The 115328-nt window shown below is 46.9% G+C and overlaps 4 protein-coding genes across 9 annotated transcripts; 2 read left to right on the top strand and 2 right to left on the bottom strand.

Annotated features, from left to right (window-relative positions):
- The first annotated feature begins 6149 nt into the window (after positions 1–6149).
- Positions 6150–43646, top strand: SCHIP1 (schwannomin interacting protein 1). 3 transcript variants are annotated; one of them, XM_036388663.1, is made up of 7 exons: positions 6150–6691; positions 36926–37044; positions 39103–39220; positions 39801–39998; positions 40542–40665; positions 40907–41000; positions 43033–43646. In XM_036388663.1, the coding sequence occupies exons 1-7, from the start codon at positions 6245–6247 to the stop codon at positions 43082–43084; spliced, it is 1152 nt and encodes a 383-aa protein (XP_036244556.1). In that variant the 5' UTR covers positions 6150–6244; the 3' UTR covers positions 43085–43646. The 3 variants fall into 3 exon arrangements, with proteins under 3 accessions (XP_036244556.1, XP_036244558.1, XP_036244557.2); XM_036388665.2 differs by lacking the exon at positions 6150–6691 and adding an exon at positions 25659–25838; XM_036388664.2 differs by lacking the exon at positions 6150–6691 and adding an exon at positions 32618–32713.
- Positions 43647–53348: 9702 nt separating this feature from the next.
- On the top strand, positions 53349–57094 carry IL12A (interleukin 12A). The gene is made up of 6 exons (XM_054515943.1): positions 53349–53612; positions 54455–54562; positions 54670–54711; positions 54834–54938; positions 55925–55988; positions 56229–57094. Exons 1-6 carry the CDS (start codon positions 53349–53351, stop codon positions 56339–56341), a joined length of 696 nt encoding a protein of 231 aa, XP_054371918.1. The 3' UTR covers positions 56342–57094.
- A 347-nt stretch (positions 57095–57441) lies between these two features.
- Positions 57442–70552, bottom strand: CARD8 (caspase recruitment domain family member 8). 2 transcript variants are annotated; one of them, XM_036389172.1, is made up of 15 exons: positions 70482–70552; positions 68536–68567; positions 67892–68008; positions 67337–67387; positions 65995–66042; positions 65860–65906; positions 65697–65746; positions 64848–65068; positions 62249–62499; positions 61069–61203; positions 60687–60825; positions 59922–59975; positions 59743–59826; positions 58947–59216; positions 57442–58386 (listed from the first exon to the last, which is right to left on the bottom strand). In XM_036389172.1, exons 1-15 carry the CDS (start codon positions 70508–70510, stop codon positions 58367–58369), a joined length of 1548 nt encoding a protein of 515 aa, XP_036245065.1. In that variant the 5' UTR covers positions 70511–70552; the 3' UTR covers positions 57442–58366. The 2 variants fall into 2 exon arrangements, with proteins under 2 accessions (XP_036245065.1, XP_036245066.1); XM_036389173.1 differs by having other exon boundaries at positions 67892–67948.
- Positions 70553–86021: 15469 nt separating this feature from the next.
- IFT80 (intraflagellar transport 80) lies at positions 86022–114974 on the bottom strand. 3 transcript variants are annotated; one of them, XM_054515923.1, is made up of 19 exons: positions 114757–114974; positions 112149–112259; positions 110032–110100; positions 106643–106752; positions 106238–106327; positions 103164–103301; positions 99633–99812; positions 97123–97241; positions 96163–96237; positions 95456–95619; positions 94842–94906; positions 94288–94423; positions 93762–93909; positions 93178–93349; positions 92233–92250; positions 90779–90868; positions 90501–90673; positions 89343–89466; positions 86022–87077 (listed from the first exon to the last, which is right to left on the bottom strand). In XM_054515923.1, the coding sequence occupies exons 1-19, from the start codon at positions 114902–114904 to the stop codon at positions 86964–86966; spliced, it is 2244 nt and encodes a 747-aa protein (XP_054371898.1). In that variant the 5' UTR covers positions 114905–114974; the 3' UTR covers positions 86022–86963. The 3 variants fall into 3 exon arrangements, with proteins under 3 accessions (XP_054371898.1, XP_036244858.2, XP_036244859.2); XM_036388965.2 differs by lacking the exon at positions 92233–92250; XM_036388966.2 differs by lacking the exons at positions 86022–87077; positions 90501–90673; positions 92233–92250 and having other exon boundaries at positions 89395–89466; positions 90731–90868.
- Between the last annotated feature and the right edge of the window lie 354 nt (positions 114975–115328).

Genomic DNA, 115328 nt, shown 5'->3' with positions numbered 1-115328 from the left:
TCCCAGAAAATGTACAATCCTCAGCCCTAAGTCAGGCAGCGAGCTGGACCGCCCAGAATGCAACAAAAACTTGGGAGAAATTCCTGAATTTTGGTTTTTGCTGCAAACATTCCCAGATTTGGGCAGATTTGGGATGAATCCTCCCGCATTCTCCTGGAGCTGAGCTCGCTCGTCCCCGCTCCTGTTGGACTCCAGCCCCTCCCAGTGACAACCAGAGGCCCCCAAGGTGATTAACGCACTCCTTAATTAAGCTGAGACTTCCTTGAGGGACCGATTCCTTTCTGCCCAAAGGATCAGGAGGAATTTTGGGGGAGAAATGCTGCAAAGCTTCTGTGCACACGCTGGGATTCGGGAGTTAATGCATTTAGAGGAGGCAACATAAATATTAACATTCAGCAGGGCTCTGTGGATTCATGCATTTGAAATATTCCAGCTATTTCCCTGCTCGCATTCCTTACCCACGTGCCTTCCACAGCACTTTATTAAAGGGCAATTCTTTTTTTCCCCTGGCCTTGATGATTGCAAGGCATTCCTGAGGCTGTGGGACAGATAAGGAGATTCCTTTGGTTTACTCCAAGGATTTTCCTGGCCTTCCTGAGCTTCCGGGCTGGGGCAGGCACAGGGGAAGCAGCTCCATCCCTGGAATTGTTTCTGCACAGGGGAAGCAGCTCCATCCCCAGAATTGTTTCTGCACAGGGGTAGCAGCTCCATCCCTGGAATTGTTTCTGCACAGGGGAAGCAGCTCCATCCCTGGAATTGTTTCTGCACAGGGGTAGCAGCTCCATCCCTGGAATTGTTTCAGCACAACTTGGACAGGGCTGGGAGCACTCTGGGAGAGGGAAAAGTGTCCCTGCCCATGGATAGGGAATGGGATGAGCTTTAAGGTCCTTTCCAACCCATTCCATGATTTTAGGATTCATCCCAGAGAAAATAATTTAGAGGAAAACCAGTCTGAGCAGGAGCAGCTCTTTCATCCTCCAATTTTCCAAAGGGAAAGATACAACGAGGACTTTGGGGGTGTTTTAGGAGGTGGGGAGAACTTCTGGGAGCGAGGGAAGCCCTGGCAGGGGTGGAGCCATCCCAGCAAGCATCAAATCCCAGTTTGGAGAACGGGACCTGCCCCAGCCCAAAGTGCTGAGCCTGGCCTGAAAGGGATTACTTTGGGATGCTGCCCTTGTCCCCCTCCTGCACCTCTGTCCCCTCCTGTGCCACCAGAAGAGCTTTGGTGGCAGTGCCACTGCTCAGAGTCCTGCTGTGATTTCCCTCCCCCGCTAAATTAAGCAAAGGATTAATTGGCTAAGTTTAATTTGCTAAATTTAAAGAGTTAAATCTGCCAATCCCAGCGGTAGGAGAACAATGCCCCAAGGCCAGGAATGCTGTGCCATGGCATCCCTGTGCCCTGCAGCTTCCCGAGGGAGGATGCAGCATTCCAGAGGGGAATGCAGCCCCATGGATCCTGTCCCTGCTCCACAAGGAGCTGCAGGTGAGCCCCCACCATGCCTAATTTTAAATTAATTAGCCTTAATTTGGCATTTCAGGGGTGGGGTTTGGTTTGGTGCTGGAATCTCAGGGATGCCCAGGGCTGGAAAACCTGGGGCAGGGCAGCATCCCAGTGTAATCCATGACCCCAAAGGCAGGGATTGGGCATCCCAGTGTAATCCATGACCCCAAAGGCAGGGATTGGGCATCCCAGTGTAATCCATGATCCCAAAGGCAGGGATTGGGCATCCCAGTGCTCCTGATCCTAAAAAACAAAGATTGGACATCCCAGTGCTCCTGACCCCAAAGGCAGGGATTGGGCATCCCAGTGCTCCTGACCCCAAAGGCAGGGATTGGGCATCCCAGTGTTCCTGGCACTGGCACCCCAGTGCAATCCCTGACCCCAAAGGCAGGGATTGGGATAATGGGAGTGCACAGGGCCTGCAGGAGGTTATTGGGATTTCTAGAGAGGAGACAACCTTTCTGTAGGGATAAGCTGTAGAATATTCCACTCTGCCAGAACATTTATCCCAGAATCATCAAATCATAGAATTCCAGAATGGTTTGGGTTGGAAAGGACCTTAAAGCTCATCCAGTCCCCTGGGTGGGGCACCTTCCCCTCTCCCAGCTGAACTCTGGCAGCTTTTTTCCTGCCCATGGAATGAACAAACCCCAGGAATGCTCACAGAGGGTGCACAGCAGGGAAAGGAAATGTGCCCTGATCTCAGTGCAGTCCTTTTCCTTCCAGGAAAGGGAAACTCTTTGTGTTCACAGGAAACTTCCCTTTCCTGCTTTATCCCAGGGATGTTTTTATCCCAGAATCGTTTCCCTGGCAAATCCCACCTGGGCAGGGACAGTGCTCAGCTCTGTGTGGGAGTCACTTCAAGGAAAAAACCCCAAAGCCAGTTTTAAAAATAAAAACACAATTTGGGAGCTCTGGGTGGATATGAGGCTGTTGGGATAAAGACCCAGCTGGCAGAAATGTTCCCATATTTAGGGATTTATGGTGTTTTAAGGGTGATTGAGACTTCCCTGCTTTCCTTCTTCTCTGACCCAAAAACTTCTGCAATTTAGCAGGAGAGAACATAAGAAACCCATTTTAGAATGGGGTTACAGCAGTGCCAAAATAGAAAAATCGAATCAATTTAAAGCTTGTGATAATCAGCAAACTGCCTTTGAAACCAACACCAGGAAAAGAATGAAAATCTGATTTTTGTGATATATTTCTGCCTCAGAATCAACCCAACAAGCCTTGTTTGCATTAAACCTCCTTGGCATTGGATAAAGGAGCCGTGAACCAGATTCTTTCATCTCCAAGGGTTTGTGTCCACACCCTTGAAAATTCCTACAAATCCCAAGTTTTCCATGGTGTTGGAAAAGGGTTTGTGGAAGAGAGAAATGCCATTTGTGTTTGGGATAGCAAGAGCTGGCTCATTCCTGTGCAGGTCGAGCAGAAATATGTTCCCTGGGTATAATTAGAAGTGAGGAGGGTTTACTATGAGGTTAAAAATGATTGGATCTGTCTGCAGTGGGAAAAAAAAAAAGGAAACTTGGAAAAATCACGTGTGTGATGTGTTAAACCTCGTAAGAAAACAAATGTGTCTGAGGACAGGGCAGCAGGGAGGGCTTTGCAAGGACTGGCACCTCAAAGCATGACTTCAATGAAGGCTGAAGCGGCTTTATCCCACTAAAATGGGAAAATTGGGATTGTGAAGTGCCTGCCACTCATTTCCTGCCATTCCAGATGTCACACCGGGAAATTCAGGGAGAGGGAAGCGCTCTTGTCCTCCACCAAACGTTATCAGTGCCCTCGTGGTGAGGAAGGGAAGAAACTTCCCCAGTGAAGATCCCATAAATCAAAACTGTCCCCAGCCTGGGAGCAGCGAGGCAGCTCCTCCTTTGCTCAGCAAAAAACCCCTTGTGAGGCTGGTGGTGACGTGAAACCAGCCCCAAATAAAGAATTGCACCACACAAATTGTGGCAAATGCCACCCCCTCTCAACCTTGTGCTGAAACCTCTTCCCCGTGTAATTCATCTCCAGGATTTTGCTCCTTCCTGCCATTTGCTGGGATTATTTTTAAAACTGCACTTTGCAGTTCCTGATTTTCTGGAGTTTCAGCCACCAGGCAGCCTGGGAGGGAAGCAGGGATCAGCTGGGAACAGGGAGGGATTCAGCTGCTCCTGGGGGTCAGGACAGAAAATTGGGATAATCCAGGCTGAGCACCTGGAGGAGACACCTCAGGGGAAAGGTTAATCCCAAATAAACCCTGTGATATTCCCTGTGTATCCCGGCCCCTTTATCCTCCAAAGCCCTGCCTGGGGGTTGGAGTCTCCTACAGAAAAGCTGCAGGATTTGGAAGTCTCCTATAAAAAAGAGAGGGATTTTTAACCAGGGCAGAGCAAGGGGGAATGGCTTCCCACTGCCACAGGGAGCCTGGCAAGGAACTCCCAGAGCAGCTGGGGCTGCCCCTGGGTCCCTGGCAGTGCCCAAGGCCAGGCTGGACGGGACTTGGAGCAGCCTGGGACAGGGACAAGATGAGTTTGACGTTCCTGTCCGTGAGTCTGTGACTCCCATCCCACAGGGAGAGGAGGGGATGGCTCCAGGACACTGAAAGCTCTCAGCCCCAGCCCGTGCCTTGCTCCCGGTGTTTGTCCCGTCTGATGGGGCTGCTGGAGCGGGGTTTGGTGCTCCCAGGACTGCCGGGATGCCCCTCCCTGCTCTGCTGCTGCCCGGGAGGGGATGAGGAGTCGGACCTGGCACAGGAGACCCCTCCTCACCTCCCCTGCCCTCCCTTTGCCTCCCCCTGCCCGGCCAGGTCCCCCTGGAGGAGCAGCTCAGCAGCCGCAGGAGTTCAGGGCTGCAGATGATCCCTCCTCCCTCTCATCCCTTTGGGATTCCTGACAATTCAGGCCATGGTTCCCCCTGAATCACCTCCCCATCACCTCCCCACCCGGCACAACCTTTAATTTTTAACCCCCCGTGCTGCTCTTGGGGCAGAGTTCATTTCCCCCCAGTGCAGGGACAGGCTGGAATTAATTTTGGATTTGTGCTGGAGACAGAGTGGATAACCCAGTGATGTTTTGATTCTCGTGGGTGACCTCAAGGGTATTTCTCACACAAAGTCCTGCCCCAAAACCAGCTCCTAACCCCATGCAGTGTTTCAATATTCCAATTAAGAGTCGCTGGTTCTCCCCTGGCCCTGAACTCTGCCCCTGCATATCCAGAGGGTTGGGATTGCAGGGACCAGAGGGCAGCTGGCTGCTGCCACATCTCCAAGCCCTGTGTGGAAGTTCCTGATCCATGGGATTGATGCTCCCCATTTCAGCCACAGTGCCTTAAAAGGTCTCCTTGCTGTGGAGTTGGGAATGGGAACATTTGCGTGTTAAACTTGGCTTCGGTGACCCAGAATGCAGAAACTAGATTAGTTTTTTTTAGCAGAGTTATTTATAGGAGACTCTTAACGAGTTACTTTAAATTACTTTTAAAGAAGGAAAGCAAGGGAGAGGGTGGCAGCAGGGGTTTGTGGCGGGTCCCTGTGGTCCCTGGGGGTGTGGGAGGGAGGATGTCACTCTGTCACTCGCTGTGACTCCCTGCAGTCACCCACAGCCCCGCACAGGGACAATGCCACCTCCTCCCAAACCCAGCCATAAAATCACGGCACGGTTTGGATGGAGGGACCTTAAATCCCACCCAGTGCCACCCCAGCCATGGACACCTCCCACTGCCCCAGGTGCTCCAGCCCCAGTGTCCAGCCTGGCCTTGGGCACTGCCAGGGATGCAGGGGCAGCCCCAGCTGCTCTGGGAATCCCATCCCAGCCAGGAATTCCCAATTCCCAATGTCCCACCCATCCCTGCCCTCTGGCACTGGGAGCCATTCCCTGGCTCCTGTCCCTCCATCCTTGTCCCCAGTCCCTCTGCAGCTCTCCTGGAGCCCCTTCAGGCCCTGCCAGGGGCTCTGAGCTCTGCCTGGAGCTTCTCCTCTCCAGGTGAGCCCCCCCAGGTGCCCCAGCCTGGCTCCAGAGGGGCTCCAGCCCTGCAGCAGCTCCGTGCTCCCCTCTGGCCTCTCTCCAGCAGCTCCAGGTCCTGCTGGAGCCCCCACATCTGGGGGCAGCTCTGCAGGTGGGGTCTCACCTGAGCGGGGCAGAGGGGCAGAATCCGCCCTCCCGTGCTGCCCACACGTGGGATCAGCCCGGCACAGGGGGTTTGGGGCTGGCAGTGCCTGTGCCTGGGTCAGGCTGAGCTTCTCTTCCACCACCACCCCCAAACCCCTTCCCTCCGGGCTGCTTCGATCCATTCTCTTACCAGCCGGGATTTATGCTCGGGATTGTCCCGACCCAACAACTGCGGGAACAAAGAGTAACATTTAAATAGAAATCTTTTTTTGTGTGTGTGTGTGTAACAAAAAACCAGTTACAATAGCTCCTACGACAACATCAGCTAATATCCTAGTTATAATTGTAAAAAAGGAAGCCAGAACAAGAACAATTGAACGGAATACCGAGAACACGGGGTTTTCTGCCCGTCGGAGCGGCGTTTCCTCGCCGCCAGCCGGCGTTTCCCGCAGCTCCCGAGCGGCGGAGCCGGAGCCCGGCCCCGCTCCGCCCCCGCCCGCTCCGCCCGGGGCCGCCCCGCGCCGGCGGCGGCTCCGGAGCGCGGGGGCGGCCCCGGGCCGGCGTTTCCCGTGCCCGGCGGGCAGCAGCGCTCCGGGCATCCCTGACACGGCCGCCCTCCGCTTCTCTCCGGCAGGATTCCCGGGAGGATGGCATGGATTTAGGCAGCGACGCCGGCAGCAGCCGCTCCAGCTCGGAATCCAACTCCAGCAAAGCCACGCCGTGCTCGGAGGGCAAGTCCTCGCCGTCCCCCAGCAGCCTGGACCTGGCGGCGCTGGAGGACTCGGAGGAGGAGGAGGAAGAGGAGGAGGACGGGGGGTCCCCGCCGTCCCCGCCGCGCTGCCCGGCCGCCCATGGGCGCCGCTGCGGCCCCGCGGCCGCCGCTGCCCGGCGCTGCCCCCGCCCGCGGCCCCCGCCCCGCTCGGACCCCGCGCAGCGGCGGCGCGGAGCGGCCGCGGGGCCCGGCGGGCGGCGGAGCGCGGGGGCGCGGCCCCCCCGGGACCCGCAGCCCCCGGCCATGGACTGGGCAGCCCTGGAGAGGCACCTGGCCGGGCTGCAGTGCCGGGAGCAGGAGCGCAAGGCGCGGGCCAGCCCCGCCTCGGTGAGTGCGGAGCGCTCGGGGCCGCGGATGAAGGAGGGGGGAGAGGGGATTGCTGGGGATCCCGCCTGGAGCGATGCTGGAAGGGACCTTCCCCCTGTGCCTGCCCCTGCCGGGGCTGCAGGATCCAGCGGGAGGATGTGCAGCTGCTGGAGAGAGGCCGGAGGAGGCCACGGAGATGCTCCAGGGCTGGAGCCCCTCTGCTCTGGAGCCAGGCTGGGGCACCTGGGGGGGCTCACCTGGAGAGGAGAAGCTCCAGGGAGAGCTCAGAGCCCCTGGCAGGGCCTGAAGAGGCTCCAGGAGAGCTGCAGAGGGACTGGGGACCAGGGATGGAGGGACAGGACACAGGGAATGGTTTTAAGTGGCAGGATGGTGGATTTAGATTGGATTTGGGGAAGGAATTGTTCCCTATGAGGGTGGGCAGGCCCTGGCACAGGGTGCCCAGAGCAGCTGGGGCTGCCCCTGGGTCCATGGAAGCATCCAAGACCAGGCTGGACAGGGCTTGGAGTAACCTGGGACAGTGGAAAGTGTCCCTGCCATGGCAGGGAATGAGATGTGCCTGAAGGTCCCTTCCATCCCAAACCATTCCATGATTCTCCAACTTTCCCGGAGCATCCTTGGGCACTGGTGGGGCTGGTTCCCTGCAGCTCCAGGCATGTGGCAGGGGCTGGTGTCCCTGGCAGGAGCCTGGTGCCACCACCAGGCTGTCTCAGAGCTGGGTCCCTTGGAGAGGCCATGGAATATCAGCTTTTCCCAGCTGGGAGCAGCGCCAGGCTGGCGCTGTGTGCTCTCCTTCCTGAGGGAAGAACCTTCCCAAGGCCCTGCTGCCAGCCAGAATGAACCCCCGGTGCTGTTTCACAGAAACCCCTGTAAATCAGGGCCTGATCCCATCATTCAGGGTGATTTGGGAATTGCACAGAACTTCAGAGCTGCAGTGATGTGAGAGGAAGGAGCACTGCAGACACCAGTGACACGACAGGGATGAGGCTCTTCCATAATGGATGAATTCCAAAGGAATCCACCGAACCTCTCTGGAAGCTCTGCAAGAGCCTGTGGATGCCTGAGGAACTGAGTGCCTCACCAGCCTGCCCCGTGGCCTTGCCTCTGGCACACACTGATTTTTTTTCCATGATTTTTTTTGTTGTTTAAAAGGTATTCCATGCCCTAACTTCCTGTGAAGTCACCTCGCTCGGGGAGGTGGGGATTTCCCCCTGAATCCTTGAATTACAACTAATTGGTGACAAATCTGGGTGGGTGCTGGGCAGGATGAGTAAGCTGAGGGATGAGTGGGACTGCTGCCATGCAGGGATGCTTTTTTCCAAAGCCTGAACACCGGAGCCTCAGTGCCTTGAGGAACTGACAGGTAACAGCTTTAATTACAGTCATTTGTGCAGCAACTCAGCCTGGAAAAAAGGGAAGAAAAAAAAAAACCCACCAGAAAGAAAAAAAGCCCACCTCATTTTTGTGGTTTGGGAGCTGATTTCTCCAGCATTATCTGGTCAGCTCTGCTGGCACTGCTGGGAACTCTTTGCCTCCAGGCATGAGCTTAACCAGGTGAGCTGTCACCTATGGAATTCTACCCCGGTCAGGGCTTTCCTCCTCCATCCTCCCGTTCCCTCCTGCAGGCACAGAGGCCCTGGAAGGAATTCAGGCTGCCTCACGCCCTGACTTGTCCCGTGCAGAGCTGGGCTGGGAGCTTTGCTGTGCAGATCCAGGGCAGGACTAGGCTGGATGGACACCCAGAGGAGCCCAGGGCATGCAGAGCATCTCCCAGGGGTGGCACTGCAGAGCTCCAGGTCTCTCCCTCTCCCGGAGCTGGAGTTTGCCACCCTGCAGATGTGACTTTCCCAGCGTTTGTGGCCCTGGAGAGACTTTGCTCAGCTCCCCAGCTGTCCTGGAGGCACCTTTGCTCCAGGGTTCCCCTTCCCTTGGCTCCCAGGGCTGAGGAGGAGGAAGAGGTGTTCCAGCTCTGCTCCTTCCCGCTGGGATCAAAGGGAAGGGCTGCTGGGAAGGGACATTTCCCCTCCTGGCTGGCCGGGAAGGGCTCTTTGATGTCCCCGTGGCACCTCCTGTCCCTCCCTGGCCATGCCTGTGTGCACCCAGCGTGTCCCACGAGCTGCATGTCCCCAGCACCTCCCAGGCTGAGCCAGACCAAAGTGAAAATCCCTGTTTTATTTTTGTTTTCCCTGCCCTTGACATTTCCCTGCGGTTCAGTGTTTATAAGAAACCCTTGCCTTGCCCTGCTGGAAGCCCCAGTGTTTGTAAACATGGGAATGGTGGAGAGGAGGCAGCCAGGGAGCAAGAGCAGGGAAATGTGTGGATTGCTCCCAGTGCCTGCTGGAAGCCCCAGGAAAGGGGGATTTCAGTGGGACAGGGAATCGGGCTGGGGGTGAAAGCAGCTTGGACTGGAAGTGTCTCCTAGGCTGGCTGCTCCCAGGAATCCAGAGAGGTGTTTCACTGGGATGATTTTATTAAGATGATTAAAATTGAGGTTTTTTTCTGCTGTCAGGACCTGGTTTTCTTGGGGTTTGCCATGCCCCAGGTGAAGGCAGGGCAGGGGTGACCCGCAGGGCAGGTGCTGCTCCCTGGAGCTCTGCTCCTCCCCTGCCTGCTCCATCCTCCTCCCTGGCCCTGCCTGAGCATCCCAAGCCCTATTCAGGGATCTCTGCTGATCCCCAGGGCTGTGTTGGGCCCTTGCAAGGCCACACTGACATAGAAAAACTTCCAAAATTAAATATATAAAATAGAATATATATTTATATGTATTTTATTAAACATATATTTTATTAAATATATTTAATTACATTTTAAAATAGAAATATGTATAAATGTATTTATTAAATATATAAATATAATAATTCCAAAATAAATTTAATATAGAAATACAAGTTTTATATTTCTATATATTTATATATTTTAAATAAATATATAAATAAACAAATATAAGTATATAAAACTATATAAATATATATATAGTTAAATATATTCAATATAACTTCCAAAATAAATTATATAAATAAAATTAAATATATAAACATATATTTATTAAATATATAAATATAATAAATTTTAAAATAAATATATAAATAAACCAAATATAAATATAAAACTATATAAATAAACATAAATAATAAAACTAAGATTAGAAATGTGTGGTTTAAATAAAAGTATATAATACCACATAGTACAAAACTTGAAGTTTAAAGTTTTAAAATATAGTAATATATATAAAACAAGTTAAAAATTTTAAGACAGAAACTAGCCATTCTTTACCTTCTTCTTCACCTTCTTCTTCATAAGTAATATTATGTAATTAAATAAAAAATTCCACATTACAAAACATAAATAATTAGTTATTAATTAAAGATAAAAAGAATTTAGACATCATTTCTTAGTTAACCAATTTATCCTTAAAAAACCTTATAAAAACAAACACATCACCATTTTTCGTGTTGTTAAAATAGAATACTGTAAAACTCACAACTTCTGAAGCTGTAATGTAAATAAAAACTAATAAACGTCTAAGTCCACACAAAAAATGCCATCTCACAATGTCACCCTGACTGTGCTGAGGGACATGGGCCATGCTGGGCTGGCAGGAGAAGGAAATTCCCACTCTAAGGAAGCCCCCCCGTGGCTTTTGGAGGTGTTCCATCCAAAATGGGCTGGAATGCAGGGAGGGCTGGGGCGCTGCAGCTGCACTCAGTGCAAGGTTGAAGTGATGAGGGACCTTGGGTCACATCCTTGGCTGCAGAGATGTGCCCTGGGTTGCTGGAAAGGCTGGGAAATGGGATATTAATGGTATCAATGCCACGGGCAGGGCTGTGGTTCAGCTTCCAGCTGGGGTGTGAGGCCAAGGCTGCTCCCTCGGGCTGAGGGTGCCTGAAAGCTCCTACCAGGAAATCTGGGAAGGGTTTGGCAGCTCCTGCTGGGCACTGGCAGCCCCTGTGCTGAGAGGAGCAGAGGCCCAGAGGGTGGCATGGCCCTGGATGGGTCCATCCTGGATATCCCATATCCAAGGACAGGCTGTTCTTGGGGCGGGCTGACTGCAATGCTCCCTGCGGGCCAGGTGGGCAGGTGCTGTCTAGAAATGGAGAATATTCCTGTCCTTCTCCCCCAGAAAGGATTAAATGGCTGGTTTTGGAGCTGGATTGAGTGGATGAGGTCCCTCCAAGCCTGAGTGGCTCTGGAGTTTTCTGGACTCCACCTAAGAGGAGAAACCCCTTTCCTGAAGGCACTGGAGCTCAGAAGGTTCACTATGGAGATGCTTGGCTCAATCTCCTCACCCAGCTGCAGGAAGCCACCCCCTCCCATTTTTTTCCATTTTTCCTCCTTTCCTCCACTTCTGGCTGCATCCAGAGTGGTACCAAATGTGCCCTGGGATGATTTATGGCCCTCAGGAGCCGTGGAGGTGCCGGGGAAGCGGCGAGGCTCCGCTTGCTGTGTCTCTAATGGCTCGAATCAAATCCAAATCAGCCTTAATGGCTTTAATATTCCTCCCATTGCCTCTCCGAGGATAATTACAATCAATAGGAGGGATTGGCTGGGAAGAATATCTGCAAATTCTGCAGTCAATTAGAGAAACACTGGCAGGAGGGGAGGTGGCTCAGGCAGACCCGGCCGTGACAGGCTGGGCAGGGAGGCAGGGATGGAATTGCCCAAGGAATTGTGCTGCCCACAGGGCTTAGTGCAGGCAGTGCTGCTAAAAGCTCATCCCTGCAGCTTCCAGGATTTCTGCAGGAGCTTTCTGGATGGGGAAGGATGTGCTGGATTTTATCTTTTCATCCCTGGAGCATTCCTGCCCGTGCTGGGACAGATCAGTGATGGTTATCCTGTGGTGGGGAATCCAAGGAATCCCACATCTGTCCAGACACTTGGACTCCTGCATTTCCAATGCTTCAGGAAGTTACATTTGTGTCCTTCCATGGGCTGCTGGTCCTCCAGGCTGTGCTGAGCCTCATGGATGTGGCCATGGTGCTCCTGCTTCCCTCTGAGCTGCTCCATCGGTGCCCGGCTGCCCACGGAGCGACCCTGAAGGCAGCAGAGAGCACCCAGAGCCCTGAGCTCACCCTGGGGAGGGTGGAAAAGCCTCAGCTCTGTGTTTGAAAGCAGCTGGGAACCCCCTGGAAGTGTTCAAAACGTGTGGAAGTGGCACTTGGGGATGTGGTTTAACAGTGAAGATGATGGTGGTGGATTCATTTCGGATTTGTTGGTCTTTAAGGGCTTTTCCAATCTTAATGATTCCATGGAAAGACTTCAGGGTTAGCCCAGGATATTCCAGAAGCTGCAGGATGGAATTCAGCACGGACCATGTGAATACCTCCTTCTTGCCTGTGTCCCTCTGAAAATGTGAAACTAATTCAAAGCATCGGCTAAAATCTTGAAATAATTTCATAATTGGCCACGGGCAGAAATCTGATTTTCATGGATCAGAGCAGCCAGAATGGAAGGAGAAATGTATGGACCAGCTTGGCACGAGGGAGGAGAGAAATGGAGCCATCAGGTGCTTGTTCAAGCCATGTGGGAGTATTGGTGGAGCAGGATTTTTGGGAATGGGGCTGGGACGCAGCCCAGAGCTTTGGTGTAAAGCCTTGATCCACCTTGGAGCGCTGGCCCAGACACTCAGGGAGCAAATGCTGGCTTGGAGATTGGCAGTGGGTTGGTTCTCGCTTAAAATGAGCCTTCATTGCTCGATTGAAGTGTGAGTTTTCCCTCCCCAGGGATGTGGTGTTGTCTGGGATGGGAGCAGGGAACAGCCAGGGATTAATGCCTGGAAGGAATTTCTCCAGCCAGGAGCTGTCAGTGTGGGAATTTCTGCTTGCAGGAAATTGCATTTCTGTCATTGCTCAGCCAGACCTTCCCTGTCCACCTGGCAGCTCCTGTCCCTGCTGGATCTGAGCACCAAACTCCTCCCCGGGCACCTGGAAGAGGGAACTCCATCATGGGAGCTTCTCCAGGGTAATTCATTTGCTGTGAGGCTTTGACATGGAGAACAAACCCTTAGAGTGTGGACAAAGCTGTAACTGTGCGTGGTTCCAGTGCCCTGGGGTGGGATGAGCTGCAGGAATGCTCCATCCCCAGTGCTGGTGGCTCAGGAGAGCCCTGGACTTTGGCCACTTCGCACCCAGCTCAAAGGTTGGCTGGGAGATGCCAAGGGAGCAATGCCATTCCCTGGGAAAACATCCAGAGGTGTTTTCGAGGTGGGAATTCCATAGGTGGGAAGGATGAGCCTTTGCTGCTTCCCAAACCGGGCCAGGCAAAACTCCCAGGATTAAAAATCCTGAGGAAAAACTCGATCCCCATCACTGCTGCTGAGCCTTTCCTCAAAGGAAGATCCAAACACAGGAGGGAACAGCCTGTGGATTCTGCCTGGATGGATAATTCTCCTTTATCCCGGTGCTGCCAGAATGTGAATTCCTCCAGGTGATGGAGCCCAGTCGGTTGGTGAGTGAATGTTTCCTGTGGGATGTGGAAAAGCTGGAAAAGTTGGATTTTTCTAGCACCAATTGTGGTGCAGGCAGCAGTAAATCTCCCTTTATTGTGATGCTATGGGATCATTGTTGTGGCTACTGGGTCTCTAAAACCAGTAAAATCTATTGTAAATGAGTATTTTTGGTGTTTGGGAATCACAAGTAGGGAATCCAAAGGATTTCCAAGGAGAGGAGTGAGCATTTATGCCAAGCAAAATTTGGAATATCTCAGAACAGTGATTTTTTTAAAAATAGAGAGATTCTGGAGCCTGGCATCCCTCCCCTAATTCTTCAAATTCCCACTTGAACCCAAGAGTCTCAGGTTGGAATAGCAGCAGGCAGCAGGAATTTTGATTTCCCAGGATAATAATTATGTACTTAGGCAAATATTCCTTGCTTATTAAGTGTGATAAATGCAAGGCAGGGGGTTTTAATTCTCACAACTGCCCTGTGCTGTGCAAAACCTGTTATTTTCCCTGTGGATAGAGAGGATGGATGTGGGATGGGGTGTCTGGAACACCTGGAATTGTGGAAAATCCAGGTGTATGTGGAGGGAGAAATTGCATGCAGAGGATATTTAAAAACCAGAGGAAAATTGGTTTATTCAGTGCAACCCCCAACGACACTGAAGATCTGCTGAGGAGCACTGGAAAACCAGGATTGTCCTGACCCCAAAATGTCAGAGACCTCAGGGATGTTCTAATGATTCTAAATTATTTAAATATTGTTTAAGGAGTTAAAGATTTGTTTAAATATTCTAAATAATGCTCCAAATGTCCCCCACACCCTCACAGAGTTTGTTTGTGTGAGCAGCAGGGTTGCCTTAGCAGTGATAAGAACTGCAGGAATTGTGATTTATTTCCTTCTTCCTCTCTGCCTGGATTTAAGGTGGTTTGGATTTAACTGGTTGGAAAAGCAGGTGCAGCACTTGATTATTTTATAAAGTTTGTGTAGAAACTGTGAAGAAATTGCTCAAAGCACCATTATTCCTACTCCTAACAGCAAAAAACCAGGAAAATCAATATCAGTGACATAAATTTGTGTCCCCATCTCCTCAGGATGTGCTGCAGCCCAAAGGAGCTTTAAGGGAGCATCAGATTTAGTGGGGAAAATGGACTTTTTGGAGGAGAAAACCTTTTGTAAGGATATATAAAATCCCAGTGTAATTCACCAAAGTTGGGTGTAATCCCCACTGGGAGGAAATGTGATTTCTCAGCTTCTCCCAATGTCTCACTGTAGGAATTAATTTAATTTTATAGAAATGAAGCTGTTTGAAATAATCCCATCATCTGCTCTGTTCAATGTTTTCCAAGGCTGGCCACCGTGATCCAGGAGTTCCTGTGGGATTCTGGGCACAGCAGCACTGCTGAGGGGAAGGAGAATTTGGTGTGTTCAGGCTCCTCAATCCCAAATAATTCTGCTTTTGTGTAGGAATTCCTTCAGTTAGAACTAAAAAGATTTCAAAATCTCTCTTCCAGCTCTGGCTCTGAAATCAATCCTGCTCCAGCAGAGCACTCATGGACTCAGTGGAAAATGATTTTCCCTCTTCCAATTATCCTTTCACACGAGGTGCTCCATAATCCCTCTTTCCCTGGAGGTTTTCCAGCTTTTCCAAGGCCTCGGATCATTTTGGGGCACCTCATCTTTCCCTGGGGAGCCGTTTGCGTCACCAGAGTGGGAGATTTTATTTATAGCCCCCATCTGGGAGTGCAGCTCAGTGATCTATAGATCTCCTTTAATGAGAAAATCACACCCAGGGCCCTTTATTCCTGCTGCTCCTCTGGAAATCTGAGAGGAAATAGGATTTCCAAGGAAAGAGAAGTGCCAGGCTGAGATTTAATCCCCTCTATGGTGAGGCAATGTTAAAAAATAAAAGAGAACTCTATTAAAGTGCTGGATTCTTTATGCACACAAAAGCTGCTGGTGTGTGTGGCCCCTGGGGAATCCAAATGCTTTTAGTGAGTTATTAAAAATTGAATCCAAACTTTTTATTCCGTGTAATTCCTATATTGGATTTATTAAAGAGGGATTTGGGGAAATAGCAGCATTCTGTAGCAGGGTCATCCTCTGCTCTGGCTGCTTGGCCTGGCAGGTGTTTGATCATCAACTGCTCTTAGGAGTTCAGAAAAAAAATAATTGTGGGAATCATTTTTCCATGTGGAATTCTCAGTGTTCTGCATTTGCATGAATGCATAATATCCAAGCTCTTAGCATTTTCCCTGCCTCATCCCAGCTGCTCTTCCCTTTCTTCTGCTGCTTTCTCATCTATTATTTCTGGGTTTAAAAGCAGAAAGGCAACTTTCAGCTGGGCCTTGGGAAGATCCATGAGGCCTTTTCCTGAGAGGAACATTCCCAGCTTGGCACTTCCCTAGGCTGGCCTGGGAGCTGCTGGGAGACATCCTGCTGGAAAAACTCCTCCAGGACCTCTTCCAAGGGCCTGTTTCTGGGAAGGGCAGAGTAGGTGAAAATCAGGGCATGCTCCTGAAAACCATGGAAACAGCCTTGACCCCCTGTTCTCCTGGAATTCCTTGGAATGCATCCCCAAGTGACCAAAATGGCTGATATTTCCAGAAATGAATATTATTTAAATGGCTGAAAATAGGTGCTCAGTGCTCAGCCAGCCCTTCTCCGTGCTCAGAGGCTGCAGGAATTGTGCCTGTTCCCAGAAAATACCAAGCCAGGCTGTCCATAAATCACAGGGCTGAGGGCTCCCCGCATTTTACACCTGTTCCCATGTAAATAAATATATTTTGCAAGATGAGTTTGACAGTGCTGCTCCTGGGCTGTTCCCCATCCTGTCCCTCTGACATGGAGCAGAAATGTGTGTTATTCCCAGGAAACTGTGCTGCTGTTTTGGGGTAGCTCTGTTCTCCATTCCCAATCCCTCCTTCCTCATTATCCCTACATTTGATACTCCTGGAACAACTGGGATGTAGAACTGGAACTGCTGCTACTCAGGAGAGGGGCTGGAGAGCTCCAGAAGGAATTCCAGGGGCTTCCACAGCTGCCCAGGGGAGTGCTGGGGGCCTTTGGGAATTCTGGAGGCTTTTGGGAATTCTGGAGGCCTTTGGGAACATTGGAGTCTTCTGGGAGTCCTGAAGGCTTTATGGAGTTCTGGGGTCCTTTGGGAATCCTGGGAGACTTTGGGAACACTGGAGGCCTTTGGGAACACTGGAGGCCTTTGGGAATTCTGGGTGCCTTTAGGAATGCTGGAGGTTTTTGGGAATTCTGAAGGCCTTTGGGAATTCTGGAGGCCTTTTGGAGCTCTGGAGGCCTTTTGGAGCTCTGGAGGCCCTTGGGAATTCCAGAGGCCTTTAGGAATGCTGGAGGCCTTTGGGAACTGTGGGTGCCTTTGGGAACACTGGAGACCTTTGGAAATTCTGGAGGGTTTTGGGAATTCTGGAGGTTTTTAGTAATGCTGGAGGCCTTTGTGAGCTCTGGAGGCCTTTGGGAATTCTGAGAGACTTTGGGAATTCTGAGGGCCTTTGGGAATGCTGGAGGCTTTCAGGAATCCTAGAGGCCCTCAGGAATCCTAGAGGCCTGTGGGAGCTCTGGGGCCCTCTGGGAATTCCAGATCCCAGCCTTTGGGATCTCTGTGCTCGCAGCCAGCGCTGCTGGAGCATCCCACACTCTGCTCAAGGCCCCGGGAATGGCTCTGGTGCCTCTGGGGTTTGTGCTGCCCCAAACCAAACCAGAAGCAAACGGGAGCAGTTCCAGGCCTGGGTCCAACCTCGCAGCTTTCCATGCCCTGATTCCCAAGGGAATCCCAGGGCTGAGGGGTCAGCCAGGCAGCAGCTGCAGCTTTAGAAGAGGATTTTGGTTGTTACAGGAATGGATGTGGAGGGGAATCTGTAAGCATGTAGCTGGTGGGGAAATAACAGTTTCCTGAAAAATAAACTTTCCCTGGGGAAAGGCACCAGGAGCATCCCTGTGCTGCTGTGCCCAGCATGGAGATGAGAATTCCTTGGAGAAGCTGAGCACTCCTGTGCTCCCAACACAGCAGGGAGATTTATCTTGTCTCTCAGAGCTGACATTCCCAGTCTTCCCATTGCCATCGATGCCTTGGGTTTTAGCCTTTATATTTTTCAGATTCTGAACTAAGACTTCATAACCTAAAGCTGGAATGGGACAATGAACTGCAAGGTGCAAATGGAGCAGAACTGATCCAAGGCAGAGACCCCGGGAGCGCTCGTGCATTTTGGGGCCCATTTTGGTTCATCTTGGGTGCAGCCCTGGCTGGGCTCTGGTGCTGCCCAAGGTGGATCCATGGAGGAGATCCTTGGAATGAATCCCTGCTTTATCCTGGAGCTCTGCCCAGCCTCTGCTCCAGGGCAGCCTGCACAGGGCATCACCACCTCCTTTCCTTCCCATGCCTCAAGGACTTGGTGCCCTCCATTCCCTTTCTCCGTTTTCTCCTGAAAATCCAGCTGGTTCCAGAGCCAGGCTCAGCTCCAGCCCAGCCTTCCCAACCCCTCTGCTGTCCTGTGGCTCCATCCCAAGATAAAACTGCAGCTTTCACCTTGATGCTCATCCCAGTGAATCCTCTGCCTTTCCTGGGAATTCCTGCCACCAGGAACTCCATGGCTCAACTCAAAGGCTCAATCTGATGGTGTCAATGGGAAAAAAAAAATCCCAAATCAAACAAAAATCTAAATCCAAGCTCCAACAACCCCTCCCGTGCCTGTCTGTAAAAACTGGCCCCAATCCAGCAGACACCTTCAAATGAACCAGCCTGGATCTCCATCCTGGGGAAAGATTCCAGAAAAAGCTGCAGGCTGCCAGAGCAAGAAAAGAATGCCTGAGGTAGAACAGGAGGGGGAAAAAAAGGAGATTTAAGAGAGCAGAGTTGTTTTCTTGCTCTTATATGGTGCTGCTGTGCCACCAGCAGCTCCCTCGCTCCATGACTAATGAGGCTCAGCTGGGATCCACCCTTGCTTATCCTGTTATTTTTAGCTTTTTCCAGCCTCCTGCTCGCTGTGCCTGCCCTGTCTTATATGAATTACTGAGTCTGCACTCTCAGTGGTTGTCCAGAGCTGGCAGGAATGGGATTTCTCATCCCTGAGGGAATTGTTTTTGGAGCTGGCAGTGACACCCATTGAGGAGGAATCACCTTTGTGAGCCAGGCAGCTCCAGACAAGAGGATTCATTTTTTTCCTTTCTCCAGTGACCCTGGGGTTGGGATACAAACTCCAGAAATCATTTTTACATCCACTTCTTAAAGGCTGGAAATGGAAAATTATCCTGAAACAATAGCAGGGCTTTGATCAGCCTGGGAGAGCAGAGATTCCATGGAAATGCCACTGGGGTGGAAGCAGGTACAGAAATCCCACATCCTCTCCTTAGCAACCATTAAGTTCCTGGTCTGGGGCCAAAAGCCATTTCTGGATGGAATCTGAAACCTTTGAATTGTGGCAAGATCCTGGAATTGCAGGAGAGGGATCTGAGCAGATTTAAAACCAGGGATTCATGAATTCATTAATTAATCCTGAGTGTCCAGTGTGCTGCACCTGCATTTATCCAGCCACAAAAACCAATCTGAGTTTGCTCCATCCTTCCCCAGATCCCTGATCCCAGCAGGGTTTGAACCTCTCAGACCTGGGTGCATATTTTAAGGAGGCCCCTCAAAAAGAGTGGATTTCTGCCAAAAACTTTGGAGCTATGGGCATCAGCCTTCGGAGCTGAGGGAAAAATCCCCTTCTATTTTTGTCCTGACCATGACTCAGAGGAAGATTTGTCCCTGCAAAGTCACTCCTTTTTTGAGGAGGCATTTAAAGGCCGCTGCTGTCACCTGTTTGGCTCAGGATATTCCTATTTTTGGTGTTGGGCTCTGTTTAAAAAGACGTTTTTTCATTGCACATCCACTTTGTAGCATGCTGTGTTTATTTTTTCAGCATGCAAGTCCCAGTCCTGGGCTTTTGCCACCCCTTTTGCAATTAAAATTACAAAATAAAGCCATAAAGAAATGAGGCCTCTCAGCTGTTCCCAGCAGGAAGCAGAAAGGGAATAGAAAAGGATGGATGGGCTGGAAATGATAGCAGTGGGATAATCCCATCCCCATTCCCAGATTTTGCCCTCTGGCTCAGTGCTTTATTTCTAATTAATAACCTGATTTTTGTTGTTGGCTGAATGCAGGTGCAGCCCACTCCACACTCAGGACTAATTAATTAATAAATGAATCCCCTGGATTTAAATCACCTTGGGCTTCCCTCAGCCTACAATGCCAGGGATTTTGCCACATTTCAAATGGCTTCATGTTCCAGCCAGGAATATTCTCCAGAGCAGTAACTGAAATGTTGAGTAGGGAACATGGGATTTCTGTTTGTGCTCCCAATCCTGCAAGGTTTCCAAATAATTCCTGCTGTCCCACCCTGTCCTTCATCCTCAAGGAAAATCCCTTGTTGGGCCATATTTCCCCTCTTGGAAAAACCCATTAATTCCTCTCCCTGCTGCTGTTTTAATGGGGCTGGAGGGGGCAATTTTGTATTTTTCAAATCTCTTTTCAAATATTGCGAACTTATATTGGAAAAATGAAAATGAACTAAACAAATGGGAGAGGAGGGATGGGGAAATTTGGCTGGACAAGCCTGGATGTGCTGCCCATGGGTTTGAGCAGGGCTGATAAAAAAATCCTAAATTTGTTATCAGAGATCAGATGAGGGTGTTACTGATGGGTCACTTTTAATGATTTTGATTTATTCTGGATCAATGCAGCTGAAACTTTGGGGATCTCTTCCAGATGGGTTTGGGAGTGGGTGGGTGCTGCCAGCATCCATCAATCCAGCCAGGGTGGAGCAGAAAATGGGATTTGGGGCAGAGTTGGTTCCCTGGAGCTCCGTGCTGGGGGCGGATGTCCCGGCTGGCAGTGCCAGGCTGCTCCTGGCAGGGGCACAGGGAGGAGCTGGGGACAGCAGCTGCAGGCAGGGACACCCTGTGCTCCTCCAGCACTGGCAGTTCTGTGGGAGCAGCAGCTGTCCCTGCTCTGGGCTGGCTGAGCTTTGCTTGGGGTTCAGCTCAGACCCCACCCAGCCCAATCCCTCTGTTTGCCTGGAGTGCCAGGTCTGTGTGTGCCAGCCCAAACTGGACAAAATCGTTTGGAGCTGATGGGATTTGCTACAAATCCTCTCCCAAACTGTGCTGCAGAGCGAGGGATTTGTGAATTTATTGATGCTCAGGTAAAAGCTGATTTTTCCTGCTGGTGCTCTCCATAGATCCTGCACACTGGGAATGCTGCATTTCCACAAGAACTGTTGATTCCTAACAATAGAAATAAATCAAATTGCAAGGAGGCAGCTGGAGCTTTTCTGTGCTGTCTCCCCACACTCCTGAAGTGCTGGAGATAAGTTGATGGAGACAGGGAATGGTTTGGGTGGGATGGAATTTAAAGGTTATCCAGTCCCACCCCTGCCATAGGAACAGCTGCAGCTATCCCAGGCTGCTCCAGCCTGGCCTTGGGCACTTCCAGGGATGATGAATCCTCGGGAAAATCCATCCCAGGGCCTCACAGGGAAGAATTCCTTCCCAGTATCTCATTTAACCTCTGGCACTGGCAGCCATTCCCTGGCTCCTGTCCCTCCATCCTTGTCCCCAGTCCCTCTGCAGCTCTCCTGGAGCCCCTTCAGGCCCTGCCAGGGGCTCTGAGCTCTGCCTGGATCTTCCCTTCTCTGTTCCCAGCAGTGAATACTTGGTGGGCTCAGACCTCACCATCAGAGCTCCTCGAATTTCCCTTTTAAGCACTTCTGATCCAGCTTTAGAAATTGTCCCACTGCAAATGAAGCCTGTGTGGTACCATTGAGCCTTCCTGGATGGCTTCCATGGAAAAATCTGCTTGTTTTCCATATGTTTGGTGGCTTTTATATCACTGGAGAGTTATAAATACTTGGGTGGCTTAAATGAGTCCCTGCAATTCCCCATGAAGTGTTTGAATCAGGAATTGCTGTATCCTTCTGCTCCAGGCTTTTAGGGAAGGGAAAATCCTGGTTGGGTTGTGTGTTTTTATCCCAAATCCATCTCTGGTGCTTCAGGTGGGGTTGTAAAGGTGCTGCTTGGAAAGGACTCTGGAAAAGCCCAGGGAAGTAAAAAAGGCTTGGAAAAGGGAAGGACATTGGGTCCTTAACCTACAGGAGGTTTATTCCCACCTGGAGCAGAGTAACACATCCAAAATGAGGGAAAAGCCCTGGGCATCCTCTTCCTTCAATGAAAAAGGAATAGTGCAGAGCATTATCCATGGCTGTAATCCAAACAAATACTCCCCTTTCCAACAGATGTCGAGTATTAACTGATTAAAAATAATCGCTTTTTTCTTTATTTTTCTTGCTGGATTTAAACCCAGGGAAAGCTTAACTGGGCTTAAAGAGGAGCTAAATCCCTCACTCCCAGGAAATCATCAGCAAATAGAGCTGAAATCCCGGGATGCTGGATATAATTCCTGCTTCCATACAAGCTTGCTGTGCTTGGGAAGCCTTTGGGAGCCCAGCAGGAGCATCCTGGAGTGCTGGGGCTGGGCTGGGCTGGCTCCCTGCCTCTCCCTCTGATGGCTGCTGTCCCTGAGGATCATCATCCCCGAGGGTTCCACGGAGATGCCCCGGGGGCTGGAGCCCCTCTGGAGCCAGGCTGGGGCACCTGGGGGGGCTCACCTGGAGAGGAGAAGCTCCAGGCAGAGCTCAGAGCCCCTGGCAGGGCCTGAAGGGGCTCCAGGAGAGCTGCAGAGGGACTGGGGACAAGGATGGAGGGACAGGAGCCAGGGAATGGCTCCCAGTGCCAGGGTTAAATGGGAGATCAGGAAGGAATTCCTGGCTGGGAGGGTGAGGAGGGACTGAAATGGATTTTCCCAAGGATGCCCCTGCATCCCTGGCAGTGTCCAAGGCCAGGCTGGAAGGGCTTGGAGCAATCTGGGCTAGGGGAAGGTTTCCCTGCCCATGGCAGGGCTGGGGCTGCATGGGCTTTAAATTCCTTCCAAACCAAACCATTCCCTGCAATTCTCTGAAAACTGAGAGGAAACATTCCCAGCTCTTGAACTCCTCCCTGATTTTCACCTGCTCCACACTCCAGCAGCATAAAAAAAATCACTTATTGAGCCTGGCTTTTGTATCAGCGGGGTGGGTTGGCCAACACCAGCCTGGAAAATCAACCTTCCCACCTGATAAGGCCCCTCTGGGAATGCCTGTGGGCAGGAAAACATTCCTGGTGTGTCCAGCAGGAATTCCATGGCTGGGCTGCCTCACTGCTGCTCCCGCTCCTTCCCCTTCCCATCCCAAAGGTTTGTGGGTGAAGCTGGGGGGGATCAGAGCATGACATGAGTGCAAAAATAAATGTGGGGAATGCCAAAAACGCCGGGAAAAGGGCGGGATGTGGCTTTGCTGTGAGTAATAACCCGGTGTCCCTCCCTCCCTCCCTCCTTCCCACGGCTCCCAGCCCCGGCAATGGGAGGGCTCGGCTTCCCCGGCCGCCGATTTCCCTTTGAAGGAGCGTTTTCCCAGCGGGAATGGGGATGGGAGAGCCGATAACCTCCCCGTGCTCCTCCCTCCACCCTGTTAATGATTTCCTTGGAGCTGGGGCAGCCAGGGAAAGCTGAAAGCCTGGGAATTCCCTGGGACAAGGCTTGGGGTGTGCCAGGGGGCTCCTATCAGCTTAAGAATAGAAAGAAAAAAAAAAAAAAAACCCAAAACCTAAAAATACAAGCCCAGAAGCAGAAATTCTCTTTCCCCCCAGAATTTGGGGATACAGGGTGTTTCCTCCTCCTGTGGAGGAAAAGAATTTCTATTTTTCTAACATTTTTTCTATAATTTCTATATTTCTAATATTTCCTCTGTAATTTCCTCCTTCTGTAGAGGAATTATTAAGGCAATTCCATTGTCTCACTGGCAGAATTTGAGAGCCAGGTGAAGCTGAGGTTTCTTCCCCTGCCTGTCCCTGGGCAGGGCTGTGCTGCCTGTGCCATGGGATTGAATTCCCCCCTGTGGGCATGCAGGACTCAGGCCCGGCTCATTCCTGGTGCCCACCTCACCTCCAGGGCATTCCCTGCCCCAGCAGCACCTTCCCAATCCCCCTGGAGGGGTTTGGAGGGCAGGGTTTCACTGCCAGCCCCTCTGGAGATGTTCTCCAGGGATTCCTGAGCCACACATTCCTCATCCAAAACAGCTTTGGAGAAAGCTTTGGGAAAACTCGTCTGGATCATCTCACAAGTGGTACCAGACACCTTCAGCTGGGGGTGCCTCATTAAGAAATGCAGCCCAGGCAGGGCAGGCACCCCTGGGTTTCTTTTCCCAGTGCAAAGGGGCGGGTGGGGGTCCCAGAGCTGCCCACTGTGGGGAGGAGCAGCCCCTGCTCCTCCTCATCCCAGAGATGACCCAGCTGGAATTGTGCCAGGAGCCTTTCCCTCAGATTAATCCCTCTCAGCTTTAATCATTCATTACCTGCCTGCCCACCTCCTGCCTGCCTGGGAATGCGAGCAGGGCGGGAGCAGAGGAGCAAATCCAGAGGTCAGGGGGTAATTCCTGGCCTTTCCCACCTTCTTCCTGGCCTTTCCCACCTGTGGAGCAAATCCAGAGGTCAAGGATAATTCCTGGCCTTTCCCACCTCCTTCCTGGCCTTTCCCACCTCTGGAACATATCCAGAGGTCAGGGGGTAATTCCTGGCCTTTCCCACCTCCTTCCTGGCCTTTCCCACCTGTGGAGCAAATCCAGAGGTCAGGGGTAATTCCTGGCCTTTCCCACCTCCATGTCCTGGGAACAGGTGGCTCTGCTGCAGCAGGTGAACCTGGCTCTCTCTGGGATTATTTTTCCAAAAGGAGAAATTTCTGATTCCTGGGGGGATCCACTCCAGCCCTGGGAATGGGGAGGTTGGCACCAAGCTTGGGGTCAGCACTGGACCTTCCCCGTTCCCAGCAGTGAATCCTTGCTGGGCTCAGGCCTCACCTCCTCGAAATTCCCTTTTAAGCACTTCTGATCCAGCTTTAGGAATTGTCCCACTGAAAATGGAGCCTGTGTGGTACCATTGAGGGAGAGGGATTGGGAGTTTTCCTTGTGATGCACAGAATAAATGGAATTTGAGTTTATGTAATGCATGGAGCCACTTTTAGCTTGCCACAGATCCTTCTCCACACAAAGCCAAGGTTATGCAGCAGATTGCAGAGTGGGGATGGTTTATTTGGATGACTTTTTATTTTGATGTCTGCATGAATGGGATTCTCTGCAGATCCAGGAAAAACCAAGGATGACTTCATGCTCTCTTAAAAATTTATGCAGAATATATTAATTTTTTTCTTTTTAAATGAAGTGTCTTTATTTTTTTTTTAAGCTCTGCTGCTGCAGGGGAGAGAGAGCACTGGGGAGGAGGGTCTGGGGGTTCTCTCCATCCGTGCCCCAGCTGCACAGGGACTCCAGGGATTCTCCATCCATCCTCCCACAGCTGCTCCAGCCTGTCTGTGCTGGTGGGAAGCTGGGAGAGCTGGGACAGGCTGATGATCCCACAAAGGCCTTTTTCTTTTTTTCTAGAGGCACATCTGGTGTGGGGGAATCAAATCCGAGCTGCCCTGAGCAAGTGTTCCTGGATTTAGTCATGTGAATCCCTGAACAGCTGGGCCTAGGAGCAGGAGAAATCCTGTTTGGAAAGGAGGGAAGGAGGGCAGGATGGAATTTCTGCTGTTCCCTGCCTGGCTGGGAGTGCCTGGGGCATGGTGTGAGCCCAGCCTGTGACCCCATCATCGCTCTCTGGGTGTTTTGGTGCCCCTTGCATGAGCTGTGTCCAAACAAAAAAAGGTTTGAAGATGATATTTGGTGTGTCCTCACCCTCCAGCTGCGGCCAGGGCCAGACTCTTTAAATGAGGCTGTTGGAGCTCGTGTTGTGGTTGGAAAAGACCCCCAAGATCACCCAGTGCTCACTGAGCCACATTCCCCAGTGCGTCAGGTTCATTCCCAGCCACCCATTTTTTGAACCTTTCCAGGGATGTGGCTCCCTGGGCAGCCCCTTCCCGTGCTTAACCCACCCTTCAGTGCAGGAATGTTCCACATGCCCATCCTGGGCCTTTCCCCTGCTTTCCCTGCCCCAAACCCGGCCGGGGCCAGGTGGGCGCTGGGGCCGAGCTCCTCTCCCTCCCTGCCGGCTGCAGGAGGTAAAAATAACCGGGAATGTAGGGCACAGCCTCTGGCAGCAATTCCCGGGCGGGATTTCCGAGGCAGCGGGCACAAGGAAGGTGTCTGCAGCTGCTCTTTCAGGGCCGCCTGCTTTGGGGTGCCCCGGGGCCGCGCTCCATCCCCGGCCGGGCCGCTCCCGGGGGGCTCGGGGGCTGCGGCTGCGGCAGCGCCGCCGGGGCCGGGGGAGCCTCCCCGTGTCCAGGGGGGCTTGGAGGGATTTTTTTCCCCCCTCCTGGAGAGGAGCGCGGCCGCGGCGGCCCCGCCCGGAGCCCGGCGCGGAGCGGGCGGAGGCGGCCCCGGCCCGGCCCCCCCGCGCTCCCGGGGCCGCCGTGCGCAGGCGGAGCAGCGCGGCCGCATCCATCTTCCCGGGCTGCCTCCTCCTGCTGCTGCTGCTGCTGCTGCTGCTGCTGCCTTCTCCCCATCCTCCTCCTCCCCAGCCTCCTCCTCCTCCTTCCCCGCCGGGGCCGCGGCGGCTGCGGGCGCTGCCGGCGGGGCGGCAGCGGCGGATGATGCACCGAGATGGTTCACCAGGAAAACTGCTCCTACCAGGTGAGGGGCGAGCGCGGCCTGGCCCCCAGCCCCGGGCAGCTCGGGCCAGCCCGGGGCCATCGCCCCCCGGAGCCAGCCCCGCTCTGTGCCGCCCCCGGGGCTGTGGCAGCGCGGGGCCGCCGCTTCGGGTTCGCCCCGAGCATCGCGGGGTTCGCACTGAGAATCCCGGGGTTCCCTCCGAGCATCCCGGGGTTCGCCCCGAGCATCGCGGGGTTCGCACCGAGCATCCCGGGGTTCGCACCGCGCATCCTGGGGTTCCCTCCGAGCATCCTGGGGTTCGCCCCGAGCATCGCGGGGTTCGCACCGAGCATCCCGGGGTTCGCACCGCGCATCCTGGGGTTCCCTCCGAGCATCCCGGGGTTCGCCCCGAGCATCCTGGGGTTCGCACCGAGCATCCTGGGGTTCGCACCGAGCATCCCGGGGCTCGGTAGGCAGAGCAGCCCCGGGGCTTTTGTGCTCGCCGTGTGATGTTGGGGGGCTCAGCGGGGCCGGGGATGCCCGCATCCCTCTGTCTGCATCCCAGTGCATTCCTGCCGGGATAAAAGCGCTCCCTGGGAGTGAGAGAGCCGCGGGATGGCAGTCCCGGAGCTGCCGCAGCGCAGGGATGTCTTTTTTAGAGCATTTCCTGCGCTTCCCACGTTCTTGCGAGCGCAGGATGGTGATTCACGGGCTGCGGGCTGCTCCCGGTTCCGCAGGAAGCGGCGATGGCCGTGTTCGGGAGCAGGCAGCCCGGCCGCCCCCAGCCCCGGCGGTCCCCGGCTTTGGGGGGTTATTTCAGGGGGGAGCTGGGAGCTGGGCTGGGCTTGGGGCTTCATTTCCCTCTACAGAGAGGAGAGGTGAGAGGATGGGTGCTGTGGGTGCACCTGCACGGGAAGCGGCTCTCTGGGGGCTCCATGGCTCAGTTAGGGGCTCCATGGCACATTTAGGGGCTCCATGGCTCAGGGGCTCCATGGCTCAGTTAGGGGCTCCATGGCACTTTTAGGGGCTCGATGGCTCAGCTAGGGGCTCGATGGCTCTGTTAGGGTCTCGATGACACAATTAGGGGCTCGATGGCACATTTAGGGGCTCCATGGCTCAGCTAGGGGCTCGATGGCACATTTAGGGTCTCGATGACACAATTAGGGGCTCGATGGCACATTTAGGGGCTCCATGGCTCAGTTAGGGGCTCGATGGCTCAGCTAGGGGCTCGATGGCACATTTAGGGGCTCGATGGCACATTTAGGGGCTCCATGGCTCAGCTAGGGGCTCGATGGCACATTTAAGGGCTCGATGGCACCGGCAGATTATCAAATGCACCAACACCTGTCCCTCTGGCTCGGCGATGCTGAGGAATGCCTTTGCCTGCGTGCAGTGTTTTGGAAAACCCCCATTCCCAAACATCCCCAGAGCCGGACCCTCAGCAAGCAGGGCCTTGCCCAGGCCAGCGCCCCTTCCTTGTTTTTCCTCCATTCCCGTGTTTCATTCCAACTTCAGGCCGTGTTTTTTGAGAAAATATCTCAGATGCAAAATATCTCACCGAGGGAAAAGATACGAAACAGAGAGGAGCTGAAAAGATTTTTCATCGGACTATTTTCAGTCTAGCAATTCTGGAAGTGAATTTCTATTTTTAACCTCTTTGGAAAAAATATCCTGGGGGTTTTTTCGTGTTTTTTTGTTTTGGTTTTTTTTTTTTTTTTCCCGGCCTTTTGATTTCCCTGCAGCTCGGAGCCTGTTGCTCTGGACAGCCGGGATAAATGGTGCCATTGTTTGGGAGCAGCGGATGTTTTCCCAGCATACTCAGGAACGCACGGGTTAAAGGTTGGGCATTGTTTCCCGGCTGGGAGGGCTCCGGGGGGTGGGATGATGATGGTGATGATGATGATGATGATGGTGATGATGATGCCGAGCTGCGGCACGGGCCTGGCCAAAATCCCTGGGTGTTACTGCGCCAGCGCTGCCGCCTTTCCCTGCTCCCATCCCCTGCTTGTTATGGATTGGTTCCTCTCCTGCAAACCCATAAATATTAGAGGGAAACCAGCCAGAAACCACCCAAATCCTAAGGAAAAAAAAAATCCCGGGAAACATCTTTTCAATGGAAGTGTGTTTCCAAAGCTTCCTGGGGTGCTGCAGAGATTAAAAGCGACCCCAGCCCCCTCCCAGCCCCATTAACCCAAGGCCGAGCTTTAATCCTTTTGTGGACAGCAATCCCGGGCTTTGGGATCACAGCAGTGATGGGATTTCGGTGGCTGCCCGGGGGAGGGGGTGGCTGTGTTTGCTCTGATCTCCTCCTTCCCCACACCCCTTTTTTTGGAGCTGTAAAAGAAACCAAAAATAAATCAAAGAGAGGAACAAGTCAGCACTTGGGAAAACTGAAAAATGGGTTTGTTTTGGAGAATTGCAGCAGGAAAACTCTGACATGCCCAGGTCATGGCCGGGCCACCAAATCCATGGCAGGGAGGGAGCTGGGATGGGCAGGTGCTGAGGAAGAGGAGGATATTCCTGAAATCCCTGGTTCCTGTCAGTGCTGGGCTGGCCAGTGCAGGTGGCCCTGGGCTCTCCTGGGGTTTGGATGGGGCTGTCAGGGGAATTTCTGGGATTTAGGGTGGCTCTTCCATGGTGTGGATCTGCCATCTTTTCCATGGATGCATCCTGGAATCAGGCTGGAGGCTGCCACTCTCAGTGCTGGGGGTTTCTCTCTTAATTATGCTTCTTTTCTTATTTATTCCAATTTATTTCCCTATACCAAACATTTTATTCAGGGCTCCGTAATTCCTCCTGCAGTCTGACTAGGAAAACCCTGGCTGAGTGGTGTTTTGTGAGCTCCTGAGCCCACATGGAATAAAAATCCAGCGTGCAAATCCGGGCTTCAGCCCAGAAATAAAGGTTTTATTCTGCTGGGTGGTTCAGCTGGGCTTTACTGGCCCTCAGCCTCAGCCAGGCCTTCAGTTTGCTTGGTAAATCTGTATTTTCAGCAGGGCCTGGCAGCTCCACAGAGCAGTGCTGGGCTCCTCAGCCTCCTCCTGGTTTGATCCACTTTTGTTACCATTGCTGTACATGTGGGTGATGTGTGTGAATCACGGATTGTTGAATTTCTGATGAAGAGCAGAGAGCTGAGGGGCACCCAGTGCCCGTGCCTGAGGCAGGAGCCTCCTGGTTGCCCCTGGGAACAGGATTTGGCTCCGTGCTCTGGCACCAGGCAGGGCTGAGCTATCTGCTGGCACCAGAGCTCTGGAGATGGTTCCAGGCTCCACACGTGCCAGGAAAATTAAAAAGAAAAGGAGACCTGAGGAGAAAAGAGATTTTATTGGCTTAGAGATCATCTCTGAGGTGGGGCAGTGGTGGAGCCTGGTGGGTTTTTCAGGGATGTGGGATGTGTCCAGGTGTTGGGGTTGACTTTATCTGGCTGTTTCTGAGAGGGATCTGTTGGCAAACCCTGTGCCAGGGAGGTGCTGGTGCCACTTTGGATCAGGCTGGAAGGGCCAGGGATGAACCAGGCAGGCCTGGATGCCCCCCACCCCTCCCAGGATCCCAGAGAACCCCAGAATTAGCCATAAAATTCACAAAATAATTGGAGACTTCATGAGGTTTCTTCAGTTCGGTCTCAGGAGGGGTTTGGAGGCTCCAGAAATCAGCTGATATCATATTTTTCTTTAAAGTGAGTGCAAATTCTGGTGGCAAAATACAACTCCAAGGGACAGGCCTTGGGGAAAACCTCAAATTCCATGAAAATCCAGTGTGGAGAAGCTGGAGAGCTGCTGGCCTGGCCCCTTCCCATGGAGAATGCTGCAGGCTGGCACAGCTGAGGAGGCTCCCTGGCACTGCCCCACGTCCCACAGCAGTGACAATGGAGCAGAGCCTTTGTCAGGGAGCTCTGGGGCCTCGTTCAGACAGGGATCCCAAGAAAAGGCTCTGCCAAGAGCTGGGAAAGCACGTGGGGTGTGCTGATGCTCAGGGAAGCAGCACCACAGGGAGGCCTTGGGCTCAGCCCATCCCTCAGTTTTACCAACTTGCAAGAGCCTTGTGCTGGGAAGGGACTGCTGGGGGAGAGGTTTATTCCAGCACTTGCAATAAAATGGAGGTTTTGTGGCATGGAATCACAGAATGATAGAATAATTTGGGTTGGAAGAGACCTTAAAGCCCATCCTGGTGGGCAGGGACTCCTCTCACTATCACAGGTTGTTCCAAGCCCCATCCAAACTGGCCTTGGGCACTTCCAGGGATCCAGGAGCAGCCACAGCTGCTCTGGAAATCCATTCCAGGGCCTCCCCACCCTCCTAGGCAGGAATTCCTTCCCAATATCCCACCCATCCCTGCCTTCTTCCAGTTTAAAACCATTTCCCCTGGTTCTGTCACTCCATCCTCTCGTAAAGAATCTCTCCCTGATAGTTCTGGCATCTTGACATTCCAAGATCCTGGAATTTACCTCAATCCCTGAGTGCTCCATGCCCATGAATTTGGCACCTTGGAGAGCTTTCCTTGAATTCTGCTGGGAATTCATTCAGGGGTTCCTCTCCTGCCTTGGGATCCAGGGTGTTTGGGAGCTGATCCCAGCAGGAAGGGGGAATTCCTCCCCTCTGGAGCACACCCCAGCCCTGAGGGGGGTTTCACTGGCTCCAGCAATGCTTTTAAGCTCAGGAAAGGGGAATTTTGCTGCTTTCTTGTCCTGGAGCCACGGGGGCGTGTTCCAAGCACCCCACACTCGCTGTGCCCTATATCCTGGCCTCACTCAGGGATGATTCCCACCCTTCCATGCCCATCCTGGTGTTCTGGCAGGGCTGGCTCTGTGTGCTCCCATCCCAGGGACCCCTCAGAATCTGAGCTGCTCCAGAGTTTTGCTGCTCTGAGCTTTCCCTCACTGCTGGAAAAAGGAAATCAGGCTCTTCCCCCTTTGGAGGGAGTGGGATCTGCATTCCTGGGGCACATGGAGCCTTTTTGGGATGTTCCAAGCAGAGGCACAATGGTGGCTGTGGGCTCAGCCCATGGGGAAGGGCTGAACACCAAAGGGTTTGGTCCCTGTGCTGAGAGAATCCCAAAATCCATTTCCCTTTTGATATCCCAGTTTAAATGGGCCTTTCCCAGCCCATCCCAAGGGAGCAGGTCCTGGCATTGAGCAGAGCCCCAGATGTGCCCCCAGCTGTGGCTCCAGGGGCTCCCAGCTGTGCTGCTCAGCCGGGTTTGGGGCTTCTCCCGTGGTCTTGGTGCAGGGTTTGCCCTGGAGACTGGGATCAGCTCTGTGGGATCAGCTCGGGGAATGAGCAGGGCAGAGGTGACGGAAAGCTGGCACAGGGGATAAAATACCCTAAAAACTGCGGCTGGCAAGGCTGCAGTACATTTATTCCTATTTCTATTTTTAGGGCTGTGTCACTTCCTGCCCTTTGGTAGCTTTGGGGTCACTTAGCAGGGGTGGGCTCGGCCGGGGAGGGGACACGGGCACATCCCCGATGGCGAGCACAGGGCACTGCAGGACTGTCACACACCGGGAGGGGACGGTGACAAACCCCAGCCCCTGCCCCTGCTCCTGGCCGCGCATCCTTCCCCTGGGGCTGAGCCGTGATTTCTTTGTTTATTTGGGGCTTATTGTGTCAGGATCCGTCCTCAGCTGGGAGAGGAAGTGGATTTAGCAACAGCAGGAAAGGACACAATGAGTCAGCGGCGGAGGGAAACTGAAAATAAGGAAATATCCACAGGACGACTTTGTTTCATTTGGGAATTACAGTTGCAAAGCACCGTCCAGGGACAAGAATGGAATTAAACATTTATTATTGCTGGTTTTGCCTTGAAAGTTCTGAGTAGATTCATGCTGGGATGCATCACCTGGGTGTTGTTAGAGCTGGGAATTTACCTGGAATTTGCATTGGGGCTGGAATGGCGTCAGCATGGCTTGGACATCTCGTTAAACATCATAGGGCAACTAAAATTATTTATCTACAGTTGTGTTGCACCAGAAATCAGGATTTTTCTTGCTGCTGTGCTGGGTTTTGGGGAGAAATTGTGGCATAATTCCATTTTCCTAAGGATTCCTTTTGGGAATTCCTGCCCTGAGCGTGAGCTCTGCTCTCCCTGCAGCTGATCCAGACAAACCTTTCTGGCTGGGATGGGATTTGTGTGGCAGGGGGTTGGTGGTGGCCTGAAAAGCCTGAATCTCCAGGCAGGAGAATGGAAGCTCCAGGTTTGTGGTCTCTGAGTTCCCCCCGGAGCCAGGGATGGAATTTTGGGGATCCCCAGGCTCTCCACCCCCACAGGATGGGGAGCAGGGTTAGGCTGGGTGCCTCTGATGCTCAATTCCAATAAATGTAGGAATCTTTGAACCTGGAAAAGCTGAATTAGCCGGGGAACAGCTCCGTGGGGTCCTTGCTGGTGATGGGTTTTGCATGGAGTAAAAATTCCAGCTGGTGCTTCCCATCTGTGGGATGTGAATCCCTGTGGTGGATCCTGGGAATTCCCTGGGATAACTTCCCTGGGGAAAGGCCCCAGGAAGGAAGGAGGAAGCCCCTTGCTCCCGGCCCGGCAGCACGGCCAGCCTGGCATTTTGACATCAGACACCGGCATTTTTCCTGCCCTTGTGCAGCCGCTGGAGCTCGGGGTTATTTTTATCCGGCGCTGGCAGCGGCTGGAGGAGGACGCGGATTCCCAGCTCCTCTCCCTGGGGCTCGCTGCCTTTATTTGGGAAAAGCAAGGTGCTGGGAGAGCGGAGAGGTGCAGGAAGAGCATCCCGGCCGGGAGCGAGCCCCCCGTGCCCGGGGCAGCTGGGAGATGTGCGGCCGGCAGCGGGGCCCATGCAGCAGCGGGAGCTGCGGGAGCCGGGAGCGGGGCAGATGAGCCGGGAGCGGGATGATGGAATGGGTGACGTCATCAGGAAAGCATCCCCGCCGCCCGCCGAGGGCAGCTATAAAAAGGTAAAGGGACAAAAAGGGACAGAAAGGAGCCTTTGTGTGCCACGAAGCTGCGGGAATGCTGCCCGCATCCCGCCCGGGCCGGTGGGATTCGGGGGGTTGGAGCAGGGAGAATCCGCGGTTTGTAAAGTGCTGGCACAGGGCAAACCTCCCTCCTTCCTCCTTTCCTCATCTCCTGGTGCTAAAATAGCAGGGGAAGCTTCCAGAGGCGTTCTTCTACCTGGAAACCCCCGGGGCTTTAAGGCATTTTGTGACCTGGATCAAAAAGTTTTGACTTGGGTTTGCATTTACCCCAGGAAGAAAAAAGGAGATAAACGCACATTTTGTGTGATCTGTGTTGTTTGTAAATCCCAGAACAGCCCTTGTGCAGTGCAGAGATAAAATGAGACGCTGCCTGTGGCTCTGGGGCTTTAAATATAGGCCTGGGCTGGGCTGGGAATGACAGAGCCTGGCAAAAATAGCCCTGGTGGCCTGGCCGAGTGTCCCAGTGTTCCTGCTGGGTGTCCCAGTGCTCCTGCTGGGTGTCCCAGTGCTCCTGCTGGGTGTCCCAGTGCTCCTGTTGGTGTCCCAGTGTTCCTGCTGGGTGTCCCAGTGCCCCTGCTGGGTGTCCCAGTGCTCCTGCTGGGTGTCCCAGTGCCCCTGCTGGGTGTCCCAGTGCTCCTGTTGGTGTCCCAGTGTTCCTGCTGGGTGTCCCAGTGCCCCTGCTGGGTGTCCCAGTGCTCCTGCTGGGTGTCCCAGTGCCCCTGCTGGGTGTCCCAGTGCTCCTGTTGGTGTCCCAGTGTTCCTGCTGGTGTCCCAGTGTTCCTGCTGGTGTCCCAGTGCTCCTGTTGGTGTCCCAGTGCTCCTGCTGGGTGTCCCAGTGCCCCTGCTGGGTGTCCCAGTGCTCCTGTTGGTGTCCCAGTGTTCCTGCTGGGTGTCCCAGTGCTCCTGCTGGGTGTCCCAGTGCTCCTGTTGGGTGTCCCAGTGCTCCTGCTGGTGTCCCAGTGCTCCTGCTGGTGTCCCAGTGTTCCTGCTGGGTGTCCCAGTGCTCCTGCTGGTGTCCCAGTGCTCCTGAAGTGTTTGGAGTCAGAGGATGGGTGGGAAGGGATTCTCTCCTCTGCTCCCCTCTCCTGCAGGGCTGGGATGGGCAGGGCAGGATGGGGATGGGATCCTGCCAGGGCAGGATGTGGAGCTGCTGGAGAGAGGCCAGAACGGAGCTGCTGCAGGGCTGGAGCCCCTCTGGAGCCAGGCTGGCAGAGCTGGGGGTGCTCACCTGGAGAGGAGAAGCTCCAGGGAGAGCTCAGAGCCCCTGGCAGGGCCTGAAGGGGCTCCAGGAGAGCTGCAGAGGGACTGGGGGCAAGGATGGAGGGACAGGAGCCAGGGAATGGCTCCCAGTGCCAGAGGGCAGGGATGGGTGGGACATTGGGAACTGGGAATTGTTCCCTGGGAGGGTGAAGGATGGAATTCCCAGGGAGGCTGTGGCTCCTGGATCCCTGGCAGTGCCAAGGCCAGGCTGGACACTGGGCTTGGAGCACCTGGGGCACTGGGAGGTGTCCCTGCCATGGGAATGGGGTGAGCTCTGAGGTCCCCTCCTGAGGCCCATCCCAAAGCAGGATTATCCCAGGACTGTGTGCCACCTGTCCCTGCTCCCTGGAGCAGCCCCAGCCAGGCCTGAGCTGTGTTCCCCTCCCAGGCTCCAGCCCAGGCACTGCTGCCCTTCCCACAGGGAAGGTCGAGGGGAAGAAGGAAAATCCGCCCCAGATTGTTTTGTTCTCCCCTTAAAAATCAAAAGCAGCTCTTTGTTTAAAATCATTGTGAGAACTGAATTGTGCTCAGCTCTGCACAGAGCAGAAACACTTTTGTTTTTTGGGTCAGTGCCAAAATACACATTTAAATACCACGGGGTTATGTTTTCCTTGGAGTTACCTTTGCATTTTGAGGATTTGACCCATTATTCCTTCTATACCAAGTCAGAATATTTCACAGTCAAACCCCACCTTGCTGTTTCCCTTCTCCATTTATATTTTTTCATACCCAGCTCTGGATTTTGAGTGCAGCTGTCAGGTAATTTATCCAAAGCCTAAAGTCCAGTTCCCTCAGGTATATTTTATTTCTTACTAACTACTCCCCATTTTATAATAACAAATAGGACCCTGGATTTCTTTATGGTCGTTAGCCTGGGCCTGCCTTGGAAAATGGGATATTCCCAGCTCAGTCCTGGGAGCAGAGTTACTGAGAATCCTCATTAATGACCTGCTGGAGAAAACAAATTGCACGATGATTAAATGTACAGATGTCAGCCTGGGAGCAGTGGGAAACAGCAGCATTAAAACAGATCTGGAGAGACAGATCCGTCAGCAAGGAGGTGAAATGTCCAACCCTGCCTGGATTTTAATGGGAAAGGAGCAGCTTTTGGTGCCCACGGAGGAGGTGGGGATGCTCTGGGAGGGAGAGGTCCCAGCTGGAATGGAGGTGGGGATGGGCTGTGGGCTGGATTTCAGCTGCAGCACAAGGAAAATCAGATTTAGATGGGAAGATGTGGGAGAGGATCCTCTGAGCTGGGAAAGGGGAAATTTCCAGGACGTGATGGAATATTGGTGCAGTGGCACAGCCAAGGGCACCCTGAGATGGGCAGCACAAGGAGCTGGCACCAACCTCCCTCCTTCTGCTTTCAGTTCATTCAAAAATGATTTTCACTCATTTCTCCTTATTTTTTTCCCCCGTTCTGCCCTCCCCAGCAGGGCTGGCTATTTTTAATCCTAAATCTGTCTCCGTGTGATTGAGGTATTGATTATTGAAACCTAAAAACACAATGGTCTGGGTAAAACTTCAGGAACCTGGAGCTCAGCCCAAAAACTTGGTACTGCTTGGTATCGTGGGGTTTATTTTTGTTGTTTTAAGGATTTGAAATAAAAGGAGTTCAGTTATAAATGAATTATTTTGGTAAGGGATTGACAATTTAATGGGCAGGGTAATAATGTGTATAATCAGCACTGGAGCTGGAATTAAATCATTTGTTATTTCAGGTGAATAATTTGCATTTTGTCACATTTCCTTGTACAAAAAAGTGATTTATTTTTCCTGAGGTGGGATATGGGAAGCACAATTCCATGAATTAACCCCATGGAAGCCGCCCAGCCTTGCCTGCCCTATTTCTTTTTGTTGTGTTTTCTGGATTGGGTATTAAGTGTTATTTTATAATTAAATGTTTGAGGCTTTCCAAGTGTTCCTTCCATCAATAACTTCCTGAATTTGTTGTCAGTGTTGGCACGTGACCCATTAGTGACAGACACTGGGGGAGGTTTTGAATCTGGAGATTTGCATTTATTGCACATTGATTGCACAGTTATTGATCAGGGATTCATTGCAAATTGTTTTGTTGATTGCTATTTTAAAACTCCTGTACTTATATTTATATTTATGTTTATGGCTGTGCTTGTGTTTGTGGTTATATTTATATTTATAATTATACTTGTATTTGTGTTTATATTTATAAATAGCAATACATTTTTAAACCCAGTGATAATTTGATGACAATGGTTCAAAATCCATCCCTGAGCACGCTGGCAGGAGAGGGATTTTGATGGGGTTGGAAGTTGCTCAGGGAAGTGGAAGATGCTGATGGAGGTGGCTGTGTGTGGATATAGGTACAGATATTGGGGAATATACCAGGATATATCCAGCAGTGAGTTTGGGGTGCAATCAGATGCCCTTTAAGGTCCTTTCCAACCCCAACCCAGACCAGGCTGGTTCCATGAGATGGGGATTCCCAGTGGGATGTGCTCTGTGGCTGACCCAGGTGTGGAATGCTTGGGAGATGCTGCACGTGCCGAGCTTGGTGGTGGGGCTGCTGTGCCCTGGCCTGGCCAGAGCTTCATCCTTCCACGTGTCCCTCCTGGAACTTCATCCTTCCATGTGTCCTTCCCAGAGCTTCATCCCTCCTGTCCCTTCCCAGATTTTCATCCCTCCTGTCCCTTCCCAGAGCTTCATCCTTCCATGTGTCCTTCCCAGAGCTCATCCCTCCCTGTCCCTTCCCAGGGCTTCATCCTTCCATGTGTCCCTCCTGGAATTTCATCTCTTCCTGTCCCTTCCCAGATCTTCATACTTCCATGTGTCCCTTCCTAGAGCTTCATCCTTCCATGTGTTCTTCCTGGAACTTCATCTCTTCCTGTCCCTTCCCAGATCTTCATCCTTCCCTGTCCCTCCCCCGAGCCTGACCCCTGTCCCTCCCTGCAGGCCCAGAAGAATGAGCGTGAGTCCATCAGGCAGAAGTTGGCTCTGGGCAGTTTCTTCGACGATGGCCCCGGGCTCTACACGAGCTGCAGCAAGAGCGGCAAGCCCAGCCTGTCCTCCCGGTAAGCCAGAGCCCAAATCCCCAGGGAAGGGGGAGATCTCTGCAGTGGGACACCCCAGGATCACCCCTCACACTGGGATTTAACCCTCACCTTTTCTCTTTAACAAAATTCCTGAATTTTCTGTGCTTGGAACATCTCCCAGATGCAACACTTGTGTGTTATGTGAACACTTGTAAATGAGGGGGGAAATTCTCATTTCACACTGGGTAGGAAGGTATTTGGATGTTGAGGGGATAAAGGGAATGAGGTGAAGTTTTCTGAGCTAGGTTTCCTTCAGGTTTTCATTTAGGATTTGGAACAGGGTGCCTGGAGAAGCTGTGGCTGCCCCTGGATCCCTGGCAGTGCCCAAGGCCAGGTCTGGGACAGCCTGGGACAGTGGAAGGTGTCCCTGCCATGGCAGAGGTGGCACTGGATGAGCTTTAAGGTTACTTCCAACCCAAACCATTTGGGAATTCCAACTTCCATTATTCTGGAATTGTGATTAATGATTGGAAAAGCAATTCATGTTCAGGAAGCACCAGAAGATGGACAAAATAAGCTTTAATGTGGCTTCCCACCTCCCCTCCACATCCATGAGCTCTGCTCTGGGCATGGCTCCATCCCTGGAGCTGCACATGGGTTCCTCCCTTGGATTTTTAAGGTTTTTGCATCAAATACAATGCAGAAAGTCCTTTTTGTGTTCAGCTGGAGCCCACAGTAGTGGGGAAGCCTCAAACACCGCCCATGCTGGGAGTGAAGCTCTACCTGTTGCCATGGGATGGGAGAAGAAAGGAGGCTTAGGGAGGCAGGAACCCAGGAGGAGTCCTGCTGTTCCAGAGGAGAGGTGCAGTTGTGGAATTAAATTGAGCTGTGGATCATTTAAAAGGGAAAACAGCTTTGCTGTCTGTAGTTACAGCTGAACCAGGAGCTGCTGTCTGGTAATTAGAGCAGGGCTCTAATTAACGCAGCTCATCAGGGTTTGGCAGCTATGCCCCCAGAAATTGCCAGCTGTGCCTGAAGGATTTGGTGGTTGTTAATATTTATAACCCAGGAAAAAGTATTCCCTGTTCCAGGACCTGCAGGAACATTTGCAGGATGTTATTCCCATGTTTTTGTATGGAATTGCAGAGTAGGATCATGGAATTCTGGGGTTGGAGGGGACCTTAAAGCTCATCCACTCCCTGTCCATGGGCAGGGACACTCCCACTATCCCAACCCTGTCCAACCTGGCCTGGAACATCTCCAGGGATCCAGGGGCAGCCACAGTTTCCTTGCCAGGATCTCACCACCTTCACTTGTTCATTAACAAGCAATTATTAATCCTGTTTATTTTGTGGTAATGGTAACTAATAAACCCCACATAAATAAATGGAAAATAGGAGTTTGCTGTTCCTAAGGAACAATACAAGCTCCCAGCACACTGGGAATGAGGAATAACAGGATTTGGGGGTTCTCCATCTCCAGCACGTGGGGATGGATTGGGGTCTCTCAGCTGGGCATTTCCTTTTTCTCAGCCTGCGGGATTCCCTGATCCTGCATCCAGAGAAAATCATTCCTGGGGAGGAGAATCTGGGTGGGGTTAATCAGTCCCAATCCAGCAGTGGAGCAGGAGGGCTGGAAAACACCAGAACAAACTCTTGTATTACAGGAGTGTCTTGGAAACAAACTGTGAATAAATAATTTCCACCAGTGACAAAATATTTCATAATATATATTATTATATATGCTATTTATATCTTTATACATTTATCTTAATTTTTTCATTCTTTATTTGTAAATAATTTTTGTGTCTTTTTATGGTAACATGTTCCACATCTTTTATTGCATTTTATAGATTTTATTTAATGTAATCAGTGCTGAATAAGCAAAAATAATAATGACATTCTGAAACAATGACCACAAAAAATGATCAGGAGTCCCTGCAGTGCGGGGGTAATTCTGCAGTTTATCGGTAGATGGTGGTAGAAGCCCTGTGACACTGAGCAGCTCCCAGTGCCACGCTGAGCTGGTCACCTGCTGAGCCGGTGGCACTGCCAGCCCCAGGGGACAGCGGTGTCACCCGTCCCTGTGCTCGCCCAGGTTACAGAGTGGGATGAACCTGCAGATCTGCTTTGTCAACGACAGCAGCAGCGACAAGGACAGCGACGGCGATGACAGCAAGACAGAGACCAGCCTGGACACGCCCTTGTCACCCATGGTGGGTCTGGCACCTCAGCCTGCAGCAGGACAGCCACAGGGATCCCTGGGGAGGCTGATCCTGTTAAAACAGCAACTGTAAACTCCAGAGCAGCATCCCCAGCCCTCAGTGTGAGATGCTGAGGGGCAGATAAGAAACCTCCCCTGTTGCTATAGACTTGATGCCTTCATTTGAACCTTTCCTTTCCTTTCCTTTCCTTTCCTTTCCTTTCCTTTCCTTTCCTTTCCTTTCCTTTCCTTTCCTTTCCTTTCCCTTTCCCTTTCCCTTTCCCTTTCCCTTTCCCTTTCCCTTTCCCTTTCCCTTTCCCTTTCCCTTTCTTCTTTCCAGCATTCCTTTTTGAATATAACACCACAGGCCAAAGTGTTTCCCTGCACTTTAACCTTTCAACACCTTCTGATCTGCTGGGCTCCTCCTTCCCTGTAAAGCCAAGGAGGCCTAGCTGGGAATCACTCTGATTTTTAAAGATAATCCCGGGGATTAAGATAAGAAATAAATCCATGCCTTTCACAGTTTCTGTAGGGAAAAAAAAAAAAAGCACAAAAATAGGTCAAACTTTGCTGTGGCTTCTTTGCTTCCCCAGAGCAAGCAGAGCTCATCCTACTCGGACAGAGACACGACGGAGGAGGAGTCAGAGTCCCTGGATGACATGGATTTCCTCAGCAGGCAGAAGAAGCTCCAGGCTGAAGCCAAGATGGCCTTGGCTATGGCCAAGCCCATGGCCAAGATGCAGGTGGAGGTGGAGAAGCAGAACAGGAAGAAGTCGCCGGTAGCAGATCTCGTAAGTGGGGCTGAGGGTGAGCCCAGGGGTGACCCCAGCCCAGGACATCCACTCCTCTGGTGGCTCTGGCTCACGGGGGTGGTGGAGGTGGACAGGAGGGGTGGAGAAGGGGTTGGAAGGAGAAATGGGAGCAGGGAATGAGGTGCTGGAAGTTGGTGCTGCCTTGAGGCTGCTCATGCTCTGAGCTGGAGCCTGTTCATCCCATCTGGAGCACTCCTGCCCTGGCCTAGGGCTGTCACCACCACCCTCACCCCCAATTCCATCTGATAATTCCTGCTCCTGCTCCCCTGGGAGCCAATTCCATCTGATAATTCCTTCTCCTGCTCCACTGGGAGCCAATTCCATCAGATATTCCTGCTCCCCTGTGAGCCTTCAGCCCAGTTTTGTGCTGGTGGCTGGACTCCGTTTGCTGGAGTCGTTGCTGCCTGTTTGTGAGGGGAAGATGCAAAACTGAGGGGACAAACTGCTCAGAACTAGAAATAACAGGAAGAAAACAGTAAAATATTGGAAGGAAGCAGTAAAATATTGAATATTTCTTTCCAGCTGCCACATATGCCTCATATAAGTGAATGCCTGATGAAGAGAAGTTTAAAACCCACTGACCTAAGGGACATGACCATCGGGCAGCTACAGGTGATAGTCAACGACCTGCACTCACAGATAGAAAGTAAGTGGCAATTACTGAATTATTCTGGGGTCTGCCTGCTTTAATTAAGAACATTTCTCTGGGATAAATATAACTGCTCCTCATGGAAAGGGCTGTCTGGCCTGGCCCAGCTGCCCAGGGCCGGGCCGGAGTCACCATCCCTCAGGGATTTCAAGCCCTGTGGATGTGGCATTTTTGGGGGGACAATCCCCAGCTGGGGTCCCCAGGACACCCCAAACTCAGCCCCTTTCCCCTGGCTCAGGCTTGAACGAGGAGCTGGTGCAGCTGCTGCTGATCCGGGACGAGCTGCACACGGAGCAGGATGCCATGCTGGTGGACATCGAGGACCTCACCAGGTGAGGCAGGGACTGCTCTCCCTCACAGATCCCATTTTCCCTCACCAGCTGAGGTGGGGACTGCTCTCCCCTCACAGCTCCATTTGCCCTCACCAGCTGAGGCAGGGACTGCTCTCCCTCACAGTTCCCATTTTCCCTCACCAGCTGAGGCAGGGACTGCTCTCCCCTCACAGCTTTCCCTCCCCAGGTGAGGCAGGGACTGCTCTCCCCTCACAGATCCCATTTTCCCTCACCAGGTGAGGCAGGGACTGCTCTCCCTCACAGATCCCATTTTCCCTCAGCAGGTGAGGCAGGGACTGCTCTCCCCTCACAGCTCCATTTTCCTTCAGCAGGTGAGGCAGGGACTGCTCTCCCCTCACAGCTCCATTTTCCTTCAGCAGGTGAGGCAGGGACTGCTCTCCTCTCACAGCTCCATTTGCCCTCACCAGCTGAGGTAGGGACTGCTCTCCCCTCACAGATCCCATTTGCCCTCACCAGGTGAGGCAGGGACTGCTCTCCCTCACAGATCCCATTTTCCCTCACCAGCTGAGGTAGGGACTGCTCTCCCCTCACAGCTCCATTTGCCCTCACCAGCTGAGGCAGGGACTGCTCTCCCTCACAGTTCCCATTTTCCCTCACCAGCTGAGGCAGGGACTGCTCTCCCTCACAGTTCCCATTTTCCCTCACCAGCTGAGGCAGGGACTGCTCTCCCCTCACAGCTTTCCCTCCCCAGGTGAGGCAGGGACTGCTCTCCCCTCACAGCTCCCCGTTTGCCAGCAGCAGTATCTGGGGCTTTTCCTCCCAGAATTTTGGGATTAAAGCTTTTCCCACCCAGGATTTTGGGAAGGAATTGTTCCCTGGAATGGATTTTCCAGGCTGCCCCCTGGATCTCTGGAAGTGCCCGAGGCCAGCTTGGACTGGGCAGAGATCTGTCTTTGCCATTAGGAGGGCTGGACAAGGGGGAGAACTTTGGAATCACTTAAATATTAATGTTTAACAATTATATATTTTATATAATGTATATTTAATATAAACATAATAATAATGATGATACAAATATTGATAATATAATAATATACAACATCATATAATGTATAAAATAATAAAACTTTTAATAGAAATATAATAATATTCTATATTATAATAATATAATCTATTTTAAAATATTTTATATTAGAATATATTATATTATATAATGTATATACAGTGTACATTATATTATTATAATATATAATTATATATAATATTTAATATATTATATATTATATAATGTATTTTATATTGTGTTATATATAATATATAATATAGTTGTATTATATATAATATTATATATTGTATCAATAATACAATATAAATAAATAGATAAATGAATCAAAAAGCCTTGCAAGATATGGGCAGGTTCCCTTAAGGGCTCCATCTTCTGGCAGCAAGGCTCAAGAGACATTTTTGTTTGGGATAATTAGGGATTGGGTTTAGGAATATAAAATGCTCTCAAATATTCTGAATATTTCATTCAGAAATGCAAAGACTGGGGATGAAAGGAGCTGGGACAGAAGAAGCCCTGGGTAGTGTCAGCACACCAGGACTGTGATACCAAACTGAAGAATTAGGGCTGGGAAAAGAAATGAAGATCGGGGGAGAGGGTGAAGTTTGGGATGGGAGCTGGGCTGAGTCAGTGCCCCCACATGTCCTGGGTTCTCCTCCTTTCCTCTGAAGGTGCTTGGATTCCTCCCTGCAGCTCCTGGCAGTTTCAGAAATGGCAGTTTTGGAAATGCATGTGCTATATGGGGGCTTTGAGGTTGCCCCCTCTGTCATTTGGGGGTGAAGGTGTTTGCCATCCCTGTGGGAAGGGAGGGAAAATCCCAGGAGCCCCAAACCAAACCCCAAAGGGGCTCCCTTGGCCCTTCACCCACCCTCCTGCCAGGAGGAGATCCAGAAAAACTTGGTGTTTTTGAGGGGAAAACTCAATTGCCAGCTGGGAGCTGGAGCAGGGGGTTGGCTTTTCCAGCTTTTCCTTGGAAAACAGGGAATGACCTCCTCCTCCTGCCCCCAGGCACGCCGAGAGCCAGCAGAAGCACCTGGCAGAGAAGATGCCAGCCAAGTGAATCCCTCCTCCTGCCTCTGTCCTGTCCAGGGAATGAGTTCCAGTGTTGCTCATTGACCATGTCCCAAGCTTTCTGTCTGGTGATTGGCCTCTGCTTCTTAATTTATTTTAATTTTTTTACTCGTGCCACTAAATATCAGGCATTTTAATAATAATAATAATATTATTATTATTACAGAAACAAAGAGAATTGTACAGTACTTATAACATTATAAATCATGGGCGAGAAGAGAGGGTAGTTTAACTTTATTTTTTGGTCGTTTAGAGATTTTTTGGGTTGGATGATATTTTACCATTGACTACTTTTTTATTCCTCACTGTAGTTTTGAAATAAAGACCCTGTTCTTGACGGTGCTATACAAGTCAACAAAAAATCCATGCCTGCCTCGTAGTGACGTCGTAGCTTTCAGTAATCTGTACATTTTACTCAGTTCTCAGCATTTTGGGGAATGTTGACTACCTGACATTCATTTTAGGTGTGCTATTAACACTCGGTGGGGTGCAGAGAGTTGGAAGTTTTCTGTATAAAGCTGTAAAATAAAAATTACCACCATTGTTTCCTATGACACGTCTGTTTGTTGCCAAGGGGGTGGATCTGCTGGTGGATCCTCCAACTAAATGTGTGAAAAACCTTTTTTTTTTTTTTGCCTTGCTGGTCACATGAAACTGAGAAAAGAGAGGGGTTATGTAGTTTTATATTTATTTATAAATTCCTAATTCTGTTTCACCTGGATTCTTCTGTAACACTGAGCCCTGAATTTGTGATGGTTGGAAGCAGCAGACACACACCCCAGGTGGGCTTTTTATGTTTTATTGTCTGGGCTGAACATTTAAATGAAATTCTAGAAATAAAAAGAATAATCTATGTTAGGAAATGGGCAGCAAATTAAACTGATTAAATGTGGAATTCCTCACTCTGCCTGTAGGAGAGGCTGACTGTAGGAGAGGGGATGCTGGGACACAATAAATTTGTCTCCACCCCTCTTTCATTGGATTTAAAGCTGGAAGAACCCAGCCAGCCCTTCCTAAGTCCCAGCCTGGTGCTCCCAGCAGCTTTTTACCTTTTAATTCTCATTTCCTCGGGGGCAAATCCATCCCAGCCAAGGCTCTGCCTGATGACTTATTCAGGCTGTTTGCAAAAGGCCTCAGCTGCATTAAAATTTCATCCCCTGCCAGGAATGGCTTTTATTAAAGCACTTTTTTTCTTTCATTAAATGACTTTTTTCCCCCTTTTTTTTTTCTTGCAGAAAAGGGCAGGGTTGGAAGAAGCCCTCAGAGGGGTTTGAGGGCTGGGACGGGAGTTGGTTTAATTTAGGGAGCAGGGATGGATTAGTTTAATAAGAATTTAGCAATTGGATGGATTAGGAGCCCTCACCTGCAGTGCAGGATAGAAAAGTCAACCCTTCCTTATTTTTACATCCATGCAGAAAATATAGAGAAATATAGGGGTGTTGGTTTCCCTGCAGCTCTTGGGTGGCTGCCTGCACACGGGGAGAGCTGCTGGGTTTAAATGTTCCCTCTAAAGGTTAAATTTTCCCTCAAAACCCCCAACTTTGCAGTGTCTGACCCCAAAGCTCTCCATGGATGCTCTGCCTCTCTGGGTCTCAGGGAGGAGCTGCCTCCTGCTGCATCCAAAGCATGAAAAACCCCAAATACACAAAGTTTGCTCTCAGTTTTAAGGGAAAAAATACCAAAAAAAAAAACCCAAACAAGCCCCAGGGTGTTCCTGGGGAATGCCAGAGCTCCCCTGGCCCCCTCCAGCTCTGGAGCACTGGGATGAGGCAGCCTGGAAAAGCTGGAATTCCATCCCCTGCCAAGTGCCTTGGACTTGCTGGAGAGAATTTGTTCTGCCACTCACCCACTGCTGGTTTTCCCTCCTCTCCTGGGGAAATTGGGTTTTTCCAGGAGAAAATCCTGCTCTGGCTCCCAGGGGTGCTGTGGGTGATGGCAGTGATGGGATTGATGGATTAAAGGATATTTCTGGAACACAAGGATCTGGTGTGTGCTTTCTGAGCAAGGTTTGGGTTCTGTGTTTTGTTCCTGGCTCTTGGTCCCACTTGGAGCCTCCTGCACCCTCCTGGGTGGGTTTTTGATTCCCAAAATTCATAAACCCTCTCCCACAGGATGCCAGGCTGGGAATTTTGTCCAGCTGGTCTCGAACCACAAAATCCCTTAATATTTTTAAGTCTCACCCTAAACCCACCGGTGCCTAAAGAGCCTGAAATGCTGCATTAAATAAAGAACAACCCCCAAATCCTCCTCCTGCCTGAGGCAAGGTCCTGCTGATGGGAATTCCACCACCCTTGGGAACTGGGGTGAGCTTTATGAGCCAGCTGCTTCCTGGCAGGGAAGCCCTGTGGTTGGGGTCCCCCTTTTGGGGATTTTCTGCCCTTTTTTAGGCTCCTCCTCTCCAGCAGCTTTGGGGTGTGCTGAGCAGCGCCTCCCCGGACACAGAGGCACCACCGTGGGCTGGGAGCATGGAAAAGAGGGGAAGCTGTGGCTGTTCCCTCCCTGGGGATGCCCAAGGCCAGGCTGGACAGAGGAAGGTGTCCCTGCCATGGGCAGGATGGAATGAGATGATTTGAATGTCCCTCCCAACCCAAACCTTTCCATAATCCCATCAATACCACACACATGGTTTTACTCGTTTACTCTTCTTTTTCACCCTCCAAACCAGAAGCACCAATGAGCCTGTGATAACGAAGGCAGGCTCAGATGGGGCCCTTTGGGGTGAGGGGACGCTCCCTGCATGTGCCCCCTGTCCCATTCCAGGCCATCCCTGTCCTCCCACCCTGCCCGGGAGGGTGAACGGCTCCCAGATGTTCCCTCCAGGCTGGGGGGGCTCCCTGGGCCGGAGCTGACGTCCCTCCCGCTTCCCCGCACATCCCACGCCTCTCCCCAGCCGGTTTCTCTTCCCTCTTCCCATAAACCAAAGGAAAGCCTCAAGTGCAGGGCTCTCCTTCTCCTCTGCTGCCCCAGGGCTGAGCAGGGACATTTGTGTGCCCACAGCACAGGGAACTTTCCATTCCAAATGGGATCAAACCAGCTAAAATCGGCTTTTCCAGTCCCTTGGTGGGATCAGCCCTTCCCTCTTCCCTCAGCTCAGCTCCTTGCCAGTGGGAAAATATCATTTAAAGTCTCTTGGCTGTGGAGGAGGGAAAAAAAGAATGGATGGAAAAGGATTTATCCCAATTTTTGTTGGTGCCACAGGTTCTGACCCATCCCAGCCTGTCCTGCTCTGTGGATTTTGAAGTTTGATGCCAGGCTGGGATTGCTGATGGAGAAATTGCCATGGAGGGCTGGGAGCAAAGCCCAGGCACAGCCTCCCAAGGGAAGCATTTCTGGGGAAGAAACTCACCTTAAATGGAAGGTGAAGCATCCTCACCTGTCTGAAAAATGGGAATTGCAATTTTACATGGATCTCTGGGGCTGTTCCAGGCAGCTCAGCTCAGCTCAGCTCAGCTCAGCTCAGCTCAGCTCAGCTCAGCTCAGCTCAGTTCAGGTTCCAGGCAGGGCTGTGGGAGAAGGAATTTTCCCAGGTGTTCTCCCAGGTGGCGCTGGGGAATCCCCCAGCACTGGGATGAGGCAGCCTGGCAAGGCTGGAATTCCATCCCCTGCCAAGTGCTTTGGGCTTGCTGGAGAGAATTTGTTCTGCCACTCACCCACTGCTGGTTTTCCCCTCCTGTCCTGGGGAATTGGGTTTTTCCAGGAGAAAATCCTGCTCTGGGTCTCCTTGTTCCACCATGGACAAAGGGCTGACACCCAGACACCAATTTGGGAAAGTCCCACTGGTCGCTGAGGGAATTCTGCTGGAATAACCCAATAACCTCTCCGGGCTCAGGGAGTGAGCCAGAGCAAGGACCAGAGCTGGAACGGGGCTCTGCACTCCCAAACCACCCAGAGATGGATTTTTGGGAGTGGGGAATTCTCAGCATCCAGAACTCTCCATTGCTGGAGTCCTGGATGCTGAGAATTTCAGACTTTCTGTGCTGACAGACTCTGACTCCCAGGAGAGCACTGCATTGACCTGAGGCTGTGGAGAAGGATCCCAAAATGAATGATAACACTGGAATTATAAGTGTGTAGTTAATTAAAAGTGTGTAATATCACAAAGTAGAAATCTTTAAATTTAAAGTTTTAGAATATAATAATCTATATAAAAAAAAATAAAAGTTTTACACCAGAAACTAGTCCTTCTTCTTTACCTTCTTCCTTCTTCCTCACCTTCTTCTCCCTCCTTCTTCATAAGTTTGAGTCCTATTTTGTAATTAAACAGAAAAGTCCACATTGTGGACTTTAAGTGATTAGTTATTAAGTTAAAAATAAAAATAATTTAGGTATCATTTCTTAATTAGATAGTTTAACCTTAAAACACCTTATAACAAAAGATTGTTAACCATTTTGTACCTTGTTGGTGAAGAACTACAGAACTCACAACCTATAGGACTGTAACATAAATAAAAACAATAAACACAATAAGTCTAAACATAATCATCTCAAGTACCTTCAATCCCAACCTTGGGAAAAAATCTTAAACATAGGGAATCTTAAAGATAGAAAAATTTTTTGATTTTGAGAGTTTGGGGTTGGGAGATGCCACTGGGGCTGGGCAACCATTTCTGGGCTGCTCCAGCAGCTCAGCCCACTGGGAATGGTTTGGGATTCCCACAAAACCCCACAGACGCATAGGAGACACCTCTAGATAAGGCAGAAACGGCATTTCCCCTCCAGGCTGGGGTGTATTTATGTTGAATGTTTGGTGTATTTCTGGTTTGTTGTATTTCTGATTTGTTTCTGGTCACAGCCAGCTCCAGTTGGGGAAATGCCCTGAGCTCTGCAGCTCCCGGTGCCCAGCTGGCAGGATTTGAGGAAACCCCTTTCGTTTTCTGCAGCATCTGCAGTGAATGTTTATTTTTGCCACGGAAGCCACAGGGCAGGAGGGATCTCCTGGGCTCTGCCAGCTCCTCCTGGAAGGAGAGGGAGCCCTGGCTGTCCCCCACATCCTGGCATGGGGGAAACCAGGGGATTCCTGTGCCCTCTGTGAGAGCCACAGCACCCAGAGCAGAGCTGGCTGCCCTCCCCAGCTCCAGGAATCATCCCAAAACCAGGAATCATCCCAAAATCATGGAATGGTTTGGGTTGGAAGGGAAATCTCACCCCATTCCCACGGCAGGGACACCTTCCCCTGCCCCAGGTGCTCCCAGCCCCAGTGTCCAGCCTGGCCTTGGACACTGCCAGGGATGCAGGGACAGCCCCAGCTGCTCTGGAATTCCACCCCAGCCCCTCCTCACCCTCCCAGGGAAGGATTTCCAGCTATCCCTGCCCTCTGGCAGTGGGAATCCATTCCCTCTCTGGCTTTCCTGCAGCTTTCCCACTCCTTGTTTTAGTGGGAAGGACTAAAGGTCCCTTCCCCACCTTCCCCACAGAACTCTGGCAGCTCTAACCTGCTCTAGGTCAGCTCCTCCCTTCCCTAATTGCACTAATTCCCTTTTTCTCCTCACCAAGGCACAGCAAAACCACAACGTTTGGCCCTGGGGGGTGGATTCCTGCCAGGAGAGTGCCCAGCCTGCAGGAGCAGCAGTGAAACCCTGGGCACAGCATTCCTGGGGGTCACTCCTGCCAAGCCCAGGGCCCCAGGACAGGAACCCAGGGAATTCTGTGCCCGTGGGTCACCCCAGAGCTCCCAGGTGGCCCCAAGCTCTGCAGGCTCTGAGCTCTGCATCTCCTGGGCTTCCTCAGCTGCTGGCCTGGCGCAGCTTCCTCAGGAATGGAGAATTCCATCATTAATGGCACTTGGGAAATTATGGTGCATCAAAGAAATGCTGAAATAAATCTCCCTGATCAGCTCCTGCTCATCCAAGATCAGATTTCTTTGTTTTCTCCACCTGCAGAGCCATTGTGAGGTGAAAGGGCAAATCCAACCCCAGCAAGGACAAAATTCCTGCTTTTCCCCATCCCTGCTTTCCTGCTGCCTGCCCAGCACAGCACCCACAGCCAGGAGGTTACAGGGGGGGATAGGGAGCAGAAAAAGCACCCAGAGCTGAGAAATCCTGTCAAGGGTGAAAACTGAAAGTGAGAGAGAAAGAGCTCCCCGAAAGTGGCACGAAACCACGGGCACAGCTGGCATCACCTCCTTCCTCACCCACAGCTCTGGGCCAGGCCCAGGGAGGATGAGCTCACAGCATCCCCAAATTTCCAGGGGGATGCAGCTCTCCCTGCAGCTCCTGGAGGTTTTTATTCCTCTTAATTCTGTGGAAATTTAAAACAAACCCCACAGGGCTGATGGACCCACAGGGAGCCATAATGTCCTGGAATGGGTTGGGGTGGGAAAGGACCTTAAATCCCAGTTCCATGGGCAGGGAATGGGAATAATCCTGGATCTGTGGGGTTGTGTGTGATGTTTCTCTGTGTTTATTCCATAGAATCACTAAATCATGGAATGGTTTGGGTTGTTGGGGGTGGAAGGGACCTCAAAGATCACCCAGTTCCACCTTCCCCCATCCCAGGCTGCTCCAAGCCCCATCCATCCCGGCCTTGGACACTTCCAGATCCAAAATTTCTCTGGGAATCCACAATTTCTCTGAGCTGGGGCCTCCTCACCCTCCCAGGGCAGAATTTCTCCCTGATCTCTGCTCCTCCCAACTCAGTGGGAGAAGTTTCCTGCCCCAAATGTACCCTGAGGGCTTTTTAGGGAATCCCAGCCCTGCCCCAGGAATTCCCAGGGGCTTCACCCCTTTCCCAGGATGAATCCCTTCTCCTGGAGAGGGGATTGGAGCTTTGGAGCCTGCAAACAGCAGCCTCTAAATTTGGAGATCCCAAGCTGGGTGCTCCCAGGAGTCCTGGAGCCAGGAACCAGCAGGAATCATGGGGAAATCTCAGGAATTCTGGTGGCAACTGGAAAAAAAAAGAGCCAAGAGATGCAGGTGACTGAGCCAGGATTTTAGAAGTTCCAGCAACCCAAGAAAGCTCCAGAAACACCATTTAATCATCCCCTGATGAAATACCAGCAAAAGCAGAGGTTAGGGATTAGGAATTCCAGGGAATTCCATGAGGAATCAGGACCAACAGCCACAAAAACACCAGGAAAGTTTCTCCTGACCCTTTTCTCCTGTTTTATGGAGCCATCAGTTCCCAACCCAAATCAGAAAGAGCTTCTGTCAGTGAGGCTCCTCTGGTGATAAATCTGACCTTTCAGCTTCCCAAAACCTGATCCAGAGGCAAATAAATGATTCAATAGCCCACAGGTTGTGTGAGTGGCAAATAGGATCAGGTCACTTTTACTTATTGTATCCAGAAATCCCAATCCACGAGATATTTTCCCATTTTTTAGTGGAGGGAGCAGTGATCTCTGTCTGCAGCTGCTCGTCAGCCTGGGTGGGATGGAATCACCCTGCAGCTTTAATTTCTATTTCTCTGTAATTATTGCTTAATTAGAGCTATAAAATTCTTGCCATTTCCAATGCCAGGCAACAGGGCTGCCCTACAAAGAACCAAACCCTTCCCACTGGGATGTCACGAGTGACTCCATGACCTTCCCAAAGTATTCGGAGCCTGTTAATGAGGAAAATCCATGTAATTTTAAACTCCAGGAGACACAACATCCCACAGCTGGCAGGAAACATCCCCAAACCTCATTTCCCTCAAAGCAAGGGTGATGCCCACGATTCTTACCCGGAAACCTTTGGTCCTTTGGCCAAAACGAAGGCAAAAATTCAATTTCTGTTTATTGGAGGGGAGAGCAGGCAAGGGTGAAACAAAGGCAGGACATTTCCAGGAACCTCCCGCTTTTTCAGAAGAGCGAGGCTGGAGCTGATCCCATTTCTCATCTCTCAACTCTCCAGGCCTCAAAACCAAACTGAGCCCAGGGCTGGGGCTTTGGGGCTTTTCTCACCGGGTTTCTTTCTGATCTGTGCTTTCCCTTTCGGTCTCAAGCAGGATTTTTGGGTATTGATCTGGGGGAGGGCAGAGCCCCGAGCAGGGATTCCCCGAATTTTGACTGCATTAGATCAAATCTAAATTTATAGAGACCCAGAACGAGCCTCACTTTGCTCTGGAGGATAATTCCAACAAAAGTAATTTCTGGTGGAAATACAGGTATTGGAACTATATGTTCTTGTGGAAAAATCATAGAGCTGCTAACTTTACAGTTATAAATTTTATATATTTATATATAAAGGATCTATAAGATACATAAGATAGACAATATTCATTATCTAGATTATATTTATTATATTTAATATATTTCTTACATTTATTATATTGGGGAGGCCCTGGCACCTGGTGCCCAGAGCAGCTGTGGCTGCCCTTGGATCCATGGAATTGTCCAAGGCCAGGCTGGACTTTGGGGCTTGGAGCAGCCTGGGATAGTGGAAGGTGGAACTGGATGAGCTTTAATGCCCCTTTCAACCTAAAAAATGACATGATTTTATGATTCCATGAGATAAATACAAAGGAACATCACAGATCTTTAATTATTCCCATTCCATTTCAGCATTGCTTCCCATTCCTCTGGGACTGCACTTGCTCAAGGAGTAATTCTCTTATTTAAATAGATTATAATGTACAAAACAAATCCTTTTGCTCTGATATGATTAATATAAATATTAATTATCAAGATTTTTTCATTCAGGTTAAGCCTGGTCAAGCAGAAGGTGCTTTGAGGTGAAGGAGGAGAAGATGGATTTCTTCCTCCATTGGGAAAAAATTTCCACTCACCAGAAATAAAATTCCAGAATTTGGGCTGGAAGGGACCTTAAATCCCATCCCATCCCATTCTGTCATGGGCAGGGACACCTTCCACTGCCCCAGGGTGTTCCAAACCCATCCAGCCTGGCCTGGGTCACTGCCAGGGATCCCAGCAAGGACTCTAGGAGAGATCTGTAGGATATCATTGGGATATATCCCAATTTAGCCAAAAAATTAACCCCAAATCCCAGCCCAGCTCTGACCCTGCTGGGAAACCTCGTGGAGCAGGGACTGAGAAACCTGGAAAGCCAAAGTGGTGCCTTTCAGGAACAGCCCTGCTGCACATCCCAAAATTCTCTTTCGCTTTTGGCTCTCGGAAGCCGCGGCTCCTACACGAGCTGGAAACCACAGCCCACGGTGGAGTGACGGGGCAGGAGTGGAAAACACAGAGAGAAATTGGAAAATGAGGCACTGCTGGTATTGGGGCTAAAAGAAGTCTCAGGACACGCCACAGGCTTCTTATAGGAAACAGCGAAAATACAAAGAACCTGAAAATGCAATATAAAACTCTTGATTCATCCTGCTCCCTTGCAGTTTGACAGCAAAAATCCCAGTGACTTCATGGCAGTCCCAATGCACAGAAAAGTTTTCTGCAGCCTTTTGGGGCAGCTGAGAGTGGCCACCAAAAATAGGAGACCATATTGAAATATTTGTTGATGATTCAAAGCGTTTCTGCAAAATCAAACATTCAGGCAGGTTTTCACAAACATTCACTAGTGAGAGGTTGTCATTAGAGAATCAGAGAATCATGGAATGGTTTAGGCTGGAAAATATCTCAAAGTTCATTCAGTCCAACCATCCCCAGCCCTGCCAAGGCCACCCCTGAGCCCTGTCCCCAAGTGCCACCTCCCCAGGGCTTTAAATCCCTCCAGGGATGGGGACTGCCCTGGGCAGCCCCTTCCAACCCTTTCCATCAAGGAACATTCCCTAATATCCAACATGAACTCCTCTGGTGAAACCTGAGGCTGTTTCCTCTTGTCCTGTCACTTCATCCTTGAGAGGAAAGCAGGATAAAGAATAGAAATGGGAAAGCTGGAGAGAGACGATTTCCAAGGGATGGAGTGACAGAATGAGAGGGAACAGCTTAAAAGTGAGAGAGAAGGAGGTTTAGGTGGGATTTTGGGAAGGAATTCCTGGCTGAGAGGGAGGGGAGGCCCTTGGGATGGAATTCCCAGAGCAGCTGTGGCTGCCCCTGGATCCCTGCAGTGCCCAAGGCCACCCTGGCACAGTGGAATCCCTGCCACTGGAATGAGAGGATCTTTAAGGTCCCTTCCAACCCAAACCATCCACGATGTTGCGGTTCCGTGGAAGTTTATCGCACGGACCCCGGCCAAGCCCACTGTTCTGGAAGCCCTTTGTGCCTGCAGAGCCCGAGGAAGGCGCTCCAGCTGTGCCCGGCCCGCCCCAGCGCCGTGCGGGATTCCCGGCCCCGGCGCTCTGAGCGCGGCCGGCCCGGGGGGAAATCCCGCAGCTGCGGCGGCTCTATAAGAGCTGTCCCCGGCGGGGACGGACGGAGCGAGATGGAGCGGAGCGGCAGCGGCGAGAACGGCCCGGGGAGCACCGGCAACAGCACCGGGAACAGCACCGGGAACAACTCCGGGAATGGCAGCGGGAGCGGCAGCGGGAGCGGGCGGGCATTGCTGTGCCTGGCGCTGCTGCTGCTGCTGCTGCCCCCGGCCCGGGCCCTGCCCAGCCCGGAGCGGGCACTGACCGCCCCCGCCCGCTGCCTCAGCCGCTCCCGGCAGCTCCTGGAGGCCGCCAACGCCGCCCCGCAGCGGCTGAAGGTGCGCGGGGAACGGGACGGGACGGGGAGGATGTGGGGAGATGGGACGGGGCAGTGGTAGCACTCAGGAGAGCAGGGATGGAGCATTGGTGGTACCCCAGGAGAGCAGGGATGGAGCAGTGGTGGTACCCAGGAGAGCGGGGATGGAGCAGTGGTGGTACCCGGGAGAGTGGGGAGGGGATAAGGGTGGTACCCAAGAAGTCAGGGATGGGTAGGGATGGTACCCAAGAGGGCAGGGATGGGTAGGGGTGGCATCAAACCAGGCAGGGATGGAGTAGTGGTGGTACCCAAGAGGGCAGGGATGGGTAGGGGTGGCACCAAACCAGGCAGGGATGGAGCAGTGGTGGTACCCAGAGAGGTGGCCAAGGTACCCAAAGGCCAGTGAGGAGCCAGTGGTGATACCCAGAAAGGTGGGGATGGCACCAAGACAGGCAGGGATGGAGTAACTGTGGTCCCCAGGAGGGCAGGGATGGTCCCCAGGCACCGGCTGGGAAACCAAGGGCTGCTGAGAACCCAGGAGGGCAGGGATGGGCAGTGGTGGCACCAAACCTGGAAATGCTGGAGCAGTTTTGGTCTGCTGGATGGCAGGGATGGTCCCAGGAGGGCAGGGGTGTCCCCAGGATGTCAGTGGTGGCCCCAGGATGTCAGTGATAGTCCCCAAACTATTTTCTGTATTTCATATTTAACCACAGTCCTCACAGAGCCGCATTCCTGGGGTTCATCTGAGCACCGATACATGAAATTGTGTATCAAATTGTGTCTATTTGCAGATAAATGTATAAAAATATAGAAATTGCCTCATGAAGCTTCCAAGGACCCTTTTTTATTCCCTTTTCACCCCAGGAATCCAACACCCTGGGGTTTGAATGCACCCTTGAGGAGGTGGATCTGCACGACATCACTGAGAACCAGATGAACACCCTCAGAGCCTGCACAGCTGAGGATCCAGGGGTAAAACACAGAGAAATGACAGATAACATTTAAATGTTACCTCATGGTTTCATGGAATGTATCATCCACACTCCCATTAAATCACAAATCTTAATTCCAATTTGCAGCCTGGAAATTGCCCAGTCCTGGAAAAATCAACCTTTGATGAGGTAAATAGAAAATTTCAAAAAAACCTCCTTCTTTTCCTCATTGTATGTTTAAAGGAGCAGCGGATTCCCGCATTTCCTGACAATTCTATTTATTTCCTGACAATTCTATTTATTTTCCCCAGGGAAAATGCCTGCAGGGCATCTCTGAGGACGTGAGAGCCTACAGGGCTCAGCTGAGGAGCCTCCCTGACCCCCAGCTGCTGGCAGCTCTCGATGGGATGATGGAGGTGAGGATTCCTGCCCCCCACAGACCCCAAAATTCAGCCATTAGGGAAGGAAAACCTCCATTTCTCCTCCAAATATTGGAATCTAACAGACCTGGTGCACCAGGTGTGACACAGGGTGGGTTAAAGGTTGATAAATCCAATTTTAGCCTCAGTCTATAAATGCAATCATGAAATATTTAAAAATTTACCTCATTAATGATCGATTCAATATTTCCAATTTGACCCTCACTCTATTCAGGGTAAAATAAATATTTCAAAATGTACCCTATTAATGCTATCATTAAATATTTCAAATTTTATCCTGAGTCCTTTAGTGCTATCATTAAATACTTCAAAATGTATCCTATTAATGACAAATTAAATATTTCCAATTTTTCCCTCACTCTACTGATGATAAATTAAACATCCCAAATTTTTCCCTCACTCTATTCATGATCAATTAAATATCCTAATTTTTTCCCTCACTCTATTTATGACAAATTAAATATCCCAATTTTTCCCTCAGTCTATTAATGATAATTTAAATATCCCAAATTTTTCTCTCAGTCTACTTATGACAAATTAAATATCCCAAATTTTCCCTCGTCTATTCACCTTAAATTAAATATCCCAAATTTTTCCCTTTAAATAATTTAAACATCCCAGATTTTATCTCAGTCTACTTAGGACAAATTAAATATTCCAAATTCTTCCTTCACTCTATTGACAATAAATTAAATATCCCAAATTTTTCCCATTTAATGATAATTTAAACATCCCAAAGTTTTCCCTCAGTCTATTTACGGCAAATTAAATATCCCACATTCTTCCCTCCCTTTATTCACCATAAATTAAATATCCCAATTTTTTCCCTATTAACAAGAAATCAACCATCCCAAATTTTCCGTTTGACCCATCCTCCATCCCACTCTTCTTGCCGCTCATCCCTGAGAGGGTGAAAATCCCAGGAATTTTTGGGTTTTTAAGCCGTTTTCCAACCCCTGTAGGCCCTGGGCAGCAGCACCGGGCAGGTTCCGGAGGCACCGCTGGCATTGGGACCATTGGGATCATTGGGACCATCGGGATCAGCGGGACCATTGAGATCATCGGGATCATTGGGATCATTGGGACCATCGGGATCATCGGGATCATTGGGATCATCGGGATCATCGGGATCATTGGGATCATTGGGACCATCGGGATCAGCAGGATCATCGGGATCATTGGGGTCATTGGGACCATCGGGATCATCGGGATCATTGGGATCATCGGGATCATCGGGATCATTGGGATCATTGGGACCATCGGGGCCATTGGGATCGGCGCCGTTCCCGGAGCGGCTGCGGCTCTGCGGGGTGCTCCAGGCCCTGCGCGTCCGCAGCGTCACCATCGCCAGGGTGCTGAGCTTCCTCAGCTCCCCCTGATCCCGGGACATCCTGGGGGAAAGCACACACCCAGCACCCCACAGCATTCCCACAGCTTGAGCCCCTTTGAGCCCCTTTGTTAAATTCCCGGGGTTTTGGGATTTAAGCTACATCTGAGCACCAAAACGCTCCTGACTCTGATTTATCCGTATTTATTCTGCTGATTCCTCAGGAACTGAGAGCTGTTCATGATCATTCCTTTTCTTGGGGATCCCTTCCAACTCAGGATATTCTATTCCATTATTTATTTGGGATGACATTCCATTCTGTTCCCTGATTTTTATGACGATATTCCTTGATTAGAGATTCCATTCTATTTCATAATTTATGATGGTGTTCTTTTATTTATGATGATATTCCTTCCTTTATTATGATATTCTATTCTATTCCACTTTGTGATGATATTCCTTGATTTATTTATGATGATATTCCTTGATTTGAGATTCCACTCTATTTCATGATTTATTTATGATGATATTCCTTTATTTATTTGAGATTCCACTCTATTTCATTATTTATTTATGATTATATTCCTGGATTTATTTATTATTATATTCCTTGATTTATTTATGATTATAATCCCTGATTTATTTATGATGATATTCCTTCATTTACGATGATATTCCATTCTATTCCTTGATTTATTTATGATGATATTCCTGGATTTATTTATGATATTCCATTCTAGACCACGATTTATTTATGATATTCCCTATTTATTCTATTTATTGCCTAATAAAATCAAGGTTTCCTTCAAAACCAAGGTGAGTTTTTTGTCCCTTGGGATCCACCATGAATCCTTTCCAACACTTTGGATATTGCTGCCATTGGAAGGCACCTCCCTGCAATTTGTTTCAAAATCCAAGTTTCCCTCTTGGAAACACCTGGGATAGGGAAGGTGTCCCTGCCCCTGGCAGGGGTTGGAATGGGATGGGAGATTTTGGGATTTCCATCCCAAAAAACCCCTTGGATGCCTTTGGTGCCACCTCCAGCTTTTCCAGAGGCTGAGGAACAACTTCCATCCTCCTCCTCTTCTCAGAAAATCAACAACTTCCCAATACTTCATCCAACTAAAACAAAAATCAAAATTCAGATGGAAATAATGGATAATTTTCCTGTTTAATCCTTATTTTTCAAAAGTATGTTTTCCTTTCCCAAACATACACAGAGGAAGATGATCCCAAGTCTCCCACAGCCTTAAAAACAAGCCAGTCCTGGATCTGGTTGCTCCTCTCTTCTGCAAATTCCATTTTTCCCAATTTCTTTCCAATCCTGCAGCACAGGGATTTCGGCACCTCACATTTTAAGCACCTAAATTCTATCCAAGTTCGAATAAATCAAGTAAAAAAAAAACCAAAAAGAAGTATAAAAAGTTTCTCATACAAAAAAGGAATTACAAAACGTAAAAAACGCAGACAAGCTATACAGAAAAGAGGGGAGAAGAAATTCCATGGGGAAATTCCGAGCTGCCTGGAGTTCACAGTGGTGTTCCCATCTTTGGGAATCTCAGGAAGCAGAACCACAGTTTAACAAGGACTGGATGCACAGGATCTGTACAATAATTCCATATATACAGTGATTATGCCAAGGAATTTGGTACAAGTTTCGGATTATTCTTCCCTGATCCACGAGAAATCCAATGCACCTCACGATTCTGGCAGTTCAGTGGCTTTGGAAGGGGATGAAAGGTTCCAGGGGAATTCTTCTCCCTGTTTTTCCCTGAAGGAAATAAAAATCTTTTCCAGGTGATGAAAAAGATCAAGTGGCTTCTCCCAGTGTTTGTGTCCTCCTGGAGTGGCTTTGCCTGGGGGTGAAGCCCAGAATTCTGGGATCCAGCTCTCCTGAAAGCCTTGGAAGAGGCTCCTGCCCACACCAAATTCCATTCACGTTTCTCTGGAGGATCCTGCCTGGACTTCCCACCAGGAACATTCCAGAGCCCCAGCAGGATCCCAGGGGAGCAGAATGGTTGGATTGGGAAGCTCCCACCTCCTCCTCTTCTTCCTCCTCCTCCTCCTTCCAGCTGGCTCAGCTCTGAGCCAGGAAACCTGAGGGAAAGGAAAAACACACCTGGATTGTGGAACCTCTGGAAGCTCCTGCAGGACTCAAACTGAGAGAAACTGGATTTAAAAATGTTCACGTTGAAAAATAAAGGTACAAAAAACTCCCTGCCCTGAGGCAGCACAAGGCTGTGGCACAGAGTCTGAGAGGAAGAGCTCTCCACCTTTTCCAGCCAGGTTCTTTCCAGGGAGAACTAATCTTGGAACCAGCAAGTTCTCCATCAGGGAAGGTGCTAATTAACCATTAACCAACCATTCCTGAACTAAAGACCCAAACAGCTCCTCTTAGGACTTCCAGGAAATCCCAAGAACTGCTCTGGACACCCAGGTCATGCTGGGAGTGCTCTCCATGCTCGGGGCAAAAATATTCATTTTGTAACAGCCCCTGAAGGATAAAAACACCACAAGAAATAAAGTCACTGCTGGAAGTGGAAAGGAGACAATTCTGACCTCCAGAACAAACGGCGCAGTGGTGATTTGGTAAATTCCCTGATGGAATTCCCAACCCCAGCTGAGTCAGGATGGGTTCATTCCCCAGGAGCTGATACCTTGCAGTGCCTGCAGGATCTCATAGGTGGCTTTTTCCCCCAGGCTCCTCTGCAGAGCCTCTGCAGTGCCCTGGCCCTGCTCCCTGTCCCTCCACTTCCTCAGCACCAGCAGCTTCTGCATGGTCACGTCGTCCTCCGAGGCCCGGATGTCATCGATGTCCTTCATCTCCATCTGGAGGCACTCGATGGCCATCTCCCTCCAGTGCCGGTCCAGCAGCTTGGCGATCACCAGCAGCTGTTTGTCTGTTAAGCTTTTTGCTCCCATTTCATCTGAAAAACATTGGATTTTCCCCAGAATCCACCCTGAGCCTGCCCTAGCCTTTCCCTCTCCTCGGGTCCCTGTTTCCCTGGGCTCAGATCCCAAATCCCCCCGGCTGTCCCCTCCTGGCAGGAGCTGTGCAGAGCCACAGGGTCCCCCTGATCCCCCTTTTCTCCAGGCTCAGCCCCTTCCCAGCTCCCTCAGGATTCCCCAGCCCCATTCCCAACCCCATTCCCTTCCCTGGCCATGCTCCAGCTCCTCCAGGTCCTTGTGAGGAACCCAAAAGTGCCCCAGGGCTGGGGGAGCCCCAGCAGTGCCAGCACAGGGGACAATCACAGCCCCAGGACATCCTTGGCCAGGCCTGGCTCGTGTCCAGCCACTGCCACCATCACCTCCAGCCCCTTTTCCACCAGACACCTTCCCAGCTGCTCTTCCCCAGGCCTGGACCATTCCACAGGGAAAAACCTCTGAAGACTGAGCTCAGTTCCAGTCCCAGGACACCAAATCCCAACCAGGTCCTTTCCCAGCCTTTCCCACCTGCAGTGCCACCGGTTTTTTGCTTTTTGCTGTGGAGCCCCTCTTCCTCCAGGATGCTGAGGGCTGGCTTCCTCCTCTTCACACCTGGGGAGGGAGCAGAGGTGCTGTCACTGCTGTCCCTGCTGTCCCCTGGGCCAGGGAGGGGAGCAGGGCTCCCACCCTGCAGGGCCATCACTCACTGCCTGTGCTCCTCTTCTGCTGGTTCTTGTTCAGGTCATAGTGGATCCAATCCCCTGGGGAGGGCAGAGCAGGGAAATGTCAGTGAGGAGTTCCCAGTGCTGGGCCCCAGCTCCAAGGATTCCCAGGGATAAAGTTGGAACCCACAAAGGGGGGATTCCAACCCCTCAGGTTTGACAGAAGGAGATTTTCCCCCTTTTATTGCATGTTCTGCAGCAGGCCCAAACAGGCAAGAGAGATTGCAAGTTATAATGCAATAATATGCAATTTTTTATTATATTATACAATCCTATTGATAATATATGGAGTAATATGCAGGAGGGCTGGAACTGAATGGTCTTTAAGTTCCAAATGAAACCATTCCATGAGCAGAGGGATGGAGCAGCTCTGCTGGGAGATTGTTCACCCTGCACAGGAGAAGCTTTGGGGTGACCTCACTGGGGCTTTCCAGTGCCTGGAGGACCTGCAGGAAAGATGGAGAGAGACAATTTCCAAGGGATGGAGGGACAGGACACAGGGAATGGCTCCCACTGCCAGAGGGCAGGGATTTGGATGGGATTTGGGAAGGAATTCCCTGGCAGGGTGGGCAGGCCCTGGCACAGGGTGCCCAGAGCAGCTGGGGCTGCCCCTGCATCCCTGGCAGTGCCCAAGGCCAGGCTGGACATTGGACTGGGAGCACCTGGGACAGTGGAAGTGTCCCTGGGGTGGCACTGGGTGGGCTCTGAGGTCCCCCCATCCCTGACCATTCCCCATTGCCAAGGACTCACTCTCCCTCAGCTTGGCTTTCCAGACAGTCTCGTCTGAGTCCTGCTCCACCAGGGACAAGGTGAAGTCATCAGGCTTCTCCAAATACACCTCAAAGTAACTCTTCAGCTTCAGCAGTGACCCATCAACAAACTCAATCTCCTACACAACAGAAATAGCAAAGAAATGTAAATATTTACCTAAAATAAACTAAAGAGAAGGCAACAACTGGCTGTTGGGAGAGATCCAAACCAAATTCCAATTTCCCCAGAGTTTTTCTGTTGACTTTAGCATTAGGATTTCATCCCAAAATTTTAGGACTCCAAGAGGCAAATGGTTCTTTTTTTGTGGCACATTTTCAGGGAAGCTGCAGTGCAGGAAGTCAGAGCTGTGCAAGGGACTCACCTCAGGAGTTATTTCAGCCTCTGGCTCACAGATCAGTCTGTACTTCTTTCCTTCCTGCAGTAACTTTTGGCATACTGGGGGCTTTTCAATTTGAACAAATTTCCTTTTTGAGTGCTTTACAGTCTTTGAGATATCCTAAAATTTAAAAACACCATTTCAAGCTTAATATTTCAATGTTACTCATTTCAGTAAAGGAATTAACATCTAAAACCTGTGCTCAGGCGGCTCCTCAGCTGGGGCTGTTCTCTGGCCATGATCTGTTCCATGAACTTCCCAGAAAGCTGAGGAATAACCCCCACACTCAAAAAGCATCACTAAACCCCTCCAGCTGTTCTGCCACAGGGGTGAAATGAGGTAAGAGAGTTTGCAAGCTGAGTAAAAGGAAGGTTTTTGTCCCTGTCCTCACTGTAAAAGGGTGAATTCAAGCCCTGCTCCTGCCAGAGCTCCTGAATGATCCCACAAACCCAATTTCCTAATTGTAACCCACTGCAGGGCAAGGCAAGGAATTTTCTGAAGCTGGAATTTTATCCAGGGTTAGTCCCATGGCCTCCCTTTTCTCTGCTCTCCTCAGAGGTCATTTCTGATGTGACCCTTGCCAGCAGGGGAATTGGTGGCACATGGATGAACCCATTGTCAGCTGCTTTCCCAAATCCCCAGATTTTCACTGGGAACTCCAGCACTGCCCCAGGCAGCCTGTTCCAATGCTTGGCCACCCTTTTCCTGAAGGAATCTTCCCTAATATCCAATCCAAACCTCCTCTGGCACAACTTGAGGCTGTTTCCTCTCGTTACCTTGGAGAAGTGACTCGGATAAAGAAGGGAAATGGAAATGGTCAGAGAGAGACAATTTACAAGGGATGCAGTGACAGAAAAAAGGGGGAATGGCTTCAAATTCAAAGCCTGAAGGTTTAGATGGGATATTGGGATGGAATTGTCCCCAGGAGGGTGGGGAGGGGCTGGGATGGGATTCCCAGAGCAGCTGTGGCTGTCCCTGGATCCCTGGCAGTGCCCAAGGCCAGGTTGGACATTGGGGTTGGGGCAGTCGAGGTGTCCCTGCCCATCCAGGGGTGGGATGAGATGGAATTCAAGCTCCCTTCCACCCAAACCATGGAACCAGGACTCCTCACCCACCCACCCACCCACCCACCGTCCCCAGGGGCAGCTCCCAGCCAGGGCTGTACCTTGATGAAGGAGTCGTTGTTGGTGGCCAGGTAGACCCAGAAGGACAGGGAGGGGTGCTCGTCGATGGCCTTGTAGAGGATGACAGCGCCGTGGTACTGCAGGGGCTCCTGGCTGTGGATCAGGGGTCCTACGGGGGACAGGGAGCTCACCACCCACTTGACGTGCGACGCCGAGAACTCGGCCGAGGGCTCGATGGCCGCGCCACCGTCCTTGATGTGCAGCACCTTGAATGCCACGCCATCCCCCTGACCTGTGGGGACAGCCAGGATCAGCTGGGGACAGCCTGGGATCAGCATCCCCAGGAAGCCCCCACACATCCCCCATGTCAAGCTGTGCCTGCGGTGTGTGTTCAATGTCCACCTGTCAGAGCTGGGGCAGTTCTCTGCTGCTCTTTGGGCAGTTTTCTTTATCTCTCCCACAGCCAATCCTCCCTCCAGAACTCTACTGTTAATGGATTGTTAATTATTAATTATCTGCTGTTCATGGGCCATTCATTATTAATTATCTCCTGTCCATGGCCAGTGAGCGTCCCTGCATGGCTGATCCAATTCCATCATCCCATGGGGAGATGCTCCGCCCAGGGGAGGAGCCAAGCATTCCTACCTGGGTACAATCTGAGCTTTGGGACAGCACAGCAGCCTTTGCCCACTGCATTGCCAGAGGAGCAGCTTCTGCTGCCCTGCATTCCCAGAGGAGCAGCTTCCTGCTGCCCTGCATTGCCAGAGGAGCAGCTTCCTGCTGCCCTGCATTCCCAGAGGAGCAGCTTCCCACTGCCCTGCACTGCCAGAGGAGCAGCTTCCTGCTGCCCTGCATTGCCAGAGGGAGCCCAGGCCCATCTCCAGCAGCCCTGGAGCTGCAGAGGAAAACTCCCCCCTTGTGCAGGATCCCTGCTCCAGCAGAGCCACAGCTGGCACTGCAGGAGGGCTGAGCCCCCATGGGATGGGGCTGTGCCACCCCCTGGCACACAGGGGACAGGGCCTGCTCTCACTCTGGCAGTGGCTTTTTGTATTACTGCTGCTGGATTAAGCTTCATTTTTTACTTAGAAATGGGGTAATTGAGAGGTGTTTTAAAAACTTTTATTTTTAGTTTTACGTGAAGGGTGAGATAATATAGATGTTATGATTTACGTTATTATGATTAGAAGTTAATTATTTTTTAATTATATTATAAATGTTTTTTGGTTTATTAGCTTTTGTCACACTAGACTAAAAATGTTTTAAAGCCAATCATTTAAAATTACTTTTCATGGCTTTACTACAATGTCACTTTCATAGTTCCATTTCTCTAAACCACACAGTCTTATTTGCAAGGCCACCTTTTGAAACTTGTTTGCAGATCCATTTCTCTCTCAACAATGTCTATTTTTTTTATTCTTTTCCTGATAAAGAACTGTTATTCCTACTCCCACATATTTACCTGAGAGCCCGTAAATTTCAAAATTACAATCATTCGGAGGGAGGGGAACTATAACAATGATATATAATCATTATAATTATTGTTATAATCATTATAACATATATATTATATAATTATATATATGATATACTTATATATAATAAATATAATATATAAAATTATATATCATATATGTATAATATATTATATTTACAATATTTATATGGTAGGTATAATATATATTATATGTATACTATATATATTATATAATCTGCCACCATCATATTTTTTGAAAAATCCCTTCGCCAGGATCTTTTCTCCTGAGAAGCTGGGAAGCTTCAGCTTCTCCACGTTTTACTCCTCTGGAATGTGATTTGGAGAATTGTTTACCCAGCATGTAAATTGTTTTTATTTAATGGCCAATCCCAGCCAGCTGTGTCAGACTCTGAGTCTGTCACAGGTTTTTATTTTTCATTCTTGTTCTAGCCTTCTGATGTATCTTTTCTCTATTCTTTTTAGTATAGTTTTAGTATATCATTTCTTAATATAATATAATATAATATAATATAATTATAATATAATACAATATAAAATAATTATATTTACTATAATTATAATTAAATCATAATTATATTATATATAATATTTATAATTATCTAATATTATATTATATATAACTATAATAATATATCTTACATAATTATATTATATAAATATATACTTTATAATTGTAATTATATGATACATATAATAGTTATAATTATAACATAATTATAATATATAATAATGTAATATAATGTTATGTTATGTGTTACATGTGTTATATATGTTACATGTGTTACATATGTTACGTATGTTACATATGTAACATATGTGTTATATATGTTACATATGTTATATGTGTTACATATGTTATATATGTTACATGTTATACATGTTATATATGTTATATGTTACATATTATATATTTTACATATGTTACATGTTATATATGTTACATATGTTACATGTTATATATGTTACATATGTTACATGTTATATATGTTATATATGTTGCATGTTATATCAGCTGTCTAAGAACTTGGGAGTCAATTGTCATCTCTCGCCTCGTCCTGGGACCCACACCACCACAACACGAATATATTATTATTATTATTATAACAATTATTCTGCCAATTCCTGCCCCCCCTGGCCCCACTCACCCCCGAGGCAGAGGCAGTGTGGGAATTGGATGGAGAGCAGCGCGCCGGGCGCCGAGCAGCGCACGTCGAACAGGGGCCCGCCCACGATCCAGGGCGGCTGCACCAGCTGCGCGTACTTGCTCCAGGAGAGCAGGCAGTAGGTGACCCTGGCCCTGCCCGTCACCTCGAAGATCAGCCCCGTGCTGCTGCACTGGTAGGAGCCCTCTGCGTCCAGCTGCACCCTGCAGGAGACACCAGAGCTCGGCAGGGGCTGCCCCAGGGACTCCCTCGCGCTCTGTCCCTGCCCACAGCGTGCTCCAGGCTGGTTTGGGGCTGTTAAAAACGGCTCAGGGCTCACCCAGCCTATGCAAAAGGAGAGTTTTGCATAAAACTTCCTGTGCCAGGAGCTGCTCTCACGCAAAGGGCACAGCGACATGTCCAGTGTTTCCTGTGGATAACACCCAGAGCCAGCAGACACGTCCTGCAGGGACATCCCACAGGGACCACCCCAGGGCACACAGAGCGGGGACAGTGCTGCATCCCAGGGACAATGCAGGGATGAAGGGGAGGGTGAAGCAGGACAAGATGCCTCCTGTGCAGCCAGGCTGAAATAAGCCCATGAAAATGGGCCTGCTGCTCATTACTGCAGCAGGACGAGGCACATCCTGAAAACCCTCCCAGGAGCTGTCTTGGACCAGGATCTGGAAGCAGCACAGGCTCTAAACTGTGATGTTTAGGGATTTGGGTGCACCTCCCAGTATAAATCCAAATGCATTTGTGCAGCAAATGAGCTGTTTGCCCACCCAAAGACTGAAGCACCTTGATGACAACAATGTAAACTCAAACCCATTACATTAAAAAAATTCATACATGAATTGTCCTCCAGCAAGTCTCCTGGGGGTCACTTGCTCCTTCTGGTCCTGGAAATAGATTTTAAAAAAATTTTCTTTAAAAAGGTGAGGAGAGAGTAGAATTACAGTTTGCAAATGATCTCATGCAAAGTAAGTGGGTGTTTCTTTCCCCACAAACCTACATTTTCATTCTTGCAGTGCTCACAGGGTGGCAAGTAGCTCCCTTCGACTGGAAAAAGAGGAAGATGAGCTCATGAAAAGCCAGGTAATTAAACAGCCAGGCATTAAAACAAAGCCCTCAGGAGATCTGTTCCTACCTGACTCATGGCAGTAAGGCGGGGATTCCTTCTCCTCCTGTTCTTCATCTAGGGAAAAGGAGTTTGGAGTAAATATCTCAATATCCAGGGGGTTTCTGCTCCCACATTCACCCAGGACATCCCCACAATTCCATTTGCTTAAATTCATCTTAGGAGAACATTCCTGAGAGCACTTGCAGGCTTTGCACAGCCTGGGGATGAAGATGAACATCAGGATATAAATTTGCCCAAAAGCTCCTAAACTGCCCAAACTCCTGGGAATTTTCACAGGGGTTAACAAAAGATTTATCCTGGGATGAGCCTCATGGTGCCAAGGACAAGCTTCAGCCCCCAGCATGGAAACTGGGAACAGCTTTCCCAAAAAAACACCACATTGTCTGCAGGGCGCTTGTCCCCAGAAAGTGCCTGGATTCTCCTGGCTGAACCCAACAGGATGGAATTCCAGCAGAGCTGAGACCTCAGGCCAAAGGCTGTGTCCTGGGGGCTGATTTGGGAGCAGGGGAGTGGCAGAGCTGCCAGGATCAGCTGCTTCCCCATCCCAGCTCCCTCCCAGGCCAAAGGGATCCTGGAGGCTGTCCCAGGCTATCCTGGAACCCCAATCCCCCCTGGGATAATCATGGGCTGGGAGAGGCAGGAAGGCAGCATCCAGCCCTGGTTGTGTGCCCCAGACCCAGCAGGGCTGGAACAGCCCCAGGAACACTCCCCAGCTCTGGGAGCTCCTCATTTCCACCCCTCATTTCCTAGGGATGCTCTCCAGCAGCTCCTTTTCCCAAAGAGATGGAGCTGCAGGCTGGGCCAGCCTGGAATCCTTCCTGCCTTCCTCCCGCCGAGCAGGGGCAAACAGGCACAACAAACCACACTCACCCACAGCCTTCCTCCATCCCACTCCTCTGCATCTGCCCAGCAAAACCATTGGGACTGTTAAATTATCAGTGTTACATAAAAGCAACACAAATGCTGGCAACAGATCCCATGGAAGCACAAACCCACTGACAGCAAACACTTCCTTTCATTATTTTCCCGTCCATCCTGTTTGGCCACTTCTGTTGCCAACTTTTAAGGAAATTTATGGCCTCTTGGTGTTTGGAAAACTTCTGTGGTGTAAAAATACCCGTGGGTATTGTGTCTGGGGTGCTGTGTCTGCGTGGTGAAAGCAGCACGAGCTGCTGCCCTTTGATCAGTGATCAGAAACCACTGCATCCCAAAATTTTATTGGGAAAGCAATCAGAGCTAGCATTCCCTAATAACTGTGAGATTATACCCAGGAGAAGCAGCTGGTTTAAACTGAACATCAGTTGTAAAAAAGGGATTACAAGTAAATGAATCACAATGTCCTGCTCACCCGACTCCTCTTCTGAGCTGCTGCTGGAGCTGTCTTCGGAACTGGCTTCTCCTTAAAAACAGGCACAGGTGGAATGTGAGTCCAGGATCCACCCAGAGGTTTGGATCCAGCAGGCCAGGCAGCAAGTTAGATAATGGAACAGAAAAAAAAGAACTTGTGAGGCAGGGAAAAGCATCAGAGCATCAAATCCCACACCAGGGGAGACTCTGGGGTCACGCAGGCCCTTCTGAAGGGTGATCAGAATATTGAAGTCTCCTGTATTTCACAAGCTGGGATGATTCTGGAGCTCCACCAATGGCACATCGCAGTTAAATTATGGCTTTCCAAGGCAGGCGGGAGCAGCCTTGGTGGGAGCTGTGTGTCTCACAAGCTGTGACTCATGTGGAGGCACCAACCAACTAAGTATTCTTACAAATGGCATTTGGAGAGAAACCAGCACTGGGAAGGCAGGGGTGTGTTCTGGGATGTGGCTGGGGGGGAAATGTGGGATGCAGGAGCAGGCACCCCCGCCCAGGAGTGAGGAAATCCCAAATCCCTGAGCCATGGTGGGCTCACCCTCCGGCTGCTCCTCGGCCGATCCCGATGATCCCTCCATGCCGTTGGGTGTCACCTCTGCAAGGGAAAGGCAGGGAGGAAGAGTTGGAGAGGGATTTAACTCTTCTCTTGCCAATTCTGCACTCAGAGAAAGGGAATAAATAACAAAAGAACAGGCATTTTAAAACCCAGCATAAAAACCAAAGGAATCCATAAACAAAGGGCTTACACCAAGGTTTTAAAGCCAGCTATAGAATTCCCATTCCCATTCCAAAAGGTGAGCATTACCCAAATTCCCTGTACCTTTTCAACTGGCTTTTAAAGCCAGTTCCAGAATTCCCATTCCCAAGGATGGGCATTTCCCCAAACCAGTGTATTTTTCAATTGTTTTTTAAAGCCCATGATAGAATTTCTATTCCCATTCCAAAGGATAGGCATTTCCCAAATTCCCTGTACATTTCCAACTGGTTATAAATCCCATTATAGAATTCCCATTCCCAAGGACAGTCATTTCCCCAAACCAGTGTACTTTTCAATTGTTTTTTAAAGCCAGTTATAGAATTCCCATTCCCCAGGATGGGTACTTCCCAAGATCCCTATACCTTTCCAAATGGTTTTTAAAGCCAGTCTCAGAATTCCCACTCCCATTCCCAAAGTCCCTGTACCTTTTTCATCGGAGGAGAGGGACTCAGCCCCGCTGGAAGACAAAAGCAGGCACACATGAGAGCTCTGCCAGCCCTTTCCCACACTCCCACAGGGCCAGCATTCCCAGCTCCCTCCCCTGGCACCGCTCCCAGCCCCGGGAATCCAGGGAGACTGGGGGCTGGGGATTCAACAATCCCCTCCTGCAGCATCAGCCCTGCCCTGGCTCCCTGCTGGCCCCTCTGGGGACACCTGGACACAATTCCCATCGGCACCAGCTCCTGCTCCCAGCCCTTTCTGCCAAGCACCCGGCGCCCGTGCCAGTGCCCGTTGGATTTGGGAGCAATCCAAGCAATCTCCGGGCAGGCAGGAGACCCAGATAAACTCTGCTCTCCAGCAGAGCCATCTGTGGCAAACCACACCAACCTCCAGCTCCACCCGCCCTGGAAAAGGGAAACCTGCTGTGTGCATCACCCACAGATTAAAATCCTGCCTGGGAACCTTTTCCAGGAGCTCCACGACATCTGCCAGGCAGAGCCAGCAAGGAAAAGCTGCCCTGAGGAAGGGAATGGCCCTGGGTGCAGCCACCATAAAGCAGCAGGTGACATCCAGCTCACTGCACTGTGGTGGCACCGGGAACCACCCCAGAGCCTCCACCCTGCCAGGGGCAGCTGCAGGAGCAGGCAGGGAAGAAGCATCCCAGCCTTTTTTGGGAGCTGTGAAGGCCACGGTGCAATCCCACAGCGCATCCCAGAGATGCTGGGGATGGTGAAGCCGAGTTTTGGGAGCTGCTCAGCTCTGGGGGGTGATTTTGGCCACCCTGGGAGCTCATGGAGTGCCCCTGGAATGAGTGGGCATCACCGGGGGGGGCCACACTGGGGCCCTCAGCCTCAGAATTGAAAAAGAAATAAATAGATGGGAATAGCAAAGGCAGGAAAACCGATGAGTGGGGATTCCTGAGGAGCTCAGCTGGGGGATCCTGGCAAAGCACAGCAAAGGGGCTGCAAAACTTTCTGGGTCAAGGGCAGGAAGAAGTGGGAAGGCTTTTCCCCAAACAAGGAATTACACAACAGTTTGCTCTTCCAAACTGTATCTTGGGGAAAAGAAAAGAAAAAAAAAAAAAAAAAAAAAAAAAAAAGGTCGGCAGCCGAGCCAGAGCCAAGCAGTGTGTAAACCTTCAACCCTTCCAAGTGCTGGCTTGCTAAAATCGGGATCGCTTCCCTCCAACCCCTCCAGCTGCATTTCCCTCCTCCCGCGCTGGCAAACGGCGCAGAAACGGGGCAGGGAGGAGGGAGAAAACACAGAAAAAACACAGAAACAACAACGCAGCCGAGCGAGCCGGCGGGCACGACGCCGCTAATAACTGTAACCATCAACTGCGAACGGGCACGGCGGCTCCCAGCGCGATAAAGGCACGGGCAGATAAACACGAGCCGCGCTCGGCGCCGCGGCAGCACCGGGAGCACCGGGGGGAGCCCGGGGGAGGCGGAGGGAGCCCGGGGCGGAGCGGGAGCCGCGCTTTGTCTGCGGCGGCGGCGGCGGCGGCGCGGCCCCGGCTCGGAGCGAGCCCCGCTGCAGGTGCACGGCCGGGCCGGGCGCCCGCACCCACCGGGACGGGCTGGGCACGGCTGGGACCCTCCGGTGCCCGGGAACGGCGCTCGGGAGGGGATGGAGGATGCGGGGATGCAGGTGGGTGGGGGATGGGAGGATGCGGGGGGTGGGGCTGGGGGCGCGGGGGGACATCGGGACGGGCAGGGGGACATCGGGAGGGTGCAGGGGGTGCAGGGGGACATCGGGAGGGTGCAGGGGGTGCAGGGGGACAGCGAGAGGGTGCAGGGGGACAGCGAGGGGCGGCAATAGCGGGCAGGGTGGCGGGGAGGGCGCGCAGCCGCGGGGCCGGCGGGGGTCCGGGGGGCTGCCGGGGGGCCCGGGGGGCGCAGCGAGCCCGGCCCGGCCCAGCCCCGCTCACCTGTCGGGCTCCGGAGCCGGGCCGGACATCGCAGCAGCGGCACCGAGCGGGAACCGCCGCGTCCTGCGCGCGTGGGGGGGCGGGGCCAGCGGGACGGGCCCCGGACACGCCCCGGACACGCCCCCGACACGCCCCCGACACGCCCCGGGCACGTACCCTCCGTGTCGCTCCTCGGTGTCTCCTCATGCCCCCCCCCGGTGTAGGTACGGACACAGCCGTAATTCATTAATAAATTCGTTAATGTAATTCATAAATAAACTGATAAAAATCATGTAAAAAAGTTCATCATGTAAAAAAATTCATAATTCAAATAAAAATTCATCATGTAATTCATGAATAAACAGATAATTTTCATATTCTGGGCGCATTCCGTGTTAATTATTGAGATATTTGTGTTATCACACATATTTGTAATGGTTTGGGCGGGAAGGGACCTCAAAGCTCGTCTCGTGCCACCCCCCCTGCCATGGGCAGGGAGGATTTCCATGGATCAGGTTGCTCCAAGCCGCGTCCAACCTGGCCGTGGACACGTCAGGATTTGCCTGCTGCTGGCAGAGCTGCTTAGGGGGAAAAAAAAGAAAAAGTTAAAATAAAAGAAAGGAAAAAAAGAAAAAAAAAAAAAGGATAAAAAGGGGATAAAAAGGGAATAAAAGCCTCTTAAGCAGAAGCGTTTTGAAGGTCCTGGAGCCTCTCAGCAGTGCAATAAATCCCGGAGCCCCAGCAGTGTTGGGCACCTCCCTGCAGTCCCTGGGAGCGGGGAATTCCGGGGCTGCAGGCAAGGAAAGCCCCTCACACCCCTCACCCCGCCCCGGCTCCTCCCAGGCTGGGAACCCCCAAAGGCACCTGGGTTTGTGCCCCTTGCAGCGGGGGGACTCAGGTGTGTGCTTTGGGGCACTTCCCTCATTCCAAGGGCTGATCCAGCCCCAGTCCATGGCTCAGCATCGTCCCCGCCCCTGTGCCCACCCCAGAGCAGCTCTGGGGGGACCCTTTTGTGTGCGTGCCCAGGGCCCAGAGCAGAAAGGAAAATAATCTCAATAAACAAACCTAAGTGCTTGAGCAAACACAGAACGCTGCTCCCGGCGCCTTCCAAGGGCTCAGCTCCCAGCTCCTGGAAATATTCCGGACCGGGAGCCCCCTCAGTTCTGCCCCTCGCCCCAAATCCCACCCTCTGGAGCCCCGGGGCACCGAACACTTCTGGAACATCCGTATTCCCAGGAAACTCCGTGTGCAGAGTTCACAGGAACCGGCTGGGCTGCAAAGGGGGGGGTGTAAAACTGCTGGAAACCCGACAAAAAAAAAAAAAAAACAGTTTTGGATGGGAAACCCTGGAGAAGTGACTGAAGGGGTTGGTTTGGGGAGAGGTGGGAGTGCCAGGGAAGGAAATCCCCTGTAAACAACTCGCAAATCCAGCCTGGAGCAAACTGAAGGAAGTGGGAAGGCTCATGGCACAACGACAGTTGGAGTAAATAATCACCCAGGATGGAGAATAAACAAGAAAAGGAAAGCAAAGCCAGGACAGAAGGCAGGAGGGGAAGGTGGGGTTACCCAGGGGGGTTTTGTTTTCCCCGCTCCATCCCCGGGGTGCTGCTGGGAGCTTCCCAAGCGTGGCCGAGCCATCGTTTTCCAGCTTTTCCAGGCGGCCCCGGGCCGAGGATGGTGCCGTAAACATCCCGTGAGCTGCCACAGCCCGGGGCAGCCCCAGCCCGGCTGCGGAGCCGCGCGGCTGAGCCCAAACCTCTCCAGCTCCCAGCTTTGCTCTGAGAAACCCCAATCCCAAGTTTTCATCTGAGAAATCCCAATTCCCAGTTTTCCTCTGGGAAACCCCAATTCCAAATTTTCCTCTGATAAACCCCAATCCCCAGTTTTTCTCTGATAAACCCCAATTCCAAATTTTCCTCTGGGAAACCCCAATCCCCAGTTTTTCTCTGAGAAGCCCCAATTCCCAGTTTTCCTCCGAGGCTCTGATCCAGCCCAGCAAAACCCTCCCAGTTTCCACCCCCAGCCCTTCCCAGCTCAGCCGCAGTCTGGTGCTGCCGAGGGAGGCTGCGATCCCTCAGACCATAAATCAGTTTTCTTTTTCGAGGACAGGGACAGATTTAAGCTTTGCTGGCCCTTCCCAAGCCAGGCCTTTGTGTGCCAGAGGAAGCTGGTGCTGGCTGCAGCTCCAGGGGAATTCCTGCTGCTCCCTTGCGGGGCTGGCATGCGCAGCCTGAGGTGCCAGGCAGGAATTTTTAGGTTTGTCTCCTAAAAACCTGGGGTTTTAGGCTCTGGGGGCACCCACAGCAGTGTCAGCCTCCCACAGCCCCTCTGGTTCTGCAGCTCCATCCCCTGAGCCCCGCATTCATCCCAGTTTTACAGATGGGGGGAAATCCTGGAATGCAGAGCCTGAGGCAGGGATGTGGAGGGCAGCAGAAATGTATAAGGTGAGAGGAGAAATCTCCTCCTTCTTCCCTGGTAGATCTGGGTCTGGGTTTTCCAGAGGGTTTTTCAGCACAGAACTTCATGACACCTCTTCTTCTCCCTTCTCTTTTACTCTTTCTTCTCTTTCTTCCTCTTCTCCCTCCTTCTTCCTCCCTCTTCTTCTTCTTCTTTCTTTGAATCTTCTTTTCCTCCTCTTCTTCTTTTCCTCCTCCTCCTTCTTTTCCTCCTCCTTCACCTTCTTCTGTTAATATTCTTCACTTTCTTTATTATTATTATTATTATTATTATTATTATTATTATTATTATTATTATTATTATTATTATTATTACTACTACTACTACTACTACTACTACTACTACTACTACTACTACTACTACTTTTAGCAGGCTATCCATTCACTTTTTGGGTACTATTTGAGCAATTAATGCATTTACCAGAGCACTAAACAGAAAATAAGAAAGAGGCACCACAAAATTGTTGCAAGCTCCCCGAATCCCCCACTTTTCTGGCCCCATCTCTTTCTCTCTTCTCAGGAGGGTTTGCAGGCTGGGATGGGTCGTTCTGCTCTTCCAGGGGTTCCCATTTGTAAAGGAATCTCAGTGTGGGTGCACTGAAAGAGCAGCTGAGTGCTGCAGGCTCCCTGTGGCCATGCCCTGGGGGTTCCCGTGCCAGGCTGGCAGCGAGGGCTGGCATTGAGTGCCCAGCTGTGCACTGGGACCCCCTTGTCAGGAAATGGAGATTTCTCACTGCAGCCCCAGCCTTCACACAGAGCCCTTTGTGCTCAGCTCCAGGAGGGAATTAATGCTCCTGTTTGCCCCAGAGAGAATGGAGAAATTGTTAAACACAGCACGGGAAAGTGAGTGTTTGTGTCAGTCATTATTCACAGCATCAGAAAATTAATATTTGTATCAGTCGTTAATGACAGTAACAGGAAATCACCATTTGGTTTTTAAGAGCATCCGGTCTGAGCATTCCCAGCAGTGCCAAGGCCACAGTGCCCACGTCCCCAAGTGCCACCTCCCAGGGCTGTTAAACCCTTTCCAGGAAGGAATTTTCCCAAGATCCAGCCTGAACTCTCTCTGGCCCAGCCTGAGGCCGTTCCCTCTCCTCCTGTCCCTGTTCCCTGGGATAAGATCCCAAATCCCCCCGGCTGTCCCCTCCTGTCAGGAGCTGTGCAGAGCCACAGGGTCCCCCCTGATCCCCCTTTTCTCCAGGCTCAGCCCCTTCCCAGCTCTCTCAGGATTCTCCAGCCCCATTCCCAACCCCATTCCCTTCCCTGGCCACGCTCCAGCCCCTCCAGGTCCTTGTGAGGAACCCAAAAGTGCCCCAGGGCTGGGGGAGCCCCAGCACAGGGGACAATCACAGCCCCAGCCTGTGGCATTAGGTGTTATCTGTTAGAATATCAGTATTTGATATACACATTAAATAATTCTAAAATGATTGAATGTGTGTCTCTAAGACAAATATTTTAATAAATACAAAGATAGCATTACAACAATATATATAATAAATAAATTTTTTAAAAAATTAAATAAAGAAACAAAACCAAAACCAAATAAATGAATATAAAATAAATAAAAAACCTAAAATAACAATATATAATAAACATTCAGTACATTTATATATTATATAAATATATATTATATAAGTATACATTTAATGTATTTTATATAATAAATTAATTATATATAATTAATAATTATATAATAAATTAAACTAAATAACTAAATATGTAATATAATAAATAATAATAACAATATAATATATAATAAATATTATCTATAATATATAATAATATATAATATAATAATATAATAATGTTATTATTATAATTAATAATTATATAATAAATTAAACTAAATAACTAAAATAAATAAATTAATAAATAAATATATAATCGAAATATATTATATTGTATATATATAATATATACAATATTTTATATATTGTTCATTATATATAATATAATATAATGAATATATTATATTATATTATATTATATTATATTATATTATATTATATTATATTATATTATATTATATTATATTATATTATATTATATTATATTATATTATATTATATTATATTATATTATATTATATTATATTATATTATCTTTTTAATATATATATATTCATTATATTATATATAATGAACAATACTGCTGCTGGAACAACCAGGATACTGCTGGAATTGGGAAAACGGGGTTATAAATATCGGGAATTTTTTTCCCGGGTGCCCCTGGGTCCCAAACCCTGCCCCGGCCGCTCTTTCCCAGCCCCACCAGTGCGCGGTGATGCTCCCTCCCCAGCATCCACCGGGATTTATCCCAGAGCCGCCTGCAGATGGCAACAGCGCCCCAGCCCCGGGATCCCTCCCGGCCCACTCCGCCTCCGATGGGGTCACAGATAATGTTATTTATAACAGTGCTCTGCCGTCGTCAGAAAGCAAAACAGCAATAATAAAGGTAATTTAAAACTTTATCATTTATTTTATTTGAAATATCATTTGAATAAATTAATCTCATTAGTAATAATAAATGTATTAATAATAATAAGCAATAATGATGAGAAAAAATAATATCAAAAATTACAATTCCAAAAAATCCAACGTCTCCTTTGGGCTGAAAGAGCCAAAATTGTGTCCCTGCAGCTCCTGCTGCACAGAAATGGGGGCACAGCCTGGCTCTGGTGATCGTGCCAGGTGGCTTTGCTGGATATTCACTGATTTTACCCCATTCCGCTCCAGGTTGTGCCAGCCTGGAGCCCCAAACGGTGACAGGAATTGCAGGAGCCACCAAATGTTTTGTTGGAACTCCTGGAGCGGCACAGGGAGGGAGAAGGACGCTCGGGAGGATCAGAGCTCAGGGTGCTGGGCTCAGTCACTGCACAGTATTTATTATTTGCTGCTTTTCGGGCTCAGTCACTGCACAGTATTTATTATTTGCTATTTTTGGGGCTCAGTCACTGCAGAGTATTTATTGTTTACTATTTTTGGGGCTCAGTCGCTGCAGAGTATTTATTATTTACTATTTTTGGGGCTCAGTTGTTGCACAGTATTTATCATTTGCTGGTTTTGGGGCTCAGTCACTGCAGAGTGTTCAGCATTTGCTGGTTTTGGGGCTCAGTCGCTGCAGAGTATTTATCATTTGCTGGTTTTGGGGCTCAGTCGCTGCAGAGTGTTCATCATTTGCTGGTTTTGGGGCTCAGTCGCTGCAGAGTGTTCATCATTTGCTGGTTTTGGGGCTCAGTCACTGCAGAGTATTTATTATTTACTATTTTTGGGGCTCAGTCACTCAGAGTGTTCACCATTTGCTGGTTTTGGGGCTCAGTCGCTGCAGAGTATTTATTATTTACTATTTTTGGGGCTCAGTCACTGCAGAGTGTTCACCATTTGCTGGTTTTGGTGGATTTGTGTGGAGCAGGAGGCTCTGAGGCCATCACCCACCCCCAGCCCCTTCTCCCCCTGTGCCTCAGCATCCCCCCAGCCTGGGGAGCTCCAGAGCCACCCCTGAGTGTCCCCAGCAGCATTTCCCCGATTTCCACCCCAATTTTCAGGGTTTAAACGTCACTGAGTGAACAAACCGACCCAGCCGAGCAGGAAGCCGGGGCTGGACACGGCCAATCTGCTCCTGGGGCTCTCAGGAGCCACCCACCCCATTTTCCAGCAGGGAACATTTCCTTCTCCAGCCATCCCACCCGTGTGTGCTGCCCAGGAGGGACCCAGCACCCCCAGGGCCTGGGCTGGATCCAGGAGGGGCCATTCCAGAGCTTTTCCCTGTTTTCCACGCCGCCCCCGGGGCTGACACGGTTGTTTGAGGAGAGTAAAAATAGCGGGGTCAAAGCTCTGCTGCCCCCTCAGCATCCTCATCCTCCCTCCTGGCATCTGCATCTTTCCCTGAGGATCTTCCCTGTGGAGCACACAGCCCTGGGCCTGCCTCACTCCTGGAAAAACAGCTGGAAGGCTTTTCTCAAATTTTATTTTCCTCCATTTTCTCCCTTTTTTCCCCCATTTTTTAGCAGCCTCCTGCCTGGGAGATGCCCTGAGCAGCCTCAGCTGGGGGTGTTGGATTTTCCCTCCTGGGAAAAGTCTCTGGCTGCACAGGGAATCCAGGGAATTCAGGCTCCCCTGGACAAACTGGGGTGGGAAACGCTGAGTTTGGTAAAAATGAAATCTCCCCAGAAGGAAGGGGGGAGCGAGAGGGAAATGGGAAAAGGTTTGGTGCTCACTCCTTGCCCTGGGACCCCAAAAAATCAGGATCCCTGGAATTCCTGGGACGTGCAGGACAGCAGGGAGCAGCCAGGGTGACATCCATAAAAACTGGGATTTCCTGGAGGAATGGCAGGGAAGGAGCAGGGATGCAGCCAAGAAAACTGGGATCACCTGGAATTCCTGGGATGTGTGGCACAGCAGGGAAGCAGCTGGGATTCACCCAGGGGTCATCTGAAATTCCATTCTGGTGGAATGGAAAGCAATTGGGATGCAGCCAGGGCGACCTCCAGGAAAACTGGGAGCACCTGGAATTCCCGGTGGACTGGCAGGGAAGCAGCCAGGGTTACCTCTAGGAAAATGTGGATCACCTGGAATTGCCAGAGGAGTGGCTGGGAAGCAGCTGGGATCACCAGGAATTCCTGGGATCACCTGGAATTGCCGGCATCACCGGGAATTCCCGGAGGAGTGGCCGGGAAGCAGCTGGGATGCAGGCAGGCAAACTGGGATCACCTGGAATTTGCCGGAGGAGTGGCCGTGAAGCAGCCGTGATCAACTGGAATTTCCGGGATCACCTGGAATTGCCGGGATCACTTGGAATTCCCGGGCCGGGAATCACCAGCCGGGATCACCTGGCATTGCCGGGATCACCGGGAATTCCCAGAGGAGTGGCCGGGAAGCAGGCGGGACGCAGCCAGGTAACTGGGATCACCTGGAATTGCCGGGATCACCTGGAATTGCCGGGATCACCTGGAATTGCCGGAGGAAGGGCCGGGAAGCAGGCGGGATGCAGGCAGGCAAACTGGGATCACCTGGAATTGCCGGGACCACCTGGAATTGCCGGGATCACCTGGCATTCCCGGAGGGATTCCCGGAGAACCATCGGGGCTGCATCCCCCGAGCGCTGATGCGGCCGGGCTGTGTCGCCCCGGCCCTTTCCCCTCCCGCAGCTCGGGATGCTCCAGGGCGGGCGGGGCGGGCTCGTCCCGCCGGGATTTGCTGCTCCTGACTCATGGGAGCCGTGTGGGAGCGCGGCAGGGCTGGGAAAGGACCCGCTGCTAAATTTAACCGCGGGGAGAGGGACGAGGCCGAGCTCCGGGGCCCGGCTGGGAATAAGAGCGAGGTGAAATCACGGCAGCCTCTGCAGAACCAGAAACTAACGGGGAAAATGCTGCTCCTGGAAAACACAGAGGATTTCGGCATGGAAAAAGGTTTTGGTGATTCCAGACCGACCCGGGGATGCTTCCATCTGAATCGCCTTTAGCGCCTTTTAGGGTATTTCAGTGGTTCTGGGTCCAGCCCTGTGTGAGCACTCAGGGGTTCCTTATGGATGGTGTGGGATCAAGGCTTCATCCTGGAATCACTTTTAGGGGTTAAGATCATTTGGTTCCAAGGGAAAACAGCAAATCGTCCCTTATAGGGAGAGATGCTCTTTATTTGTAACTCTAAAAGCCTCAGCCAAAGTCATTGCATGAGTGGGAGCCTTCCCATGGAGTCAAGGGATTAAAATCCCAATTATGAGGAATTATTGCAAAGGGAAAACCAGTCTAAGCCAACCTTTCTAATGCTTCTCTGCAGCAGGAGGAGGACAGAAGAATATTTGAAGTGTCACACATGAGCTGGAAGCCTAAAAACTCACTGATATCAATATAATTGCTCTAATATTTCCATCTTTTATTTATTAGAGAAAATTGTGTTAAATAAATGAATATTTCATACATAAAATACAGAAATCAGTACAGAATAGATAGCAATGAATGAATTTTATTTATGTCTTCGATCTGACTGATTTATTACAGAAAACACATTCCATTTCTGGAGGGCACCCAAACTTGTTAACAGCCTGGGAAGGAATCAGGGCTGTCCAGGAGGGTTTCAGCCTCTCTCTCTCATTTTCCCTGGGTTTTAAACAGTCCAACAGCAAATATTTGCTGGCAGAGGAGATTTCTGAGCTGTGAGGTAATGGCTGGTGGAGTTTTTTACATTTGCAGAGTCATCTCCTCGGTTTTGGGCCTTATTGCAGTTACAGATGTGCCTGAGAAGGGGGAGGCACTGGAGCTCAGCTCCGGGTTTGGTTCCAGCAGCTCAGAGCTGCCCCTGAGCCCTGCTCCCATTCCTGCTGCTGGATGGGCTTCCTTGGGAGCTGCCCTGGGAGCTTTGACAGGAATATGAAGAATGTTTTGTTCTATTCAGAAGGATTTAAGGATTACTTTGGCCTTGGAGGAGGTTCCCATCAGGCTGTGTTTGATTTTCATGGGATCCTGGAATGGTTTGGGTGGGAAGGGGCCTTGAAGCTCATCCCATTCCACCCTGCCATGGGCAGGGACAGCTCCCACCATCCCAGGGTGTTCCAAGCTGGCCTTGGACACTTCCAGGGATGTGGCAGCCACGGGTTTCCTGTCCAGCCTCCAGTGCAGCAGCCATTTGCTCCATAATGCCTGTAAAAGCCTCAATCATCCCAAGGTTTGTGTCTCTCAGATACTGAAATATCATGGAAGCTGAGAGTGCTGGACTTGTTCCTACCAGCACCCAAAACTGTGCTTCCCTCCATCAATCCACGGGATTTTTCCAGCTACCAAACACAAACCTCAGGTCATCCTGGCGTTTTCCCCTGAGCAGTTTTCCCATATTTGAGGGAAAAACACACCATGGGAAATTCAGATGTGAAGCATCTCCGTGCAAAGGGCATTTCATGGAGCAGCTTCCCACGGGGGAGAGTCTGGAGCTCCCAGGGACAATGACACCATCCATTGGCCATTGTGCTGTGTCAGCACTTTGGCACCACCCGAGAGGTCTGCAAGTCGAGCCTTAATGATCTGCTGCTCCAAAGGGATCGATGGATTCCTGCGGGGGTCATTTGCAGGATCAATAGTTGTCCATCCCCTGCAAATCTGGAGAAAATCAGCTTGAGAGCTCCTTCCCAGAAACAGCGCGGCAGCTCCGGGCCCTGCCTGGCTCCAGGGAGCCTCAGAGTGGGTTTCCTGCAGGTTTTGGGATGGGGGAGGCAGGATGTGGCCGCCCCTGAGGAGTTCATTCTTGCCCACAGCTCCTGCTCCTGCCCTGTGCTCTGCTGTGCTTGGGGACAGAGAAATTCCAGCTTGGATGGAGCTGGGAGCGACCTGCTCTAGTGGAGGGTGTCCCTGCCCATGGAATCCTGGTGGAATCAAAGATCCCTGCCTGCCACCACTCTCCCACTCTCCACAGATTCCCAAAATGAGGCGGCTGCTCCTGCCCAAATCCCCCAAAGCCACAGAGGGTGCAGCCCCTCCATCCACAGCCACCCCAGGACGAATCCTCTGGGCCTGGTTCCTCCTGGGCCTGTATTCCTGCATTTTCCTGAGGCACCTGGGGCTGCTGCAGAGCACAGCTGCACGCCAGGGCTGGAATTTTTATCCTTTCTTGTGCCCTGCTCACTCCATCCACAGTTTTCCCTGTGTGGCGGCACAGGGAGCTGCTCCGAGCCCCTGCTGCAGGCTGAGCAGCAAAGCCCAGCTCACAGCACACAGGCCCAGCCCAAACGCTGCCTTTAACGAGCTATCAACGAGCTATCAACAGGCTTTAATATTTCATGGGGCTCGGGGGGAGCCCCAGCAGAGCAGAGACGCTGTTAAAAGGCTGAGCTCTATTAACAGCCAGGCAGGTTGCACCAGGCGCCTGCTGTTTATTCCCAATTTGCCTCCCAAACACCCCCTCAGTTCTTGCCAGCTCTGCAGGGAATGTGGCCCCTGGAGCTGCTGCTGGAGCTCCTCAGAGCATCCCAGATCCTGGCAGGGATGAGCCCCCAGAGCAAAGCCACCCCTGTGTGAGGCAGCAGCTCCCAAAGCTGTGAGGCTGCACCCACTGCTGGCACCTCCTGCCCTCCCCTCCCAGCCCCTGCCCCTTCTGCAGGGAGAAATGTCCCCAAAATGAGGACACGGATGCGGAATGAACCCCTGAAATTCAGAAAGAAACAGCGATTTCTCCTGCTTTGCCAGAAGCCCAGCACCACCAGCTCCTCCTTCCTCCAACTCCGTATCACAGCTGAGAATTTTTGCCCTCGTTTTTTCCCCTGAGCCCTCCAAAATGTGTCACAAACACAGTCACCCAAAAGTGGGGGTGACAGCAGGGGATGGCCTGCAGCTATCAGCGGTGACATCACCGCCAGGAGGGTAAACAGGACAAAGGAAACAAATTTACCCCACGTGAGGCTCACGTAGGTGGGTCAGCAGCTGCCCATCAGATCTGGCAGGGTCACCCCAGAGGAAGCCGAGCAGAAAAGGTCTGGTCAGTTCTTGCCATGTTACTCACTTCGATGTTAGTCAGTTTTTCCATGATGAGAGCTCCCTGGCCTCTCCCTTTTGCTGGAGTTTTGCAATTAGGATGAAGGTAATCAGCAAAGCACAGAGAGGAGGGGCTGTGCTCGTTGTGGTGGGTTGGGACACCACTGGGTGACACAGGGACCTCTGAAAGTTTAGTGGCAGGAAGAGAACCCGACAAAAATGAAGAAAGAAGGGCTCACTGTGCCTGCCCAGGTACCAGGGCCCCGGTCTGTCAGTGCCTGCTCTGACCCTGCTGCTGCCTCCCTTCTTGAGCTGCAAAATCCATGCTGGGCTCTGCACCCTGGGTTGCTCCTGGCTCAGGTGTCCCTTACCCTGATGTCCTTGGGTTCTGCTCATCCCTGCGCCCTTGGGTTTATCCCACAAGCTCAGGCACTGCTCATCCCCATATCCTGAGGTGCCACACGTCCCTGCATCCTTGGCTCATCCCTGCGTGCTCAGCTCCACCCTCCCATCCTTGGGCACCGCTCATCCCCACATCCTCGGGTTCCCGTGTCCCCCTGTCCCGGTGTCCTCATGCACAGCCTGTCCCTGTCCCCCGGGCTCGGCTCAGCCGTGACTCTGGCGGGGCCATCCCGCCGCTGCCCCGGGGCCGATCCGCGCCTGGCGTTGTGCCCCGGCCCCATTAGGCGGAGCAGGGCGGCCAAATGGCCCCATCAATATTTGATGCGGCCCGAGCCCATGGCGGGGCGCGGATAAAGCGCGGCGCTGCGGGCGCGGGGCGCGCAGCGGGGATGGCGGGCGGCCGCTGCGGCCGGGGCGGCTGTGCCGGGCCGGGGGCGGCTCCGGGGCCGGCGGCGGGGCCGCCGTGGGTGCCGCGGGCGCGGAGGCTGGCGCGGAGGCTGGCGGCGCTGCTGGTGCTGCTGGCGCTGCTGGCCGCGGGCTGCGCGCTCCGCCGCCGCGCCTGCCCCGCGCCCCGCCGGCCGCGCCCCGCAACGCGCCGGGAGCCGCCGGGAGCCGCCCCGGCCTCCGCGGGCACCGCCGCCAGCCCAGGACCCCACACGGGCCTGGAGCTGCCGCACCTGCCCAGCTACGAGGAGGTGAAGCACCTGCCCAGCTACGAGGAGGCGCAGCGCTGCCCGCCCGAGGAACGGGGCGCGGCCGCGGGGATGCGGGGCTGAGCGGCCCGGGGGACCTGCGGGGTGGATCATCCTCATCCTCATCCTCATCCTCATCCTCATCCTCATCCTCCGGACCCGCGGAGGGACAGCGGACAGCCCCAGGTGCCGCAGGAGGGATGCCCGGGTAGGATCCAGCAGCGTTCTCTGGTGGGACGGGGAGGAGCACCGGGAATGCTCCACAGCGCAGGGTGACCTCTGGACACCTGGATCTGCCAAGGGACCGGCCAGGGACCTCGGGGGTTCCCGGGAATGCTCCGCACCTGCTGGACACCTGGATCTGCCAAGGGACACTGGGGGTTCCCGGGAATGTTCTGCACCTGCTGGACACCTGGAGCTGCAAAGGGACACTGGGGATTCCCGGGAATGTTCTGCACCTCCTGGACACCTGGATCTGCCAAGGGACACTGGGGATTCCCGGGAATGTTCTACACCTCCTGGACACCTGGAGCTGCAAAGGGACATTGGGGGTTCCCGGGAATGTTCTGCACCTGCTGGCACTCGGCTCTGCCAAGGGACCTGCGGGATTCCTGAGGACACGGAGGAGCGGGACACGCTGCCCGGAGCCGCTGGGACAGCCCGCAGGACACCAGGGCGCCTCACAGGGACACGGCACAGCGGGAAGGGAGGAAGGTGACTTGGGGACATCAGCTCCATCGCAAGGACACGGAGCGATGGGAAGCCCTGGCTGCGGTTTCGTTCAGCATCCCCCGCTGCCCTCAGCCCGGCTCGCGTTCCCTGGGAATTTTGGGATGGCTCGGCTGTGGGATTTTGCTCTGTGGACACGACTGGGTGACGCTGACCCCCACGGGTGCCAGAGGGAGCTTTTGGGACAGCAGGACCAGGCTGTGCCCCTGGCCGGGGCAGCAGGGGAAGGAGGGAACCCCTCCAGAACCTGCAAATGAAATATCAGCACCTCCTGCTCACTGCGGGGAGCTGGGAGCCCTCCTGCCCCAAGGGCAATGATGGCCACAGCTCCCAGGGCAATGAGTGTCACAGCTCCCAGGGAAATCAATGTCACAGCTCCCAGGGCAATAGTGCCACAGCTCCCAGGGCAATGATGGCCACAGCTCCCAGGGAATTCAATATCACAGCTCCCAGGGCAATGAGTGCCACAGCTCCCAGGGAATTCAATATCACAGCTCCCAGGGCAATGAGTGCCACAGCTCCCAGGGCAATGAGTGCCACAGCTCCCAGGGCAATGAGTGCCACAGCTCCCAGGGAATTCAATGTCACAGCTCCCAGGGAAATGATGGTCACAGCTCCCAGGGAATTCAATGTCACAGCTCCCAGGGAATTCAATGTCACAGCTCCCAGGGCAATGAGTGCCACAGCTGCTGCCACAGCTGGCAGCTCCTCCATGACCCTGAATGCTTCCTGCAGCACCAGCCCAGCTCAGCCCGGCTCTCTGACAGGAACTGCTCAGTGCCCAAAGCTTGCATTAAATACTTTTTATTTTCCTGTCCTAGCCTGACTTTATCACTCAGAGCTGGGGATGTGCTCAGTGCAGGAGCAGCAGCCACGAGCACCTTTCCCCTTTCCTTTCCCCTTTCCCTTCCCCTTCCCTTCCCTTCCCTTCCCTTCCCTTCCCTTCCCTTCCCTTCCCTTCCCTTCCCTTCCCTTCCCTTCCCTTCCCTTCCCTTCCCTTCCCTTCCCTTCCCTTCCGTTTTTTTTCCAGGTGTCTCTAATGGCAAAGCAAACCTGCATAAATAAACCCATTTATTTAAAATACAGATTAGATTTTCAGAACTGCAGGGCTCCAACTAGCACAGTCATTTATTCTCATAAAATAAGATAATTCTGGCAGACCCTTCATAAAAACCCCAGAAATGATGGAATATTTTATTGTTTTGTACAACCAAGCTCTGTGCAGACTCGTCCCTCTTTCCCTGAAGGTACCAGCCCATCCTGCTTCCCCAAACTTTTACAGGAGGGCAAAAGCATCTGAACTAAAATGAAAAAGGTTAAATTCCAGTATTGGAAATTTTATAGCACAAAGCAAGCCCTGATTGGTTTGGAGCAATAAAAATAAACATTGGAAATCGAGATTCTCACATGGGATCAATTCATAAAAACCTTTTTTCTCCCTGGCTCTTCCCCATCCCCTGCAGAGTAAAATCTCTGTCAATCTTATCTCTGTTATCACCAAAATAAAGAAATGGAGGTCTTAAAATGTTTAATTAAAAACACGTAAAAACCACTATAAAAACCATATATATAATACAAAAATAGTAATTTGCTTTTCTCCAACCTCCCCCCCAGCTGTAGGTGACACAAGCTTTATATTTCTAGAAATACCTATTCATATTTCAGAATTAAATTTTAGAAAGCTTCAAGCTTTTCCATAGCTGTTCATTTATAATTTATAATTGTGACTACTCTGAAGTGAATCAGGCAACAATCACCAGTTTTTCTGCAGGAAATAGTTCCACATAATCTGTAAAATCAAATTTTCATGTCAGATGATTCAAACCTTCCTCCTGCTCCAGTCCCAAAGGGTAAAATCCCACAGCCAAATCCAGATCACAAAGTTTTATTGCCTTAAAAACCAGACAACAAAAGCTATTTTTAATTTTCCCTCTGAAATATTCCAAATATGGAGTAGGTTTTTAAACACCCACCTGAGCTTTTACTTTTGCTTCATTTGAGGGATTGATTTTTCACCTAAAGATGCATTTTTCAACCTCCCCTTTTATAATCAGAGAGGTTTTTACTGTGCCCAAGGATAAATGAAGTGAATGAACTCAACTCCCACTCTGCAATGGCAAAATTTGGGTTATTTTTGATTATTGATCCATCACAGCAGCACCTAAACCACTCAATTTTAATCATGCTAATTATTCTCTGTTTCTTAGATTGGTTTATGATGGTTTAAATCAAGTTGTGAGCAATTAAATTTGAGGTATTTATTTTTAAAAGATGTTTTTAAAATAATTTCTTGTTCTGGGCAATGATGTAACCAAAATGTACCTGAAACATCTGGATCCTTCGGCTCTTTATTTTTGCTTGATACTGAAATAACTGAAACCAGGTAAAAATACAACGCAAGACTTTGGAAACCTCAGAAAATTCAGCTCCAAATTGCCCTGGCATGGATGGATGGCGTTTCCCTTGGAATTACAATCTCTGAAATCCCTGCCACAACCCCAGAAAAGCCACAGAGGAACATTTGCTCCTGAGAATATCCTGAAATTCAGGTTCCACACCCAGCTCATAACTGCATTTAGAACCTGGGAATAAAAGTGCTTTTCCCAAACATTTTGCTTTGCTTTCTAGTTAACACCAGGACGCTCAGGACTGGATGTGTGTGATAAAAAATGGAATTAAACACTTCTCCCGTCCCCTCCAAATGGAATTAGAGCACCCCAAATATTCTTTCTTTAGCACTCAGTTGAGATCCCCACACGCAGCAGCTCTCAGGTACATTAAAAATGATACCTTAAAATTGATACCTTAAAAATACCTGAAAAATCTTCACTTTGATTTGGTTTTATTAAGAAATCGATGAACTGTGCAAGAAAGGGGTGACACAATGATTTACAAATTTGCTGTATGTACAGATATTTAACATTTTGCTGGTAACATTTGAAAGATACATAATAAACCTTGTCAGTGATGAATAAACTGGTGATGTATTTATAACATGAAGAGAATGCAGCCAGCTTTGGGTGTGGAACAAAAGTGTATCTTGATGAAATAACATAAATTCAAAAAATATTTACAAATCAAGTGCTTTGGGCAGAAAAAGTACAGGAAATAGTAACTTATTTTAAATATTCTTGTCAATTTTACACATCAGATGCTACAAATGCTGTTTGTTACTTCCAACAACCCTGAAAGCACATTCCAAAGTATTCTAAACAAAAAAAAATTCCTTTTACTGCTACAATTACTTTTACTGTTTTGCTCAGTGACAAACCTGAGTTGCTGAAATGATCTGAAATCATCTATTAAATAACTCACTAGCAAATATGTATTCCCACAACTGTGAGGGAAATATTTGTACTCAAGCTCCTTTTTTTTTTGCATTTTCAGCACTTCCAGTTTGCTCAATTTGTTTTGGGGCAATTGAAACAAGTCTGGAGAGGTCCCTGAGGTTGCAAACTTGGGGCTTAAATTGGGATTTCAGTAGAGGCAACCCAGGTTAAAGAATATGAATGGCAATAAAAGTTTGAAAACACTAAGAGAGGAACTGTAAATTCCCTTTTTTCTCATTTATGTAGCCAGCACTGGCGCCAGAATACAAACCCAGCTCAAAATGAAAGGAAATAATTAATCCTGTGTGTCACCCAAGGATTCAAACCCACAGAAATTCCCACTCCTGTGTCCCACAAAATGTTTGCTGTGGTTTTTTTTTTTTCCCAACAAAGCAGCAGCAAAGGTTGAAGCAGCACTTTGAAGGTGCCCAAACTGTGAATTATTGCTGCACAGTCACACTGCTCCTGCCTGCAGCACTGGCTGCTGCTCGTTCTCTCTCTTTAGCAATTTCCATCTCGATTTTGGCTTTGATTTTATTCCAATCCACTTCCAGCTGCAAGAAGAGAAAAATGAAACGCAAAGGGCTCAACATCAGAGAGAGCAAGGTCAGTTATTCCATTTAAAAATGCAATTTTCAGGTGTTGGGTACCCGAACTCACGGAAGCTCTGAAGGCACAGCTGAGTTCCAACTGAGCTTCACCTTTAAAACAAACACAGCCTGAGCTATTTTAATAAATCTCATTGTGCCTGGAAATGAAACCAATAAAACAAAAATAACCTGCTTCTAATTCAGTATCATGACAGCAGTGTCCTGCTACTGAAAACTCAGCCCTGCATCCTTAATTGAGAGTGCTGTCTCCTCCAAGGGCTGATAGGATATTAAAGCAGTTATCTGCTCCAGCAGCCACCAGGTTCCTGCCTGCAACTGCCCCTCTGCATCAAGAAATGGCTCAGTTCCAACCCTGGCGTTTCTCCAGCTGCAGAGAACTGGCATTTTCTGCCTGTGTTTGAGTCAGTGAAACCCCAGGCAATACACAAAGTGCGATACCCCAGCAGAAATGGGGGTAGAAAACTTGTTTCTAATGAAAAATGAAAAATGCATCATGGTGCGTTTGATGGCCATAAAAACACATCCAAAAATGTCACTGTGCAGCTCAGTTTATTGCTGGAGAATCAACACTGGCAAAGGTGGGATGGGAGAAGAATTTCATGGGCTGCACAGGGAATTTTCCTCTGGAATTAAGCAATGGAATAACAGGAGAGATTCTCCAAGAGGGAAGGTGAAATTAAACAATTCCACAGCCACATTCTCAGGTGAAAACAGAATAATAACACCTCAGTTCTGGAGGCATTGACTGGGCCCAGGACCCTCAGGGTATGTGTGAGTTACTGAGAACCTGATATGTAAAATAAGCACAATTTTAGATCCTGCCTGCCTGCAGAAAAGAGAGGGGGAAAACTCCTTATTTAAGCCTGAAGAGGTTTTAGGTTGTGAGAGGGAAACTGAGACCCTTTTTTATCCCTGAGAAGGAACAGCAGCACAAAATCTTGCTTTTCTTTTCAATTTCTTTCTGATTTTGCTTTATGAGTCTGACAGCAAAATTTAATTACAGCTTAAAATTCACATTATGTGGATCCCTCCTATTCACAGATCCAGCAAAGACCTCCAGCACCTGGATGTGGAAAAGGACTTTTTCCATCCAGAAATCTCCTGAGTGACAAATTCAAATTTCAAGAAAACCTCCAAATTTCCAAATACAATTTTAGAAAGGTTCAAAATCTCCAATTTTCAAGACCGAGTAAGCTGAAGAATCACCCTGCTCACACCTTGTCACTGCCAAGGTGGATTCCTCAGGATTCCTGATGGAATCTACAGCCTCCTCCAGGAGTTTTAGAAAATCAGGATTATCTCCAATGTCCATCAGAAGCATCAGGGAATTTCTGGGGTTTTTGCTCTGTAAGAGGTTTTACAGAGCACACAGAGCTGGGAAAGCTGCAGGATAAAAATGCCTGGAATCTGTGCTTTATTTTCCAGGTACATTACTGTGGAATGGTTCATTAGGGGATGATTTAGTTTAGGAAATGAGACTCCCTAAAGTGCTAAAAGCTAATGCCTTCCATTAGAAATCCAGCTTTATTCCAAGTGCCCATGGAAGGACCCCAGCCCAGGGGTCCCCTGACCCTTCAGCTGCAGGGGAGAAAAGGACTCCACACAAAGGAAAGGTTTTTTGGGATCATTTCTCCCTTAGAATGCTGAGGAATCAGGAGGGGAAAAGCAGGAAGGACAGGAGGGAATTGTGCCTCTCCTGTGTGGAAATATTCCAGCAGAATCCAAGATGCAGCTGCTGAATTTCAGGAGGTGCCCTCGGCCCTCAGGATGTGTGAATTACTAATAAATGGATTTCCTCGTGATGCAAAGGGTTTCCAATAAATGTATATTGAATTGTTGATGGTATTTGAAATCAGAATGGTTTGCAGTTCATAAATATGCAGATTCCTTCAAAGCTTGTTACTGCTTCTATCCATAAAATGCCACAAAAAACGTTGGAAATATTTGAGACACTCATTGAGCCGTGGTGAAGTTTAACTCCCTGTTTATAGAAAACAACTGTGCCTTCACTTGTGTGATCCCTACCAGATATTAAATATATATTGTGAATCTTCAAATGAAACCCATGCCCAGCTACTCCTGGCCAATGTTAGGCCAAAACCTGTAAAAATTCCACATTTATGGAATTCCACATTTGAGCCACAGAAGGAAAAGTGAGGTGCAAACCCACCCCGCCCTCCAGCAGGGACAACCCTGAGGGACACTCACCCCTTCTGCATATTGCAGAAACCTTTGGTTGGTTTCTTTTTTCCCAAAATCCTCCAAGAATTTCTGTCTGTACGCCAGGACCGTGTCCACGTGCGTCCTGTGCTTCACCGCCAGCTCCAGGGCTCTGCAAAAGAGCAGCAAAGGGCTGGGGCAATGCTCTGGCACCACCACAATCACCCAGAAACTCTGAGGGTGAGGGCAGAAATGCCAAATCCAACCCCACAGCAGCATCAGGAGGTTCAAAGTAGCCAGTGATGGAAAATCCCAAAAATTATTCCCACTGACAGCCTCATCACATCATTAACTTGAGCCCAGGAGGCTTTTTATTTCAGGGAAATGCAGAATATTTCAGAGTTTAGCATGAAAATAATAATGTTTAATAACTTTTTTCTAGTCAGAAATAGGTTCTGAACACTCATAATACACATTCATGATACATTCTATATAATATTTATAAATATTGTATAGGTGGCAAAGGTCAGACACTGGATTAATTTGATTACTCACACTTGGTTTCTTCTCAATGGCTTAAGAACCCTGAGATTTGGCCTACAGAGAGTTTTTAGATGATAGAATAAAGGAATATTCTTTTCCTAATATCCAGCTCAAACCTCCCCTGACACAGCTTCATAACAAAACAAAATTACAGATTTGTGAGGGAAAATCAACCTTTTGCCTGAATATATCAATATAACAGCAGAGAAATTAGGAGTAAACAACTCAGAGGATTCTGTCAGAAAACGTGGGGGTTTTGTTTAAATGAGAAATTCCTCCTTTGTTTTCTCAGTCTTAATTCATATTTTCTCCACCTCCACAACGCTGGGAGTCTGGGTAGCCACAATTTTATTTTTAGCAGCAAGACATTTCCAAGCAGCCCAAATTCCACAGCCAGTCTGGGGCATCACTGAGGGCTCCTCTGTGCTAGCGGGGATGACAAAGCAAAATGTTATTTCAAAATGTTTCCAGGAACATTTTGGGCTTTTATCACCAAATATTTGTATTTTCCAAATACAAAAATGCTGGGGTTTTTTTTTGGCTATGATTTAATTAGCTTTGTTTTGAAGTCGTGGGCGATTAAAAGATAAGAAATGAGTCAGCAATAAAACAACTGATGGAAACAATTAGGAAAACGTTATTTTGATGGCAAACAACTCCTACCTTTCCCAGTTGTAAAGGTTGATGTTGATTTGGATGGCTTGGTAAACCAGGCCAGCCTGCAGCAGCAGGGTCTCAGCCTCCTGGCAGCTGCCACTGAAGAGCAGCAGGTGAGCCAGCCTGGACTCCTTGGAGGGCAGCTCCTTGATGGAATTGATGTACTGCACCTTGTCAATCTGCCACCAGGGGACACAAGGACGTTCCTTCATTCATTTATTCATTTATTCACTCACCAGCCTGGCTCTGCAGGGATTTCACTGGGATCTGATTCCTTTTCTCACCTCGCCGATGGCTGCGTAGGCGATTTCAGCCGTGCTCATGTCCTTGTGGGCCACTGCCATGGCAGCCAAACAAGCCCACAGGGTCTGGTCCTGAAATTCGAAATAAAAACAACTTGGAAACCTTCAAATGTTCATTATCCTGCTGCAAATGACTCCTCAAAGCACCTACACAAGGCTTAAAAATTATGTGTAATATTCCATTTCTCTGTGTGTCATTTATGGCACTGTGCTCTAAAATCTCTCATTAGGAAATTATTATTTCTCAGAACCAGGAATTAGAAAAACTTCATGGCAATAATAATATTACTCTCTTTTATTATTATTTTATTTGTAACTTTAAATTATATATTTATAGTTTATTTATTTATTTATAAATTTATAAACAAAATTCATATGTTTTATCTATTTTATTTATTTTCTACATTTATAATTATATACATTGCTTTTTTTACTCTTTTATTATTATTATTGTACTTATTATTATTATTATTATTATTATTATTATTATTATTATTATTATTATTATTATTATTATTATTATTATTATTATTGTATATTTGTTGTTTCTGTGAGGGTTTTGGGGGCATTTTACACAACCTTGAGGAAACCCCATGAGCTCAGAATTTAGGAAGACCCCAAATGACATTTTGATGGATTTTCAAGTGACAACATGATGACAAAGACACAGTAATAAACCACATTTTAATACAGTTTAAGCTACAACATCTAAAACTCTATTCAGACAGGAAGAATGTAACTTTGGACTGGCTGGTCCAGGAATTAAGGAGAATTTTGTTGAGTGTGTTCAGTAACAATTCTGGAAATAAAGACTTTGCACTTTGAAGGTTTTAGAAGGATCACTCTTGATTGAAATCAGAATGAGCAGCTGCACTGAGGGTGTTCTAAACACATTCCCATATTTCCCAAGTGACTTTTTCCATCAGGAAAAACCCTCATGCAGTAAGCCCAGAATCTGGGAAAATTAAGATTGTTCAGAGAATCAAATGCTCCTAAAATCTTTGTCACATTCTTTTCTCATTTCCCTTTTATTTAGAAAATCAGGTGATAAAATGCTGAAAGCTCAGCCTGAAATTATCTAGGAGATAAAATTAACTTTTAGATGGTTCCAAGTTGTTTCTTGCTGCTTTTTCTCCCCTCAAAAAAAAGATCTATTTCGTTATTCCTGATTGGAAATACTTTCTTCTCTCTACCTGGACTGCCAGAATCAAAATATCCTGACTTGGATGCTTAAATCAGGTGATGTGGACACTGCAAATAAAGGTTCTGTTACAATTTATTCTACTTATGCAACCCAAAATATCTGGATGTGCATTTATTTAATAATTGGTAACACAAATATCTGAAATACACATTTAAGGTACTAAGCTTTTCTAGAAATAAATGGGAAGGAAGGTTTGAAGGGATTTTGTTGTTTTATAAACTACCACACTCACCTCATCTGTTGCTGTTGTCTAAATAAATACAAAAGAAAGCAATGGAAAAGGAAAAAAATAAAAAGAAGTGAAATAGAATACGGAAATTAACAGGTAATTGTGGAAATGTCACTTTTCATTGGTTATATTAAGGCTCAGACCTTAAAGTTAAAGGTTGGTTGCATTAAGGCCCAGACCTTAAGTTTAAAAACTTTGAAAAAATTTAAGTTTAGAACCGAATTCTGTGAGCACCTGTGTTCAATCCAGCTGGATTCTGGTGTGGCTAAAAATAAGAATGATTATTTATCATGGAACTTATGGAATGATGATGTCCTGGAATTAAGGAAACCACCTCATTTTCCACGAGTGACAAAAACGAGCGACAAAACAGGCTGGAAACGAGCTGTACCATTTGATATGGAGAGATCACTACTGAAGAACACCCAAAAGCATGAAAATGGTGGGGAATATTGCCAAAAAATCAGGTTTGTGTTGTACCTTGACAAACCTGCAGAGCTGGAGCCCGTCCTGCCAGCGGGAGGAGCAGGCTGGAAACGAACTGTACCATTTGATATGGAGAGATCACTATTGAAGAACACCCAAAACTATAAAAACGGTTGTGAATATTGCCAAAAAATCAGGTTTGTGCTGTACCTTGACAAACCTGCAGAGCCGGAGCCCGTCCTGCCAGCGGGAGGAGCAGGCTGGAAACGAACTGTACCATTTGATATGGAGAGATCACTATTGAAGAACACCCAAAACTATAAAAATGGTTGTGAATATTGCCAAAAAATCGGGTTTGTGTTGTACCTTGACAAACCTGCAGAGCTGGAGCCCGTCCTGCCAGCGGGAGGAGCGGGCTGGAGATAAGCTGTACCATTTGACATGGAGAGATCACTACTGAAGAACACCCAAAACCATGAAAATGGTGGGGAATATTGCCAAAAAATCGGGTTTGTGCTGTACCTTGACAAACCTGCAGAGCCGGAGCCCGTCCTGCCAGCGGGAGGAGCTGACGTGGCCGTGGAGGATGGCGGGGTACGGGGAGATGTGCAGGTGCACCAGGGACCCGTCCGCCCTCCTGATGGTCACCTGGTTCCCCACAAAACTCACGATCTGAGGGCTCTTGCTGAACTCACTGCACTCAGAAAGGAAAATAAGTCAGTGTTTTGTTGTTTTTACAAGAAAAGGATTTAAGATCCATTCTTTGTGACGTGGTGTTTTGCTATTTTTAATTGCCGGCGTCATCGGAACAAATCTTTTCTGGGTTTTTTTTTTTTACAAAACCTGAGGTAAAATTTTATGAGAAAAAACTCAAATTTTGCTTTTACCTCAAGACGCTGCTCTGCTTTCCAACCCTGCACCGTCATTTCAACCCCAAACTTTATAATTTTCCTCATAAACCCCTTTTCCCTCATTTCCCAAGCAAGAAACAGGAGAATTTTACAAGCTGCAAGGCCAGCTTTTACTTCTCCCGAGCACAGTTCATTAAGAAACGAGGGGAATAGTTAAAATAAAGAATATATTTGGATGAAAAAAGGGTTTCTTACCTGGCATCTTTTTCGTAGAGGGTTTTTGGGAGAAGGTCTTTATCCACGTAGACGGCGTTGGGGTAATACCAGACGGTGAACCTGGAATCCTGAATCCCACAGAGGATGTTGCAGCCGTCGTTCCAGGCCAAGCTCTGCGCCATTGTCCCTTCATTTACAGACCACAAATAACGATAATAAACGAATAAACAGACAAAGGAAGAAATAAGGTATTTCCAGGAGAAACTTCAAAATAAAGGGAATTGTAACAGGGTGGTTATTCAGCATTTTTGGTTGCTTTTCTAAGGTTTTAACCTCCAAATTTGTGGCATTTTAAAAGTCGCTTTTTAGGGAAATGATAGAAAAATCAACAGAATTTAGATAAAATTTACTGAAATTGTTTCTACCTCTATCATATAAAAGCCAAAGCTTTTTTTTTCCAAGTTCAATTTCGCTATTAATTAAGAAAAATATTGTTTCTTGTATTAAAATATAAATTTATTTCCCTCCCAGCATCTTCCCAAAGACCAATTTGAATTTTTCTCACCTATTTTGACAATCTTCTGCTCTTTCCCAAACCTTTTCACTGAGGTGATGAAAAGATCTCTGTTCTTATCAATAAAAGCTATTTTTCTCTCACTTGTCAGTCCTTTCTGGTCCAATGCAATCTCCACAATCTCTGTCTGGAAAGATAAAAGAGAATCTCTGATTTTTATTTTGGAGATTTTATATTTGGACATTCAAATTAATTTTTTTTTCCCTAAAAACAAGGCAAAAAATTCTTGGATGAACTGGGTTGGAAAAACATTTTGTGTGTGACTTCTCTTTGGAATAAATCATTCCATGGGGTTAAAATAAAGATTATTTTAAAGTCCTTCCAACCCAACCCATTCCATGATTCTGTGACTTTATAAACTGAATTTCACAAAGATTAAAACAGCTCTGAAGACAACACAAAGCAATAAAAGTCAGCTGAAAAGCTCCTTTCTATTAAGATTTTAAATCCTTTAATGTGCTTTTAGTGCCATTATTGAGGAAAACCATTAGTGATTCTTAATTTCTGAGGGAAATAAAATAAAGACATTAAAGCTTTCACTTTACCTTGTGGGTCAGAGGTTTTCCATCACCCAGTGGCTTCCCAGATAAAGCTTCAAAGATGTAGATAACTGAAGAAAAATCATGATATACTTTATTAATAAAAGCAGAAGTTCTTAATGGATTTTTCCAGGGATTCCATTCTTTTCTGAGTGTAGTTTAGTGCAAGTGGATAAAATATTCCGTGTGAGTTTTACCAGAGATTTTCACACGGTGGTGAAAAAAAAATCTTAAAAAACCCTGAATTTTCACTTCCTACCCCTATTTTTCATTTCCTGTCTCAAATGGGGCTTTCCAGAAATGACAGCAAATTGTGATAAATCTATATCATCATTTAAATCCATAATTTAAATAAATCCACATTTCCAGTAGCAGATTGACTCAGTCTTAACCCACAATTTCATCACTGGGAATGTTTAGAAAGAGAGAAAACTGAAAAATCCCATCAGGGAGTAAAATCTTATTCAATTATTTTCTGTCAACATTACATGTATCAATTGGAAATTCGGAGCCAAACCGTTCTCTTGAAGTTTTAAAATGAATTTTAAGCAAGGCCCATAACTTGAATTCATTTTTATAGTAAATAAATGTATTTTTCTGCTAAATAAAGCAGGATTTACCCCTCTCATCAGCCTTGTCCTTCACTGCCAGGGTGTCATTGCTCAGGGACACTGTCAGGGCATTTAAAATGTCTGTCCTCATGCCTGGGTATTTTGGAGAGGAAATCAATCTGCCTTCATAGGAATATAAATAAAGTCCTCCACCATCCACGAGAAGAAAATGCCTAAAAAAAAAAGAAAAAAAACCCCAACAACAAGGAAGTAAATCAGTAAATAATATAAAAAATGGTATTTTCAAGGTATTTTCCACAAGGGGACAGTCACCCTGCAACTGTTCTTCCAGCTTCCATCATTGCTAAGATTTACATTTTCAAGATATTCTGGAAGTTCTGTATGGAAAAGTTTGGTTTTTTTTAATGTATTATCTTTTTCCAAGAGAAATATTTATTATGGAAAATATTTATGATTTTACCTGGGTATTTTTTGTTTATTTCTGGTATTTCAATTTGAGCTTATTTTGTAAATTATATAAATATGTTAATATATATATAATTAACAAAATATTATTATTTTAATTTAAAATATTATTTTAAAAATAATATTATTTTAATAATTATTAACATAATATTTTGTCAGTTATATATATATATAATTATAATAGATATAAAAAATAAATATATTTATTTTTATACCTACAATAAATAATTAAATTTATGGATTTAATCGTTACATTCTGTCCATAATGTGCATTTTAAGAGGTCAGGTACCTTTCTGCTTGGAGAATCAAACTCACAGTTCCTTCCTTCAGGTCAAAAATCAATGGAGTGTTCCAGTTCCTTGTCCTGCAAATATAAAAAATCAGCATTAAAATATATAAAAACATGCAACACTGCAAGGAAAAATTAGCAAAATTATGTTTATTTGGATTATTTTATTCCTACAATATTTTTAAAATATTTCTGACTCTTTTACAATGATCTGCATTAGCGTTCACAGAGCAGATATTCCACTGAATATTTCAATTAATTTAAAATAAATTAAAAATAAATTTAAAATAAATCAATGCTTGTGCTTCCAGTGAAGTTTCCGCCACCTTTGCAAACAATCTGAGGAAGAGGAATTTGTTTTATTCATGAAAACGCATAACACTACAGGGAAAAAGGAGCAAAATTATGTTTCTATGGATTATTTTATTCCTAAAATATTTTAAAAATATTTCTGACTCTTTTACAGTGATCTGCATTAGCGTTCACTGAGCAGATATTCCATTGGATATTTCAATTAATTTAAAATAAATTAAAAAAAAATTAAAAATAAATGAATGCTTGTGCTTCCAATGAAGTTTCTGCCACTCTTTTCCAAACAATCTGAGGAAGAGGAATTGGTTTTATTCATGAAAACGCTTAACACTGCAGGCAAAAAGGAGCAAAATTATGTTTATATAGATTATTTTAGTCCTAAAATATTTTAAAAATATTTCTGGCTCTTTTACAATGATCTGCATTAGCGTTCACTGAGCAGATATTCCATTGGATATTTCAATTAATTTAAAATAAATTTAAAAAAATTAAAAATAAATTAATGCAAAATACATTTTTAAAAAAATTAAAAATAAATTAATGCAAAATAAATTTTTAAAAAATTTAAAATAAATTAATGCTTGTGCTTCCAATGAAGTTTCTGCCACTTTTCCAAACAAAGTGAGGAAGAGGAATTGCTTTGCTCACGAGAACACATAGCACTGCAGGGAAGTGGAGACCACCAAATATCCATAATTCAGGGAGGCTTTAATGACCCTGTCCCGGAATTCCAACAAATCCACGGCGTCGTTGATGACGTTGTGCACCTGAGCACAGGGAGAGAAACAAAAGAGCAGAAATCCAAAGTCATGAAGGAAATATTCCTGCTGAGAAAGTAATTTGAGATGGAGGAGCGTTTAAACTCTGAATATTGTTGTGATAAATTTGTTGGATATATTGAAGTAGATAAGGTATAAATATGGTGATAATTAATATATATATAAGTTTATTTTAAACAAATTTTTGTAATGGTGTAAGGTTTAGTTAATTAAATAGATAATTTAATTTTTTTTTATTATTATTTTGAGTTTGGTCATATTTTTAACCAGAGGGGGTCTGAAAAATTCCCATTTTAAGATTGTTCAGCTGTTGATAAATTGAGTATTTGAAATGAACACATCAATGTTTATTTCATTGTTCTTTAAATAAATTCAAAAGTGTGTTATTTAAATAAACACTTCATCCAAACAATCCAGCAATTTCCAGGATTGGGATGAAGATGCTGCAGAGCTCTGGAATTTTTATGATTCCACAGCTGGAAGCACAGGAAATTCAGGAGACGGGCTGGGTGAGCAGCCTGTGGTTTTGTCATTCTGCTTAAAATTTGTTCAAGAAAACCAGAATTTGCCTCAAATTAACAGAGATTTTTCAGCTCAGACATTTTAGGGAGCTAAAAATCCATGGGGGGCCTTAAACAAAAAAAGTTTCCTGTTTTTTGGTGGGGTTTGGGGTTTTTTTTTGAAGATGTCACCGTCCTGAGGGTGGTAACTTCCTTCTGGTGTTCTCCATTATGCACCAACTGCAAAACATGGACTGAGCTCAATTATTCCAAGAGCCTGGAAACCATTTCCAAGGATATGTTAATTGCTGTGCCCACCCCAGCATCACTAATTAACTTTGCCATTGTAATACTCAGGAAGAAAAATCCATCTGCAAGTTTTTGGGTAGGATTTTGTAGGATTTTCCTACATAATAGATAGGAATAAAATCACTGGAAAGGAATGAAAATTAAAAATGAGTCAGGGTTAGCTACACTTCCTCACTCTTTGCATATTCCAAAAGAGAATTCAAATCCCATGGAGAGCATTCCCAAGTGCATCTGGAACGAGTCGATGTCTGGGAATGAGGGGAAAAATTGGGAATTTTGAGCCGATTTGTGCTGTGTGTTCCCAGACACTGACTCACAGCACCCACCCACGGCCCCAACCCCAAATCCAGCCCTGCTGCTGCTCCAACTCTTCCCAATTCCAAACCCAGCATGAAAATGAAAAAAAAAAAAAAACCTTTGAAGGGTCTCAGTAGGAATTTAGGAACTCGATGCTGAAAAGCCCCAAATGTGTAATTTGGAAAATGTGGAAGGATGGAAATCTTGATTATCCGAGAGAACAAACCTTGTGAGTCAATGTCTGGGAACACAAATTCAACCCCAAATTCCCATTTTGCATTAAAACAAGCTCTGTGATGGGGCTGCCCAGCTCTGAGGGGATTTTACCTTCATGGTTCTTCTCTTAATTAAAGTGATTTGGACGTGGATTTTACCTTCATGGTTCTCTTAATTAAGGTAATTTGGAAGTGGATTTTACCTTCATGATTCTTCTCTTAATTAAAGTGATTTGGAAGTGGATTTTACCTTCATGGTTCTTCTCTTAATTAAGGTGATTTGGAAGTGGATTTTACCTTCATGGTTCTCTTAATGAAGGTGATTTGGAAGTGGATTTTACCTTCATGGTTCTTCTCTTAATTAAAGTGATTTGGAAGTGGATTTTACCTTCATGGTTCTCTTAACAAAGGTGATTTGGAAGTGGATTTTACCTTCATGGTTCTCTTAATTAAGGTAATTTGGAAGTGGATTTTACCTTTATGGTTCTTTTATTAAGGTGATTTGGAAGTGGATTTTACCTTCATGGTTCTCTTAATTAAAGTGATTTGGAAGTGGATTTTACCTTCATGGTTCTTCTCTTAATGAAGGTGATTTGGAAGTGGATTTTACCTTCATGGTTCTCTTAACAAAGGTGATTTGGAAGTGGATTTTACCTTCATGGTTCTCTTAATGAAGGTAACTTGGAAGTGGATTTTACCTTCATGGTTCTCTTAATGAAGGTGATTTGGAAGTGGATTTTACCTTCATGGTTCTTCTCTTAATTAAAGTGATTTGGAAGTGGATTTTACCTTCATGGTTCTCTTAACAAAGGTGATTTGGAAGTGGATTTTACCTTCATGGTTCTCTTAATTAAGGTAATTTGGAAGTGGATTTTACCTTTATGGTTCTTTTATTAAGGTGATTTGGAAGTGGATTTTACCTTCATGGTTCTCTTAATTAAAGTGATTTGGAAGTGGATTTTACCTTCATGGTTCTTCTCTTAATGAAGGTGATGTGGAAGTGGATTTTACCTTCATGGTTCTTCTCTTAATGAAGGTGATTTGGAAGTGGATTTTACCTTCATGGTTCTTCTCTTAATTAAGGTGATGTGGAAGTTCTGCCACTCCCAGTGCTGCTCCACCACGTGGGCAAAGATGACCTGGCCATTCCCACAGGCTCCTGCCAGCTGGGTGCCATCGATGGACCAGGAAATGGCAAAAATGCTGCCAGTGTTGGGCTTCTCCAGGGCATAAGACCACTGGAAACAAGACAAAAAAATATAAATTTCAGTTACTTTGTACTTTTAGAAATGATTTCTTGTCAGAAATACGTTTGCAGGGTTGGGATTTTTCAAGCAGCGACAATAAATGAAGTTTTTTGTTGGGTTGGGATTGGATGTTTAAGTCAGAGCCTGGGAAATAAATAAAAAGGAAAAGCAACAGGTAAAGCAGAAATTAAGAAGTCACAGTGCTGGAAGTACATCAGGTATCAGTTTTCTACTCATAATTTATTCCAAGTGTGTTCTCATTCATAAATCCAGGCAATCACTACAGAAAATTAAGGTGCTAAAGAAATAATTACATTTTCTCCACTCTCTTACTGTCCAAGTGAAGGATTAATTAAAAATTTCCTCCAGCAAATACCCTAATTCTTAATTCCCTCAGCCTTATCCATGAGACTCCTCTGAAGTTTAGATCCTTATTTAAAAAAATGTCAAATATTAGAATTTCCAGACCAAGATATTTTTAAAAATTTCCTGTATATCAGAAACATAAATCATCCTGAATCTCCAAAGAGCTGTTTCCCTGAAAATGGATAACAAATAAGAATTAAATAATCTTTTTAGGGAATTTTAGGAAGATATTCAAGCAGATTTTAAAACAAGAAGCAAATCTCAGTGATTTCCTCTTTATGTAACAGAATATTGTTAAGGAGTAGTAATAATGTAGGAGGATAAGGAGGAGTAATTTCGTAGTAATTGAAGAATTACCTGCATATCCAAATATATTGGAAATCTTACGGAGGAAATCAATAATAAAAATCATGTGATTGAAGTTAAATGTAAATATGGGATTGACTTTTGGGCACATGAAATTATCTCAAAAGGGGCACAGCAGAAGATGCAGAAATATATTCAACATTATTTAAATATAAATTGGATGCCCCTATTTACTAATTAAAATGATTCATTTGACCAGTGTTTCATTTTTACTGGTTTTTATCACTGATCCCTCTACACTCCCGAGGCCTTGGGAACACAACCATAAAAATTGATTTTATATATAAATACATCATTTCTTTTCACGATTTTTAATTGAAGAAACACGATTTAAATTTCTAACTTTGGTCTTTACCACGAAGCTGCCTGACATCCCAGGGAGGTGAGGAAAAAATGAGAATAAAGAGCACTGAGTGCAAGGATTTAATGGAATGATGCCCCAAAGTGAGCACACACGCTGCAGAGGAGTTCCTGATAAATATTTATTTATTTATATATAAATATTTATATTATATATATTTATATATATTTATATATAAATATTTATATATAAATATTTTAGGGCAGCTCCCCTACACCAGGCACAATAAAAGTGTCTGTGCTGAGCAGGAAAGGGCAGCCCTGCTTCCCTTCAGGCTCCATGGGAAGCCCTCCCTGAGTTCCCCCATCCCAGCCACTCCTCCAGGGCCTCAATTTACATCCAAACCCCGAATTTGAGGAGAATAAAACCTGCTCAACACACAGAGCAGCTGGCAGCAGCTACTGCTCATCTGTGTTTAGGAGATGAGTAATAAACTCTTTATAAACTCAGGTATAAAATAATAAGAAAAAATGAACATAAAAAATAAATAATAAACTCAGGTGTAAAATAATAAAAATTAAAATAAACAAATAAATTCTAATAAACTCAGGTGAAATAATCTTAATTTTCTACAAGAAATAAACCTGTCTGCATTAAAGTTCCCAATGACCAGTTCAGTATTAATTGCTGATTAAAACATTGCTTTTTAGACTTAACAGTAAATTAAATGACAGATCTGTAGATATCAAAATTAATCATTTTTAAATCAGCAAATTGACACCTCGCACAAAACCCCTGCATTTGAGTACTTTTCCTTCTAGATAACTGTTAATTACAAATTTGTAATTAAATTCTGTTTGTACACTGTCAGTAAAAATCAGTGAAATTATAATCACTACAGAAGGAATAGGAAAATTCAGAGTTTATCCTTACACCTTTTCTCAAATAATCTTTAATTTTAACCTTATTATTATAACCTTATACCTTTTCTCAAATAATCTTTAATTTTAACCTTATTACAACCTTATTATTATAACCTTATACCTTTTCTCAAATAATCTTTAATTTTAACCTTATTATTATAACCTTATACCTTTTCTCAAATAATCTTTAAAGGTTCCTCTTCATGAATTTCAAATATTTGAAATATTTTAAATTTAAACACACTCCAAATTCACGGGGAGGTGAACCACGATTGACTGAACACACCCAAAACACCTCAGCAATTTTTTCCCAAAAAGAGCAACAAACACAACAAGAAACCAGGACGACAAAAGTCCCAAATAATCAAAGTTTGCTGCAAAAAATCTGAGCAAGAATCTTCAGAACCACAGGAAAGACAAAGACAATGAAGACAATCTGTGCTCCCAATGAAGGGAGGTGAAACTGCATTAAATTGATTTTAATTGGAGACAAAGCTGCAAAAAACCCTATAAAAATAATGATTCAGGAGTAAACCTTCAAGGGAAAAAAGAAATGAAATAATAAAAGTGTATAATATAATATAATATAATATAATATAATATAATATAATATAATATAATATAATATAATATAATATAATATAATATAATACAATATAATATAATATAACGTAATGTAATGTAATGTAATGCAATGTAATATAATATAATATAATATAATATAATATAATGTAATGTAATGTAATGTAATGTAATGTAATGTAATATAATGTAATGTAATGTAATGTAATATAATTAATATAATTAATATAATATAATATAATATAATATAATATAATATAATATAATATAATATAATATAATATAATATAATATAATATAATATAATATAATATAATAATAAATGGTTCTTCCACTTCCTTTTCTATCAGGTTATTGTTATACACTCCTTTTTATGGTTAAAAATAGCAATTTATGATTAGTTCTGATCACAAGAGATGCATTTGAAATCTGTGGTTTTCAGGTAAAGAATTTCATGTCCCAAAAGGCAAAATATTATTAAAAATAAAATATTCTGGTCAGCAAAAAGGTGCTGGAAATCACAAGCATTTTTCATAATAAAACACCCACCTGTACACTGATATCCTGAGGAATATTTGCTGTTTTATCAATAAATCTGGACAATTTCCAGAGTTTTACCGTGGAGTTTTCTCTTTTAATATATTTAATAATTTTTTCCATATATATAAAATAAATGTGCTGAGTTTTACTCCAGAAAATAATTTTAAATAATTTAAAAAAATTTAAAAAAAATTTAAATATTTAAAATATTTTATTACATTTATTTTTTAATCTATAGAAAATAATTAGCAGAGTTTCACTTACCCCAGTTTTATCACAGAGACGTAAAGTGTTGAAAGATCCCACAGCAAACAATTCTCCATCCAGAGCCCAGGCAATGGCAGTGATGGGATACTCATGGGGCTGGGAGCTGTACAGGGCACGGCCAAAACTGTCCCAAACCTGCAGCAAAATTCCCATTTCCATCCATGCCCCACGCTTGGGGTGCACTGGCATTATTCCAGAAAAATAAATTCCCCTCATGTTTTAGTGCAATTTGAAAAATCACTGTATCACAGTTCATTCTTGGTTTATATATATATTTTTTTTGGATTTTTGTTACTGCAGAAGTGTAATTTCCCCTCATGTTTTCAGGGTAACTTGAAAAAAATCACCTGTATTTTATATCTATATATATATATATATAAATTATATTAAAAATATATAAATAACATAGGTATTTAATATGTCTTGCTTTTGTTTTATATAGATATTTTTTGTATTGTTGTTACTCCAGAAATGTAATTTCCCCTCATGTTTTAGTGTAATTTGAAAAATCACCTGTATGATATAGATATATATTCATATATATAAAGAATATATATATATTTTAATATACATCCCCCTTTTGTTTTATAGATATATTTTGTATTTTTCCTATTCCAGAAGTATCATTTTCCCTCATGTTTTAGTGTAATTTGTAAAATAATCTGTATGATATAGATATATATTTATATATATAAAGAATATATATATATTTTAATATACATCCCCTTTTTGTTTTATATATATATATATTTTATTTTTCCTATTCTAGAAGTATAATTTTCCCTCATGTTTTAGTGTAATTTGAAAAATCACCTGTATGATATAGATATATATTTATATATATAAAGAATATATATATATATATATATTTTAATATACATCCCCCTTTTGTTTTATAGATATATTTTGTATTTTTCCTATTCCAGAAGTATCATTTTCCCTCATGTTTTAGTGTAATTTGTAAAATCACCTGTATGATATAGATATATATTTATATATATAAAGAATATATATATATTTTAATATACATCCCCTTTTTGTTTTATATATATATTTTGTATTTTTCCTATTCTAGAAGTATAATTTTCCCTCATGTTTTAGTGTAATTTGAAAAATCACCAGTACGATATAGATATATATTTATATATATATATATATAAAGAATATACATATATATTTTAATATACATCCCCCTTTTGTTTTATATATATATTTTGTATTTCTCCTATTCCAGAAGTATCATTTTCCCTCATGTTTTAGTGTAATTTGAAAAATCATCTGTATTATATAGATATATATTTATATATATATATATATAAAGAATATACATATATATTTTAATATACATCCCCCTTTTGTTTTATATATATATTTTGTATTTCTCCTATTCCAGAAGTATCATTTTCCCTCATGTTTTAGTGTAATTTGAAAAATCATCTGTATTATATAGATATATATTTATATATATAAAGAATATATATATATTTTAATATACATCCCCTTTTTGTTTTATATATATATATATATATTATTTTTCCTATTCTAGAAGTATAATTTTCCCTCATGTTTTAGTGTAATTTGAAAAATCACCTGTACGATATAGCTATATATTTATATATATATATATATATATACATATATATTTTAATATACATCCCCCTTTTGTTTTATATATATATTTTGTATTTTTCCTGTTCCAGAAGTATCATTTTCCCTCATGTTTTACTGTAATTTGAAAAATCACCAGTATGATATAGATATATATTTATATATATAAAGAATATATATATATTTTAATATACATCCCCCTTTTGTTTTATATATATATTTTGTATTTCTCCTATTCCAGAAGTATCATTTTCCCTCATGTTTTAGTGAAATTTGAAAAATCACCTATATTACAGTTCAGTTTTGGTTTATTTATATTTTTGGTATTTTTCTTACTGCAGAAGTGTAATTTCCCCTCATGTTTCCAGCATAACTTTAAAAAATCACCTGTGACAGATATATTGGTATTATATATATTAATTATATATATTTTTTTTTTTAATATATATCTCACTTTTGTTTATATATATGTATTTTGTATTTATCATTTTAGAACTATCATTTTCCCTCATGATGAAGTGTAACTGGGAAAATCTCCTAAATTCTTCCTCACTTATATTTTATAAATACACTTGTTGTACTTTTATTATTCCAGAAGTATAATTTTCCCCCATGACATAGAAATTTTAGAAATAATTGCCCAAGTTCATTAAGTGGAACTGTATATAAAAATATATCTATATAAATATAAATAAATATACCTATGTATATATAAATTTTAATTAGAATTGGTTTATTTAATGCAACAGATTGTTTTTTGCCATGGTAAATGTCACATAATTCTGGATAAAATATTTTGTATAAAATATTTTGCACCCCTGAGTTTTATTTCCTGTAAATTGCCCAAAGTCTATAAAAGAACCTGCAAATTTCCAAAAGCAGAGATTTTTTCAAATGGAAATCAATTCACAAAATGTAACAATTTCTTGGATTTTAAACATTTCTTAATTGTACATTTTCTATCACAGCCATTACACAATTAAATGACAGAACCAACACATGATGCATTTAAAAATCAGTTTTTATTTAAGGGAAGATACTCAAAAGGTGCTTTGTATTTTGGATGCAGATTATATGATTATATTTCCTGCATCCAAATATATTTAAATATATTTTAAAATTTACTGAGGGATTCATTAATGTCCCTGTAGTAGAAACCAGCAGTTTTATCTCCTCTAATTTGGTATCTCAGCTTCTATTGATTGAAATAATCACTTCTATATTTGTACATATTTTTCTTTTTGTTTCACCCCCATTTTACCATTTTTTATCCTGCTGTATTTAAAAAAGATTTGTAATTTTATCTTACTACAACAGAGTGAGGTGTATTTATAAATAACACAATTTCTTCTTGAAAAGTGAAAGATTTCTCATTTCATTTTGGGCTTCCAGGGTAAAATCCCAGCATTTCAGGCTATCTAATAAGATTTTGGGCATGGAGTTAAAATGGAAGCAGAGCCCACCTTGTATCTGCAATCTTCCCCTGCAGAGAGGATCAGATCATTCACTGAGTTCCAGTCGGTTTTCAAAATCAGGCCATCGTGGGCTTTCCACTGAAAGGGAAAAAAATCAACTCCACAATTCTGACAACTCCCATTTTCAATATTCATCACTTGTTGGACTTGATGATCCTGGAGGTTGTTTCCAAATTTAACAATTTTATGATTTAGCAGAAAAAGAAATTAAAGCCTGAACGAGGCAGAATCAAAGCACAAAAATCTGCATTAAAATCCTTCATCTAAAAACCCATTAAAATTTTGAATCCAAAAATTAAAATTCAACAGCTGCTTTTTAGCAAAAGGCAAAAGGCTTCTGTATCTTGATTTCTGCGAATAAACCTTCTTAATTAATCAGATTATTAATGGTACCTGCAGAACTTTGGCATTTGGCTGGAGGGGTTTAATAATCAGCTGCTGCCCTGAGGTGTAGAGAACTTTGTCAGAGTCAGGGGCCCAGGACACTGAGTACACTGGAGTTCCTGTGGGCAAGGAAAAGAGACCCTATTTTTAACATCTATTTTATATAGAATAATAAAAATAAATAATATTGATGGTAGGATACAGCAGAGCATAATAAATAAAATACATAATTACGTATAAAATATTAAATAAAAATTTACATTAAAGTACATAAAATATAATACATAATGACTGCATAAAATAGATTTGTATTACATAAATATCTATGTAGATAACACTGTATTATATAAATGTACATTACACATTTCTCAAGCTTCTTTACCTATTGCCATTTACACATTAACAATTCCTAAAACTTTTACAAGTGAAAGGTTTTAAGTGCAGCAAAGTCCAGAACAAGTCCAGGCCAGCAACAGGAAATAGCTGCATTTTATATCTATATTCAGATTTTATCCTCTGATGCAATTGAGTCCCAACTGTCACTCCAGAAATACAGAAAATCAAAATAATACTCACCAAGAGACATCAGAAAATCAATCTTTTCACCCCAAATTACGAGGCTGGACACAAAAATGGATGGAAAAAGTTTTGTGTTGCACCTAAATTGTTCTTTTTTAGATTTTTGGGTACCATAATTAGGAGAGATTTTTGTTTTGCTGCACAAACATCCCATTCACAAGTAACTTCCAAAATAAATTGCAATAAATCCAACTGGCCACAGGCTGGACAGAGTTTTCCCAATTAACTGAAACTTTCTTAGACTGAAACTCTCAGAATTTTGTATCTGGAATAAAGCTGTCTGTTCCCTTTTAAAATCATGTTCCAGTTTTCAAATTAGATTTTTTGAAAACAGAATAAAGGAAAAATTACATGGAAAAACATCCAAGGAAAAAAAGAAGAATTTAAAAAAGTCAGACTTGCCAACCATGCAAATATTTTCCATATTATTTGACAAGATTTGTCTCTGAAGAAAAATCAAAGGACTTTGCTACTTGATTCCTTGAAATAAAACTAAGAAAGTTAAGCAAAAAGCTTCTTCAAGTATTAAACTCAGCAACTGAATTAAAATTGTTCAAATAAACCGTTTTACATGTAACTTTATGGTAATAAAAAACCCCAAAAGGCTTAAAAATGCTTTTACAGGGTAAAATTCTCAGTGACAATTTTGGCATATTAAAATCTATCTCCAAAAACGACTCAGGAATATTTTGATGAGATTTAGATAATTAAGTGATTGAGCTGCCATAAAACCATCCTGTATGTCCCCACTGCTCCCTGTGCAAAAAGCTGATTTTATTATGGTTAAACTCCATTTGAGCTCCCAAATATTCACCCTCCAAATTGAGACCTGGTGCCGTTGCTCCTGAAGATTTCTGTAGTTCATAGATTTTCTTTCAGGGAATTTTATTCCTTAAAAATCCAGAATTATGGCAGACTTTTTTAACTTGTCAACCATCAGAGCAGACAAGTCCCAGAAACACAACATATATTAAATAAATGTGGCTCTGGCTGTTTTCCTTCTGGCAATTCCTGGTGAAAATGCCATAAATTCTGTCCCCAGCTGGAGGAGAAATTCTAAATAAACTCCTTTTTTTTTTTTTTTTTGTCCTTTCCTAATGCTGATCTAACAATCAGAAGAGTTTTCTATTTAAACCAAATGTTTGCCTTTTTTATGATGGCTGAGGACTTAACCACAATTTCCAGGGCTTAACAGCAGGAGCTGAGTTAACTCATTTCCTCCTGCACTTAACAAGGACTGCCTTGGGAAAATGCTGCCAACACCCTGGAAAACCCAGAGGAGCAGCCCCACTGCAGGAGAAACGAGAATATTCTGGGAAAAAAGGAGGCAAAAAGGCAGAAAATTGGGATTTGAGGAAGGAAGGTCTGGCTTATCCCACAGCACGCTTGGTACTGGCAAGAGTTTGTGTGGGATTTTGGATTGTCACAGGAGGAGAAACATCCATTTAAACAATTTTACATCTTGGGAGGGTGTTTCCAAAAGAATGGAGGTGTCAGGAGTGAATTCCTCCCTGGGAGGGCTGGGATGGAACTCCCAGAGCAGCTGTGGCTGCCCCTGGATCCCTGGAAATGTCCAGGAAAGGTTCGGGACACAGGGAGGAGTCCCTGCCATGGAGGGGATGGGATTTAAGGTCCTCCCAACCCAAACCATTCCAGGATTCCATGATAACCTTGTGGGTTCCCTAAGAAATTCATGGAAATCCATTTCCTCATCAAAATGGATCAGTGGAAGCCCAAATCCAACATTTCAGTGTGAGGAGAAGGAGGAACAAAAGGAAGAATTGAAGGGAATCTAAGGAGGAACAAAGGGCAAAGACAGAACAGGCACGTGGATCATCATCCCAAAATACAGCCTGAAAATCCATTTCTAACACAAAGAGTGGAATGAGGCAAAGGAATGTTGGCAGTGGGGATTTTTTCAGTTCTTATTATAATAAAGGAAGGGGAAAATTGGTTGAACATGATGCAGCCTTCCTGCAGAATCCTGCCCTGGCCCCAGGTATGGCCATGCTTACATCAGCAGCTGTGGGGTTCTGACTCTGAAGTTAAAGATTTTACACTGAAAACACAAACACAAGGTGACAGTTACCCATGGGGCCTCAATGTGCTTTTGTACTGCACCAGAAACTCACAGAAACCCATGAAAATTCATGTTTCAAACAACAGGGTCAAATTTCCTTGAGATGCTTTTGCAAACCCCAAATAAGCAAAATAATGCATAAGAAACCTGACAACATAAACTGAGAAATGTTAAAGAATATGTGCTTCAGTTTGAATATTTTTTTTTTAATTTTTAAATTTTTTTAAAATTCAGTTAGTTTATCTTTTTACCTGACAAACATTGCACAAGCACATGAACTTCCTTAAAAGAACTGAAATGCATTTTCTATTCACTGCTGTGGTTAAAGTGCCTTCCCCAGGTTGAAAGCATTCAGATCATTTGTTTCAGCCAGAGATAAGGGCCTGACATTTAACCCAAGCCCAGGTGCATGTGGTTTCTTCAAAAATGTCACAAGGTCACAAGGGCTCCATCTATGAAGTCTGAAAAACAAAATTTAGCTGAGGATCTTCACTGAAATGGCACCAAACCCTCAGCGTGGGATGAGACTGCTGCCTAAAAATATTGCAGCACTTTGAATTTGAGAAATGAAATACTTGTAAAAAATCTTATTGAAATACAACTCTGATTTACATTTAATTAAGGCTTTAACACCCTTGAACAAACCATCGCTGCCATGTTCAGGGTCTGTGTTATTGAAATATATTTCAGAATAACCCAAATGAACAAGTTCTGATGGAGCTCTGAGCAAAGAACTCACCTTGCTGAGCCAAGGTGGATCTCAGCATTCCACTTTTAGACCAGATTTTCACTTGGCCATCTTCCCCAACTGCAAATGAGCACAGAAATCAGCAAATGCCATGCAACATTCACACTAACAAATGTATTTGAAGTCAACCCAGCTTTTCTTACAGGTGAATTCCTTTTGTTTAGTCTCCCAAACATGCAATGGGAAGTACAGGAAGGGAAAAGATTTCAGATGGTTCTTTTGTTATGATCAGAAATCCTCCTCTCCTGAAAACCCCTGAACTCTTTTCTGAAGCTGGTCCTAGCAAGGGAAAATCCATCATTATCGAAGCATCCCAAATTCTGTATTTTTGATTCCTTCAATGGCCCAGAAGCTGCTTAGAGGAGTCTGAGAAGGCCCAGGGGGGGAGAAGAAGCAGAAGCAGATTTGATGGATTTAACTGGAGATTTCACTGAGAAATGGGGCAAGTGAAGATAACTCTGTTTGGATGGCTTCAACTTTCTACCATAACTGTGTGTTACCAAATAACTCAGTTTGTTTGTTGAAGAATTCATTGCTAAACACTACCCAGCACACTTAGGGCTGTTTTAACAGCACACAATTCCTGCTGTGGTGTAATTTTTAAAATGCACTGGGCCTTCAGTTTAGGCTTCCCAGAAGAAATTAATGGATTCTTCCATTCAAATATAATTTATTTACCACATTTCAGGATTTTATATTTGGCCAATGTTGTTTGAAATGTTTTAAAAATGTTTTTAAAAAACCCACTCAAAATTAAAAATCTTATTTGTGCACATTCGATGCTGTTGAAATATAACCAGAAAAATATTTGCAGTGGTGCAGTAGCAATGATTTATTTAGTCTTCCTCCAAGTACAGCTGTGGTATAAGAGGAGTTGACCTCCTCAGAATAAACTGGAAGTGGTGATGAATTCCCACACTCCCCAAAAAGTGTCAGTGTCATGCAGTCTCATAAAAAAAAAAAAAAAGGGATTCAAAAGACAATTTTGACTTTGTCTTTGGAGAAGTTCCTGAGGCAAAGCTGCCTTTAAAAAGAACAATCTTTCCATCCCTCTGGGATTTCAGAGGAACAGGCTGGACAGAGTTCCTTGAAGCAGCATTTCAGAGGCTGGAAACGAGCGGATCCAAAATGCTCTTCAGTTCTTGTGGCCTGGGCTGGAAGCTGGCCAGAGGAATCAGCTGTGCTCCATCAGCAGGAGGCTGACAGCACCAGCAAGCCCAGCAAGGAGCCCAGCACAGGCAACTGCAGCAGCTCCCCTAAAAGCCAGCCAGAATCTGGGACAAAAACTGCCAAAAGCAACACATTAATAAAAGATTTGGGACAAAAAACGGTGTAGAAATGAAGAAATTGTGGGCTCACTCCTCTAGCATTAATATAAACGGGCTGTAGGTGATAATTACTGATAATTAAGGAATAAAGCACAGGAATATTCAAGATCAATGAGCCTTTTTGGCTAAAAAACTCCAAATGTGCAGGGATATAAATGTACCAACTTAGCAACTTTTTCTTGCATCAGATAGAAGAGAAAGAAATCAAATATTCTCCTTTCTGAAGTTCAGAACAGCCACAAAACCATCTAAGCACTCTGATATTAAAACATTTACTTTCAATTGGATTGGGTGGCTTAAATGAAAAAAGAGAAATATTTTTACCAGATCTATTATATTAATATAATATTATTAATTATTATTATTAATATTGTATTAAATATTATATTGTTCATATATAAAATATAATATATAATATATAATATATCATGTATCATATATAATATATTATAGTATATATATTATATAATATAAAATATATAATTATATTATATTAATATTATATTATTATATATAAATATTAAAATATTAAAATATTATTCTATTATAAAATATTATATATACTATATTATTATAATATTAAATATTAAAATATTATATTATTAATATATTCTATTAATTAAAATGGACAACACTAAGCTAAACTACATTAATAATAGTGCAAAATGAACTCCTAGTAAACAAGGTGATAACAACCTCTGCGATAAATAAGACCAAAAAAAAAATAAAGACATTATTATTCAAGTTTTCAAAGCACTCCATTAATTTAGGAATGCTCACCTGTAACCAGGGCTGTTCCCTCATAATTCCACCTTCCTGCAAGGACAGCTCCACAATGGGCTTCTACACTTTTCTCCACTCTTCCTAGCTTGGAAATCAAGTGGAATTTCCCTAAAAAAAAAGAAGAAAAAAAAGATACAGTGTATAGAATTTATAGAATTATGTAATTATTATTATATTATGAATGCCACTGTATATTATTACAGCGGTGCTGGTGCCTCCTGTGGAAAGCACACAGAGAAACCAAGAGAGCAGCAGTACAGAGAGCACATCCAGGTGTTTTTCACAGCTCACATCAGAGCTGCTCCTGCTCCCATGCTGGAGCTGGGATGCAATTCCACAGCAGCCAACCCCCACGTTTGTAATGACTTCAACAGAAGGATCAGGAAGTTTTTCTTCCCAAATAAGGGATGATGCTGCTTCAATCCAGGAAGATCAAATTTAAACTGGAGCAAAGAGCAGACAATGGAGAGCTTGGAAAAATAAGCAGCCCAGTAATTGAAATGAAGTACTTTAAAATCCAATTATTTTTAGTATTATTTGATCTAAGATGCCAGACTGAACCACCTCAAGGGAGCTCCTGAGTGTCCAGAGCTTTTGGCACAATCATCCAGCCAAAGCTCTGCCAGTGCAAGATTTCCAAGGAAAAGACTTCTAACAATGATAAAAAACTATGCTTTGGATAAATCAGTTTATTTGAACAGATCATTTCAAATTCCATGGAATCCCAAACTGGTTTGGCTTGAGAGGGACCTGAAATCCCAATGGGCAGGGACGCCTTCCACAGACCAGGCTGCTCCAAACCCCCTGCAACACTTCCAGGGTCTTCATTTAATGCATTCACTATTTTGTAATTATAAAATAAAATTTATCTCATGGATGTATCACTTATTGTATAGAACACCTCTCAGGTCTGAGATTTTCATGTTTCATGTGGAAGCAAAAGCTGGATTTAGAGGAATTCAACGTTAATTTCTCCAAGTCAATTGCCAAAATGGCCTTTTCTGCTTTTACATTAAAAACAACTTTTATTTTCTGAAAAGTATATGTTTTCTTTTCTGTGCCTTTTCCCATGCAGTGCCTTTGCTCCACCTGTATCCAAGACCTTTTTCATTGGAGAATCCTTGAACCCAATCTCCCAGGAGCAGGAATATTCCCGTGCCATCGCCTCCAGGACTCAGCATCGAGTGGCTGAGCTCTTCAGAGCCATCACTTTTTTCAGGATATGCAGAATTCCATGGGATTTTAGATCTTGAAATAGCTCCCACTGATCCAAGCAGAACCCCTGAATATTTCTGGGAGCAATTCTTCAGCTCATGAGAGACAAATGAAATTCCAGTGGAGGCTCGAGCAGCTGGGAAGGAACTGAAGGATTTGGTGAAGTCAATGTATCAGGAAAATGGGCAATCTCAAAGTATCAGATAAAATCCTGTTAAAATCCAGGGAAAACTCCATTATTTTTCTGATCTTTTGCAGCCTCTCCCACTCCACAAGCTCCTACTACTCTCACAAGGCCCCTTCCAAAGAGGGAAACAGAGGAAATTGTAGCTGAGCAGGGAAGAACATGGTTACATGTAAAAGCAGGATCAACTTTCCAGAATTCCTCTGGAAAAAATGTGATCATCACTTAAAACTGTATCCTAATCCCTCTGCAGAACAGTGGAGATCAAGTTTTCAGGGAGAGCAGCTTTACTTCTGCAACTTCTTGGCTTTTCCAGCAGGGGAATTCACAACTGCTGCCAGTCAAATGCTTTTTCCATGGCATTCCCATGGGGAGGTTTCTCCATTTCCATGGATTTCTGTTCAACTGAGGCAATAGAGTTGAATAAATTACAACTTATTACACAAAAAAAAGAGAAAATTTTAGCCAAATGCCTGGTGTAGGTAGAAGGGATTCAGCTTAATCTCTGGTCCTTTATTTTTCTTCAGGACTGAAGACAGAACTGTCATCTACCTGAAAATGACTCCCCAGTTTTGAAGGAATTTCCAGTGGGAGACTCCCAGCCTATCCAAACACAGAATATAAAACATGTATGTTTTGTTCATTAACTTCCATGGGCTCTTAAATGCTGACCTAATATAAAATTGTCAATAAAAAAAGAAAAAAGAAGTCGAATCACTTATGACTTGTCCTGAATTTGAAGGTTAAAGCTAAAAATACTCTTCATTTTTGTTAAAAAATAGCAGCAAGACCAATGTCAGTAGGAAATAAAAAACCAATATCCCCCAAGAGATTCATTTCAGAAGAAGACCCAAGGGGACTAAATTTACATTTGCTCTGATTTCAAACATCTGCAGTTCAACTAGGAATTCATGCAAGCCTGTAAAGCCATTATGCTGCTTTTCCCTTGGATTCAGCAACTTTGCAGGAATCCTTATCACAGAGGGGACTTGGCTGGTGCAGGAAAATTGCAGGAGTTAAGCTGGGGCAGGAAAACTCATCTTTTTGGGGAGAAGGGGAAAAATCCCAAGCAATCCTCAAAGCTTCTTGCTCCTCAAACACTGCCTTGTATTTGACTGACACGAGCACTCAAGGGTACGAAACAACCAACATTTGAAATATATTATTTTAAAATGCTATTATTAGAACGATTTGAAGTTGCCTTACCATCAGAGCTGGTCAGAACAAAGCTCTCAGCCTGGGATTGCCTCTTGCCCCCGGTGCCTCTGGGAAAGCAGTGCAGATCCAGGGGATAAACGTCACCCGGCAGCTGCAGCACGCGCGTGCTCTCGCTGCTCGCGGGGTTCCATTTCATGACCTGCTGGTCATCGCTGCAGGAGAACAGCTCATCAGCTGCTGTCCAGCCCACACAGCTCACCAAGCCCTTATGTGAGATTCAGTTAAGGAATCTGGAGAGTTTAAGCACTAAAAAGAATCAAATATCCCATCTCAGCTCTTCAGGACTGAAGGGGACAATACAGGAAGGTTATTCTGGTAACAATGTGTGGAACGCTTAATCCAAAAAAAAAAATAAATCTTCATTCTTCATTTTTTTGCTCTTATGTGCCAAGAAGAGCTGGTAAAAATTCAGTCCGAAATGAAAATATTTCATAAAAATAAAATTCTTATCGTGATGTAAAGTTATGGAAACATGGCCAAAATGTTGGGTTAGTGAAGGGTCTTAGTGCAAAACACAGTGCAAAACATCCAACTTTCATTCAAAAGTGTTGGCTTATTCA

Source organism: Molothrus ater, chromosome 10, assembly GCF_012460135.2.
Source record: "Molothrus ater isolate BHLD 08-10-18 breed brown headed cowbird chromosome 10, BPBGC_Mater_1.1, whole genome shotgun sequence".
NCBI lineage: Eukaryota > Metazoa > Chordata > Aves > Passeriformes > Icteridae > Molothrus > Molothrus ater.
Note: the sequence above shows the minus strand (reverse complement) of the source record. Positions and strands in the feature narration are given on the sequence as shown.

Excerpts from the sequence above, each read along its gene's own strand:
- IFT80 (XM_054515923.1), bottom strand. The coding sequence starts at position 114,904 with ATGAAATGGAACCCCGCGAGCAGCGAGAGCACGCGCGTGCTGCAGCTG. Across the intron at positions 103,302-106,237 it reads GGGAAGATTGCAGATACAAG|GTTTGGGACAGTTTTGGCCG; the intron begins GTGGGCTCTGCT and ends ATTTTGCTGCAG. Across the intron at positions 95,620-96,162 it reads TTGATTCTCCAAGCAGAAAG|GCATTTTCTTCTCGTGGATG; the intron begins GTACCTGACCTC and ends TTTTTTTTTTAG.
- CARD8 (XM_036389172.1), bottom strand. The coding sequence starts at position 70,510 with ATGTCCGGCCCGGCTCCGGAGCCCGACAG. Across the intron at positions 61,204-62,248 it reads ACAACGACTCCTTCATCAAG|GATATCTCAAAGACTGTAAA; the intron begins GTACAGCCCTGG and ends TTTAAATTTTAG. Across the intron at positions 59,976-60,686 it reads GAAAGCCAAGCTGAGGGAGA|GGGATTGGATCCACTATGAC; the intron begins GTGAGTCCTTGG and ends TGCCCTCCCCAG.
- IL12A (XM_054515943.1), top strand. The coding sequence starts at position 53,349 with ATGGAGCGGAGCGGCAGCGGCGAGAACGGCCCGGGGAGCACCGGCAAC. Across the intron at positions 54,939-55,924 it reads CTCTCGATGGGATGATGGAG|GCCCTGGGCAGCAGCACCGG; the intron begins GTGAGGATTCCT and ends CAACCCCTGTAG. Across the intron at positions 55,989-56,228 it reads ATTGGGACCATTGGGATCAT|CATTGGGATCGGCGCCGTTC; the intron begins TGGGACCATCGG and ends GACCATCGGGGC.
- SCHIP1 (XM_036388663.1), top strand. The coding sequence starts at position 6,245 with ATGGATTTAGGCAGCGACGCCGGCAGCAGCCGCTCCAGCTCGGAATCC. Across the intron at positions 39,999-40,541 it reads AGTCGCCGGTAGCAGATCTC|CTGCCACATATGCCTCATAT; the intron begins GTAAGTGGGGCT and ends ATTTCTTTCCAG. Across the intron at positions 40,666-40,906 it reads CCTGCACTCACAGATAGAAA|GCTTGAACGAGGAGCTGGTG; the intron begins GTAAGTGGCAAT and ends CCCCTGGCTCAG.